Source organism: Rhinichthys klamathensis, unplaced genomic scaffold, assembly GCF_029890125.1.
Source record: "Rhinichthys klamathensis goyatoka isolate OS25496 unplaced genomic scaffold, OSU_Roscu_1.1 h1tg000136l_1, whole genome shotgun sequence".
NCBI classification, from domain to species: Eukaryota; Metazoa; Chordata; class Actinopteri; order Cypriniformes; family Leuciscidae; genus Rhinichthys; species Rhinichthys klamathensis.
Window position 1 is genome coordinate 78,290 of NW_026606671.1, and position 129,280 is coordinate 207,569.

General features: G+C 41.3%; 1 protein-coding gene and 1 pseudogene across 2 annotated transcripts; both read left to right on the forward strand.

Annotated features, from left to right (window-relative positions):
* The first annotated feature begins 46,999 nt into the window (after positions 1-46,999).
* Positions 47,000-121,212, forward strand: rxfp1 (relaxin family peptide receptor 1). 2 transcript variants are annotated; one of them, XR_008807599.1, is made up of 19 exons: positions 47,000-47,259; positions 51,949-52,098; positions 83,485-83,568; positions 93,746-93,851; positions 95,231-95,302; positions 99,665-99,736; positions 99,948-100,019; positions 100,423-100,494; positions 100,626-100,694; positions 102,166-102,237; positions 110,763-110,834; positions 111,125-111,196; positions 112,289-112,360; positions 112,864-112,935; positions 113,755-113,984; positions 117,059-117,469; positions 118,938-119,156; positions 120,616-121,037; positions 121,131-121,212. XR_008807599.1 is itself a non-coding variant. In XM_056257226.1 (18 exons), the coding sequence occupies exons 1-18, from the start codon at positions 47,217-47,219 to the stop codon at positions 120,924-120,926; spliced, it is 2,271 nt and encodes a 756-aa protein (XP_056113201.1). In that variant the 5' UTR covers positions 47,000-47,216; the 3' UTR covers positions 120,927-121,072. The 2 variants fall into 2 exon arrangements, 1 of the variants encoding a protein (XP_056113201.1); XM_056257226.1 differs by lacking the exon at positions 121,131-121,212 and having other exon boundaries at positions 120,616-121,072.
* LOC130089791 (5S ribosomal RNA) lies at positions 97,685-97,801 on the forward strand (annotated as a pseudogene).
* Positions 121,213-129,280: the final 8,068 nt, after the last annotated feature.

Sequence of the window (129,280 nt, forward strand, 5' to 3'; positions counted from 1 at the left end):
TGGCTGTCCAGTCATATCAGCTGTTAAACCTTGAGTAGCAATGAATTGCTTTGACTTGTGAAAGTCTACATGTGTGACTGAAACTGCATAGTTAATGTAAAAAAATATATATGTTGCCATGAGTTATTGATCACATTTCCCCCCAGTGTACTTCATTGTAATGAAATTGTGTTTTCCTCGTTTGTGCAGTATTAAACAATACCAACACTTTTATGTGTTCCCAAGCAAGTGGTGGCTGAAGCATGTGCAGTAAGTGGACTTTTTCTAATGTTACATCATAAGGGAAGAATGTAGCTACAACACTTTGTAAATGCCCATTTGGTTTCACTTTATTTGGATGGTCCCTTTAACACATTCAGTTGACTATAAGTAACGTTGCACCTACATCTCTACTAACTCTCACTAGAGTGTTAGTAGAGTATTAGTAGACTGGTAGGGTTAGGGATAGAATAAGTTGACATGTAGTTGCAAAGATACTTATAGTCAGTAGAATGTCTGTTGGAGGAGCATCACAATAAAGAGTTAGCAGATATTAGGCAGACAGACAGTCTACTAATACTCTAATGAGAGTTAGTTGACATGTAGTTGCAAAGTTACTTATAGTCAACAGAATGTTCAAAAGGGACCATCAAAATAAAGTGTTACCACCCATTTTTCCCCCAATGCACAGGACAGTGAAGAAACCCTCTCAGGTATCTTTAAGTGCATAAATAACTTTACTTAATTTACACTTGAGTACCTATTATTTCTAATATGAGTTGCAGGAGTCCACATCTACAGAAGAGTCTGCACAAAGCAGTGATGCAGAGGTGGGCAGTGTTGTACTTTTCCTTTTAATTTTTGATGCATAAGCCATGTGTTTGACAGGTTTACCCCTACCCCTAGAAAACAGAGTATTTTGAAAATACTTGACAACTTAAAGAAAAAAAAAAACTGGCACTAGAGATAGAGTTGCTTCATAGGAACTTCAGAGTATGTGCTAATATATTATTTCACACAGAGTACAATATATATTATTTGCAGGCAAAAGATGACTTGATCACTGGCTTTTCTTTACAAAGAACAATTAAAATAAAAATCAAGGAACTAAGCATATTTGTCTTGTCTTTTATTAAACATTTAATGAAATGTTTTATATTTTTTCTGATGGTGCAATGTTGTGTAATATGGCCCATGCAATGTCACAGGCCCTGTCAGGTGCAACCCTCAGACTTTTCAGACACTTTAGTTGGCTAAAGTTCACTTCATAGTGTGTCCTTGTCCTGGCTAGAGCTGCATTGTAACTGCTCTGGGGTTTGTGTCAGGGAATGGGGTCATAAAACACCTGTATCCAAGCAGGATCCTGTTGTAATCACCTGTTTACTGGAAAAATTCAGTTCTGTTAGGATAAGCATAAGTGTATGTAATACAGTGAGCTTGATATATTTTTTCCTTACCACGTTCAAATAATGTGCATAAATCTATGAAAATTCTTGAGTCAGATCCTGGCCATATTTGTGATATGGAACATAGTCACACACCATCTAAGAGATTTTAGTCAGTCAACTGCCTTTATAAAATTTGATATAATATTACTAATCTGGATAAGAATCACAATACTACTTGCCTGCACTGTTATTAAAGCCCGACTCCGACGAATCGAACATTTATGCGTTTCCAACAATTTAATGATGTAAACGACATCCTCACGAGTCATTAGAAAAATGATATCTCTCAAAAAGTACACTATCGCGCTGCGCTAAAAGACTTCCCGTATCAGCTCCGCGTATAAAGCCGCGATCTAATCCTGTTAACCTGAAATAAGCCTGCTCGCGAGCAGGTTCAAGCTAGCGCACCTGTTGCTATGACAGCAAGTCCAGGATGAGCGTCGAAGAACCAAACAATCCAAGATCATGCCAAATCGCCAACAATCAAATCCAGCTAACTGAGTTAGCGACGTACGAAGAACAGGCCCCAGTTCTTGGTTTAAGCTGATTACATTAGTGTTGTCATGATACTGGAATTTACAACTTCGATACAATACATTGAAAGATATATTTTTGATACCACGTTCTTTTAGAATTTGGTTGCAATTGTCAGGGGTTGGTGTGAATCGCACAACAAATATGAATGAAGTAAAGAGTCTTTCATGACAAAAGCTCTGGAGATAAGGGAAATAACATCAATCTAACAACATAGTACTGACGAGAACGGACAGAGAATTAAGGAGAACACAGGCTATAAATACACGGAGCAAACAAAGGGAACAAAATGAGCTCATTAATGAGACAAGTGAACTAATGACTAATCAAACAAACTGGTCAAACTAGCAGACAAGGAAGGCAGAATCAAAACATAATGAAACCTGACCAAAACAGAACATAACTCTGACAGCAATAGCTTACACACATGATGAGGGAGGCTTTACTTGAAATAAACATGGCTTTAAGTTTTTCAGGCGAGTCTAACAGTAGTATTCAGGTAAGAAATACTACAGAAATTAAAGTAATCAAATGTAAAATAACACTTGACAGTCTTCGTTGAAAATATGAACGAGACTCTGGAATGGTGGTCTCGGCGGAAAGAGACTCTGGAAGGGCGGCCATTTTGGCCGAGGGCTCACTGGCTGGAGCCGATGTGTGTGCTGCCCACACACTCAGAATAGCCGTGGGGACTATGAGTGCTGTATCTTCCGGAGCTGACTCAGGCGCGGCAGGCATGATGTGAAGAAGCTCAGGCTCGGCAGGCATGACGTGAAGAAGCTCATGCTAGGCAAGCACGACGTGAAGAAGCTCATGCTCGGCGGGCATGACGTGAAGAAGCTCATGCTCGGCAGGCACGACGTGAAGAAGCTCATGCTCGGCGGGCATGACGTGAAGAAGCTCAGGCTCGGCGGGCATGACGTGAAGAAGCTCGTGCTCGGCAGGCATGACGTGAAGAAGCTCAGGCTCGGCAGGCACGACGTGAAGAAGCTCATGCTCGGCAGGCACGACGTGAAGAAGCTCAGGCTCGGCAGGCATGACGTGAAGAAGCTCATGCTCCATAGGCATGACGTGAAGAAGCTCATGCTCGGCAGGCACGACGTGAAGAAGCTCATGCTCAGCAGGCACGACGTGAAGAAGCTCAGGCTCGGCAGGCACGACGTGAAGAAGCTCATGCTCCATAGGCATGACGTGAAGAAGCTCATGCTCGGCAGGCATGACGTGAAGAAGCTCATGCTCGGTAGGCATGACGTGAAGAAGCTCATGCTTGGCAGGCACGACGTGAAGAAGCTCAGGCTCGGCGGGCATGACGTGAAGAAGCTCAGGCTCGGCGGGCACGACGTGAAGAAGCTCAGGCTCGGCAGGCACGACGTGAAGAAGCTCATGCTCAGCAGGCACGACGTGAAGAAGCTCAGGCTCGGCAGGCACGACGTGAAGAAGCTCATGCTCCATAGGCATGACGTGAAGAAGCTCATGCTCGGCAGGCATGACGTGAAGAAGCTCAGGCTCGGCAGGCACGACGTGAAGAAGCTCATGCTCGGTAGGCAAGACGTGAAGAAGCTCAGGCTCGGCGGGCATGACGTGAAGAAGCTCATGCTCGGCAGGCATGACGAGAAGAAGCTCAGGCTCGGCAGGCACGACGTGAAGAAGCTTATGCTCGGCAGGCATGACGTGAAGAAGCTCATGCTCGGCAGGCACGACGTGAAGAAGCTCAGGCTCGGCGGGCATGACGTGAAGAAGCTCAGGCTCGGCAGGCACGACGTGAAGAAGCTCAGGCTCGGCAGGCACGACGTGAAGAAGCTCAGGCTCGGCAGGCATGACGTGAAGCTCATGCTCGGCAGGCATGACGTGAAGAAGCTCATGTTCGGCAGGCGTGACGAGAAGAAGCTCAGGCTTGGCAGGCACGACGTGAAGAAGCTCAGGCTCGGCGGGCATGACGTGAAGAAGCTCAGGCTCGGCGGGCATGAGGTGAAGAAGCTCATGCTCGGCAGGCACGACGTGAAGAAGCTCAGGCTCGGCGGGCATGACGTGAAGAAGCTCAGGCTCGGCAGGCATGACGTGAAGAAGCTCATGCTCGGCAGACATGACGTGAAGAAGCTCATGCTCGGTGGGCATGACGTGAAGAAGCTCATGCTCGGCAGGCATGACGTCACGTGAAGAAGCTCATGCTCGGCGGGCATGACGTGAAGAAGCTCAGGCTCAGCGGGCATGACGTGAAGAAGCTCAGACTCAGCAGGCATGACGTGAAGAAGCTCATGCTCGGCGGGCATGACGTGAAGAAGCTCGTGCTCGGCGGGCATGACGAGAAGAAGCTCAGGCTCGGCGGGCATGACGTGAAGAAGCTCAGGCTCGGGTGTGGGAACCAAAGGGAGGTACATAAAACACAAGACTAGCAATCATCAGACCTGGGTATGCTGTTGACTGATGGGCCAAGCTCGGTGGCCATTGGAGGTTGCCGCATGATTCCCACCCCAAAAGAAAGTTTAGAGAAAGAGTCCTCCTCAACAGTGAAGGAGGAACCAGCCAAATGAAGGGTATAATCTAGAAACGGAATGAGTGACCCTCAAGGACCATCACGGATGAGAGTTGATTGATAATATTCATTGAGTCCATAAAAAAATAAATAAATAAATAAATAAAAAAAAGTCTATGAGAGCATAGTCTGGGAGGTTAGAGAAATTGGCCATGTTCAAGAAGTCCTGGATATGGTCCTCGAGTGGTCAATTAGCTTGATGTAGGCAGATGATCTAAACTGCAGGATCCATAGTGGCGAAGTCTTCTGTCACAAACTGCTCTGAGACACGAAGGTTGAGGATCCAAATGCAGTATTTATTGAACAGGATAATCCAAAGACGTAAACCAGATAACAGGCAAGGGTCATACACAAACAAACAATCACAACAAGGCAGGGAAAACATGCAAAAGAGTAATCCATGGAACAGGCAAGAAATCCAAAAACCAAGAGACATGAAACCAGGGAGAATGCTCAGAATTGTGTCCACTTTTGTCTTTTCTGGAGACCACAGATATACTCGCTTTTCCACCTTTTCCAGAATCCGTTGGCCAGATGCTGAACTTGTCTCCACTGCCGTTTATAGAGATTGCTATCATCAAACTGCCCTGGAGGTACAGAATGTGCTCCAATCTTTTGCGTAAGGAGCATAGCAGGAGTAAGAATAAGAGCTTGTTCTGGATCGGAAGACACAGAAGTTAATGGTCTTGAGTTTACGATGGCAGTAACTTCGGCCATAAAAGTTGTTAAAACTTCATGTGTAAGTTTGGCAGATCCGAGTTTGAGAAGCATGGCATCAAGAATTCGGCGAGACACTCCAATCATTGTCCCACAATTTATTGTCCTCACTATGTGTGCCGGTACATAGCTATGCAGCAAGCTTAACACTCCTCCAAAAAGTACCCAAGACAGAGTTAACTTGAAGTGCATTTAATGGAAGCGGTGTAAAACTGCAAAAAAACAACAATAGAAATAAATTAACTTACAAGACACTTCAATGAGCATAAACATCTTCTAAAACATACATTTTCAAATATAGATGGCGTAGCATACATAATAGCATAGACAACATTTCACTAGTCCAATTTGTACACACATCTTCAAATACAACACCACAATAGATGACAAACACCAAAGAATGTTCATAACATTGATTTTAGAAAACACTTACAGACAATGCCTTTTCAAGATTGAAGTGTGAATGGAGATGGAAATCATCTGTGTGCTCTTTCAAATGCCTGACAACAAAATGGCTGAACAGCACATGCTCTACTTAAATAGTGTGACATTACCTCTAGGAGGCGCTAAATTGCGAACTGCAGTAGAGAACAGCACACTCCCCACCTGGCATCTTTAAGATGTCAAACCCTACAAGCAAATAAACCTTTAGTGTCCATTCTATAGAACTAACCACAGAGTCCTTTACTGTCATTACTCAAGAGAATAATGATTTCAGAGATTGGTCGCAAAAACAGCTTAGAGACACCTTCTCTGACGATTTTCACTTCGACCTTCCTTACTTTCCCGTCATCACTTGGAAAAGTTTTAGTGATTAAGCCAATAGGCCAGTCATGTCTTTTGGCTTGAACATCCCTTAGCAAGACCATATCTCCTTCTTGCACATCTGTTTTCTCATCTGTCCACTTTTGTCTTTTCTGGAGACCACAGATATACTCGCTTTTCCACCTTTTCCAGAATCCGTTGGCCAGATGCTGAACTTGTCTCCACTGCCGTTTATTGAGATTGCTATCATCAAACTGCCCTGGAGGTACAGAATGTGCTCCAATCTTTTGCGTAAGGAGCATAGCAGGAGTAAGAATAAGAGGTTGTTCTGGATCGGAAGACACAGAAGTTAATGGTCTTGAGTTTACGATGGCAGTAACTTCGGCCATAAAAGTTGTTAAAACTTCATGTGTAAGTTTGGCAGATCCGAGTTTGAGAAGCATGGCATCAAGAATTCGGCGAGACACTCCAATCATTGTCCCACAACTACCTCCCATGTGTGAGGAATGTGGCGGATTAAACAACCAAGTACAACCTTGCTCTGAGAGGTAGCTTTCTACAGGTTTGTTGGCATGCGTAGAACCAACCTGCAGTTCCTTGCTGGCCCCTATGAAGTTTGTCCCACAATCAGACCTCAGTTGTTTCACAGGTCCTCTGATTGCAAAGAATCGTCTAAGGGCATTGATAAAACTAGATGCGTCAAGTGATTCAATAATTTCAATGTGAATAGCTTGTGTACTCATACACGTGAAGATGACTGCCCAGCGCTTACTATTACTTTGTCCTCCACGTGTTCTTCTTGCAGTGACAGACCATGGACCGAACACATCTAGACCTACAAAGGTGAATGGAGGATCGGTGCTCAAGCGATCAACTGGTAGGTCTGCCATTTTCTGCTCTTCAGACCTTCCCCGTAACTTACGACATGTTACACAGCTGTGTATTAGACTGCTGATACGTCTCTTGCCGGCGACAATCCAGAATCCAGCTGCCCTAACAGCTCCTTCAGTGAAATGGCGGCCTTGGTGACAAACTCTTTCGTGGTAGTGTCTAATGAGTAGAGAAGTAACATGGTGTCTACCTGGAATTATGATTGGATGAGCCTCATTTGATGGCAATTGTGCTTTCGACAATCTTCCTCCAACTCGAAGTATACCTTGAGCATCAACAAATGGACAAAGTTTGACAAGGGGACTTCGTTTCTTAATAGGTTTTCCCTTTTTGATGCTCTGCATTTCCTCTGAATAGGTCTCAATTTGAACAGCAAGAATGATTTTAGTCTTTGCCTCATCCAATTGGACTGCACTCAAAAGGTTCCTTACACATATGCCAGCCATGGCAGGAATCCTGTTTGACTTCTTTTGAGAAGGAATGAGCTATATGTGAGAGTCGTGCTACAGCTCTAGAAGCTGATGTCCAGCTTGAAAACCTTTCAAAACGTGCACTTCCAAGATGAGGAGAAAGGTTTGTTATACAAGTAGTTACCTCAGGTCGCAATTCTGCATCAGATTCAGGATGGATGAGTTCAAAGGCCTCCACAACTGGTTGACAGGTTTGAGTGTGTGACAGGAATTTTGGACCAGTAAGCCATGCAGAGACAGTAAGCTGGTTTGCTGAAACGACTCTTGTCCCACAGTCAGCTGGGTTAAGATCAGTTTGAACATAGAACCACTGATGTTTCTGAGTTGAACGTCTAATCCGTTGCACTCGGTTATTAACATACACAAAGAAGCGTTTTGATTCATTGAATATATAACCAAGAACCACCTTGCTGTCGGTATAGAATTTCACGTTCTTCAGTTCCAGGTCTAGCTCTTCAGTAATCACTTCTGCTATTTCTACTGCGAGAACAGCAGCGCATAGTTCAAGCCTGGGAATGGTTAGGTCAGGTTTCGGCGCTAGTTTTGTTTTACCAAAGATGAACCCAACCCCAGACTGTCCATGAGCATCTGTAACCTTTACGTAGCCAACAGCAGCAATGGCTTTAGTTGATGCATCACAGAATATACACACTTCTTTTTCCTGAGCTTGTGAATAAGGAATTGATGTGTACATTCTTGGGATCTTCACCTCTTTCAGATGTTGTAGAGAAGTACACCATTTCCGCCATTCCTCGAATTTGTGTTCGGGGAGGGGTGCATCCCAATCACAGTTGTCACTTGTCAGATCTCTTAGAATTTTTCGACCTTGAACACTCACAGGAGCAGCAAACCCAAGCGGGTCGAACAGGCTATTTAAAGTAGATAACACACCACGTCGAGTATATGGCTTTTCAACATCAACCACTTGGAATGTGAGTGTATCTGCAATAAGGTCCCATTTTAGGCCTAGGCTTCTTTGCACAGCGTAAAGGTCTTGGCCAACATCAAGGTCCTGTAAGCCCTTAGCAAGATCAGCAGCAGGAAAGGCTTTCATAACCTCTAGCTTGTTGGCTGCAATTTTATGCAACTTAAGATTGGATTGGGCCAACATCTCTTGAGCTGCTTTCAGCACACTAACAGCTTCCTCTACTATGGGGAATGATTTGAGGCCATCGTCTACATAAAAGTGTCTTTCTACAAATTTTCTCACTTCTGTTCCAAACTCTCGTTCCCCCTCCATAGCTGTCCTTTTCAGACCATACATGGCCACAGCAGGTGATGGACAGTTACCAAACACATGAACTCTCATGCGATACTCCATGATCTCACCATCAAGTTGGTGGTTATGGAACCACAAAAAACGGAGGTAGTCGCGATGATCCTCTTTCACAAGGAAACTATGAAACATCTGCTTGATGTCTGTCATCACCGCAACTGGCTCAGTTCTGAAGCGCATGAGTACTCCAAGCAAGCTATTATTAAGGTCTGGAACTCGAAGGAGAACATCATTCAACGACACGCCATTGAACCGTGCACTTGAATCGAACACGATTCTAATTTGTCCAGATTTTTGAGGGTGGTAGATTCCAAAGCTTGGTAAGTACCAACATTCCTTATCTCGATCTATGGGAGGTGCTACTTCAGCATGATTGTTTTCCAAAATCTTTTCCATGAAATCTATAAAATGATCCTTCATCTCGGTGTTCTTTTTCAGAGTGCGACTGAGTGACATGAGTCGATTCAAAGCATGTTGCCTGTTGTTGGGTAAGCGTTGTCTTGGTGTGCGAAATGGCAGAGGAGCTACCCAACTGTTTGAACCCTCTTTACAGAATTCCTGTTTCATGATCTCTAAGAAAAGTTCGTCCTCAAATGAAGCAGCAAGCTTATAGTCATTGTCCGCCTGACTGAAAATCAATTTGCCCTCATCGGTGCGTGTTGATCTGACAGGAGACTTGTTTTGCTCACCTGCCAACCGTACTTTCATGTAGATGCTGTTCTCACATGGTGTCAGGTAACTGGGACGTCCGTTCCAGAGGAGGTTAGTTTTATAGGAACAAACAGTGGGTCTATGAACACCATTGAGACAGACATTACCAATTATAACCCATCCCAAGTCCAAACGTTGAGCAAAGGGTTCATTGGGCTGACCATTGCACTGACCTCGTACCTTATGCACACGAATGATATCTCTGCCAAGCAACAAGAGAATCTCGGCTTCATGGTCAAGAGGCGAAATCTTGTCAGCTACAGCTTTAAGATGGGTATGACTACGTGCAGCTTCTGGAGTTGGGATTTCATCCCTGTTGTTAGGAATTAAGTCACATTCGGTGAGAGTTGGTAGTGATAAGTGAACTTCTCCATCTGCTGACTCCACAATGAAACCACTTGCTCTCCTCCCTGCAGCATCTACTGTTCCAGAACACGTCTTAAGTGTATATGGGCAAGTAGCACCTTGGATTTTAAAAACATCAAAGAAAGCTGATCTAGCCAGCGACACATTACTCTGGTCATCCAATAGCGCATACATTCTTACTTTCTTTTCGGGGTGACCCTTTGGATAGACATTTACTAGGCAGATTTTAGAGCAGGATTTATCATTGAGTCCTCCTCCACATACTTCAGTCCACATAGAGGTAGTCGCAGCTGATGCACTTTCTCTTTGCTCCCCACCATGCTCATCCACTGGTGAAGAAGAATCTGCCATAAACCAAGGTGCTGGTCCTGCATGAAGAGCTGAGATGTGCCGATCACTATTACATTCCTCACAATGCACTACAGCTCTGCAATCCTTTGCTTGATGCGCTGTTGAAGAACAACATCTGAAGCATATAAAATGCTGTGACAAAAAATGTTTTCGTTCTAATAGGGTTTTACTTCTAAAAGCTCTACATTTTTTTAGAGAATGAGGTCTTCTGTGAAGAGGGCATTGCTTATCTGGATCTTCATTTAGGTGCTCTGAAGAGAGTTTTCCAGAGCTGTCTACCTCTGTCCTGTTCACCGAGAAGGAGGCTTTCGGTTTCCATGCTTTGGTTGGATGTTGCTTCTCAACTCTGAAAGGGACTATGCTGGGAGTGTAGAGGAAAAAACTGGGATCGTTCCGCATCTCTGCCTGTTGAGACACAAAGTCGACAAAAAGCGAAAAAGGAGGATATGGAACACAATGCTCTCTTTTGTAGTGAGCCCCCTAACTCATCCACTGTTCTTGAACGCTGTGAGGTAATTTCTCTAAAATTGGGTTTATCCCTCTCGCTGTGTCAAGGAAGTTGAGCCCTGGAAGATAACCTTCTCTCTTTGCTGCTAATATTTCAAGTAGTAAGTCACTGAGCTCTTGCAGCTTCTTGTGATCTTTTATTGAAAGTTTAGGGAAATCGTGAGGTCTGGAGAACAAGAAAGCTTCAATAGCTTCAGGAGAACCATAACTTCTGTCAAGCCTCTGCCAGACCATATCCAGGCCCGCAGCTGGATTATTTACATGAACAGCTCTAATACGTTTGACATGCTGTAGTGACTCCCCACCAATCCACTTGATTATGAGATCCAACTCTTCACTAGGTTTGAGATTCAACCCCTCTACTGCATTGTTGAAGCTGGATTTCCATGACAGATAACTGGCAGGTTGATCATCAAACACTTTAAGTCCTGCAGTAATAAGATCTCTACGTGTTAAAGGTGCTCTAAGCGATGTCATGTGTTTTTTAGGCCAAAACATTTTTTGTCACATACAGCAAACATCTCCTCACTATCCGCTGGCTGCCTGTCCCCTGAACACACTGTAAAGAAACGCGATCTCTGTAGACAGCCCATGCTTCACAAACAGCACCAAAAACAAACTGCAGCGACCCGCTCCCCAAAACATAACAAACTGTTCCAGCCAATGACCGACAAGAAGGGTTTGGGGGTGTGGTTTGGGGGGTTAGTGTGCGGATGAGGAGGAGGGAGGGTCTAGCTAGCCTCCGTTTTGTTGACAATAGTTCGAACGTCAACAAGAAGTGACGTCACCCAGGATCGCTTAGAGAACCTTTAAATAAGCGGCCAGTTCTGAAACATCTTTGGAATTGGCTTTTACTGTGCTTGGAGGCTGACCGACAAAGTCTGCATGGTGCTGTAAGTAATGGTTGGAGCTATACACACCTGCAGGTTGAGGATGATTCTCGTCTACAGGAGCAAAGTGATTTCGGACATATTCTCCAGTACGTTCGATGGACTGGTGGATTGATGAAGCATGACCTTCTCCCCTTTCAGATTCACCCCTTTCTGATTTAACAAATGCCTCAAACACTTCAGCTTCTGCTGAGGCAGCCTCAGTCTCACACTCCTCCTTCAGAGAATTTAATGTAGCTTCAATGCGTGCTTTCTCAACTTGCATCTCGATCTCTCGTTTTGCAAAAGCTGCTCTTTTGCGTGCTCCTTCTGCTTTGGCACGGGCTTGTGCAGCCGCTATGCTGCTTGTTGACTTGCCTGATCTTCGTGAAGAGGATGACGAAGATGATGCAGCACATTCTGACCTAACCTCTAGGTCTTCTGGATCGACACTTATGGGATTGGAATTGGACATTTTTGTTGAGAGAAGACGTTGTATCTCCAGTTCGCATTGAATCCTGAAGTATGGTGTCTTTTTACTTTATTGTCCTCACTATGTGTGCCGGTACATAGCTACGCAGCAAGCTTAACACTCCTCCAAAAAGTACCCAAGACAGAGTTAACTTGAAGTGCATTTAATGGAAGCGGTGTAAAACTGCAAAAAACAACAATAGAAATAAATTAACTTACAAGACACTTCAATGAGCATAAACATCTTCTAAAACATACATTTTCAAATATAGATGGCGTAGCATACATAATAGCATAGACAACATTTGACTAGTCCAATTTGTACACACATCTAACATCTTCAAATACAACACCACAATAGATGACAAACACCAAAGAATGTTCATAACATTGATTTTAGAAAACACTTACAGACAATGCCTTTTCAAGATTGAAGTGTGAATGGAGATGGAAATCATCTGTGTGCTCTTTCAAATGCCTGACAACAAAATGGCTGAACAGCACATGCTCTACTTAAATAGTGTGACATTACCTCTAGGAGGCGCTAAATTGCGAACTGCAGCAGAGAACAGCACAGCAGTGTAACACTAAACAAGACTTTGGAGATAATGAATGAGAAAACCAGGCTTATATGGGGTGAGCTAAACAAGATAATGAGACACAGATGAATGTGATAATGGATGAAGAGTCATTCAACTAATAGGCTATCAGGAACTGGAAAACAGTGTGGCTCCTGTGAAAACCTGTCTCATGCAGCCCTCAAGCGGTTTAATACATGCGGAGACGGACTCTTTCACGAAGGGAAACTGTGACAACTGGGGAATAAAATTGGCTATGACAAGATACCTGCAGTTATTTTGCTTCTCTTGGTCTCCTTCTGTAAATGGGAATATTGTGACTAGTACAGCTTGACTGCCAAACTGACAGTCCCAAACAAATAACAAATATGTAGACATGTCAGGTTCTGTTAGTGTACATAGGACAGATTTCAAGCCTAGTCAAATGATGTACAGTGGTGGAGAGGCTACTGACGCATGCAGTTGGATAGAGGCTGGTTTGTGTGAGAAATTGACCCTGTGGGGTGTAGTGGTTTGGTATTGGCTCCAGTTTGGTAGAGTGGAAGAATGGACTTGAGGAGGTGCTCACATCCTAATGTCTGCAACAGGAGATAACAGCTGCTATGGTCTTTGAAGTCTGCCATCAAAACACAATTGCTCACTGTTGTGCTAATATGTGATGATAGCTTCTTCATAAGCTAGGTGGGAAAGGGCATGTCAGTGGCAAGTCCTTTTGAGATTATTTGCACATTGATAAACCAAAATTTGCAGCTAGTTCAAATGTATGTGAAAATTGGCTGGTACTTTATTAGAAACAAAATAGGCTAATTGGTAAATTTGGGTTAGATCTGCCAAGTCCCTAGATACATTTAAAGGCATGCTAAAAACAGATCTTGTAAACGATGTGGGACTTTCATGAAGGGTTATCGATTGCTACCATCTTTATGTGAGTAAACCTTTTTTTTTATGTTTAAAAAAACCCTTTTATGTTTGCATTATTGTTCTATATAGCAAATTGTTAAGCGCTTTGGTCAACACTTGTTGTATACATAGTGCTATATAAATAAATAAAAATAATTATTGGAAGAGTGATAATCTGACTCTTGCTGATGTAAGTGAGTCATTTGAAAGAAACTATCTATAAAAGAAATTAACTTTACTTATTTTACCTTTATGGAAATGTAACATTATAAGTTTTTCTAGGATGCCTAATTCCTGCTGAGTTCCATGCACAATACACAGAGTTAAGTTGAAATAAGTCACTTGTTTGGTTCCTGCATTGAATTAGCATATTAGAATGAATCGGTTGAAAGAATGATTCAATGACTCGTTTATAAAGACAGTGGGTGCTTCTCAATCGGAAGGCTGCATCCTTCCTAGACCTTCTTTGGTCTTTCTGAGGCTTGTAGGTTTGAGTTAGTGAATGATTTAATGATAAAGGTCACTTGTTAAGTTCCTAAATTAATTTGCCGTTTTGAAAGAATCAAATCAAATTTATAAAGACTTTGGCTGCATCTCTTAACTCTCTTAAGTGGGCACTTATTTTGTATGAATGTGTGTAGATTCAATGTAATCTGAATGTACTTCATTCGCCATGCTGTCATTATCATGTGACCTACCAGCGTCAGTTGCGTTGCTTCACTGTCATTCCTAAATCTTCTCTCATGGCCTCATGGGATAGTAAAGCTTCCATCTTATGAAAAAAAAATAAAAAATCTCGCTCAGCACACATGTACAAACATACTCTGACTGACTTCACAAAATACATTATGAAATTATTGTGAAAATGAATAAAGAAAAATAATACAAAAAAATAGCATGTATGCGGCTATGTTTATTAAGCCTGTTTTTTTTAGATGTAACGACCCTTCTTTGATTGAGATTGAGAAGGGGAACATTAAACCAGTTTGGACCCCTGTCAAAAATAATCACTGTGAATGAGATGAGGATAACGAGAACATGAGACGAAAAGTCGAATGAACTTAATCCAATAAACGTAAAGTGATAACTATTTTACATGTGAATAAAGAAAAATCAATGTTTACACAACGATAAATAAACCAACCAAAAACTAAACACACCGGCAAATTTTAGGCACTGGGGAGAACAAAGGGGAAAACTGGATTGTGCCAAACAAAAGAAAATAACATAATCAAAAAGGAACTTACTAAACTATTTCAATCTAATCCTAAACTAAAAAGAAAAGATCAAAGAAAAAGTCTTCAACGTCCGTGACGTCATAACTTGACTACCCTAACTATCCAAATAAAAATACAGAGAGTGGCACAAATCCCTAACCTAGTGTGTATAGACATGAACAATGCGTTCATGACATCAAGGCTATAGTATTGTAATGCTCTTATGGGTGGTTGCCCTGCACGCATAATAAACAGACTACAGCTGGTCCAAAACGCAGGAGCTATAGAGTTCGTACCAGAACCAGGAAGTGTGACCATATTAGCCCTGTTCTGTCAACACTGCATTGGCTCCCTATTACACATCGTATACATTTTAAAATATTGCTGATTACATACAAAGCACTAAATGGTTTAGCTCTCCAATACTTGAGAGAGCTCTTAACGCATTATAGTCCTACGCGTCTATTGCCAGCAGCCATGTCACCTTGTAGCCCAAGACTGGTTGCCCACTGAAGGGCTGAGTCTGGTTAGTACCTGAATGGGAGACCTTCTGGGAAAACCAGGTTGCTACTGGAAGAGGTGTTAGTGAGGCCAGCAGGGGGCGCTCACCCTGTAGTCTGTGTGGGTCCTAACGCCCCAGTATACACGCACTGTCGATTCTGAAGGCAGATTTATTTGACCCTGGCAACGCATGATGGCTGAAATATGATTGGATAAAAGCGCTAAAATAGATATACACTACTAGAAGCAGTGCAACCTAGAGAAAAGCTATGAAATTAAGATAATGGACTATTGGGAATAATTTACTACTCATTCATGGAAAAAATATATTAAAGTGCAAGTCAGTGATTCTGATAGTGTTTAAGCCAGCAGAGAAGGACTTGCTGGCCCTGACCGCCTACCACTGCATAACACATGATCAATTTTTATAATTCAATGTTAGGCTGCATAGATTAGGTCAGCCAGAACCGGGAACACTTCGCATAAATCCTGATGAACTCATTAGATCATAAGAAGAATGGCGTCTACCCTAATATTAGTCTCTATGTTTATCCCGAGGTTTACCGCTGTCCGGCGGATCCAGGCCGTATCCAGATCTGAGGAAGGACCTGCGTCTGGACATGACGACAAAGCAGTCCTGAAGTGTCAACTAGTCTCTCCCCTGCGAAGGCCTCCTTCCCTTCCCTTTAACTCTGTACAGATAAAACATGGTCAACATTATTCCAGTTCACATGGATCATAATACAGGAATTCTGTATTATGAATTTTTAAGGCCAGACAAGTAATTTGGTGAGGTCAATTTGTAAAGAAAGACTACATGCCTGCGCACATATATATTCAAACTCACATACCTATATACTAAACACGTAATACGCATGTTAGCGCTTTCGCGGATTCATGGAGAAAAAAAGTTAATGGAGGCATAAAAGAGGCAGAAAGCACATCCTGTTTATTTTCTTTATTTTATAAAAGCACAATGTTTTGTTTCGATTGTAAGTGGACACATAAAAAAGTAGACATTTAACAGTTTATTTTTTCATATTTCTTAAGTCTGTTTGGCCATAAATGACAGAGTATTTTTAAGTCTATTTTTCTGCTATGTGAAAAAATCCAGCAAAACGCGCCGGCACGTTTGTCGACCCCAGAGGTTTAACAAACTAAGGCAAGTAAAACGGTCAGGGTTACATTTTACACACACACACACACACACACACACACACACACACACACACACACACACACACACACACACACACACACACACACACACACACACACACACACACACACACACACACACACACACACACACACACACACACACACACACACATTTTAACTATTTATTTAAGTCCACTTAAAAGAAATGATTTACAGGGACACAAATACTATAGATGCAGTCAAATGCATGCACATAATCAAGGACCAGTGGCATACAGCAGATCTTCACAGTATTTTGCATCACTCAGTTGTTATGGATACAAGTAGCACCGTCTCCGCCAGATATGACGGCTGCCTATAAGAGCAGACAGAGCGCAGTACTTTGCTAGCCGTTTAGCCCTCTTTTTGGGCATCCCTAGTTGTTGAAGCCCCCTTACAACCAGCCTGTGTGTGTGTCCTAAGCTGCCAAATATGAGCACAAGAAGTCGGCTCTGATAACCTAACTCTGAGATGACGTTTAGGAGTGGTTGATATTTAATCATCTTAGTCATAAAAGCTTCTTCCATACTAGAGTCAAATGTACATGCAACCTCCACAACAAACACCTCACTGATCTCCTCATTAATCACAACAATATCTGGTGTATTTGCAAGCACATGAGAAAAGGTTTCAGAGCTATTACACTTCTGAAACATAGATGATTTTACACACGAATGTTTGTACATTTTTACAGCAGATGAGAAAAAGCTTGATATGTCCTTCACTATAAGATCCACTATTCTGTCGTGGCGTGCGATGTACATTCCTTTATAGGCATGGCAGCCGTTTAAGATGTGTGGCAGTGTTTCAGTGATCTGTTCTGTAGTGTGATGCAAGCAGTGAGGTACCTGAGTTGTAGGAAACCAGATAGAAAGATTGAGTCTGGTTGGAAGAACTTGTAGTCTGGCTTTTACCGTAAAAATGATAATCTCCTCGCTGAGTGCAGTATTCTTAAAAAAAAAAAAAAAAGAGTGAGAAACAGAGTGATCAGCGGAGGAGAGACACGCAAGTTTCCCCTGAAGGTTCAGGCCTGTCCAGTGTTGTTTCTGCTGGTGTTGGTGTAGGTCCAGGAGAGCTGTCCGGGCCCCTGTGGATGTTAGGGTGTAGCTGTGACCCCCGTATGTGGCTGTGGCCCTGACAGAGGTCAGGGGGTCAGTGATGATGTCCTCGGAGACCCTCACAGTCCCAGAGTCAGACCGCACCCACTCCAGTGATACTCCAGTGCGGACACAGAGGTCGTTCAGGTCCGGCCAGTCTGACCAGACGCCAAAGCCGGCAGAATGGGTGTCAAGTTTCCCGCTGGATTTTCTCTTAAAGCCAAGGAAGTGTGTCTCTGACTCTCTGGCCAGCGGCACCTTGCGTCTCCGGAGGTCCAGGAACAGGGAGGATCGGGCCAGCTCTCTCACTTCCTTGTCGTCATTATTCAGCATGTTCAGAAGATGGGAAATACGCATGCTGGTATAAATCCAGATCATGTTTGGTACCCCCAACCCTCCTTCCCATTGGGGGTGAAAAATAATATCACGGGTACTATGCGTGTTCAGTTCAAACCATTTTCGTACTAAGCTCACTGTCTTGTTATTCATTTTACTCAGCACTTTCTGTTGGATATGAACGTTGGAGAATAGATGTTGTACTTTAGACAGTGCCACCTGTCTAATAGCCTCTAGCTTCATAGTCAGTGGCAGAGGGCATTTGTCAATCAAATCCAGCCTAGATGTAAATTCTGCATCTATTCTACACACACACACACACACACACACACACACACACACACACACACACACACACACACACACACACACACACACACACACACACACACACACACACACACACACACACACACACAGCTCTGAAGGGATAGAAAAGTCCTCGGGACTTGGTACCGCATCACTCGCAAGACGCAACTTGGATTGGTGAACAAGGCCGAAGTCCACCATTCTCCAGTTCTCGAAGCTCTCTCGCTACAAAAACTGCTACACACAGAGTCTAGCCCTGGCAGCATCGCGGGGAAAGATATGCAACGCACTGGAACTTTTGCTCATCTACTGCGCGATATCACAGTTTGACATGGTGTCATGAATAATTAAGAGACAGTGGCCCTCATTTATCAAAAGTGCGTACACCAAATTTCCAGCGTACACCTGGCGTACACCCAAAACCACGGTGACTTTGAGATGTATCAATATGGACGTTGGCGTACGGCACACTCAAATCCTACGCCAGCTCAGGAGGTGGTGTACGCAGAAATGCGCAGAAAAACAATTCCCAACACCACAAAATGCACTGACAAACTAAAAGATATTATATATTATGACCCACTGTAAAACAAAAAAACAACAACATAGTAATTATAAACTTCAGTGTTTATTTTTGTGCAACATGGACTTCAATTTTTAATTTGTGTGACTTTACCAAAGCATTTGATTTGTAAGCATATGTATTCCTTCAGTTGCGAGCCTGTGCGCTTTACCCTGACGTTTCAGGGTTTGGCCCGGCCGGTGCGCACGGACTGGGTTCGGTAACAAAAGGCTTTCAATGACCAAAAAATTATTCAGACTGACAAAATAATAAAAAATACATTCTTCTTCTTTTAAATAATACAAATAATAATAAAGACATTCTTCTTCTAAATAACAATAAGCGTCATTAATAATACAAATCATACTAATAATAAGAAGAATATTACAAATTGTCATGCAATTATTAATGTGAATGAATGGTACTCCACATCACATCATCATCATCACTATTGTACACCCCAATACATGTAACGTGATTCGAAATTGAATGCTAATTCAAAAGACGTGCTGTAAAATATTGCATTGTGATAGGTCATTTCGGCTCCACGTCAGTGAAGTTTCTCTTCTTTGCCGTCTTCCGTGTGTCCATGGCGTAAAATCAGGGCGTGGGGGAAGCGGAGACTTGAATATATAGGGGCGTGTTATTCTAATGACGATCGTTTTCAGCCGCAGGATTTATCAAGGGCAGGTATTGCGTACACCTGGATTTCAAAGGTACGCACAGCTTCATAAATCAGGCGGTGAGAGGAGTGTAAGCATAATCTTACGCCAACTTATACGCCCGTTTCTACGCAAGAATGATAAATGAGGGCCAGTGTCTTCTCATAGGATAAGAAAACTCAGTCTCATGAATAATTATGAGACACCGATGAGTCATCAAAGCACTCACAGTGCACTGCCACGTCACAACCTGTGACGTGGAGACGATGAAGATTTTAAACTCGGAAGACAAAAATAGCGGAAAAAAACTTTTTACTATTTTAACTATTTTAACTGAAATTTAACTATTTTCCCCCTACTATTAAATCTAACAGATGCTAACATTGTCTTCAATGGTGTTCAACACACATACCTCTGTTAAAATCACAGAAAATTGGGTTAAAGGTGGGATCAGTAGTTTTTGAAAAACACTTTTGGCCAATTTTGATATTTGAAATATTTGAAACAAACACTCCCCTACCCCAAAATGATCTTGCCCCTAATTTGATAGCTCCACCCCACACTTACGTATGTGACCGTAACCCAGGCAACGACTATGGCGGAATATGCTCTACCCGCCAGCCGAGGGTAAATGAAAGCAATGTGTTACTATTGTAATCCATGTCGAATGTGTTTTAGTAGTAATGTGTGATTTAACACGTCAATGGTTCAGCTCCGTTTCACGTGGAAGACGACGCTCAACACCCACAAAGTTATCATGATCAATTCCATAGCACGAGCAAGACTATAACAAGATTAGGGGGTTATATTGATCGCTAAATGAGGAACCAAAGAAAACAAACATTAGGAGTATATTATCTTACTTTTCAGACACACTTTGGGAGCCGACGCTTGAAACAAGCAAAGATGACACACAAGCATATTCAAGCAATAGCCATCCAGCATATATTAATTCTGTGAAACAAAGCTAAAAGAAATAAAGCAAACTCGGCGTCCAATGTTAGGCCTTCCCTCTCCTTGAGTTCTCTCCAGTGCTGGTAAGCTTCTCCGATATTAACACGAGTTCTACCTCTTGCCTGATAGTAAGCCTTCTTTTTAATTTGAAGTTCTGCAGACATTTTCCTCTTTTGTTTTTTTATCTGCCATCTCTCTTTCTGCAGTCTTTCGGCTATGTTGAAATTTCAAATGTTGAAATTTCTCACTTGTGAGACAAATAAAGGCTGATCTAATCTAATCTAATGTCTCTACTGTGTGCACTGAGCGCTCCCTCCCCATCATTAGTAGACACGCCCCTTACTGCTGATTGCTGAAGTGTGTTTTGGTAGTCGGTCTGACACAATTTTCAAAAGTGTTTTTCAAAAACTGCTGATCCCACCTTTAAGTAGCGCTTCCCCAGGTGTCGACTGTCGATGATTGGAGGATCCCGCCCTCACAGGGGCACTGGCACTGCCAACATAGACATAATAAATGTATATGACTGCCAATCCACTTGTCACAGAATTGACTGGCAAAACAGCCAATCAGCACATCGCCTGTTAAAGTGAAAGTACGAGAAAGAGACAGAAGGAACCTAAAAGAGAAACACACACGAAAAACACCCAAAAACACTCCAAACGTCCCTAAGGACGTAACGGTATAATATCACAATTGCCATTATCTCCCCACAGACTGTACCATTGAATGAATTCCTATCAGAGGTTTGGAAAAAAACGTCATGCATCTCAATGTTCTTTGTGTGCCAACAGAATTGTAAGTATATGTGCATTAATATCCAGTTGTCATAACTGTACCTTAAGGGACCCTGCCAAAGCAGCCTCATTATGAATGCTAGAGAACATTTACAAATGGAACACCTCAACTTAAAAAATCTATTTTAATTGAAGTCAAACATCATTTAAAAGACTCTTGCACACTGGAAGATCGAATTTGAAATCCCTGTATGTGTGACCATGACAGATGTAGATATAAATATGATGCCTCATAATTTGCATGTTTGAATGGCAGACCTTTTCATGTGTCAGAAAAGTTTCAGAAACGTAGTTTTAAATTTTTAATATGTCAAATCACAATTTTGGTGTGAAAGCGACTGAGGAAAATGTGTGTGATGTGAAATAATCATATCTCATTTGTGACAGGTGTCTAGAAAGATACATCCGCAGTCAAGCAAATGATTGGATTTTGCAAAACAACTCGTCCCTTATTGATGTTGAACTAACATACACCAAAATGTACCATTTTATGTTACCTTTGGTTTTCTTCAGATGAGTTGGAAAAGTTTAAGAACAGGAAGAAGCTGTTTAAAGAATAGAATGTACATCATTACTATACTTAAGTATTATTTTTGGGAAGACATAATCTGATCAAGTGCTATTGAATTTTGTTCACTTCATTACATTTCCAGGCGGAAAATACTTTTTGCTTCTACAATTTCATAACCTCACTACAAACACTCTTTTGATCTAATCCAAGTTTTTATAATAATAGAAAACTCATCTTGAATGGGAGGAGCAAAGCTGACATTCTTTTTAACATTTACTTTTAATCCAGAAATACAATTAAAAGTGGGATATTTTCATTGTGTTTTTGGCATGTATTACCAATCAAAAGTTTGTTAGTTTTAAAGAAATTATGCATTACAAAAATGCATTACATTAATAAAAAATTTGTTAATATTAAATAATCCATTATTTATCGGTTTTAATATATCGGCCAATTTTATTTTAATATATCGGCCAATGATAACATTAAAAATGATCATATATCGGCTGATACCGATATGGTGGCCAATATATCGTGCATATCAATTGGTTAATAAAAAGTCAAAATGCTGCAGCCATTTGAGGCCATGGTATGCAAACATAGTAGATATATATATTTTTTTTAAACTGCTTTTTCAAGCAGTTTCAAAAAAATTCAAAACCATAAAAAAAACAGTGGAAGAATGTTTGTCAGAATTATTCAAAAGTGAGATTTGCATGCCGCTTCCTCCCATACTGCTTAGCCCTTCGTTCATTATCCCTCCGTGAATGGACCTGAATATTTTACTTCCACTGACAATTTTTTCCCATCCAACTGCCTTGAAAACCATCGTGATCTCTTCTCCAACCACCCTAAAATTTCCTGTCCTCAGCTTATACAGAGGTCACATTACAGCTTGTCCATTACATAAAGGGAATGATGGAATGATGGTGCAGCTCTTCTTCTTCTCTGTCTGTGGCAAAAGCTAACAAGACACTATGGGCCCATCAGTCACATCCCTCAAGAAGAATCAGAATTAAGTCACTATGGCATGTCTTTAGAAGCTGTTGGCATCTTCATCCTTTGCATTATGATGGTGAGATTTCAGTCGAACCATCACATTCATTTAAGCACTCAGCATTCAGAGCTCTTTGGTGCAAGACTCTGAGCTTAGACATTTTGAAAGGAGACTATCACTAGTCGAAACAGGACTAGATTGCACACGGCTCAGTATTTCTATCTTCAACTTAAGTCAGACAAGGTCCATAGCACTGGCTTAGAAACTGAAAGAGTATGAAAAGAAGATTATAAGTAGGATCCCAGTTGTGCTATTAAGAGCAGAAAGTCTTTTTATCAAGTCTGTTCTGTTGTGGAAGTACTGTCATTAAACTCCCCAGCGAACTCATTCTGAGGGCACAGACTATTGTTCAGTGTTTGCCATTCTGACTGGCAGGATGGTGCCTGGCATCAATTTTCCTGCCATCAGAAGTTTGATGGGAGCACACCTCCAATGCTTGTGCATTCAAGGTTGGAAAAGTAGGGAGGGGAATTACACTGTAGACACTTCTCAAATGATAGAGTGCCATAATTGCTTACCAAGAGCCTCTCTGTGAGGCAGCAGTTAGTAGTGGCACAGCAGACACGCCACAACGTGTTGTGTTATGTAAGTAAAGCGATTAAATCAAATCTGTGCTGACAGACTTGTGAAACAGAGGTGTTGCCCTCTTCTTTCTCTCGTCAAGTTAGAACAGTGGGGCTGCATGGGATTTAGGATCAGTGGCGTGCACAGACCTCCTCAGGCGCTGGGCCGGAAGGACCAAAAAGGGCACAAAAAAAAAGAAGAGTTCCTTGTTTGTTTGTTTTTTTATCCTTTCTTTTACTTGGCATTCTATGAAAAGACGTTGATACAATAAGAATGCATACATCAAACGAAAATAGGGAAATTATGATAATATTACTAATTAATATTTACTCTACCAAACACAATCAAGTTTTCATTTTCAAGAATCATTTCGTTGATTTTGTAAAGTATTACATGCATGAAAGTGTTAGCTATCATGAAATCAGTAACGCTTTACAATAAGGTTTCATTAGTTAAATTTATTAACATGAATTAATAATGAACTGTACTTCTACAGCATTTATTAATCTTAGTTAATATTAATTTTAGCATTTACTAAAACATTATTAAAATCAAAAGTTGTATTTGTTAACATTAGTTAATGCACTGCCTGTGACATAACATGAACAAACAATTAACAGTTGTATTATTATTATTATGATGTAGGAAGATGTATTATTATGATGTAGGAAGAAAGAAGAGAGGCTATGAAAGAGAATAAGGTTTTATTCCACTCGAAACTTTTAAAAGACCACAAAAGCAGCTGCCTAAAGCACATGCTGTTCAAGAGACGCTCACATAAAATGGGAAAATAGAGGTAAATCAGTGAGGATTATCTGTGTGTAGTATGTATGTACATTCAGTATCGAAACACTCACTGTGCTCTCCCGGCTAATTAGGTGCTAAGACCTATACCTTTGCCTTTGTCAGTGTCAGAGCCGAAACGTTTGTTATCTTTATCTCCTCTTTACAATAAAATATTTTTAGAGTGCAGACCTTTTTTGCATTTATGGATTATCACATTCAGTAAAAATTGTTTCATAATTTTTGATTATCATGTTCATATTTGACATGTTTTTTTTAATCATATGTTCATCAAAATTATGTTGTCTCTAGAAATTACAGTTCTGATCTGTTTAACATATCAGAAATGGTTTAAAGGAATTCATTGAAAATTAATTCAAATGAATTCGTTAAAAATGATTATAATAGTTGATAGTCACCCAGGCTGCATGTATGTAATCAAAAATATAGGCTAGTTATAACAGTAATTTTGTGAAATATAATTAAAATATAAAAGAACATTTTAAAACCATAATTTTTTTCAGGGTAATTTGATGAATAGAAAGTTCAAAAGAATGGCGCTTATTAGAAATACATATATTTTTGTAACTATGTAAAAGTATGTACTGCCACCTTTTATTTAGTAGTTTTTTTTTTAACAACAAACAAACAAAAAAACATAATGACCCCAAACTCTGGAATGGTATTGTATTTTTTTAATGTAATTTTTAAAGTGCACAAACAATTTGAAATATGGGGTGACTCAAAAAGCTACTGCGGATGAGTGAATCTCCAAAAACTGTGGGGGAAACCAAAACGTTCTGTTTATACCATTTAAGGGGAAAGTCATAAACTATCGTTTGCCTTTAATCTACAGGAAATGTAATGTGTGACAAAGAGAAGTTCTTCACTATATCCATTTCTTGTGAGGTACAGCTAAACAAGCTAAACTGAGCCATTTATATAACATGTAAGGTTCCCAGCTTATTTCTTTTCTCACAAATTCAGCATTTATAACTTTCATTGGTGCTGTGCAGTAATCCGACATCTTAAAGTTTACTCTCGAAGGCCCAGAGTTACCAAATCTTTGCTCTGTGGAATCTAGACTATGTTATTTCATCATCTGAGAAGATGGTGTTCCTGTTTAGCCTAGCCAAGGGTCCTTCACTTGGAATTGAACGCATGCAATGGAATTGCAAAACACACTTGAGTAATGAAATGATCTCCCTCCTGCGGTGGAGAGCTCAGATGAGTTGAGAGAGCTCTTACATCTGTGTAATCAAAGATACATCTGACTGAATATTAACTGAGCTGCAGTGGGGCGTCTCCTGTTTTCACCTAATGACATGTTTGTTCTCCACGCCCCAAAAAAACATAAATTCTCTTTTCGTCTATATAGCTGATTGCATTTACATATTCAAATGTCCCCGTTTGTTGAGGCGCCATGATTCCAATTACTGGCAATGAACATCAACTGCTCATGAACATTGTTCATCATTAAAAATTCAACTGGTGACAAAGCTGATGCACTTCAGTCTATGGCGGTTTGCTATCAGTGTATCCAATCCATCAAAGAATGTTTTGACAGATGCTGCATTATAGAAATAGGCTCAGAAACAGCATGTCTATATCAAAAGTTAGTTTGTGCAGATTGTTTGTGAAAGGATCTCTTGATCAAATAAAAGTAATAAAATAAAGACATTCATTTAATTAAATTTTTTTGACACATAAATTGCATCTCCAGAAACATTTTACTTCTAGTGTGAGTGCTTGATAGAGGTAACAGTAATCCTCACGTCCTGTCCATTACTTTCAGGTCTGTTCGCAAACCGAAAAAAAGTTAAATGTTATATTTCTCCAGTGTTATTGTCATGTCTTAAGCTCTCAAGTTAGCTAGCTAACTTAGTTGACTAGCTAAAAAGCTGATAGCCTGAGAGTACTCACATTGATTAATAAGATAAGATAAGATAAGATAATAAGATAAGTTTGGTATTATTATTTTAAGCTGTGACAAAATAAATAAAGCTCTAACATCGGTTGCAGAATTGTATTTTACTATTTTATTTTATTTTAAAACGTAAAATGTGTATTAATTTATGTAGGCTATAATATCAATTATTGTACAATGCATTCCTTTTTATTTTATTTATTATTTATATTTAATTTTTGTATTTGTATAATTATATATATATATATATATATATATATATATATATATATATACATACATTTATCTATATAATTTTTTTTTTTTTTTTTTTTTTTAGGATTTAGGCCTACTTATATATAATGTTTTAATAGCGAAGATTGGTCCATTTTGCAACCGAAATAAGACCTATTTGGTATGGCTGGTGTCATCTCTATATTTTCCCCTATGTGCTTGTGTGCATGTACAAGTTTTACATTGATGTTGTAATTTTCGTCTTCCTGTCAGTGCAGCAGGTGAACCCATTTAAAATTCCATCAGTGTGAACAGAACAAGGTCAAAACGTTCTGTTTTCAGTGTGTGAACCGGTAAAAGGAGGGACTTTGAAGCACTGCTGTTTTATGCAACTAATCAGATTTTCACCGTTTTACAGTAAAAATGGAAATGGCTGAGAATGTGAAAATGATATCAAGCATGCAGTAAAATGATTTTCTCCATTATCAAGCAGGAAGATTTCATTTTGGAGCTCAGATGAACAACTTAGCTAAACTAATGGATTTGACAAAAGCTCCTGAATCTTTTTTACCCTTGCATGGTTCGACTTTAAGCAATGGATGGGTCTTTTGATAATTTAATTCAATGGATGCGTCTTGTGATTTTTTTTATGCTTTTTCTCTGTTTATAAGGTTTATAAGGATATAAAGGTGTACTCCTCGAGCATTTTGTATCTTTTAAGCTAGTCTGCACTGTTTCTTTGAGCATGAGGAAATTTCCATTCGAGACAGAGTTGTTAACGTGGGATTAAAAGCCAAACCAGCTCTAAATCCCAACGGGAACTGCAGTCAATAAAGCAGTCAAAAAACGAACAGTTGAAAGAACGAATTTGCCAGAGGAGGCAAAGTGTATATGACAGTATTCTAAAGTGCATAAAGTGATTTTGCAAAACACTTGTTAATGCATCAGATTACAGAAGTAAAATGTTTTATGAATGCTGTTGTTAACTAGGGCACTTGAGCTAAATGCATCCTCCTCTTGGCAACAAACTCTATCATCGGTCATATTTTTCCCCATATTTGACCAGCTTAATACAATGTACCAATATAGACATACCAAACTGCTTTACATAATCTGGCTCATTTACTTCCCTTCATTTTTCTCAGAAGTCAGCTTATATCAGATAACCTGATGGCTTTTTAACCCAGTTGTTTATCATTTGCCTCTCTGATTTTCCAGGCTTTAATTGCAAGGGAATGTCTGATATGTTTTATTAAAGCAGCTTCTCTGGCTATTTTTATCTCTATTTCTTTCCACTTCCCATTCCCTCGTATTCTGCTTCTAATAAGACCATGATTGGATAAGTGATATAACCATTTCTGTCACAGCAGACTTGGTTTGTTTGATGTAAAAGGCTTCTCTTCCTCCTGCCCTGCAGTTATTGTCTTTTCCCTTTATTTCTCAATGATGGCTCATCAAATCATAATTTTGTCTTTGCAGGGGTTCGTCTTTCAATGGTCATTTTGCAGAAGAAATGGAAAAATTCCTTGAAGCTTAATTTGTATCCTCAGCCACCTGCTCAATTAGTGATATGTCAAAAATTAGGAAAAATGTATGCAATGTTCTGTTTTTTTACTTACTTCAGAAAATATGTCTTTTATTATATAGGCCTATGACACTATATTTATATGATCCACAAATGCTTTGGAAAACAGAGTCAGCTATGTGAATAAATGTAATCTTATGTGTTTTCTCCTGAGAAAGACACTTTATTTTTTATGTAATAAGTATTTTAAAGTCCTTCAGTGGCATGCAATATTGTAGACCCCCATAAGTGATAAGTGATGTAGCTAAAGAAAGCAAGAGGCAATTTGCTCCAAGAGACATTTATATGAGCACTATTTATTTCTAGCGCACATTTAAGCTAAGCTTTTTGAAACTCATGACTCACAGCATCCCACCCAGATACCAATATTTTAATGATTCATAAAAAAATAATCATTGGCCAACTGAGATTACGCTATATCGAGATAAAGTCAGGATCATCATTAGGTTAGGATCATACAGTGCTGGGTAGATTACAAATTGTAGGAGTACGTCAGGAGCATAGATATGCAATGTTGTGAAAACACTTCTTAAAAGTGAAATATTTACTGTAAATCCAGTGATCAAATGCTGTGTGGGTCTCAGTTTTCAGTGATAGTGTAACGGTCAACAGCAGAGGGCACTCCACATCAGACTATTGTCATTCCCTCACAAACCACATTTCCTATAACTCACTGCCCGGACTCTTCATCCATTATCACATTCACCTGTGTCTCATTATCTTGTTTAGCTCACCCCATATAAGCCTGGTTTTCTCATTCATTATCTGCAAAGTCTTGTTTAGTGTTACACTGCAATTCTGAGCATTCTCCCTGGTTTCATGTCTCTTGGTTTTGGATTTCTTGCCTGTTCTGTGGATTACTCTTTTGCCTGTGTTCCCTGCCTTGTGTTTGTTTGTATGGACTGCCTGGCTGTGTTTGACCTTGCCTGTACTTTGGATTACCCTGTTTAATAAATACTGCATTTGGATCCTCAACCTTCTTGTCTCGGAGCAGTTTGTGACAGATACTCATGAGTAGTGGCTGGTTTATATGTGCAAATGCACAAACGCTTTCTCTCAGTTTTGCTTAACATCAAGCTAAGTAGTTTAATCAGGGGCTGTTAGAGAGTCGTAATGATTTAATCTGAACAAGCCATAGGAGAGTAGACTGTGGCAGGGAAACAAAAGCTCCATTTTGCTGTTATCAGGAGACAAAAAAACAGGAGAATTTAGAGACACTTTGGAGCCAGTTCTTCTCTGGTTAAACAATCTGGACCTATCATTTTAACTTAAACTTAACAAGTAAGTGTCTTAATTGTTAGCTTTGAGGTTTGTCTCTGCTTCATTGATGAGGTGGACATAGATTTTGTGTTAGATTGGACGTGGCAGCAGTTCAGACATTGTGAGGTCAAACATGGAAGACAGGAGGGTGCGCAGAGTTTCTTCACATTCGAACACAATGTCATCCTGTCAACAAGTGGTGGATTTTTAAGTAGGCTACTCTCTTTCTTTGACTTGTGCAAGGGAACAAGTTGAAAGTAAGTGTCAGTTTTCTCCCGTTGTGTCCTCTTTGGTTCTTTGTGGCAAAGCATGGTTTACAGCTGTGGGATGTGTGTTCTTCAGTTGAGCCTCTTGTTAAGTGAAATGTAACCTAATCTTTGTGTATTCATTATATTAAAGCAAAAGCTTATTGTAGAAATTATTGCAAAATAGACTATTGTGACATTTTATTTAAATATTTATGACTTCTCATTTTATCAGCAGTTATGTGCATTTTACAGTTGCATTCATCCCATTTATTTAATGCTTATTGCATAATTTTTAATGTTTTGTGTGCGTTTTACAGTGATTTATCAACCACAGCTGCCTTTTTAATCCTATTAACCATTCAACTATTCATTTATTTCCATTTTTTAGGTAATGTTCTTTGTCCACAAAATCAAGTGTTATTATTTACCATTGATTTTTCAAAATAATTTTCATTCATTAGATTGGCAAGAAAAAATTGTAATGACAGCATGTGCAAGGTTGACAAGATGTACAAATTTGCAAATAGACATGTGCAAGAACCATAAAATAGACTGTTTTTATTATTATTATTATTATTTGAATGTTGTTTGTTTTTCCTGACATTTCCCCTCCTTCATTTCTGGATGAGGTAGCATGCAACTCTTCATTGTTTTCAATGTGCATCATCAACTTAATATTGATTGTTGTGCCATGACTGAATTTTATTGTTATCCATATTATTTTATGGGTTCTGCTGTGCACCTCCCATTTGTTCTCTCAAAAAGAAAAGGCAAATGTTTCACTTTGACATTATATGGGTCCATTAGTCGACATTTATCAAAAAGCCTCAGTTAAATGCATCAGTGCTGTAACTCAATAAATTATGAAGAAGTCCAAGGCTGGGTGAGTAATTTTGACAGGCAATTTTTTAGATGTTATTGTTGAGACCCCCTCGGTCAACCCCCTCTCACAGTCTCTCTTGCCTGTTCAAAGAAACACACACCAAACATGGGAAAATATTTTGAAAAGTTATTTTTATATATATCTTATTTTTTAGCTGCATTGTGTTTTGAGTGTGATAGGAAAAGATAACAAAACTGCCGTTTGCTCATCTGATATAGATTTTTGAGAGTACTAATCTCACTAGTTCTACCAGAAAGACTCGGGAGAATAAATACTGTACAATAAATACATTTATTAATAGCCCAGCAAGCAATAAAGTTCTTTGGCGTAGGCCCCGTCCATAGCTCGCAATCCGAGGGTCCGGACTCTGCATTTCCTGCCTGAAGACGAAGGCAGGGGCGCAGCCGACCCCCTGTGAGGTATAGGAAGGGACCATCCTGGTGGTGGTGGGGAGGATGGAGGGGAAGGGACCATCCTGGTGGTGGTGGGGAGGATGGAGGTGAATGAAAGCGTCAGCATCTGCGAACTCAAACATGTGTAAGTACTGGTCTTTTATACCGCAAGTATTAGACGCGATTGGATAGATGAGAAGGTAATAAGTGACGTAGCAATTGAGTCTTCCTGACAGAACTTAACGCTAAAGCTTACATTTCTCAGTTTGATGAGCTCCAGACAAATTCAAAAGCCTTAATATATTTATCAGCTCTTGTTAAGGAAGTTGTTATCTGCTATTTAAGAGAGCATGGTGTATATTCCTCTGACTAAACTTGTATTTTGCCAGTGATATATGATGAGTAATATATTTGCTTTAAATAAATTCTAATTTGTATCATATGCTGAAAGAGAAGGAAATGCAAGCAGCTGAATTTTAGCGAGCGAGCGAGTGTGTGTGTGTGTGTGAATAGCAAACCAATCAGTTTGTCTTTATTCTTTCTCTCACATGTTCCTGTCCAGTCCTGTGTCTTTAAAGTGAGTCAGTCTGAAGCATTGAGACAGTGGAGATACAGTACAGGTCTGTTTTCATTCTCCCTCGGCACTCATTGACACATATCATCATCGTCACATTTCTCCTTGACCTGCCAACTACAGCGGTGTTCGTCTGGACAATGGGTGAGATTTCTACTTGATCTATCATGTAGAATCCTCAACACCTGTATGTGTGTCTCAGAACATAAATTACATCCATTTCTGTCCAAGCCTTTTGATGGACACATTAAGTTTGATCCTAACAGAATGAAAGTCACTCAGCCAAGGTCTTCATGTTGATTGTACTTTAAAGCTTCTTTCCCCTCTTTTCTCTCCTGCTAGTTTTCCTGACTTACCTCAGCAATGTTGAGCGGATATTCATTTAAAAACGAAGGGAAAAAAGTTCATTTTGATTGAAGATGACCCATATAAAGGGTTCGCTGCTAGTGGGATGATTGTATAATACATCTTTCTCAAAAGGCTATTTTCACAGTGTGACAGTGGACAGAAGAGCAAGTCCTTGCAAGACCGCAATGTTTCAACAGGTGTACTTCTGAGTTAAGAATGTTTTTGCGTATTAAGAGTAGAACAGAAGATTGGCTTGCTTGTCTTGACTTAATTATTTCAATTTTAGAATTGCATCGAAACTACTTAAAACTGGCATACTTGGACACACACACTCAAATACTGTGTTTCACATAACACAAAATTAAAGGGTAACGTTAAACATTAATTGACTCTAGTTCTAAATGAGTCGTGGCACTCTGCTTAGAAAAGTGATTTATACCTTATACCACCCTTATGACAACCGCAGGACATTCCAGCATCTGATTATGAGAAGACATTTTGTGTGTTTTTGTGTACATTACCGTTCAAAAGATTGGGATCTCTAAAAATTTTTATGTTTTTGAAGGAAATATCTTATGCTCACTAAGGCTGAAAATGTATTTAAAAATTATACAGAATTTTAATTCTGTTTCCTTATAGTTTAAATTTGAATTATTGTTCAGTTAAGCAGAAATTGTCAGTTCAGTTCTAGATGTTGCACATAGACAGTGTGTATTCATGCTTGGTTTCATGAATCTGCATTTGCATTTATTTATTTAGCAGGTGCTTTTATCGAAAGCTACTGCATAGACCTGGATAGATCTGACAGTGGATTTTTTGAAAACTGTAATAAAGCCTCTTTCAATTACACTAAACGAGCATCTATTATTCACCTCTTGGTCTAATGAAGACTAATGGATCTGATAAAAAAAAAATTAAGAGAAGGGAAAACAGAGAGAAGGTGCAGTCAGGTACAGGGCATGCTGGGAAAAGCATCTGCTGGTGGAAATGTCGGGACAGGTTGGTACAAGGAAGGATGTGTTAGTTTCTATCGCTAAACAACCGCAGCTAATAGAAAAGAAACTGAAATGATCATTCTCACACAAAAATGTGCCAAAAAAATCGTCTCGGTTACGGATGTAACCCTCGTTCCCTGAGTAGGGAACGGAGACGTTCCGTCGGATGACGACGAATGGGGGTTTCGCTTAGAAAGCCTATCGACTTCGAGTATACAAAACGAGCCAATGGCAAACAAATGCCATGGGTCTGCGGAATTTGCATGGCGCAACTCCGCCCCACCTCGTGGGGATAAAAGGAGAAAGCCGGCAATATGCAGATATGTTTCTTCGCTGAGGAGCCAAGACTGAACTCGGCTGTTCCAGCGGTACAGCGGAAGTGGCAGGCAGACGGAACGTCTCCGTTCCCTACTCAGGGAACGAGGGTTACATCCGTAACCGAGACGTTCCCTTTCGTTGTCACTCCGAGTTCCGTCGGATGACGACGAATGGGGATACCAGTCTAATCACGCCACCTTCCCAGCTGTCTTCCAGTGCCCTGCGTAAATCTGAGATCCCTGTCGTGAGACTAGCACGGACGAAGGACTCCTATTTAACACAGGAATACCAAGGTACACTGGGGAGCATATCCCAGTCTCAGGGAAGTATGCAATTACTGCCAACCCAGAGGGGGGGGACTTAGAAATACACATATGACCCGAGGGATGCATATGGGGAATCACTGGGGTATCCAGCCGCAGGTGGAATATTTCAACCCCAGGGGTGGCAAGGTGGCTTGCCAAGGGAAAGACACATGCTCAGAGAGGCTTACAGTGGGAATACACATGTGGGGGTAGCTCCGGGAGGTACCATGCACACGGGAGGCACCTAGCCGACGCGCAGGCAAGAGACACTGGCGCCGACGTCAGGAGTGCTGGAGGAACTCAGGGCTTTCGGAGAAGCTCACCTGAGGAGAATATCGCACATATCCAGTCCGTAGAGTGGAATGGCGAGCAAGCGAAGACACCTGAGCGGGTCCGGTACTAGCTGGTTGAAGCGAGTACATGAGAGGACACTGGCTCCACTCGGAGATTGTAGAATCTGGCGAATGTGTTAGGTGTCGCCCAGCCTGCAGCTCTGCAGATGTCTGTTAGCGAGGCGCCATGCGCTAGAGCCCAAGAGGACGCCACACTCCGGGTGGAGTGGGCAGTCACACCAAGGGGGCACGGTCGACCTTGCTGCTGGTATGCCAAAGCAATGGTGTCCACTAACCAGTGAGACAACCTTTGCTTGGAGAGAGCCTTTCCCTTCAGCTTCCCACCATAACAGACAAAGAGCTGGTCTGAGGTCCTGAAACACTGCGTCCTGTCTACGTAGATGCGGAGCGCACGTACTGGACAGAGCAGTGCCAAGGCTGGGTCTGCCTCCTCCCGGGGCAGCGCTTGCAGGTTCACCACCTGGTCCCGGAAGGGAGTGGTAGGAACCTTGGGCACATATCCAGGCCGGGGTCTCAGGATCACGTGAGAGTACGCCGGCCCGAATTCCAGGCACGCTTCGTCAACGGAGAATGCGTGCAGGTCCCCTACCCTCTTGATGGAGGCCAATGCAGTCAGAAGCGCCGTCTTCATTGACAGGAAGTTAAGCTCGACTGACTGTAAAGGCTCAAAGGGAGCACTACGCAGGGCGGTTAAGACCACTGCGAGGTCCCAAGAGGGTACGAGAGGAGGGCGAGGAGGATTCAGTCTCCTCGCTCCTCTCAGGAACCTGACGATCAGGTCATGCTTCCCCACCGACTTACCTTCTATAAGATCATGCTGTGCGGCAATAGCGGCGACATAGACCTTGAGGGTGGAGGGAGACAGCCTTCGCTCCAACCCTTCTTGAAGGAAGGAAAGCACGACGTTGATCGAACATCTCCGGGGGTCTTCTCAGTGAGAAGAGCACCAGTTGACGAAGAGGTTCCACTTCAACGCGTAGACGTGTCTCGTGGACGACGCTCTAGCGGAAGTGATGGTAGCCACCACCGCTGGTGGTAGGGTACTCAAACCTGCCTTGTCCCGTCCAGGAGCCACACGTGGAGGTTCCAAAGATCGGGACGAGGGTGCCACAGGGTGCCCCGTCCCTGAGAAAGGAGGTCCTTCCTCAGAGGAATCGGCCAAGGAGGTGCTGTCGCGAGGAGTATGAGTTCGGAGAACCAGGTCCGGGTGGGCCAGTACGGCGCGACATGAGTGACCTGCTCCTCGTCCTCCCTGACCTTTGCGCAGGAATTGCGCAAGAAGGCTCACTGGGGGAAACGCATATTTGCGGCCCTGCGGCCAGCTGTGCGCCAGTGCATCCGTGCCGAGCGTGCCCTCGGTCAGGGAATAATACAGGGCGCAATGGGTCGAGTCGTGAGAGGCAAACAGATCTATCTGTGCGTCCCCGAACTGGTCCCAAATCAGCTGAACCGACTGGGGATGGAGTCGCCAATCTCCCGGGAGGGGCTGAAACCGTGAGAGCTCGTCGGCTGCACAGTTCAGAGCTCCTGGAATATAGATGGCACGAAGCGACCTCAGATGCTTCTGACTCCATAAGAGGAGGTGGCGGGCGAGTTGCGACATACGGCGGGAGCGCAGACCACCTTGACGGATGATGTACGCTACGGTCGCGGTATTGTCTGAACGGACTAGTACATGCTGGTCCCTGAGCACGGCTCGGAAGCGGCGCAGGGCGAGCGGTACAGCCAGCAACTCGAAGCAATTGACGTGCCATAGGCGGTGGGGTCCTGTCCAGGAACCCGCGGCAGCACGTCCATTGCACATGGCACCCCAGCCCGTGGTAGAGGCATCTGTCGATACAACAATATGCCGGGAAGCTCGTTCCAGGGGCACTCCGGCCCGTAGAAAACTGAGGTTCGACCACGGGGTGAAGGTCTGACGGCAGGTCGGAGTAACTGGTACTCGGAGGGTGCCGTGTTGCCATGCCCACCTCGGGACTCGGTCGCGAAGCCAGAGCTGAAGCGGTCTCATATGAAGCAATCCGAGCGGCGTTGCCGCGGCTACAGATGCCATATGCCCCAGGAGCCTCTGAAAAAGTTTCAGTGGAACCGCACTCTTGCCCTCGAACTGTTTCAGGCAAGTCAGCAGTGACTGCGGGCGCTCACTCGTAAGCTGCGCGGACATGGCGACCGAGTCAATCTCCATACCGAGAAAAGAGATCCTCTGCAGGGGCAAAGTTTGCTCTTCTCCCAGTTGACCCGAAGGCCCAGACGGGCTACATGGCGGAGCACCAAGTCCCTGTGTTCGCAAAGCTGATCTCGAGAGTGAGCTAGAATTAGCCAGTCGTCGAGGTAATTCAGAATGCGAACCCCGTGTTCCCGGAGGGGAACAAGGGCTGCCTCGACGACCTTCGTGAAGACGCGAGGAGACAGGGCTAGCCCGAATGGGAGAACCGCGTACTGATATGCCTGCCCCTCGAAAGCAAACCGCAGGAACGGTCTGTGTCGAGGGAGGATGGAGACATGAAAGTAGGCGTCCTTCAGGTCGATCGCTGCAAACCAATCCTGGTGCCGCACACATGCGAAAACGCGTTTGGCGGTGAGCATCTTGAACGGCACCCTGAGAAGGGAGCGGTTCAGAACGCGCAGGTCCAGGATTGGCCGTAACCCACCGGTTTTCTTCGGGACAATGAAGTACGGGCTGTAGAAGCCGGTCCTCATTTCGGCTGGAGGGACAGTCTCGATCGCACCCTTCGCCAGCAGGGTAGCAACCTCCACTCTCATGATAGGGGCATTGCCACCGACCATAGTGGAGCGGACTCCCCTGAAGCAGGGAGGAGACCGCGCGAACTGAATCGCGTAGCCGAGCCTGATCGATCGTGCGACCCAGCGGGACAGGTTGGGAAGCTCTAGCCAGGCTCCCAAGGACTGTACCAGCGGGGTCACGCGAACCACAGACTTCCCGTCGGTGGAGCAGCGAGGCGGTATGGCTGACCCAGACGTGGACGGCATAGCAGCCTGGTGTGGGGGTACAGTCATAGACCGCGTCCTGACAGAGGAGACCAGGGAAGGACGAACGTTCCACGGGGGTCTACTCTGCCAGGGGTCTGGCGACAGAGGAGGATGAGAGCGGCGCGGTCCGGGGACGGCGCGCACTGTCATCCGGCTCTGGGACAGAGGAGGACGAGGGGTGCACGGCCCGGGGGCGGCGCACCGTGTCGTCCGAGAACTCTGTGTGCTTAGAGATGGGAAGTCAGCTCTCGGAAAAAGAGGTTCTCCCACGGCCCTCCACCGGGGAAAGGAGTGGCCCTGCAACCACCTCCTGGAGAACTGCAACCCATCTCTGAGCTGCCCGTAACGGGAGCGCCGCTTTGCCTGGCATTTGGCAGGCTGCGGGGCTGGTACGGGCTGGGGCGCTTTCCTGCGACCACCTCCAAGGCGCGGCCCGGAGCTGCTGGGGCCGGGCGGGAGGGGGCGAAAGTCGCAGGAGTGCGCGTTCGGCGACAACCTGACTGAGGCGTCTGAGCCGGCGGCAGCAGCTGGCCGCGGGGTCAGAACGTGTTTGGTAGCCTCAGTCTGCTTCTGGGCGGCCGAGAACTGTTAGGCAGAGTCCTCGGCCGCGCCGCGGAAGGGCCAGCCTGGGATATGGGGGAGTTGAGGAAGCGGGTTCGCTCAGCCTCGCGCATATCAACCAGGTTAACCCAGAAATGTCTGACCACACAAGTGGACATCACCTGACCCAGGGAGCGTGCGGTCACCTTCGTCACTCGTAGAGCGAGGTCGGTGGCGGCAGGCAGTCTCTTAGATGAGCCCTGAATCAGCCCTACCCTCGTGCATGTCATTGAGCACCCCGAAGGATGGCAATAACATGCAGTGAGACGGCAGCCTGTCCGCTGCTCTATAGGTCCTTGCCACCGGAGTAGACAAAAAACCTACAGGCATTGGAGGGGTGCTTAGGGTCGCCACGCCAGGTGGAGGCGCTGTGGGGGCACAGACGTGCTGCCACAGAACACTCCACGGGGGGAACCCCAGTGTACCCATGGCCGCGGCCTCTCGAGGGCAGAGAAGGTGGAAGAGGCTGCTGAGCAGTCGCGAAAGTCAAAGGAGACTCTCACGATCTCATAACCTCTTCATGCACATCCGGGTAGAAAGGATTTTGGGTTCGCCTCCCCAAAACCAATCATCAGCCTTGAGTGCTCGAGACATGGCAGAGTAATCCACACATGCCCGATACTCGCGGCGGCCCGGGAAGCATAGCTGTCAACTCTGGATCAGACTCGCCATGTTGCACACCCGAGAGTGGCAACATAGACGAGCCCTCACTTCCAAAGGACTCCAGCTCACCTTGTGACGCGGCGATAGACATGATTTCATCAGCCGGGGAACTGAATGAGATGCCGGCCCGCCGGCGTCCTCTGGACGCGGCTCTGACCAGCTAACTCATTCAGAACCGCGCGGGTTGCAATGTTTAAGAGAGGGGTGTGGACCACGGATATTAATCGGCGGTTAGTTCCACACCGGCCATCTCAGGTCACCCTGGCCACCAGCCAAAGTATTCTCTCACGTGGAGAAAATAGATCGGGGTGTGGATGAGGGGACTCTCACTCAGTTGAGCTCATTGAGTCTTGACCGTTACATTGCGATGGTCATGTTCCCTTTAGAGAACGTGACGCATCCGCGAGCGCTGTTCGAACGTGATCGAAGCCCAAACACGTCAAAACAGCGCTCGTGCCCATCAGCTGAATCTATCAGACTACCGCACTCAGAAATGCACGGGCAGATCGTCTTTAAAAAGACGCGCCGCGTGCACGCTCTTTTTGTGTGAGAAAAGCTTGCAGCAGTGCTGAAGCGCCCAGGGAGAAGCACACAGCTGTTCAGATCAGCAGGCAGGAATGTGAAACTCGCTGGAACACGCCATCACACCAACACCGACTGGAAGCTGCTCGTCTTGAAGATTCTCGAAGATAGTCAGAGAATAGCCTGCAGGAGTGAAGAGAACATCTTGGCTCCGAAGCAAAAACATATCTGCATATTGCCGGCTTTCTCCTTTTATCCCCACGAGGTGGGGCGGAGTTGCGCCATGCAAATTCCGCAGACCCATGGCATTTGTTTGCCATTGGCTCGTTTTGTATACTCGAAGTCGATAGGCTTTCTAAGCGAAACCCCCATTCGTCGTCATCCGACGGAACTCGGAGTGACAACGAAAGGGAACAATGATTTGCTTCCTCATAATTGAGTTTTCATTGATGTGTCTAAAAGCAATTGCCTTAAACAGATTTTAATTTCTTCAGCATGCCCAGAAACCACAGCAGTGATGAAGCTCCTTTAGAAATACGCATCCTTCCCCGAGATTAGCTGCCCTGGAAAATCAGCTCTCTGGTTTATATTTGTGAGAGTTTAAATAGGGTCGGTGTCGGGGGGTGGGTTCTTTATTACTTTTTCTTTTTTTGGTTTACCTGGAAAAGAGCCAAAATAAATGAGGTGTCAGGTTGCCAGAATGGCCACTCTAGATCATCAGATCCACTTAAGAGTGTCAATCGCACTCTTAAGAAAAATGGTTCTAAACATTATCAGATTAGAGTGCTTCGGCTTGTGCTCTGTCAGAAAAAAAAAAGGTGCAAAACGTGAGCTTAGAATTATACAGTTCTATCTCCGTTTAGGGTAGCTCTGAGATATTGAGCATCAAAGTTTTTACATCCCTGCTGTTTTGTGAGATGGAACCTTTTTATTTTATTAATAACTACTAACAAAATATTTTTTTTACAAAAATAAGACCACACATGCATTAATAAACACCTACTGGATAAGATTATGTCAAAAACTCAATTTCGACCAAAAGTGGAGATAGAACCTTATAATTCTAAGCTCACGAAAAATACCTTTAAGGGTGTAAAAGGCTGTCACCGAGGCTTTTTTTTAAACCTTATACCGCTAAAAGGTGCATTTTAGTACCTTAGAGTAATAATGTGCTACTATAAAATTCAAAGATGCCCCTTTAAGGGTACTGCCCCAGTGACAAAAAAGGGTACAATATTTGCTTTTTTTCTGAGAGTGTAACAATATCAGAACCCTTTTTTCATAATTACATGCAACTAACCCCAAACAACACCCTACTAAGTACATGTGTTTAATTATTATTACTCAGTACTTAAATAATTACACTATAACACGGACACCTTAAAATAAAGTTTAACCAGGTTTTTTTATATTGTGTATTAATATTGTGCTTTTTACCTCTTTTATGGGTAAGTTTTTTTTGTTTTGTTTTTTGACAGAAAGTCATTTCAAGCAGGTTATTTTTTATTGATACAGCAAAAGTGCTCAGTGCTCTAAAAACAGTTATTAGCTGAATCCATTAAGAAATGATAATTGTCTCTGAACATAATTAAATAAGCTACATAGGGAAATAAAACACAAAATAAATGTAATGAAGGCTGATTGGATCACAAGTAGATGAGGGAGACATTTCTCCTGTAAGCCTATTAACATGAGGTGGCATATAAGCCACATGCCGCTGCTTAGTGGCATATCCAGTGGCATGTCCAGTTTTCATTGGCTTGTGCCAGCGGATAGTGGGATGTGCCACTAAAAGGTGTGACATCTTCCAGTGGATAGTGGCATGTGTCACTAAAACTGGTGACATATTGTGATGGATTGCATCATGTGTCACTGACAATGTTGCGGAACATGTCGCCGTATGTTGTGGCACCTACAGTAGTAACTGACAGATGAGTTGAGCAGCTATACTGACGTGATTGTGACAAAAAAATCCTAAATAAATGCCCTAATTTAGTGGGTTTTTTTTTTTTTTTAAATAAATAAATAAAACTTATTCACAAATCGGAAATATTTTTTAAACATGTCAGTTTGTGGCACATCTGTATTTGAGTGGCATGGACGTGTCACTGAATGTTATGTAATACAAGTGCTACTGTATGTTGTTGATCACGCAAACTGCCCATTCCAAAATACACACGGAATAAATATATCACGGCTCACTATGAATACCTCATTAACAGTTGCATCCATCACTGTAAACCTATATTTTTGCATGATGATGTGTGCATGCCGGTAGGTGTATAAGTAAGTGTAACATTGGCCAGCGCAAGATAAACCAAAACTTACAACAGTTGAGGAAGATCCACATGTGGTGTATTTGTTATTTGTGTGTGATGTAGACGGTAACAAAAACAAAAACAAGTAATCAGAGTCTGATATTGATCTAATGTAGATAGGCATATAATTGAATATGTGGTTAGTTGTTTTCATCTATATGGCTTTAATATTTCACAATTCATTTTATGTAGTTATGTATTAAGAAATAAAACTATTTTTTTTTGTTAAGTGTGAACATGCAGTCTTTCTGGAGATGCCTGCAGGTTTTGTTAAAGTATTTTACTTTCTGTAGGCACATTATAGACATCCAGTTTAATATATGTATACAGACCTACTTCATTGTGAAGAGCCAATGTCAAGGTCCAGCACACTTCTGAATGGTTGGTACCAGTTTTCATAATGTATTTCAGAATGGTAGGTGTCACTTTATAATGGTTTGTGGCATTTTCTCTAATGCTATAGTTTTACAATTAGGCTATATGAAATATCTGATTGGCAAGTGTCAAACTTATGATGGCATATACCTCTGCTGGTTATAACTTATGCTTATGCTGCTTTAATTAGAACGTTTCACTTTTTTAGTTGTGGCAACCACCCAGAATCATCCTGACTACTCATTCAGATAAGTCAATAAAGTCTTTTATAATGTGTATGATGTGTTTTGTTTGAGAAAGCTTTATGCAAGGAGGCGTGATCTCTCATTAATATGTATGGCATTTCACACCTGAGAAAGACAAAGACCCTCCCATAATGGCCCTATTAGGTGCTATCAGGCCATATCATTAGAGGAGCCTTGCACAAAGAATGAGGAGATTTAAAAAAGAATGGCTTTTAGATTGTTTGGATTTATTTACAACACAACATAATCCAAAGATACACAACAAAGGACAAAAAAGCACATTAGTAAACACACTGATCTAAATACAGAGGCTTACACAGTCACACAGCATTGTCCCATTCCTGAAACATAGTACATACCTGTCATTTCCAAGGTGTTTGATTTTTCATTACAGTCTCCTGTGAATGTTGAAGTCAGCAGGACTGATATCAAGAGAAACTATATGGCTGCACGACTTTGGGCATGCATTGTAGATTTTTCTGGTTAAAATAGCTTTTTAATTATAGGCTATATATATATTAGGGATGGCCCGATACCATTTTTTTTCAAACCGATACGAGTACGAGTATTTACATTTGTGTACTTGCCGATACCGAGTACCGATACCGATATTTCTACCGCAAAAGTAATAGGCTCCCAGAAAAGAAGACGACTATTTTAGAACACAGGTTAGAAGACTGTTTTTATTTTCTTCTCTGCTTGTTTTAACAAGTCTAAAAATAAATAAAAATTAGTAAAATAATAAATGTATTAACACACAAACCACTGTTAATTTAACATAAAAGCAAGCAGGCTTCTGCGTGCATGGTCTGGCATGACTGAATGCGCGCAAAGTGCGCTCCCTTAATAAATCCTAAAAGCTGACAGTTCATCGCGATCTCACACATCTCTGTTATTATCAATGAAGCTGACTGCACAATCAATCTTTCATAATATCCACACTTTGTTTGTTATAATTAGAGGATTTGCCAGCATACAGAATTCAGCACTGAACAAAAAAAGTCTGTTTTGAGCGGTGAGGGGAGTCTATCTTAAATGCTTCTGATTGGCCATTGCGTTCAAGAAATAAACACATATGTCTGTGATTGGCTACATCGCTCAACGCTGTAACCATGTTATGAATAGAAACTCTGGCCTGTAAATCGTTTCTATTTTGTTGTAGTTGTTCTTGTTGCTTTTCTGCAAGAGATGAATAAAAATCTTTTAGTTTTTATGTTTTATTCATAGATATTTCTAGTTTGCGGGAGTCCCGCGAATCGTTTTATTCTCCCGTAACCCGCACACACAGAGTGAGTGCATTACCGCCCGCGCGCGCGCTCGGCCATCAGATCTATGATGCGTCTTCAGATGTTTAATTAGATTGCTGGTGTTAAACGATGTACTTTCTTTCCCTCCTCTCGACACCTTAGCTGAACATAACTCACAGTCTGCCTTGCTGTTGTCATCACCCCTTATCTTGAAATGAGCCCAAACCGCCGACATTATACTTTCCTATGCCTCAGTTCACCTCGACAAAGCACTCGCGGCGGCCAGTTTCGTTTTGCAAATATGTACGTGGTATCGGTGCGTGGTATCGGCGAATTTTTATGAGTACGAGTACGAGTATATTAGGACAGTATCGGCCCGATCCCCGATGCCAGTATCGGTATCGGGCCATCCCTGATATATATATATATATATATACACACACACACTGCTTAGAATTAGAAGAGAACACACCCATGCTAAAGTTGACTAAAAAGAGGAATAAAAAAATCTTAATGCCTTAATTAAAAAATTAGGAAAACTCTAACCTTTAGGGACGTGAATAATGTCCCTGAATTCTTTGTGAATGAATAATGTATCGCAAATAATTAAATGTTCTTCTTTAAAATACAGGGTGCATACGTCTGGACACTTCTATCCCCAGAAACTCCTAACAAAAGCTGATGTCTTTATTTTGAAGCTTATTTGATGCTTATTTGATTTGAAAAACTTTATCCAAAACTAGTCAACGAAATTTTGTCTTTTATTTCGTCTGTAACAGTGCGTATCTGTGCGTTCATTCATTCATTTACACACACACACAGAGAGAAACATGATTCACAGTATGCTATTTTTCCGTTTACAGACACGAACGTTATTCTATATCGCGATTAGAACAAAGCACAGCCATAAAACACTTACAGTTCTCAGCTGAATCTGTTGCTCCTCCTCGAAGTGAAAATAAACCAGCACTTCTGTATTAAATGTCCCAGGATTATTCCTCATAGCTGCGCAAGACGAATCTTAATCTGACTAAAAAATATAGTGCGTTTACAGCATTTGCCTGGGGGCGTTTATCTATTTTGCAAATGGCCTCAACACATTATCTTATGAATAGCGCGCTCTGCGAGTGGGTGTGAACAAATTAACGATAATGAGGTGAGACAGGAGAAACTGTACTTCTCTTTAGTTTCAGACAGATTACATTGCAGGAGAATATTTGTTTTAAATGTGAATTGTTTTATTTAAAAGTAGAAATTTAAAGCGTTCTTTAGACGTATGTTTCATGTTTGTGTGATAAGTATTAGCGGAGTTTCCGTTCATTTTCCAGACATGTTTCAGAAAGATTTTTGCGGAGACAGAGTGAGCTGAAAGCTTACCCTGTTTTATTTTATTTATTTAAAAAAAAAACACAAGGTTTTGATGTTAATGTGAGTGTACACAAAAAAAGAAGACCCTCTATAGTTTATAATCATGTATTGATTTTATTTATATGACCATAAATGACGGAGTATTTTAAGTCTATGTTGCTGCTATGTGAAAAAAAAACAGCAAAACGCGCGGGCGCATTCTTGGTCCCCAGAGGGTTAAATCCCGTCTGGCCAGAGCGCTTCTCATATAATAATGTTTACTCAGGTCAGATTAGGCGGAGAGTAGTCGAATTTTATCAACCGTAGCTTCTTTAAAAGGGAGGGGTGAGCAGTGGGCTGAGCCATTAGTGCAACTCGCAACCGAACCGCTAGATGCCGCTAAAATCTACACACTGCACCTTTAAGCTATCAGTAATGAGGTGGTTTTGAAAGAATGTTTTGTGCCTCCACAACACAAAGAACCTAGCATAAAATGTTTCTTCAAAATTATATGGATCTAAAAATAACTTTTACTATAACCTTTAAAGAACCATCTTTTTTGTGAGTACACTAGTCCCCAATGAACAAGCAGCTGTTTGCAAAATGATAAACATAAATGTAAGCAAAAATGATATTTTAAATTCTTGACTGTGAACACAAGAGATATCAGCTGTTATAATGAGAAGGCTGTGTCACTACAGAGTATCTGGGTCATGAGGGAGAGGGAAGTTAAAGAGAGCTCCCTGTAAACTTATTCAGGCTGTTAACTGTAAATTAGCTATTGATTCAGAAATTTTCTCTGCTTGCAGCCCTAGGTGTGTGTAGCAAAACTTTGTGGAAATGGAGCAAGAGATCAGGGTTGCCAGGTCAACACAAAAAAAAACTAGCCCAATGGCCAGTGCCCGCTGGTTGTTCACAACCCCAAATACCTCTAGATAGAACATGGCTCATTTGGATATTTTTTTTTATTTTTTTTTATTTCATATTCATATTAGATTTGTCAAGATTTTACAGACCCATGGAATCCCAAGTTTTATCTTCTCAGTAACTTTCTTTTTCATAGCATTAATTAGCATTATTATATTATGTTCCACATTACTTGAAACCCTGCAGTTTTTCTTTTACGGGAAAGGCTTTCTACTGTGGCGCACATACAGTCCTCTTTAATCACCATGTCTGGCATGAAGATGGGAAAGTTTTCTCACTGAGCTGGTGACCCAGAACTGGGCCTGACTGTGTGAAGGTCAAATTCTGGCTGTTGCACAAGGACAAGCTGCCATAATAGAGAGCCTAAGTCCCTCCCCTTCCGGTCGACCACCATGGAACCTTATTTCGAAAAAATATTGTATGGTAGTCAATGGCAAGAGACAACAAATATTTTGATCTCGTTTGAATTGTGCCCTGAATTACACATATGATGTTTGTCAATTTAAAAGATACATTTTAAAGTCAAGAAAGTTGCAGTTTGATGTAAAACTGTTGAGGTATTAGACTGAAAATACGTAATTACAAAGACTACAAACCCAAAAGGCGCACATTTTCTGTCAATGAATGAAGCTAACTTTACTGAAGCTAACGTCTGTCATTTTTTCTATAGTCTTACGTTATAATCGTAACGTTACGCCGCCGTGCCTGAGTGTTTTGCACCAGACTGCACACATATGAGCAACGGATCTTGATCGTTGTTTCGCTTTCCGGGAGATGTAGTTCATTGAGCGATTTTCACATAAATGTTATACTCTTCTGTTTTATGAAAAACTGCGACTTTCTTGACTTTCATAATTATCTTTTAAATTGACAAACATCAAATGTGTAATTCAGGGCACAGTTCAGACGGAATAAAAAGATAAGTTGTCTCTCGCCATTGACTACCGTCCATAGCCTACATATTATTTCCGAAATAAGGTCCCATGAGCCGGAAGCGGAGGGGAGGGACTTAGGCTCTCTATGTTTCTTCAGACAGGGTGTAATGCCATTCTGCCATTCATGATAGAAAAGTCATGTAGATGTGGGTGAACTGGGCAGTGCTTACAGGGCAGAGACAGTGTGGTGAGTCATGAAGATTGTCCTGCTGAAAGGTAATCTATTCTATAGATATAGATGAGCATTTCTATAGACAGCATTTTGAGAGCGACGAGCACAAATCCTGTCATTTTTACTACAAAAAAAAAACCCTGGCAACTGTGGTTGACAGATTAATTCTGTAAAATACAGTAAAACTGTAAACATTACAATATTTTACCATTTAAAACATATTTTACCATTATTTTTACAGAATTAATCTGTCAACCACAGGTGCCAGTTTTTTGGAGTTTTTTTCAAAATAAGAGGGATCATACAAAATGCATGTTATTTTTAATTTAGTACTGTCCTGAATAAGACATTTTACATAAAATATGTATAGTCCACAAGACAAAAACATTATAAAAATGATTCTGTTCAAAAGTTTACTGTGCCCTTTATTCGTATGAGTGTTGCTACCTGGATGGTCCACGACTGTTGTTGTTTTTTTTAGGTTTTGTGATGGATGTAACATAAAACCCTAATGTACATAAATGATAACAAGAAAGAAAGAAAGAAAGAAAGAAAGAAAGAAAGAAAGAAAGAAAGAAAGAAAGAAAGAAAGAAAGAAAGAAAGAAAGAAAGAAAGAATCCGTCAAAATATGGTGCTGGACATGGATTTCTGAGGATGTCAGTTTATGTTTAAGTTAGCCTAAAAGAGGATTTTTTCTTTTTACTGTACTTCCAAAAAGGTGTAGGCTATTTAACTATATTTGACTGTAAAGTAAGTCACATGAAATATAATGTTAGATCTATTATAATTTGTTACATTTATAGTAAGGAAACTGGGTTTGTTGTGCTTTTTTGCAGTTAAATTATAGGCTATACACTCTAAAAAAAAAGGTTCTTCAGCGGTTCTTCAGGGGTTCTTTGCGGTGGTCATGGTGCTATATAGCACCACTACCATTTAAAGAACCTGTTAAGCCCAATTTGGTTCTTCAGCGGTTCTTCAGTGGTTCTCTGGGGTGGTTAAGGTGCTCTATGGCACCTCTTAAGGTTCTACATAGCACCATTTGACAAAGATAAGTGGTTCCCCTATGATTACAAGCCAATGAACCACTTTTAGTGCTATTTAGCACCATTTTTGTTTAGAGTGTAGGCCTATATATATATATTTTTTTTTTACTGACAACAATGTCTACTTTTAGAAAGATTTTGAACATTGAACATTGAACACAGAACATTTTAGAACACATAGAACGCAGATCTATTAGCATCACCCACTACATTAGTTTTTCAATTTGAAGTAAAGCGATAGTTCATTGCAAAGTCCCTCCCCCAGGTGTCTGTCTGTTCGTTGTGCATGTGCGCGCGCTCTCTGCACTCCGTACTCAGACCGCGCGCGCACAGGAGTGCACTGATCATCTCCCCGGAACAGTCGGACCTGTTCAAATCGTGCAATTCGCATACAACTTTCTTTTTCTTAGTTAGAGGAGGCTGGAAAAAATAAAGTGCACAACTCTCTTTTTTTGTATCAGTCAGGGGAGAGGGGTTTAACTGTTGTCGGATATCACATCGTCAGTCGCCGTTGCCATGCAAGTTCACACCGCCAGCCTCTTGATGTGTGGAGTGTCGGGTGAGTTACTCTGCTTCACCCGGTGTTTTCCTCATTCATTATAATAGAGAATGCAGCATGATGTTTAACACTCAAATCAATTTTACTACAGTTTATCATTTAACGTTCCTTGCTTTCAATTTTAAAAATAGTTTTAAAAAAAATAGTTTTGCCCCTTGTGGAAACTGATGCATTATTCCGTTGCTTTTGGTACATTGCGGTAAATTGATTAATTTGACTTTACTGTTACCCTTTCGGCCACGTGCGAATAACTCCGTGACATTCATTGTAGTTATTTTCTTCGTGCATTAGTTTGAGGTTCTTCTTGGAGCCATAGAGACGTTTTGTACGTTTTTATATTGAAGACATATTGAACAAAACACTAAGGACTTTGTGACATGTAAATCCCTAATAATTACGTGATTAAAAAGACACTTGTTGTTTTGTCAATCTACCCTCCGATACGGGCAATAGCCTAATCAAGTCGCTATTGCTATACCTCCTCAAGCAAAGGCGATTTGCGAGTAACGTTATATATTTAGCGCATGTCTAACTTGACTTGTAATCTAACTTTTGTGTTGTCAAATAATCGTTTAAACGGTGTTGAAACAAATTTTTTTTTGACCTTTATGAAAAAAATGGTAATTTTTAATGCATCCACCAAACCTTTACTTGATGTAGTTATAATTGAATTGGCTTAATTCGCACATGCTTCCCATTATTCAGTTATTAAAATAAGTTTTTGAACGAGGTACGCTATAATATTGCTATGCCTACACTCGTATATTAAAATGCATTATAAGGAACAGGAAATGGCATACGGGTTACTTACTGTACATCTTATTAGGCTGCATGTGACAAAATTCTACAAAAGAATTGTATGCACCTGATGTCCCAAAATTATGTCTAGGTAGGCAGCTTAATGGGTTTTGAAACACACCCCATGATTTCATTTCATGTACACCCTTGTTTGCTCAAATTTTATGCAATTTTTGTGTGTGAGTAGTCTTTGAGTAGGTCAGATGTTGCCTTCATTGAGGGGACCAGCCAACGGTCACAACAAGGAAACCAGCTGAATAAACATACTAAACAATGTTTTAATTAAAATCTAAAAATGCAAAAAAAGTTAAGTTTAAGGGTTGGGGTCAGGGGATAGGAAATATCATGAATTTAGTATAAACAATAGAAGTCAATAGAAAATCTTACTGTGGTAGAAAATAAAATAAAATGTGTTTGTGTATTTAAATACCTATTTGTGATCTATGATTTGTATAATAATTATAACAACAACAACAACAACATGTTTGTCTTGTGTTCTCCAATTTGTATTTATGATGTGAGATTTATCATAAGAATATGGCCCAATAGTGCACAACACAACGAAATTTAAAAAGCAATAAGTTCACAACACAACGAAATTAAGCCACAACACAACGGAAATGAGCCGCCCGCAACACAACAGAAATAAGCTAGCCTGGTTAAAACCAGACCATTCTCAGTTGTAACTGAGTTATGGTCTGGCAAAGCGTCATAGACAAATCATTTCCAGAGGTGCGTCACCAACGGACGTCGCGGATAGACCTAAACCCATCAGAGCGATGAAGGAGATGACGTATGCAGAGCGGCGGAGAAACATCTCCGAGTGTTGTTCTTTGCTCGGTTTTTAACAAAAAGGAAAAGTTCAAATCGCTTAAAACAGACGCGATAGCTGATTCGAACGAGTGATGTTCGACGGCGGCATCCATCTTTGTAATGCAAGTTAGGCTACAAAATCTGCTTCAAAATCCCAGCGCTGTCGTCATCGTGTAAAGCCCGCCCCAACGTTTCTGATTGGTGCCACGATTTCGACGGATTGGAAATGGGCTTGAATGAGCTCTTTGCCAGACTAACTTTCAGAGCAAATCTAAATTTGCCGGAAGTTGTCTGGGTTTTCCCAGGCTAGAAATGAGCCACAACACAACGGAAAATGTACAACACAACGAAATTAAGCCGCAACACAATGGAAATGCTCCCGACAACTAGAGGGCTCTCGGAGCTCTGTAAAGTTATTTTTCCTTGCCATGTCTTAATATATCAATTCCACGATTAGTTTTAACAGTATGTAACCATTGTATATCGACATAAAATATTACTTCAAAATCACCTACATGAATTATAGCTGCGCATTTATACTCGAGAATGCTTTGACACGCTACCACAGCACATGGTCACAAGGGAACATCTGGCAATTCCACCAAGTGGTTAAAACATAATTTATTATAATATAAATTTGATAAATAAAAATAAAAACCATTTGGTGAATTGCAGAATTACAGGAAGGCATTGGCACAATTTCACCTGAAATAAGTCAGTCTGATCACTAGGAACCTACCACAAGCTTTGGGACATAAAAAAAAAACCTTTAGGGGAATTACAGTAAGGTTAGGCCTAATGTTTTTATAAAAACAAATTGTGTACTGTGCATACAGGGAGCCATGGCACAATTTCACCTGATGTAAGTCAGTCTGGTTAATAGGAACTACAACCTTTGAAACATGATAAAAGAAAAACAACTTTTATTATATTACAGAAATTTCCTAAAAAAACTATTGTTTACTGTAAAAATACATGAAGGGAGGTAGCCTATTGGAAAAAAGTCACCAGTAGTAAGTCAGTCTACTATCAATACAATCAAGCTTTGGATTTTGAACATGTCTGTTTTTATTATTATTACATGTCAGTAATTTTAATTAAGACAAATTATACGTTTTAACAACTGAATTGGAAAGGAAAAGGAATTGGCAGTCGTACCCTGGGAGAACATGCGTTGTGATACCGCGTCAAAGCATTCTAAAGTATAAATATGCAACTATAATGCACGTGGGTGATTTTGAATTAATAAATGTCGATATTCTATAGCTACATACGGTTAAAACTAATCGTGGTGTTGATATCATTTTTAGACTGCTGACTCTATAGAACAGTGGCATAGAAAACTAACTGTATCGCGCTGTGAGAGCCCTCTAGTGGTCGGGAGCATTTCCGTTGTGTTGCGGCTTTATTTCGTTGTGTTGTACATTTTCCGTTGTGTTGTGGCTCATTTCCGTTGTGTTTTGGATTCCTTTCGTTGTGTTGTGAACTTATGTTTGCTTTTTAAATTTCGTTGTGTTGTGCACTACTGGGCCACCGTATAAGAAGCACTCAAAAGCAGATAAACTCCATTTCTTGATCCAAGCACAACTCAAAACAGCTGCAACGAAAGTCAAGTCCTCAAAGAAATGTATTCATGGATTTTTACTGCCTAAAAAAGAAAAGTTAAGATAGCACGTTTGTGTGGTTTGCAGATAGAACTGATGTTATGAGAAGCAGTGCATTATGGCAGTATTGATTTATTGGTTTAACTAGAAACCCAACACAGAATATCTCAATGGAAGATTAATGCCGGACAGAAGGGGAGTCACACCACCATATGGAAAGAAGCGTAAATGGATGGAGAAGCATAGTTTACTGTAAAGCTACGTCTTAGTTTTGCTTATCTTGGCGAAAGCCGAGTACGAATCAGCATGAAGTTTTAACATCTACTCTCGTGTAATGGAAATCAAATTCATGATATCAGGCCACTCAAACAAAAAAGGGTTGTACCTTTCAAAACGATGTTATTTGTTGAAAGTATCTTAATTAGGATTTGATTAAGATAATGTTAATTGTTATTATTTATGTTATTTGCAGTAACATTTAGTTTCACACTTACCTCAGCTCTGAAACATTTACAGAGCTCTTCACAATCTTGGATATGCATAGGCATCCATTCATAAGTATAATAGTTATTAATTATTTTTGCAATATTAATGCAATACATTTTGTATTTTAGTGCACAGGAATTACATGCTGTGCAGAATCATCCATTATGCTGAAAGTGTTGTGTATTTTCTATAAACTTTTTAGGTCTTTATCAATAAGATGCTTTGAAGTATATATAAATTCTCTCTGTTGTATAAACTGTGCTGCTTTACTCACATTCAAAACGAAAGAAAGAAAGAAAAAAAAGCTACTGAGTGATAAATAGCCCTGCACGGTCTGCCTCCAAGCTTTTGCTATGGTACAGCAATTCTTCACGTTGACACACATCTACTTCTTCTGTTGGGATGTTTATTCATATATCTTTAGGTTGCTTTGAGAATGACTTTGCAGTAATCTGAGCCACACACAAAGGTTGAAACATTGAGTGAAGAATAAGAATAAAACCTTTCTTAGATTTTTACCAATCATGAGAAAAGTAGCTATGTAGTGCAGAAGCTTTGTGATGTTAATTCTTTAAAGTGGGTATATTTTAATATTGAAGTACCCTACTGTTTGATGTACAGTATATGAATGTATGTGTAATTTAGCTTTTGTTGTAACTTTCTTTAACAATCTTGTCATTGACTGTTTTTATACGGAGGTGACTAGTTGTACTTGTACTAGTTGTCAAAATTGTGTTTAACCTATGAAAACATGTTATATCATGTTAAAGCAGGAAAAGGGGACATTTTAAGTTGACATGTTTGAACATATTTGAAATTAAAATGAGTAATTAATTACTAATAGTTCAAATTCAAATTAGGAATACTTTAATATTTGTAAAAAAGACGTTACGCCTCATAGTGCAAGAAACAGACATATGCAACAGTGTAACCTGAGACTGAATATGCTCAATTTCTCTCTTCCTCTTTGTATTTGTCAACTCTGAAGTGGTGCTGACCATGTTTAATGTATCAGAGGATCCGGCTCACTGCCCGCTTGGCTACTTCCCCTGTGGAAACCTCAGTACCTGTCTTCCTCAGCTACTACACTGCAATGGTGTGGATGACTGTGGAAATCAGGCAGACGAGGAGAATTGTGGTTAGTTCAGATTCCTTACTGTCTCTTGTCATTTACTTTGTGTGCTATTCTTCACCTTTTTTATTTTAATTTTACATTGTACTATAAGCCAGTGGTATTGAGCTTACAACACCAATATTTATGCTACATTGTACAGATTTTTAATACCACACATCGACCATTCTAATTCTGATGTATAGTCTGTGTATGATTGATTTTACAGTGACTCTTCCTGCATGTTAAATGGTTACTGCAGCTGGTGGTTTCTTTCAAAAACACTGATTCATTTAGAAAGATGAGTCATTGAATCATTGCAAGCGAGTCGTTCAAAAATGTTGATTCATTCATGAACGAAACAAGTGAATGAAACGCATTGAGAAAGGGGAAAAAAAAATATTTGTATTAGTATTTCAGCAATAGAGATGAGGTGTGAGGTCTTCCTAGTATATGGGTTGATTTTTTTTATCTTCTATCCTTCTTTTTTGCATCTTGTCTTTGATTCTTGTGCTATTCTGACTATTTCTCCTCCCCTCTCTCTGTTCTTCATTCTATGTCAGGTGCAACCATGTGCCAGTTGAGTTTGCTTTCATTGCTGGATGCTGACTATAATACACAATCAATCAAATTGAAAACAACATTTCTGAAATTTTCATCTGCACAAATTGTCATATTTCATTTATTATCTCATCCATCTCCCTGAATAATGGCAAGCCTATCAGATAAACAATTTGGTTTATCATGGTTTATCAAGCCCTAAAAACTTGTATGAAGTTGTAATTGTCCTCCCACCTTAAAATCAAATAGCATTTCTTGACTTGTTAACAATTACCTGCAGATGATTTATTTTTTACAAGAGAAACCCCACAGTGCTGTTTTTCTTGTGAAGAGACACTGTGCAAATGGGTGGTAATTTCCCATCATTGCTCTGTGATCATTTGCTCCAGCAATGTTACAACATGTTATAATGGCCCTAGATGGCCCTAGATGTTATGTATAGTAGGCAGTTTTGATAATGTCATACTTGTCAGAAACAGAGCATGCCCAGCTGTTTGGCAACTGTCTCACAGCATCTGTCACAGTGACTGTATCAAACTCAATCTTAAGTGTCAACATTTGGCCCCTACAGCAGTGGCACCATGTTTAACCTTGTCTTACTCGCTTTCGCGGCCTTTGCACGATGGAGAACAGGGGGAGATTAAAAGGCCTCACATCGGCACCAGACTGTAAAAGGTCAGGGCGAAGGGAAATGTCACTTTGTATATAATATCTTAAGACATTTACTTAGCCCTGTGTGTTGAGTCGAGCAGAACAGGATAGACAGGAAGTGAGAAGTCCTCTAATGCTTTTCCAAATCCCTGAGATTGGTATTCCGAGCGTTTGAGATTCCACTCCCACCTTTCTTATCACATTCACATTGTCGTAACTGAGTTATCAAAGCTTTTTCAGGGCCAGAAAGGTCACTGACGGATATCTCTGTAAACTGTAGGTATGAATTGTCCAGGCTTAGTACCTTGCGTGCATAGAGATGCTTTCTCCCGCTGTTCTTCGAAAAGTTGGGTATTGATGAAAGGGCAAGTGACCTAAGTGATAAGTTGTACTTGAGCTCTCGAAAGATAAAGAAATAGTCAAGAAAGAGAAAGAGAAGAAATTGTACCTTTTAGATTTTTATAGATAATGCAGTTTTGTATAAACAATTGAATATAAAAGAAAGCGGGATGTGGGCCGACCCGCAGTCAATCTCATTCTGTCTCTCTCTCATCTGCTCTCTCATGAGGATGAAAGACACATTTTGACTGGGTGACGCCACAAAGAAAGCCATTTGTCATTTTTGCCATGAACGCTTTGAACCTCAAGAGCTTTGTCAGATTGTAAAATTCAAGTCCCTCAGGAGGAGTAGAGTATTCATCTGTGGGCTCATATACATTTTGTCATCACTAATGGTGTGTAGCTTTGATTTAGCATCGGATTAATCTTAGAAACTGAAGATAGATTGCTGCACCACAGACAGTCATCCACTATGGCTGTGGTTTAGTCTATTCAAAATAATATTTTGTCTCCACGTCAGCTTTTTTCCTACTTTGTGGATTTTCTTCTTCTAGAAAACTTAATTCCTGTATCTTTTGTGAGTTGTTTCAACAGTGGTTAGTTTTGTTAGCTGAGATTGAGATTGAGACTGGGACTGGCATTTGGAGGTTGGATTCTCTCTCAGTAATCCAGGGAATCTAAAATATCTCTACAGGCTTTCTTCTGATAATGAGTTTTGAAATACCAAATAAACAAAGCATTACATTAACCTTTTCAACCAACAAATTGCTATGTCATCCTACCTGTTTATTAGGCCAGAAGTACCTTCAGCAAGTTATGGTGTATTTTATACTTGTAACGTATTTGCTTATGATTTTAGCAATACTAGTATAATACGATCTCAGAGAACAATTTTAATGCTCAAAGATTTTACTTTCAATCAGCATGAGAAATAATGTAGTTAATGTAGTTCTTAATTGTATATTGTAACAAGGTTCAGTTGTTATGGGAAGGAGGCGGGAACCGGTGAACATTCAACAAGTTTAATAAATAAATAAACAAATACAAAAATGAAAGTATAAGCCAGCAGCCCCTTACGGATGACTGCTGTCACATATCACAAAATAAAACACAACATAAATTCAGGCCTGTTCCTCTCTCGATCTCCAGTGTCGTCGCTCCTCCTTTTATTCTTCCGCTCCTCCGTGAGAGATACGAGACCGGTGCGTCGTGCCGGTGTCGCTCATCAGTAATCACGCCACCGGCCTCGCGCCGCTCTCTCACAGCCCTCGGCCTCGTCCTGCTCGCCACATATATGTTTAATTTAAGTATCAGCTTTGTCTCAGACACTTGGCAGTCCAAATGATGCTAAAGGTTTAAACCTATACAGCGAGTTTAAATTGTGCAGCTCAGGTAATTTGGTCTTGGAAAGATTTGATGATAAATGTTTGAGCTCATATTGAAATTCCTGACTTTTCATTTCAGATTGCGAAATCTGAGCACAGTTTGAGACATTGCTGAGAGGCTTTTTCCCAGAAGAGCTTTCTTATTACAAGAAACAAATTGATATATTAAAGAGATGTGCTGTATGATTTTTCCCCCCACCACAAGTATTAGCCATCTCAGAATTTGATTAATGCTCTTCTAGTTTAAAAGAACAGCCTATCAACAAGGTCATGATGCACAGTTGGATATGTGACTCGAGGCAACTGCTGAAAATGCAGTAATCTCTGATGGATTGGTTAAAAGATTCAAAAAACATTATAATTAATTCTCATATGCTGAACATGTCATTTTGGTTCTGTTTTAGGAAGACACGAGAAGTAAATCCCATCAATTTTGTTTGCATGGCTTAAAATGCAGACTGCAATGTTAATGTGACACACTGTGTATTGATTCAATGTCCATTCATCACAGAGTCATTAATTATAACTTATTTACAATTCCATTATCGAAATGTGTTACTAAAGGATTTTTCAGCAAAGGGTCCATTAAATAAAACTAGTAAAACAAGGTTGGCGGTTTCAAATTTGCCTTTGCACTGTCAGGTTTGAGGAAGGGATGATGCGAGGACTCCTGAGACAGAGGAGTTGATGGGGTTTATTAATTAATTCAATAATAATAATAATAAAACAAAAACTACCCTGTGGGGGAAAACAGAACCAGCAGCTAGACTTGGCAGGAAGCAGGTAAACACCAGTGATGGCAATTTCAAAACACTGCTTCATGAAGCTTCGAAGCCTTTACAAATCGTTTGTTCCAAATCAATGGTTCGGAGCGTGTATCAAACTGCCAGAGTCACGTGATTTCAGTAAACGAGGCTTCATTACGTCATAACTGTTTCGAAACGTTTCGGAACACTTCGGAATTTCAATGGTTCACTGCTGGGGGCGATGATCTCTGTCAACCCATGAATCATGATGATTCACTGAGAACCATTGAACAAGTGTCTGTGGGTTTTACCTGATCTCTGATCAGTTTTATACATCTGTAGACTATTTAATTAGACATTAGTATAATTAAAATGAATAATGGTAGTTAATAGTCTTATTGGCCTATTTAGCTGAGCCATTCATAGAACTAACAAAACAAACCCTGACAATTGATAAAAGAACATATAAATTTGATAATCTTGTTAGATGATTAGATAATTACATTTGAAAGATTTTACTTTCAATAAAACATTTGCAATAAATTTGTAAAAGGGGTTTTTGTGCATGTTTGCCCCGGGTTTTTGTTGCATTTTGTTACACACTGTTCTGACCACTAGGGGTCACCATGGAGACAGGTGTCTGATTGTTTCGAAGCCTTGACACAATACGGCACATTTACTTCAACTGTTTCAGTGTTTCACAAAGCCTCGATCTGAACACCACTAGTAAACACGACATACATGAGACGCCGATCTGGCACAGGACTGAGCACACAGGGAGAATGAACATTGAAGGAAATCAGGAGGGTAACAAGGGAGAGCAGGTGGAGCAAATATACCAATACTCATGTAACAAGAAGGGCATGTTAAGACAATAGACAGTAGAGCACATGGCACATAGAAACAAACATGTCAAGCCATGTGCTCACACCAAACAAAAACAAGAGCACATGGCCAGGGAACACAGTCACAAGCCATGTACTCAAACAAGACACCAACACACAGTCAATGAGAGCACTCAACGGCACATGACAACATTAAAGCACACGGCCAATGAAAAACACAAGCCATGTGCTACAAAGCACAAGACAAAAAGAAAGCACACGGCCGATATAACACGAACCGTGTGCTACACAGAACACAACAACACACATGGATAGAAGAGTCTATCTATCTATATCATTTTGAAGTATGTGTCTTGTTACATATAAATGTCTTATATCTTCATGCAGTATGCATGTTTTGGATATTCATAATCCAACATGGATAAAAAATACATCACAGAAATTATATAATTAGGTTATGCAAATACAGTGCTTAAACATTTACAAAACTAAACATTATTATTTAGATGTGCTTGAGTATCTTAGCCTGGCATGTCAGACCTACATCAGTGTGTTAGGTCTGGGAACTCACCATTGACAGGGCTCAATACGAGGGGCGGGATAAACGGTTGTCTTTCAAATTTTTCGCAATAGGATAGCGCTACAACCAACCAGAGCAACGAAGGTGGTGATGTAGTCAGAGCGATCTCACACATCTTCACACAGAACACATCTTCCTTTTTTAAAAATGACTCAAGTGCCGTTCTTTGTTCATGTTTCAAAGAAAAGCTCAACTTTAAATCATCCAGAGTCGCGGCCAAAGCCGAATCGAAAGACAGCTGTTCGCCAGCAGCAGCAGCCATTCTTTGTTTTCAAGTAGCAGTGAACCGTCGCATCTCTGTCGTCATTATGTTAAGCCCGCCCGCCGACTCTATACACGATGTGATTGGCCTGACTAGAGTTTGGTTTTTCCAGTTCGAAAGTCAACGGAGAGTTGCTAGACTACACTGGCTGCAAAATAATTTTTGCAGCTGCTAGGGGGAGTCTAGATTTCTAGGCTATGAGTATCTAGTACTTCATATAGAGGAGTAGGTGAATAGTGCAATATACTTCAAAATAGATCCTCTTAAAGAAACAATCGGAAAGCTACAAAAAAAGATGTCTCACTCACGTACTCTTGAAAAAGTTTGTTGAAGTAGCATAATTATACATTTTGCAAGTATTTGAAGGGCTGGTATAATGCCCTTTTCATAAGATGTATATTAAGTCTTTGATGTCGCCAGAGTGTGTATGTGAAGTTTTAGCTCAAAATACCCCACAGATATTTTGATATAGCATATTAAAATTGTCACTTTTTGAGGGTGAGCAAAAACACACCATTTTTGTGTCTGTCCCTTTAAATGCAAATGAGCTGCTGCTCCCGGCAAAAAGGGCAGAGTTTCAACAGCTTGTCCTTTTACCTCACACAGACATCCACTGAAAATTTCAAAAACTTTTAGCCTTTTATGACTTTTAGACTTTTAGACTCAAGAAGAAGTGTAGAGTGCAACAGGACATTTCTGAATGGTTAGTTGATGAATTTAGGTAGCTTCTGTGTAGTTTCCTTTCAGTCGCTCACGTTCGACGTAGTCAACGTGTCGACTGAATGGGATCACGCTTAGGGAGCCAATGCACATTGGCGTACGAGATTTGCATCTCACACTCTGTCCCGGATGCATATACGCACGGGTATAAATATGGAAGTGGATGCACGCACCAGTTGTTTTTTGCTTCGGAGCCAATCAGTCTTCATGTCGATGTCTCTGAAGAGTGACAGAGTTGTAATAAAGAGTTATATTACAACGAGCGAATGTGTCGGCGCTTCTTCAGGAAATCTCTCCCGGTGCTGGTGGTTCTACAGTGCGAGTGCAGCGGTGGTCGCGAGCCTTCTGAGCTCTCAACTGCTGTTTAAACAGCATCACATTTCTGGGTTTGTGTTTGTTTGTCTGAAAAGCCGGTTGATGGCGAGGAAAGTGAGTGCTTAACTGGTACAGGCTGCACCATCCCTGTCAGTGTTGCCGCAATCATTCCCCTGTGTGCTCCGGCACTGGTGAGAGTTTTTAGTTCCTGAAAGAACAACATGGGTGCTTTTGCATCTTTTTCATGATGTCATTCCACCCGTGCTTTTCTGGATGCGGTCGTTCCCTGTCCCCCTCTGACGGTCACAATTGTTGCATCACTTGTTTGGGCTTACAGCACGCTGCAGCAGCTTTTGTGGATGGCTCATGTTCCCATTGCGGGAATATGACTGTCTCGGTGTTGAGATCAAGACTCGCCTTCGTCCGCGAAGGTGGAGTCCCCATTACCATGCCCCACCCTTGGGTGCTGTGTGGGATGGGTGATCGGAGGATGGTGATGGAATACCCGCCTGGTAACCATTCCCTGTGGGCTCCTCACTCCTCTATCACACTGCAGCTGGTGAAGTCCCCCGTTGAGCGTGCTGGTCCCTCTGTAATGGACCGACCAGCCGTTTCATTCGGGGCCCCTCCAGAGGACAGGATGCCTCCTGGGGCATATGGCAGCCGCAATAACGCCGTTCGGCTTGCTCCATATGAGACCGCTTCAGCACTGGCTTCATGGCCGAGTCCCGAGGTGGGCGTGGCAGAGCGGCACGCTCCGTGTGACAATCACCCGGCTTGCCGCCAAACCCTCAGCCCGTGGTCAGACCCTTCGTTTCTCAAGGCCGGAGTGCTCCTAGAACAAGTGTCCAGGCATGCTGTGGTCACCACAGATGCCTCCAACACCGGCTGGGGGCCCACGTACAACTGGCATGCAGTAGCGGGGATCTGGACGGGCCCTCAACTGCATTGGCACATCAATTGCCCCGAGTTGTTTGCAGTACACCTTGCTTTGAGAAGCCGCTGCTTGGCAAGCATGTATTGGTCCGTTTGGACAACACTGCGACCGTTGCGTACATCAACCATCAAGGTGGTCTACGCTTCCGTTGCATGTCGCAACTCGCCCGCCACCTCCTCCTATGGAGTCAGAAGCATCTGAGGTCGCTTCGTGCCACTTATATTCCCGGCCTGCTTAATCGTGCCGCCAACGAGCTCTCACGACAGATTGTAGCCCAGGGAGAGTGGAGACTCCATCCCCAGGCGGTCCAGCTGATCTGGGACCACTTCGGGGCCGCACAGATAGATCTGTTTGTCTCTCCGGACTCGTCCCATTGCCAGCTGTTTACTCCCTGACCGAGGGGACCCTCTGCACGAATGCGCTGGCAAACAGCTAGCCCCTGGGCTTCCAGACACTGTGCAAAGTCAGGGAGGAAGAGGAGCAGGTTTTTTAACTGAGTTAAAAGTCCTGTCTTTAAAAACAGTTCTCCTGCTTGCTTTGGCCTCCATCAAGAGGGTAGGGTACCTGCACGCATCATGCCTGGAATTCTCAGGGCCGGAGTTCCCCTAGAACAAGCGTCCAGGCATGCTGTGGTCACCACAGATGCCTCCAACATCGGCTGGGGGGCCACGTACAACTGGCATGCAGTAGCAGGGATCTGGACGGGCCCTCAACTGCATTGGCACATCAATTGCCCCGAGTTGTTTGCAGTACACCTTGCTTTGAGAAGCCGCTGCTTGGCAAGCATGTATTGGTCCGTTTGGACAACACTGCGACCGTTGCGTACATCAACCATCAAGGTTGTCTACGCTTCCGTTGCATGTCGCAACTCGCCCGCCACCTCCTCCTATGGAGTCAGAAGCATCTGAGGTCGCTTCTTGCCACTTATATTCCCGGCCTGCTTAATCGTGCCGCCAACGAGCTCTCACGACAGATTGTAGCCCAGGGAGAGTGGAGACTCCATCCCCAGGCGGTCCAGCTGATCTGGGACCACTTCGGGGCCGCACAGATAGATCTGTTTGCCTCTCCGGACTCGTCCCATTGCCAGCTGTTTACTCCCTGACCGAGGGGACCCTCTGCACGAATGCGCTGGCAAACAGCTAGCCCCGGGGCTTCCAGACACTGTCCAAAGTCAGGGAGGAAGAGGAGCAGGTTTTTTAACTGAGTTAAAAGTCCTGTCTTTAAAAACAGTTCTCCTGCTTGCTTTGGCCTCCATCAAGAGGGTAGGGTACCTGCACGCATCATGCCTGGAATTCTGACCGGCTAATTCTCACGTTATCCTGAGACCCCGGCCTGGATATGTGCCCAAGGTTCCTACCACTCCCTTTTGGGACCAGGTGTAGAACCTGCAAGTTCTCGCATGAGACTTCACCGCTAATTTCAGGCCAGACTCACACCTGCTGCTCTCTCGTTGTACAGATATATGTTATCTAAAATTAGTGAATGTAGTAATTTAGCATTTAATGAATTAATGATGACTTCAGCGATAGAATCATAAAGTCTTACAATAGTAAGACCTGGAACCATGGAAATCATTTCATGTTCATAAACGCTCAGTGTTTTTGGCTCTACAAGTGGCTGACCCTATCATCCAGAGCTTTGTTTATGAATTTTAGATATTTTGAATGAAATATGTATCAAATACTGCATCTTAGATGTAAAGGAGGGCCGTTTTGTTTATATCAAGATGAAAGTGTTTAATAAACATGAAAAGATCTGAGAGATTAATGGGTGGTAATGATGATGATTGTTTTTTTTTACCTAAACAGCTTTTTTTTTCTATGTCTAGACATGCTACTATGAATGTTTTAAGCAGTTTGTGCTTCTGCAGCAAAAAAGAGGTTTCTAACAATTAAAATCCTTGATAATAGTTTTCAGCCTGATCTCATTAGTATTCATTATTGCCATACAACTTGTAGCGATTATACGCACGTATAAATATAATTAATTATTATTCATAACGGATTATGATCAATAATTAATAATTGAATTATTTTCTGAATTTACTGTAGCAAAATCAATAGTATGATCAGTTTATCAGTTCATCCAATGAACGGAAAGCATAAACAATTATTAATTCTAGGAAATATAATATCTTCTTGGCCAAGAAAGACTAATTCCCAGCTAACAGCTAAATTAAGAAATAAATCAAGGGTCAAAGCATAGGTAACTTAGATCGAAGTTCAAGACAATAAATCTGTAAGCACATAACACAAGTAATGCTTCTCTTTTCAAATACAAACAATACTTTATTGATTATAAGCCTATGACTAACACACATAAAACTAATATAACACAAACACACGCACACGCATTCATACAAGTTGAAGAAAGACAGAGAGTGAGGAAGAATGAGTTTTAGGAGTTAGATGGTGAGATCCCAAGTTTCTATATGCACTTAAAAGACATGACCTGAACGAACCATCAATAATTAATTTCACCCTTGTAGGCCTATCGTTTCTTAGGCGGGTAATTCAATTTGACATTAAAATGCACCTGCAGTTTCAGCTAAAAGTCTGGAGGTACTTGCTTGTCCTTGCGTTGCTTTAGGGGATTCCCTTTTGTCGGTGTGAAGGTGTTCCCCGGGTCCGTGGTTTTGCTGATCTTCTTGTGTGCCTGGATAGGTCTTGGGCAGCCAGTCACGTGGTGTGCTGGCGCGGATGAAAGAAAGTCTTCAAAGTTGGAAGCTGGTTTTGCAGTTGAAACGTTAAAACGAAACTTTGCAGCAAAACTTAACTTAGAACCGAGACTTTTAACGGAAAAGAAAACAAACTAAGAAAAGAAAGAAAAGTGTGACGAGATGGCTTGAATTAAATCTGTTTTAACCCATATCTTGATTTGGGTCATTTGTCTCTGCGTCTACATGGTTACTATAACCATCGTCGGCTCCACCCGGCTCGTTCTGCCGAAAGAGAGCATCACAAGAGAGCAGAGGGCAAGAGCATCACAAGAGCATCACAAGAGCGGATCACAAGAGGAGGATTCTGTGTTCGGGTCCAAGATTTTAACCCTCTGGGGACCAGAGTGTTTTTGGGGCCCTTGGGATGTTTTGACATGCACTGACATTTGTGCTTTTTTCAGTTATTTATAAACATGTTAATGGCAAAGGTGTAAATTCACTCTATATAGCACAGACGGGACTACCATGATAAGTGAGCAACATGTATGTACATGTTTGTATTTTTAAGAGAATAATGTTTATGCGTGGTTATTGAAAAAAAATAAAAATGAAAGTTGCTGAAATAAGACCACAAAACACATATTGATTATTTCTTCACAATACTTTTGAAAATTGTATCACATAGTCTAGAATATTTGCTGCAAAACTATGTGAGAATCATCCTGACTACTCATTCAGATAAGTCAATAAAGTATTTTACATTTTTAATGACGTGTTTTGTTTGAGAAAGCTTTATGCAGGAGGCGTGATCTCTCATTAATATGTGTGGCATTCCACACCTGAGAAAGACAAAGACCCTCCCATAATGGCCCTATTAGGTGCTATCAGGCCATATCATTACAGGAGCCTTGCACAAAGAATGAGGAGATTTAAAAAAGAATGGCTTTTAGATTGTTTGGATTTATATAAGGAAAATACAGGGTGCATACGTCTGGACACTTCTATCACACACCCTTCACCATATAGACATGGTTTTATTTCAGTTCAAAGTTCAAAGTTAGAGTTGGAAACATCTTGAAAAGAAAATTGTCTTTTTCCATAAATGTCTTAGTTTGATCATACATATTTCAAGTTGAGGATTCATTATTTTGATATAGCTTGAACAAACACTATAACATCTTAGTTGATTAGTTTATTGACAAAACATACTATATATTTAACATATGAGCAGAAACTCCTAACAAAAGCTTATTTGATGTCTATTTTAGAGTAAAAACTTTATCCAAAACTAGTCAACGAAATGTTGTTTTTTATTTAGTCTGTAACAGTACGTATCTGTGCGTTCATTCATTCATTCACATACACACACACAAACATGATTAACATTTTAACAGTATGCTATTTTTCCGTTTACAGACACTAACGTTATTCTATATCGCGATTAGAACAAAGCACTTGCATAAAACACTTACTTCTCAGCTGAATCTGTTGCTCCTCCTCGAAGTGAAAATAAACCAGCACTTGTTCTGTGGTAAATTGTCCCAGGATTGTTCCTCATATAGCCGCGCAAGATGACAGTAGCTTAATCTGACTAAAAAATATAGTGTTTTCAGAGTTTATGGGCGTTAACGCGTCTCAATGTGTTGCTTCACATATTTGCGTTTGAATAGCGCGTGCTCTCCGTGGGCGTGTCACATTACCAGAGATAATCAGCTGAGAGAACGATAATGAGACGGGCTGACACGTCTCTCTTTTTATATAGATGACATAAACGGAGAATATTAATTTTAGTTTTGAATCGGATCATTTAAAAGTACAAACTCAAATGATTTAAAAGATATATTGCTTATGGCTGGGTGAATAGTATTAGCTGAGTTGTGTTGAAGATTAGAGACGTGCTCCAGAAAAAAAGTTCACGGTGACCGAGAGGCAGAACGCACACTCTGTTTATTTTCTTTATTTTACAAAAGCACAATATTTTATTTCGATTGTATGTGGGCACATAAAAAAGTAGACATTTAACAGATTATTTTCTCATATTTCTTAGCTCTATATGAACAGAAATGATGGTAGTACTTTAAGTCTATTTTTCTGCAATGTGAAAAAAAAACGAGCAAAACGCGCCGGCGCGTTTCTGGTCCCCAGAGGGTTAAACTCAAAATGTTTGTCCCGCCTCCTGAAGGAATTTGGAATTCGGACAATAAGATACTATATGGTTATTTGAGAAGGGGGTCTTTTCTATCCCCCCCCTTTCTCTCATCGTGAATCATGTGCTATCTGTGGTCTGCTTAGTCATCAGCTTGAACATAGGATTCAGTTTAGACATAATTTCCATTTTAAGAACATAAACATTTTTACACAGATTTCAATCAAGCCACCTTCTGAATTAATAATATATGAGCATAATGATAGGAAACACGACACTTTCATTCCAGTATCTCTAATATTTAAAACAATTACATGACTTAGCTGTGATCTAAGCAGAATAGACACATACAGGGGTTGTAAACACAATATATATAATTATGTTATGTTACATAATTTTGATTATGGGTCAGTCAAGAATTGTTCTGGGATGAGTTTTATGGATTTTGATATGGAGGAAAGTCCTTATGTGTGTGTGTGTGTATCCTTATGGTCAGCATTTGTCGCATCCGTGGTATGTACCACGTGAGGGTTTAGTTCGCAAATGGTTGTCTTCAAGACAAAGGGTAGTTTTGTATGGACACAAGGAGACGTACTAATTGATGAGGGGAAAACTAGCTCGGGACCCTGAATGGTTCAGTCTGTTTAGTCGCAGGGGTCAGGTGACTTCTTGTTAGGGCCTCTTGTTTCACCATTTCTGAACAGATCTGTTCTTGCCAAATTATAAAACATTGACAACGTCCTTCCTTTAGTTAAACAACAAAAGGGTCTTCTGGCTTCATAGCCTCGGGGTAATCTGGAATATGCCGCATCTTCTGTTTGGTTATGTCTGAAAGCTTCAATTGTGTTTGGTCCATTCTCAATGTCGCTACAAACTTTATAGCACACATACATCTTAATACTGTGACGTTTCATATAAATGTATGAAAGGCTTCTAAAGCATAAACACTTTTACTTGAAATGTACAAATGATTTTGTGTGTGTAAGTAAGTAAAGTTTATTTATAGAGCACTTTTCACAGATAAAATCACAAAGTGCTTTACAAAGTCCACAAAATAAAACAGTATACAATCAGTAAAAATTACAACATTTAAAGAGCCCAAAATAAAACCCAGTTAACTAAATGCTTGTCTAAATAACAGTGTCTTGAGATGTCTTTTAAAAGAATCGACCGAGTCGGCCACACGGAGGAACAAAGGCAAGGCGTTCCACAGTCTGGGGGCTACAACCTGAAAGGACAGGTCTCCCCGGGTTTTATAGCGAGTCTTTGGGACCATTAACAGACTCTGGCCTGAGGATCGAAGTGCATGTCCTGGGGAGTATGTGCATAACAAATCAGCAATGTATTGAGGTGCCTGACCATGTAAAGCTCTAAAAGTTAAATATTAATAATTAATTAAAAACTAATATTTTAAAATCAATACGCAATTTGATGGGTAGCCAGTGTAAGGAGGACAAAATGGGTGTAATGTGTGTCCTCCTGCCAGATCTTGTTAGAAGCCTTGCCGCAGCATTTTGAACCATTTGAAGGCGATTTAAAGTAGATTTGTTACAAAAAGTAAAAAGAGAGTTACAGTAATCTAACCGTGAAGAAATAAAAGCATGGATAACCACTTCGAGGTCAGAGTCTGATAAAATTACCCTCAATTTTGCAATATTTCTTAGGTGATAAAAGCAGTTTCTCACCAAAAGTCTAGAATGGCAATCCAAAGACATTGACTGGTCAAACCAGACACCCAGGTTTCTGATGCTCGACTGGACAGAGAAGCTCAGAGAACCAAGGTTTTGAAGGATGAATGGTATTTTATTGTCTGGGGCAACAATTAGGGTTTCAGTCTTTTCCGAATTTAATTGAAGACAGTTACTAGCAAGCCAGGATTCAACTGAAGAAAAACATTTCAATAAATCTGTTAGTTTGTGGAACTCGGAGTCATTGAACGAGCAATACAACTGTATGTCAACAGCATAAAAATGGTATGACACATTGTTAAAATGGCTCAAAATTTTTCCCAAAGGGGTAATGTACAGTAAAAACAAAAGTGGCCCTAGGACAGAGCCCTGTGGAACTCCATTCAAGAATGGAGTGGCTTCAGACAGTATATTATTTACATATACAGAAAAAGTTCTGTCACTCGAATAAGAGGAAAACCACTTTAAAACAGACCCAACGATACCAAACTCTTTTTCTAATCTATTCAACAGCATTTTGTGGTCCACTGTATCAAACGCTGATGATAAATCCAATAGAACCAATACTGAGTACCTTCCAGAATCAGCAGCCATGTGTACTTCATTAGACACGTGTGTGTGTGATTGGTGTTAATATTAGAATTAATATAAATATATATAACTTTTTGCCACACCTGCCAATTTACCAGCCGTAAATATTTTTTTACAGGCCATGAAACTGTTTTTGCAAAAACAGGTAGTAATGAAAAACATTTTAGATATCAGTGAAAATGTAAAATTCTTCATTCCAATTTCAATACCACAGCTAAAACTACTAGCCTAACTAATATATAATTTTAAATATTATTAAAGACAGACAAACAGTCAAGTAAAAAAAAAATAAGAACAAATAATCGAATTGCAAGCATGTCTCTATGTCGCACCAAGAAAAACGTCATCAGAGAAGAGATGTTGTTGCTAGGGGTGTGACGGTTATTATATAACCGTGAGACCGACGGTTATAGTTGAACACCGTCATTAGAACTCTATAACCGCCAAAACCGTGCTATTAAAATATTTTTTACAAACATTTTTTATCATAGAGAATGTTTAAATACTAATATCATCTTACGAGGGAAACGGAGGCTGCTACTGCTGAAGATGATTCGGGAGAGGTCTGTGCACCTTTACCGATCAGAGCGCGCGCTGACACGGAGTAAAGCCTTGTTTATACTCGACGCATCCGCACGATCGCGAAGGTGCGCGCGGCAAAAATGACGCGTTCGGTGCGCAAGACCGGCAAGACCCCATTTGGCTTGGCTGTGTGCACGGCTTTTTTTGTAACAGCGCGCGTGGCGCCGCGTTCGAGGATGACCGACTTCAAGCCGAATCTGCCCGAGCATGCACGTCTCACCGCACCGGCACGCAGTTTGCGCGTCTAAATCGCAAAGTTCATTCCAAAGTTTTTTCGTTAAGGTTTTGTTTACTGTGTGTGATTTATTTAAAACAAAACACGTTCATTGCAACTTTTGTTTGTTTTGTTTGTTAAGGATTTGTTTACTGTGTGATACATTTAATGGAAAGCACATTCACTTCTAGTTGTCTTGCTGTTCATGTTAAATAAACGCCAGTAGCTAATCAGTGTCTGCTTAGTTGTTCTATAACAGACGAACAGTTATTCACCCCCCCCCCCCACGGTTATGTAACGAACCGTCACATTTGACTCACGTCATAACCGTCATCGCCAATTCTGAAACCGGCACACCCCTAGTTGTTGCAAGAGGGAAGGAAAGTTATTTTAATTTAAGATTATGAGAGCACATACATAAAAAAAGATGTGCACAGATAAATCATTTATAATAAATAATGCAATATTTCATTAAAAAAAAACAAGAATTTTTCATTTTGATTTCATGGTGACTTTAAAGGCTCAGGTGTAAAAAGGTTCTGAGGTCGCAGAACAGCAACTGCAGCAGGCAGCGATGTTGTCTTTGACTTTTGATATTTATCCCAAGAGAGAAAAAAAGTCTGCTATGATACGTGAATGAGGCTAATGTGTTTAAGTTAGCACAATTAAAGTTGTCACAGTTCTAGCATAAAAAGTAATTTCTCAGTATTCATAGCACATAATATACACTCCTGTTCATGAGGTTTGGAGTCAGTATACTTTTTTAAAAAGAAATTAATACTGTTTAAATTTATCAAAAGTAACTGTAAAGACATTTATAATATTACAAAAGATTTCTATTTTTTTTTAAATTGTTGCTGTTCTTTTGAACTTTGTATTCATCAAAGAATCTGAAAACAATCTATCACAGTTTCCACAAAAATATTAAACAGCATAACTAATTTCAGCATTGATGATAATAGGAAATGTTTCTTGAGCAGCAAATAAGAGAATGATAATGTGACACTGAGTACTGGAGTCATGATGCTGAAAATTCAGCTTTGCCATCACAAGAATAAATTAATTTTTTTTAAATGATTAACTATTAAATTATAAAACAGCTATTTAAATCTGTAGTAATAATTCACAATATTTCTGTTTTTACTGTATTCTTGATCAGATAAATGCAGCCTTGGTGAGCACTGAGCTTAAGAGACATCTTTCAAAAATGTACAAAAAAATTACCAACCCCAAACTTTTGAATGGTATGGTACCTCTGAGTAATAAATGTTAGTATTTTATCATCATTTTAAGGTTGAATACTGACAACGTCAAGCTCCAAAATGAACATAAAAATGTAGTAAAGTTGTTCATATGACTCGTGCGCTATACATTTCAAAAGACTTTAGATACACACCAACTATATGTTGTTTGTTTGGGAGTGCAAGCATGCCCAGTCAGCTCTCGAGGGGGCTGATTGTGAGCATTGTGAGCATTTACCATTAAGAACGCTGCGCTCCCGCTGATCGCTCTTTGAGGAGAGTGGTTCGGTTCGCGCTTCGGTTCGGCAGAGCGGCGACTTCAGACGTGGGGTTCGCAAATGGATCTGACAGCGGGGTTTGAGACGGGCCCAGCCCTATCTCAGCCTTCACCTGTTAGATCCAGTGCCTCAGTTCAGGGTTTGGAAGCACGCTCTGCTGTTTCTTCTGCCCAGGCTGAGGCCCCGATACTGCAATTATCCAGTTCTGAGGAGCTGGATGTTGTTAGTATCGGTACAGGAGATACTGAAGACTCGTCACTTCAGTCTCCTGCATGTGAGGAGCTAGTGGACGTTTTGACTTGTGCTGTAGAAAAATTAAGCATCGAGTGGCCTGCGGATAAGCAAGAATCAAGGCAGAAAAGCTAGATGAACGCTTTCTGCCTTCCATGCAGCCTCCATGCCGGTGCTTGCCGTTTCTTCCAGACCTCCACACCAAGGTGTCGAAGTCCTGGAAAAAGCCGGTGTTTAGTCCCCAAACATCTACATATTCGTCTAGACAACACGGTTATGGGGCGATGCCCAGGTCTGAAGAGACGCTTGCAAGGCATCTCTCTCCCGATTTGGCATCGTCCTTTAAAGCACCGGCATTACCCTCCAAGCCATTCAGAAAGACTTCGGCTTTGGTGGGTAAAGCTTATTCAGCGGCAGGTCAAGCCGTGGCATGCCTGCACACAATGTCCATTCTGCAGGCATACCAGGCTGACCTATTAAAAGACACGAGCGAGAGTGAGAAAGTCAGCACTGACGTGATTCGCGAATTACGCCAGGCAGCAGATTTATCTCTCCGTGCCATCAAGGAGACGGCCAAGTCAGTGGGCCCTTATATGGCAGCCCTGGTGGCTACGGAGAGACTAGGGGTGGGCGCTATACCGGTATGAACGTGAATACCGGTATTATGTTGTGCCATGATATGGATTTTGCAATACCGAGGATACCGTATTCATAAATTCAAATTTTGCAGTTATATTGTTTTGTTCAATTTGGTAGCCAACTCTTTACTGTTAACACTAATGACGATACAGAATCGAATACGCTGTTTAAGGAAATGGCTGATTTGGCGCTTCATGCGTGAAGTTGCTGAGGCGATTAACCGCTGTCCTGTGACACGTTCAATGAAGGACCGTATCGTAGAACACATCGCTAGTGCTAAGCGGCTGTTCATAAAGGATGCATCTTTTACGGTGGAATGGGAAATAACAAGGTAATGAGACGCAAGTTTGACTTTTAACTGGAGCGCAGCATTTTTAGAATGCCGTTTCATTTGCGAGACGCGGGTGCAACACCAAAACAAGTTCGTCAAGCACAAACAAACGTTAAAGTTCTAGGCTACTGTATGTTTGAGATGTCATGTTTTCATGAAGGTTGAAAGCTGCTATTATTATCTTTGTTTTTACAAAACATTTACTGCTAATAATATTATCCACGTGGAGACATTTCCCCGCAATGTAACGTTAGGCTATGAATAACAGGACACGACACACACATAAGCGCGCGCATACACACGACACACACATAAGCGCGAGCATACACACACACTGGTCCACTATCTTTGTGGGGACTCTCCATAGACGTAATGGGTTTTATACTGTACAAACTGTAGGCCTTTATTCTGTCTCCTTACACTAATGAATTAGTTTGTATGAAAATTTTCATTGTTTTTTTCTTGTATACTTTTAAGTTCTATTTATTTGGTGCTTTGTTCAATCTCAAACCATTATTTTATTTTTATTATTAAGATGTCTGCATAAGAGTTAACTGTAATCTGTGCAAACATTAAACTTAAATTAAACGTCTCGCTTTGGTCTACACTGGAAGTGTTCTGCTCGCTCTGCTAAAGCTAAACTATAATTACTAAAACTGAAACTAAATAAAATAAAAAATATATAGAAATGTGTTTGCAAAATAAAACTAAATAAAAACTAACAAAACCATTAATGAAACTAGCTAAAACTAAACTGAAATTTAAAGCAAAATTGAAAACGATATTAAAATAAAAACTAATTTAAAAAAGCAAAACTATAACAACAGATATTCCCGGAGACAGAGCACACCCGAAGACGGCTCTGACTCAGAAATCAATAGTCTTCATTCGCTGCCGGTTCTCATTATGACAAGACGAGCAAAAAGTGGAAAGACATAACAAGTGCATTCAGGCCTACCTCATGTTGCACGTTTGCACTTTTTGAGAAAAAAAATGGCACAAAAAACCCCCAAAACATTTCAGGTCTATGTCCAATGACATGCCTCACCTGTTTCTAGTTATCTACTGTTAAAATACATATTTTGCCTGTAATTTAACTAAGGTGTACTAAAATGTGATTCCAATTTTATTTCTCATATCGCGATATAATATCGATATCGTCCGGACAGTGAAAAATATCGTGATATGAATTTTTGCTCATATCGCCCACCCCTAGGAGAGACATAATAATAATAATAATAATAATAGATTTTATTTAACGCACTTTTCATTCCAAAGAATCTCAAAGTGCTACACAGGAGAACGACAGTAACTACAAAATAATAAATCAATTGGCACATAATCAATCAGCACATAAAAGCCTTTCTGAATAAAAAAGTCTTCAGTTCTGCTTTGAAAGTGTCCAGGCTCTGTACTGCTCTCAGCTCACTCGGGAGGTGGTTCCAAAGCCGCGGTGCAGCTGAACAAAAAGCTGGTACGAAGCCTGGTGGTGGGGACCTGAAGAAGCAAGTGGCCTGATGGTCTGAGGGTGCGGGGGGAGGATTTCAAAGTGATGAGTTCTTGTAGATATGGTGGTGCATGTCCGGCGATACATTTTTGTGTAAGCAGGAGGATTTTGTAGTCGATACGGAATGAAACAGGGAGCCAGTGCAGTGAGTGTAGAATGGGGGGTTATATGATCATATTTTCGGACTCTCATTAGGACTCTGGCAGCGCTATTCTGGATGAATTGAAGCTTCTGGATATTTCTGCCAGAAATCCCAATGAAGAGTCCGTTACAGTAGTCCAGCCTAGTGGAAATAAAGGCATGAACAAGTTTCTCTGCATCTGGAAGAGTTAGAAGGGGACGGAGTTTGGAGATGTTTCGAAGATGGTGGAAGGAGGTTTTGCAAATGTGTTTAATGTGGTCATTGAAGGTCAGCTGCGGGTCAAACCGAACCCCTAGGTTTACGACTGAGGAGGAGATAGTGATGACCTGACCGTCAAAGATTAACTGAGATATGGGAGAGGAGCGAATCTGATGAGGGGTGCCAACAAGTAATGCCTCAGTTTTACTAGAGTTCAACTGGACGAAGTTACTTTTCATCCATTCCTCTATCTCCTCAAGACATGTGGTGAGTCGTGACATGGCTATGGAGGGGCTTGGGGCAGTCTTGATATAAAGTTGCATGTCGTCAGCATAACAATGGAAGGATAGTCCATGTCTGCTGATGACAGAACCGAGTGGAAGCATGTAAAGAATGAATAAGATTGGGCCGAGAACCGACCCCTGCGGGACACCACATGTAACAGGGAGCATCCTGGACTCACATTCCCAATTTAACATGCTCAGTCCTGCCAGAAAGGTAGGACTGAAACCACTGCAGTACTGTTCCCGACAGTCCAACTGTGTTGTGGAGACGGTCCCGGAGGATGGTATGGTCTACTGCGTCAAACATCTTTGGCTGAGCCTCTCAGGAATGAAAGAGAAAAATCGGTCCTTCTGGACGCCCCGCTTTCCCCTGCTGGCCTATTCGGTGACTCGGTAAATACTGTCATTGATAGGTTTCAAGAAGAAAAAAACAGGCGGCAGGGTTCCAGAAATTCTTGCCACTCCGTGTTCATGTCTCTGGGACTGCTGGACGGGAGCAGTCCCGGCCGTCAACCAGCTCCTCACACCGGGCGCAGCAAAAACAGAGTGTCGCGTCTCACGCTCCCCCACAAAAAGAATGGGACGTGGCGTGGCGCAGCGCTCTCAGGCTAAGTCTTCCAAGGGTCCAAGATCTGAGGACCGTTATTGTTGTGAATAAGGCTTCGTCTAAGAGGAAGTCCTGATGCCACCGGCGTCAGGCTTCAGTCCCCAACGAGAGAAAACTAAGTTCACCTCATTATACGGTGCCCGTTCTCTCTCTGTGCCCTCAGGGGACCATTCTGCTAACCCCGCCTTTATGCCGGGGTGTAGAGGGTCCCAGCGAGCATTTTCCCGAGGGGCGCTCGCTCCCTCCGAGGAGGGGCCTAGAGCAGTCAGACCAGTTGTTCCCTGCCGGTGCGCCATTACAAGGCAATGTGTCTGCTGCTCGAAATACTCCAGAGGCCAGTCTCGAGAGACTGGTACCCTTAGTAGATTTTCTGGCAAAGTGGAAAACTCTTCCAAATATATCTCAGTGGGTCAAGAAGAAGATTGAAAATAGTTACGCTATTCAGTTCAGGGTCTCGTCCACCACGATTCAGAGGGGTCCTGCCCACAGTTGTGGGCCCCGAGCAGGCTCTGGTAATGGAACAAGAGGCTAAAGCTCTTCTGCAAAAGAAGGCTATAGAACGGGTTCCTCGCCCTAGCAGGGAGTCCGGTTATTAAAGTTGGTACTTCATTGTTCCAAAGAAGGATGGGGGGTTGCATCCAATTTTAGATCTGCGCCTGTTAAATCGCTCAGTAGGGAAGCTCAAATTCAAAATGCTCACTTTCAAGCAGATCATGTCACAAATCGAAACGAAATGGGGTTTCGGTTAGAAAGCCTATCAACTTCGAGTATTACAAAACGAGCCAATGGCAAAGAAATGCCACGGGTCTGCGGATTTTGCATAGCGTAACTCCGCTCCACCTCGTGGGTATATAAGGAAGTACGCTGGCAACATGCAGTTATGTTCCTTGCTGAGGAGCCGGGGGGTGGGGCTTACATAATATGACCCGGAGAGGGCTGCATGTGGAAAAAACACTGGAGTGTCCAGCCCGCAGGGTGGAATGTTTCAACCCCAGGGGTGGCAAGGTGGCTTGCCAAGGGAAAGACACATGCTCAGAGAGGCTTACAGTGGAAATACACATGTGGGGATCGCCCAGAGGGGCAACCATACACATGGCGGCACCTGGCCAACGCGAAAGCATAAAGGTGGCTTGCCAAGGGAAAGACACATGCTCAGAGAGGCTTACAGTGGAAATACACATGTGGGGATCGCCCAGAGGGGCAACCATACACATGGCGGCACCTGGCCAACGCAAAAGCTGCCGGTGGCATAACTCTGGCGTTTGAAGTCAACAGTGCTGGAGGAACTCAGGGCTTGTCGGGGAAGCTCACCTGAGGAAAATATCGCACGTATCCAGTCCGTGGAGTGGAATGGTGAGCAAGTGAAGACACCTGAGCAGATCCTAATACCGGCTGGTTGAAGCAAGTACATGAGAGAACCCTGGGTCCACTCGGAGATAGTAGAATCTGGCGATTGTGTTGGGTGTCGCCCAACCTGCAGCTCTGCAGATGTCTGTTAGCGAGGCACCATGCGCTAGAGCCCAAGAGAAAGCCACACTCCGAGAGGAGTGGGCCTTCACACAAGGGGGGACGGTCGACCTTGCTGCTGGTATGCCAAGCAATGGTGTCCTCTAACAGTGAGACAACCTCTGCTTGGAGAGAGCCTTTCCCTTGCGTGATATGATAACTTATAAGCGATTGTTAGATTTAATCAGCGTGATTTACTGCAATGTCAGAACCAGAACAAAGGTGGATGTTTCTTACTAGTTCAGATGACATTTTCCGGTGAAAATTCTTATGTTGGTCATACTTCCAAAAAGAATAATCTGTTATTCTGAATGACACTATCCACACCGGCGCGGTGATTGACAGCCTCACAGTCTCCTCAAACATTGTGTTCATCCGCGCTGTGCCGTGTCGAGGGTGTTGAAGTACAACTCACGTAAAGTTGATAATTCCGCGAATGACTGCAATTGCAGATTTTTAACAGAGATGGCGACAAAGAGGAAAAACGCCGGGCTGCAGCTTTAATATAAATTGTCTCTGGTGCTGCTCAATATAATCAACAGTGTGAGCTGCTGTAATTGTGACATGAGGCTGGATGGGGAAGAAATCACCTTTCAGAGCCTTGTTGGGACACAAATTGCCTGTCAATGGTGGATTTACACTTATCGCAATGCTGTTCACTCATGTTGTGTGAAGTATAGTGTTAAAAGAGATGCTTTTTTTTTCGAGTGGTAGAGTAGAGGAAAAGATTGCAAGATGTAAGGGTTTACTAGGTTTTTTTAATAATACCCCACCCCTAAATGAGAAGAACAGAAATTTTCTCTTAAAGGAATAGTTTAATCCTAATGGTTTGATTCTGTCAGTATTTATTCACCCTCATATTGCTTCAAATCATTCCATATCTTTTCAAATAATATCCTTTTGTACCCTGTTTGTAAGATACCTGTAATAATTAAGGGATAATATTAATTGAGATGCCAGATAAGAGTTATTATGCTAAATCATTCATTTATGCAATTTGAATGTGACCTACTTTTTGTCCTGCAATATTTTAATATTTCTGTTAGTTTTTTCAGTATTTCCTGTAAATTGTTTTAAAGTGCAGTAATGCATTTCTTTAGGGTGCCAGGTTGCTCGTTATTTTTATGAATGTTTGACAGGTATCCATTTTTTTTCCATTACAGTTTATGAAAGTCATCAGCTCTGCCATTATGGCATTTCAGTTTAAAATGAGAGATTGACTTACTATGAACACCCCTAGATTCAAATTGTGGTATAACGTAAATAAAACAAACAAACAAAAAATGTTTTTGTTGTTACAATATAAAAAGTAATCTAAAATAGGGTCATCTAAAATCCGCTGCCTGACATTTCTCACTTTCTTGGAAAATGTATTTACCTCAAAGACTGTTTGAGGTCTTAGTACCACAGCTTACAGTAGATGTTTAATTAACATTTGCATTTTCACCCATGCTTAATCAATTATCTGCATGACACGAAAGGAATGCCATAGAAAATTTATTGATAATGAGCTACTCAACCAAAGTGTTGGATGTTTCAGCATCACATTTCCTTTATCCTTAAACGCTAGTTAAAATGAAATATGTTAATTGTTAATGACCCCAGAATACATTCTCTTGGGCAGTTTGCTTGCATTTAACCAGGTCTAATTTGGCTGAAGTTATAATATTCAAACAGAGCACAAAGATCACCAGTTAGAAGAGTTAGAATTACTGAGCTTTTTTTTTTTTATAGAAAATTTCAGTTTTAAAGTAAATGTTAGTAACATAAAATATGTATATAAATTATATATAAAAGTATATATTACATAAAATCATTTTTTCAAAAGAAAATCTCTTTAGTTGTCCCTACAACCATGTGTATATTGTTTGTTATGTTCTATTATCCTTTATCTACGTAAAGAGTCCACTTTTATTTGTTTTCAAATTCAGCAAATGGGCACCTTTGGCCCTGTGGACCTTGAAGAACTAGGTCACTCTAGTTTATTCAATTTATCTTCTTAAAATGCTCATCTTCTTGAAGTAAGTCTCTTATGCTCACCAAGGCTGGATTTATTTGCTCAAAAATACAGTAAAAACGTCTCGGTTACATATGGTAACCCTCGTTCCCTGAGGGAGGGAACGGAGACGTAGGTCAGACTGACCAATAGGAATCTGGCTAGAGAGGCCAAACTACTTCGAGTGAAACTAAAACAAGCCAATGCACATTGGCATGCAATCATTTGCATCAGCTTCGCGTCCTCGTCAGCGCGGGTATTTAACAGCAGCTGTTATGATTGCACACTAGTTTTTTGCTGAGGAGCCAAACCTGAAAAAGCTGGCCGCCCCAGCGGGCGGCAGCAGATGTGGCGACGGGACCTACGTCTCCGTTCCCTCCCTCAGGGAACGAGGGTTACCATATGTAACCGAGATGTTCCCTATCGGTCAGTCACTACAACGTAGGTCAGACTGACCAATAGGAATCCTACCAAAGCGCCACAGCTGCTGCACCCCATCCAGCGCCCCATGCAAGCCTCTACACCTTCTTGCCTAGAAGGACGATAGGAGGAGGCTACACACAGAGTGTATCTGTCACTGTTGTTCCGTAATAACCCATACAGTGAGATTATTGGATAACACTGGGAAGCGTGCCCTTCAGTTAGGAAGGAGGACGCTGCGGAAGCCACTTACTTCAAGGAGTTATGTGGGGAATACATATGGACTAGCCCGAAGGCTGTACTACATATGAGATAGTGGGTGACTTAGCCCAAGGGAAAGACACGGGCTTCCGTTAGGAGCAGCCGTGGAAAATATACACATATGGGATCCCCGTAGGGTCACACATATGGAACCCAGCCCAGATCCGGTTCTCAAGGATTCAGCGGATAAAGGCCTGGCACCTGGACGCTCCGCCATGTCCGGGCCGAGGGGTTTTTGGAGGACTCAACAGGTTTTTCACTCTGGAGCAATAAGGGTGCACAGTAGGGTGCAGCAAGCCGACAGAGCCGGGCCTCTCGGTGCTTCTACCCGTTTAGGGTGAGAACACGGGAGGAGACCGGCTCTACACGTAGGCTATAATATCTAGCGAACGTGTTAGGTGTCGCCCAGCCCGCAGCTCTACAGATATCTGTTAGCGAGGAGCCACGTGCCAGCGCCCAGGAGGATGCAATGCCTCTCGTGGAGTGTGCATGCAACCTGAGCGGGCAGGGCACGCCTTGAGCTTGGTAAGCCAAGGCGATGGCATCCACTATCCAGTGGGCCATCCTCTGCTTGGAGACAGCCTTTCCCCTCTGCTGGCCTCCGTAACAGACAAAGAGCTGGTCTGAGGTCCTGATGCTTTGAGTTCTGTCCACGTACATACGCAGAGCGCGAACGGGACAGAGCAAAGCCAGGGCTGGGTCTGCCTCCTCCAAAGGCAGCGCTTGCAGGTTCACTACCTGGTCTTTGAAGGGAGTGGTAGGAACCTTGGGCACATAGCCAGGCCGGGGTCTTAGTACCACATGGTTGTCACCCGGCCCGAACTCTAGGCACGATTCGTCGACCGAAAATGCGTGCAGGTCTCCTACCCTCTTGACAGAGGCCAGTGCAACCAGTAGCAAAGTCTTCATGGAAAGAAGCTTTAAGTCTACTGACTGCAGAGGCTCAAAGGGAACATCCTGAAGTGCTCGAAGCACCAGGGAAAGATCCCAAGAGGGTATGGAGTGGGGTCGAGGAGGATTTAATCGTCTCGCCCCCCTAAGAAACCTGACGACCAGGTCGTGTTTCCCCACTGTTTTGCCATCTATGTGGTCGTGATAAGCTGAAATAGCGGCAGCATGTACTTTGAGGGTGGAGGGAGACAGCCTTCGCTCCAACCCTTGCTGCAAGAAGGAAAGCACAGACCCTATCGAACATCTTCGGGGGGCTTCTCGGCGAGAAGAACACCACTCGACGAACAGGTTCCACTTCAGGGCGTAAACACGTCTCGTGGACGGCGCCCGTGCTGAAGTGATGGTGTTAAGTACCTCAGGGGGTAAGTCACCTAGAACCTCCGCGTCCCGTCCAGGGACCAGACATGGAGTTTCCAGAGGTCTGGACGCGGGTGCCATAAGGTGCCCCGTCTCTGAGTCAGAAGATCCCTCCTCAGAGGAATGGGCCAGGGAGGGACTGTCCCAAGGAGCATGAGTTCTGGGAACCAAATCCGGGTGGGCCAATAGGGAGCCACCAGAAGGACCTGCTCCTCGTCCTCCCTGACTTTGCACAGTGTCTGTGCAAGTAGGCTCACTGGGGGAAACGCATATTTGCGGAGGCCCAGGGGCCAGCTGTGTGCCAGTGCGTCCGTGCCGAGTGTTCCCTCGGTCAGGGAGTAAAACAGCTGGCAGTGGGAGGTCTCTGAAGAGGCAAACAGGTCTACCTGAGCCTCTCCGAACTCTCTCCAGATCAGCTGAACCACCTGGGGGTGGAGTCGCCATTCTCCCGGAAGCACAGCTCGTGATAGCTCGTCGGCCACACGGTTGAGCACGCCAGGGACATACATGGCTCGAAGCGACCTCAGACGCTTCTGACTCCAGAGGAGGAGATGGCGGGCGAGTTGCGACATGCGACGGGAGCGTAGACCACCTTGTCGGTTGATGTACGCCACGGTCGCAGTGTTGTCCGTACGGACCAGCACGTCCCTGCCCCGTAGCGGCCTTTTCAGGCGGCTCAGAGTGAGATGTACTGTTAGCAACTCGAGGCAATTGATCTGCCAATGCAGTTGGGGAGCCGTCCACACCCCTGACACTGCATGCCCGTTGTACGTGGCACCCCACCCGGTGGCAGAGGCATCTGTGAAAACCACAGCATGCCTGGAGACCTGTTCCAAGGGGACTCCTGCCCGAAGGAACGAGAGGTCTGACCACGGGCTGAAGGTCTGGCGGCAGGCCGGTGTGATTGCCACCCGGTGAGTGCCATGATGCCACGCCCATCTCGGGACTCAGCCATGAAGCCAGTGCTGAAGCGGTCTCATATGAAGCAAGCCGAGCGGAGTTACCGCTGCTGCCGCTGCCATATGCCCCAGGAGCCTCTGAAAAAATTTCAGTGGGACCGCTGTCCTGCCTTTGAACGTGTTCAAGCAGTTCAGCACCGACTGAGCGCGCTGCTCTGTGAGGCGCGCTGTCTGTGCGACCGAATCCAACTCCATACCGAGAAAAGAGATCCTCTGCACAGGGGCGAGTTTGCTCTTTTCCCAGTTGACCTGAAGGCCCAACTGGCTGAGGTGCGAGAGCACGAGGTCCCTGTGTTCGCATAACTGATCTCGAGAGTGTGCTAGTATAAGCCAGTTGTCGAGATAGTTGAGGAGGCGAACGCCCTGTTCTCTCATGGGAACAAGGGCCCCCTCCGTGACTTTCGTGAAGACACGGGGAGACAGGGACAGCCCGAAGGGCAGGACCTTGTACTGATATGCTCGACCCTCGAACGCAAAGCGCAGAAACGGCCTGTGTCGAGGAAGAATCGAGACATGAAAGTATGCGTCCTTCAGGTCGATCGCTGCAAACCAATCTTGGGGACGGATGCATCCGAAAATGCGTCTCTGCGTGAGCATTTTGAACGGTAGCTTGTGGAGGCTCCGATTCAAAACTCGCAGATCCAAGATCGGTCGTAACCCACCACCTTTCTTGGGTACAATGAAGTAGGGACTGTAGTGCCCTGACCTCATATCGGCTGGAGGGACCGGCTCTATCGCGTCCTTCGCAAGTAGGACTGCGATCTCCGCACGCAAGACATGGGCATCGGCTGCTCTCACTGTAGTGGAGTGGATGGCCCGAAACTTGGGGGGACGCCGGGCAAACTGAATCGCATAGCCGAGCCTGATGGTCCGAATGAGCCAGCGAGACGGACTGGGGAGCGCTAACCAGGCTCTCAGAGACCGTGCAAGCGGGACCAAAGGGACTGTAGGCGTACCCGGAGTGGGGCAGCGAGGTGGAACACAGGGACGCGGCTCGGGAGGCTCTCTCTGGGAGGCGGCCCGTAGCAGGGTCTGTGTGTGCTGTGCAGCACTTACCTGGTTCCACGGGGCAGGAGGTGCAGGAGGCGGCTCGGTGGCGTTCTCGAACTGCACACTGCTGCTCACTGGCGACAGAGGAGGCGGATGAGAGTGGTGAGAATTCTGTCCCCCCACTGCTCTCCGGGTCCTCTTCGGACCCAGAGATGGTAGAAACTGCTCTTTTATTGAAAATTTGGGTACCACTGGTTTTAAGGCCAGCGGCGGAACACAAACAAAACGAAACACAGGATTTTCCACCCGGCCCTCTTCCGGGGGAGGGAGCGATGCGGTCATCGTCTCCTGGAGAGCAGTCCCTTCCATCTCCGGGTCGCCCGTCCTAGGGCCGCTTATCCCTGGCCATCATCTCCGGGTCCGTCTCAGGCACCGCTGGCACCCCCGAAGGAGGCAGCGGTGCCGAGTCGTCGTCCGCAGAGAGGTCTGACCCACCCTCCGATGCAGCGATCGACATCTGGTCACTGGGAGCCCCAAAGGAGACAACCGGTACACACCTCGAGGATGGTCCAGCTTTCTCCAATGGAAGCTCAACTGGCTGCGGAGCATGAGAGGGGTGAGGGCTCCTAGGGGGTTGGTTCCCCGAAGGAGACGCGCTCACCGTGATCCTCAGATCACCCGCGCCCCCGCCCGAAGCAACCCTCTGAGGAGGATTGGAACGAGGCAGAGGCACGGGGACTCCGCCCCTTTGCAGGAACAGGAGTCTCGACCGTAGCTCCGCGATGGTCATCTTCCCACAATGGGTACATGACTCATCCACAAACGCTGCCTCAGCGTGTTCAATGCCCAGACACACGAGGCAGCGTTTGTGACCATCCTGTGAGCCCAGGTAACGACCGCATCCAGAAACACACAAATAGAAAGTCATCTTTTTCTTTTTAAAAGACGCTCTCTATTTGTGTAAAATCTTTTAGAGACTGCTCTCACTGGTGCTGAAACACGCAGGGGAACAGTCACTGCGAACACAGACAGGAATGTGCACCTGTCTGTGCGCGATCTCTCTCTCTCTCTCTCGCTGTCTTACCAGCTGTGAAAACAGCTTTTGAGCACTCGTACGGCGCACCTTACCAGCTGTTACAACAGCTTTTTGGTTTTGCTCAACACACCACAGACAGGAGAGAGAAAAAGAAGACTGCTCGCGCTGCCGTGCTGTAACGCCCGCACCGGGAAGGAGAGGTCCAAAGAAGAGGCTCGTAGTCACACTCTGTAGAATTAAACATGAAGCGTTTGGCTCCGAAGCAAAAAGCTAGTGTGCAATCATAACAGCTGCTGTTAAATACCCGCGCTGACGAGGACGCGCAGCTGATGCAAATGATTGCATGCCAATGTGCATTGGCTTGTTTTAGTTTCACTCGAAGTAGATTGGCCTCTCTAGCGAGATTCCTATTGGTCAGTCTGACCTACGTTGTAGTGACTGACCAATAGGGAACAGTAATATTGTGGAAACATTAGTACAATTTAAAATAACTGCTTTCTATTTTAATATATTTTAAAATGTAATTTATTCCTGTGATGGCAAAGTTGAATTTTCAGCATCATTACTCCAGTCTTCAGTGTCACATGATCCATCAAAAATCATTCTAATCTGCTGATTTGGTGATCAAGAAACATTTCTTAGTATTATCAATGTTGAAAACAGTTGTGCACCTTGATATTTTTTCAGGATTCTTTGATGAATTGAAATTTCAAAAGAGCAGCATTTATTTCTAACAGTGTAGTTCACTAGCAAGGACCACACCACAACTGCACAGAATTAGCTTTATAAATGGGATAAGGGTCGAAGGAAAAATGGGGGAAAAGTAAACTACGGTTCTCCGTCTGGCTGCTCAGGGAGTCTGACCCGGGAGACTCAGAGTGGGGGCTTCGTCTCGGTAGGCAGTAAGCTGAGTTACTTGAAGACCCCCTGGGTGCAGCCTGTGGAAGTAAAATGAGATGTTTAGAGATTGGTCGGGGTAAAGAGGGATGGATGGATGAGTTGGAAAGGGGAAGGGTGGCGTCGAGAGCTAGAGGTGGAAAGGGGGGGGGGGGGGGGGTTTCGAAAAACTGAGACGAACGGTATGGTGAAGGTGGGTTCCGTGTATATATACAGATGGGGAGAGAGCTGATTAGTTGAGGCGTGGTCCTGCTCCCGAACTTCAATTAACTTGTTAACTACATAAGTCTTAGGGCCCTATCCTACACCTGGTGCAATGCAGCGCCAGGCGCGACGCAAGTGTTTTTTTGCTATTTCAGCCCGACGCAGTTATCATTTTCACGTCCTGAGCCATGTTGTTTAAATAGCAAATGTATTTGCGCCCATTTGTGTACCCATGGGCTGTAGAGAAGCATTCAGTTTTTCCGCTTGCAACTTCCGACATGTAAATAGCGAATCCGCCATGGCGCGAGCACAACTGGCTTTTAAAGGGAATGGGAGATGAGACTCTGATTGGTTTATTGCACGTTACGCCCAAAACACACCCATTACTCATTAAGAGAATAGAGACAACCCTTTTAGACCATGGGCCGGGCGCGCAGGCCATTTTTCCCGTCATTAAACCAGCAAAAGTGGATTCGGACACACACTGAGTGCACTTGTGCCGTGCGCTTTAGAACATGCGCTTAGATTGTAAAAATAGGGCCCTTAATCTTAACTGTCACTTTTGATCAATTTAATGCATTCTTGCTGAAAAAAAGTATTGATTTCTTGAAAAACTATTTAAAAACAAACTCTTGAACAATAGTGTGCATGTACACTGCGTTTGAATACCTAAGAAATCAAAGGAGATCTTCCTGACAGTGACTAATGAAGGCGGATTGAGAAAGGTGGAAGGTTGTTTGAGATGTTAAATGTGAGGCGTCGGGAGACAGGAAACGCCACGAAAGTCACACCTATTTTGCATGCCACCTGCTTCATTTCCTCCACAACTTTTGTAGTTGCCAACCAGTGTCAAGATGATTGACAGGGGTTGCTGAGTAGGTTAACGTGATTCTTAAAAAGAACAAACCCAAATGTGTTGTTATGTATTATGCATATTCCCCTGAGTGAAGGAGTGGAGGCACATTTGTTAAACCGAAGACCCTGCAAAATGGTTCTTAGCAATTTTAATTTTCTATTGTGGTCTTTGCTGTGCCATCAATGTGCCATTACTCTGTCACACCTGTGAAGACCTATGCCACAGCAAATGGCTTTGCTTGCAATGACAAGCAGCGTGTGTTTCAATGAGTAACCCTTTACTTCCTGTTTTTTTCTTCTAGGGGACAATAATGGTTGGCCACATCTCTTTGATAACTATTTTGGCATCCCCAGTAATAACATTGGGACTAAGTCAAATGCCTGCTGTGAGTATTCTCTCATTTTTATATTTCAGAGGTTTAAGCTCTGCAACAGTTCAGAGAATTTGAACATTGTAGAGAATTTGTAGAGAATGTTTCTTTTAGAATTACTTATTGCATGTACAATCTGGTTTAACACATTTGGCAGCTGTATTTTGTTATTTCACATGCTAAAACAACAGTGAGAGATGGACTGTTAGAATAATACACGCACTTTTCAAAACAAAATTCAGTCTGACATGTATATTGCCATTCACATTATTAAAATAAGCACGCTAAAGGTGTTTAAGAGAGTCCCTCGAGTGCACGTGTAGCCATTTTGTTGTAAAAAAAGATTGTCTGAGATATCTTTTTGATTTATATACTGTTTACACTACCGGTACTGTTCAAAAGTTTGGGGGTCTTTTGAAAAGAAATTATTACTTTTATTCAGCAAGAATGCTTTGAATTTATCAAAAGTGACAGTGAAGAGTTTTACATCGTTACAAAAATATCTATTAATAAAAAAAAAAAACTTTTTTATTTATCAAAGAATCCTGAAAAAAAGAATGATTTTTGAAGGATCATGTGACACTGAAGACTGGAGTACTGGCTGCTGAAAATACAAAGAAAATTGTTATTTTTAATTGTAGTGATATTTCACAGTATTGCTGTTTTACTCTATTTTTGATCAAATAAATGCAGAGAAAGGATTAAGGATTTTAAAAAATCGTACTGACCCCAAACTTTTTAAGTAAAAATGATGTGACATGTAGCCAAGGAGGGTGTCCCATACTCAGAATTTGTGCTCTGCATTTCACCCATCCAAGTACACACACACACACACACACACACGAACCCGCGACCTTTGGGTTACAAGACCAACTCTCTAACCATTAGGCCACAACTGCCCCAATAGGCACTGCTGGGATTTTGAACAGTAGTGTACAGTATCATCACTTTATGCATTTAAGGCATTTTGCTTTTATCCTAATGTACGATGGAGAAAATTGCTTAATTAGTATTCATAAGCTGTAACTGGTTTGTTAGAGCAGAGCTTTATTAGTCTATAGTTTGCAAGAGCTGAAAAATATATATTTTTCTAGCAAATCCAAGCACTTGAACACCAGATTTAATAAACAGCCAATTGTCTTGAAATTAAAGGGTATAATGAATACATGTGGATACATAATATTATAGCTGCGATGCTATATGCTCACTGAATTGGTTCAATTTTAATGATTAAAAACAAACAACCTACAGTTGATTTTCATGCTAACTGTTAAAAAAATCTTAAATTGAACACTTCTTTTAGGAGTCAATTCAGGTCCCACTTTGATATTCTGTTATCTGGCTGACTTGCTGTGTCAAGCAACATTTTCCCGTCAGATGCTGTCAGTTCAGCTGTATTTACTTCAGAGCAAACAAAACCACCTGATCATTCCCAAACATCAAATTATGAATCCCTGCTGTGCTTTTGTTATTAAAGCCTTTCCAGTCATCATTTACTCTGTTTGGAGATTTTAAGGCTTGATGTTTGGAGTCATGTGTAATGCTCTGTTGATGCCAAAACATGATTGGAAAGAAAGATTAACATCTTAGAATGGACAGCAGCGGCCTGTATATTGCTGGTACCATCACTCACTTTTCTCCTATGTGCAAAAAAAGAGTTTTCTCTCTCATTTAAGAAAAATGTTAAAATGCATTTTTTTTACGAGGTATAAAAGGCTGTTTGATCGTTTCAAAGTTGTATTACTCTGAGACTTGAGCAGGAAATGAAAGAAGATTAGCACAACCTCTCATAACTCTTAGACAGCTCATATCTTGAGGCTTATAGGTTTATGCTTGGAGGTGATAGGCAGTATTAGTGGTGGAACGGATCACAAAATTCACGGTTCGAATCATATGTTTTTTTTGAGCCACGGATCAGATCATTTTTCGTATCAGCAAAAAAAAAAAAAAATATATATAAAACAGACAGCAACATAGTGTCGACCCAGATCCGGCCCACATCTGGGCCACGTTGAATCCACATGTACCAGATGTGGCCCGGATCTGGGCCGACACTACATTGCTGTCTGGGGGGGTGGGGGGTCACTTTGCTTTTCATTTATTACTTAAAGCTCACTTGAAGTTCTTCGATACTACATCAAAAACTACTAGCCTAACTGATAAAGTTCACACATTATTTAAAACAAGTGAACGGTCAGTAATAAAATAATAACAAATACACAAATTACAAGCAGAGATGAATACTAAATAACAAAGTAAAAAACTCTAACAGTAGTAGTATTCAGGTACAGAAATTAATAATTTAAAATTAAATGCAGTTTAATCTTTGTTAAGACCGAATGCACGGACCGAAAAAACTGACAAACATCCGGTTTCTTTCTCAACTGTTCACAAATGACATAAACAAGAGAATACTTGCCGAGACAGGTATTTAGAAGGGTATTTTGACATAATTTTGTGTTTATGTGTCCGTTCAAGGGCAAGGAAATGCGAAAGAGGAATCAATTCGGTGTTCGAGCTCTATATGAAACGTGTCTCTCTCTCTCTCTCTCTCTCTCTCTCTCTCTGCGCGCGTGCTTCGGGTGCTGTGCGCAAGTCCCGATTTTTGCCTCTTTTTCCAGTAGGATGTTCCTGCACAACCGGAGGCTGCAGTTTCAGGACCGCAGTTCCAGGACCCTAGTTTTTTGTGACCGCGCCACCTACCGAACTGGATGATATAGCGGTGGCTGTGGTTTCAGGACCGCAGTTCTAGGATCCAGGTGATTTAGGGCCCACCTTGTTTGGTCCGGACTTTCGGACTTTTCAGTTTGGTCCGAATCAAAATTACAGGTGTGAAACCTCCCCGGACCACGGTCCGGACCAAACAGATGAAATTTGGTCCGACGAAAAGAGGTAGTCTCGGTCCGGATCAAACTGAACAAAGGTTTGGTTCGTTTCTAGTGTGAAAGCATTTCTGTATGGTTCGGACTTTCAGACCTTTTACAGGAAGTTCCGGTGGTTCCCGCATAGCTGAAAAAACAGAAGGTGGCAGGAAAAATGAGCCGTGGTAGCACATGGGGAGAGGAGGAGACGAGGTTTTTAATTGAAGTATGGTCTGATGACATAATAAGAAGTCAACTTCTCCTCCTTTTCCTGCCGGCGACGATAAAATGTTTGCACGACCAGGACGTTCATTTGGCGAATTTGAACTAGCCTTGTGTATAGTTGGTGCTGCAGGTAATTATGCCATAAAAATAACAATATAGTTGCAACGATATGCGTCTGTTCATTCATGTTGTCAAAGTTACCCGCCGAATTGACAACACGCTGACGTCAGACGCACGTCCATTTACAAAACCAATCAATGTCAAGATGCAGCCCACATAGATGATGACGACAGGACGCAAGAATGTCACGTAAAGTTCTTTAGTGCGCTCGCATAATTGCAGTGTGGAACCAAACCAAAACTTTCTGAAAGTATAAAATGTATCAAAATGTGAACTTTGGTTCGGACCTTGGTGCGGACTTTCAGGTGTGAAAACGTCCTTAGTTTGTACATGGTATCAAGATCCACCTATTATCTTAAGTCTTGTTAAAAAAAATATGTATATATATTTTAACAAATAAGATTATTGAATAGAAAAGCTCCTGCAGCAGGTGGATTAGAGCAAGTAGCATCACTTTAAACCACCATTGAGTATTTGTATCATATTCCGGTCGTGGTTTAAAATGGTTTTAAGTAAAAAAAAAAGATGTTGAAATATGTTTTATTTAGCATTTTATATGCAGCTAATGGCTACACCTTGCTTAGCAATACTGTAAACATTCTTTATTCATATGAAAATATCCAAAATCACACGGAAATCACACACAAACCACATATACTCGAAATCATGCATTTATTAGCTTCTTGTTTCAGGTGAAGAGATGTGTCTTAGCTTTGTTATCACGGAGGTCAGAATGAGGAAGTGTACACACAGCATACACACAGGAGCGCGTCATGCAGAAGGGCAGGATTAATTGTCACGTTCAACCACGTGAGATGATTGACAGCTGTATAGCGAATAAGAGAGCGCTGAGATCATAACTGACGCAAATCAGGATTCAGGAAGAGGAGACACATATCTCGCTGTGTTAGCTGTTTGAGCTTCAGATATAAAATATTTTACAAACATGTGATGATAAATCATTATTTCTCCAAATATGCGCACCATTGGACTAAGAGCCCTGGCGGGTGCTGTATATTGCATGTATGTGAACACAAATAAACCTGATAAGATGTGAATGACTGCTTTATGAGTGATGATTTCTTTTCAAAATAACGAACGTTACAGATTAATAATTTTGCACTCCTGTCCTAAATGAAGAAATTAATGTCACTGCAAACCAGTTTTATCATAAACAGTGGTCAACTATCGAAGCTGGACTCGAGTCTTAAATCTTTCGAATGATGCTCAGTTTGTCCTGATCAAATAAGTAAGAGTGTGATGTTTTAACGAGTAATGAATGTTGAACAACAATAATCTGGGGCCGTCTGTGATCTTTGCCGCGAAAGGGGTTAAATGTGTGTTTTTGATGATCCAGTTCGGTAGGTAGCGCTGTAACACAAAACTAGGGTCCTGAAACTGTGGTCCTAGAACTGGGGTCCTGAAACTGCAGCCGCCAGTTGTGTAGGAATACCCTTCTCTCTTTTTCCGCGTTTAAAATTGTTTGAATGTGTAAATTGGCAAGACGAAACATGTCCAAATTATAAACTTTTAAGCAACACGAAGTAAGATTTTTTACCTTAAAATAATGTTTCCAAAATCGTTTCAGTGGTTAATTTAGTCGTAACAGGGTGAAAGGCACTTATGCCTCCGCTTTGCGGTCCTATATCTGCTATAACCACACTATGTAAGATTGCCAGATCGGGTCGCGTTTCTGTAGTTCTAATGAGACATAAGAAAACTACAAATTTGACTTGCTTTACGTCAAGCATTACAATAGTCATTATTTTGTTTTTCTCATAGACTGTAAAAAAATATGGACGTAGTGTCCGTGACGTCACCCGTAGGTTTCTGAAGAGCGTTTTTGAAGCCTAAAGTGGGCGGGGCCGGCCGTCGCCATCTTGGTAACGTGTCACCTTTCGTCACTACCAGATAACAGAAAATGGGCAAAAAGGCAGGACGTGGGTGGAGCTACTGGCCTCGCGTTAAAGTGGCAGCTGATTGAAGAATTAAAGCCAATAGTTTAGTTCATGTTATTGCCCTTCAAAATATTATAATAGTTAAAAGACGTAACTAAAAGTGAGACTGTGTATCGTGATGTATTATTATTCTGCTATAAAAATGTATTATCATGCAGTAACAATATTGCTCTGAGCTTGTGCGTGTGACAGTGATTCATGCGCATACATGTCAGTCAGCATGGCATCACACGTCAAGTTCGTAAAGAGCTTTGTTCAGTCCATTTCAAAATCTGATTTTGGCCGCCTCTCAATTATTCAAATGGGTTAAACCAAAGATATTACCTCAGAAGTTCAAGTAAATGCACTAGAAATCCGCGCTCATTCAAGGGTGTGCATCTACTGCATGGACGGAGAGAAAGCACTGACACCTGCAGGATTTCATCTGACGGTACTTTCACTAAAAAGTTATAAGCATATCTGTTCCGTGAGAGCAACAGTACCGCATAACGAGTGTGCATGGTCTCTATATCTATAGACTTTTTTAGACATCCATTAACGTTAGTGCATGCGAGGAAAACAACTGGAAATACAGCGCTAGTTGTTCTCTCCATACTCGACAACGTCGAATCCAACGGCGTGGGCGAAGGTATAATGCGTGTATTAAATTGTATGAAATAATCCCGAAAAAGCACAAACACGGCAGAGATGGCAAGTACAGCAGCTGCTGGAATAAGCTCAGAGTGACGTTAACAGACAGCAGACAAACGGCCGCAATCCGCCTGTCACTCAAGTGGGCACGCCCTTAATTATGCAGGCTTAAAGGAGAACTCCGGCGCAAAATGAACCTTTGGTCTAATTACACATTGTTACCTAGTCAACCGTTATCTGAGATTTGTTTTCATGATTATCGAATGTAAATAGTTTTATCTCTAAAAACAGTTTAGCCTATATATGGAGCTAATAATATGACAAAATGATTTGAATTTGAATTGTGTAAATTTGAATTATTTGCAAGTGTAGTCTAACAAAACTGAATTTTAAATAGTTCTGAATTTGAATTTTTTTGGAACGAATATTGAACATCTGAAATTTAACAAACTGAAAGGTTTTTATGGCTGAATTTTATAGACATGTATTTTCAAACAGCTAGTTTTTGTGTTCTGAATTCAAATACTGCAAAATTTCAGTTTAAAAAAATCACCAAAAAGACACGGTGGCGTTCTAATCAATTTTACACAAAATATTACACAAAATATACTTTAAAACAAACACCAGAGACCGCTTAGACAAATGTATCACGTGCTGAGAACGCTAACCTAACAAACACAAAATCATTCTTGTTTAACTTACCTCCGGGCGATTCATGATCAGAGTCAGAGAGCGGCAACCTCTTGAACCACCACGTTCGCACTGGAAAACTTCTGCAGTCCCTAATTGGCCAAAATGCTCTGTTCGACTTTTCCGAGATCATCTACTCTTCCCTGTGACCGACTTTCTGTAAGACCTGAATTTTTGACATTGAATTTTAGAAAACTGAATTTGACGTTCCGAATTTCTTCATCTTGAAAACTTGAATCCGTATTTTTTTAACTGAAATTTTGCAGTATTTGAATTCAGAACACAAAAATTAGCTGTTTGAAAATACATGTCTATAAAATTCAGCCATAAAAACCTTTCAGTTTGTTAAATTTCAGATGTTCAATATTCGTTCCAAAAAAATTCTAATTCAGAACTATTTAAAATTCAGTTTTGTTAGATTACACTTGCAAATAATTCAAATTTACACAATTCAAATTCAAATCATTTTGTCATATTATTAGCTCCATACCTATAAAGCTAGTATAACGCTAGTGTATTGGGCATAGAGTAATGACAAATAAAAATCGCTTGTTAATACCACTAACAAGGCTCAAAATAGCCCCACACTAGCACGGTAGCATAATGAGGGTCCCTACCTTCAAACCGAAACATTGAGAACTTTGTCAGTGTCCAGACAGTTTAATAAGAAGATATTTATACATACAGTCAACTTCGCGTATACAGGCAGAAGCCATCTTTGAAAAACAGTCTCTACCAGTCGATCTACGAACGCCGATCCAAGCCTGCTGTTCGCGCTCACCTTATCACAACTTATAGCTCGTTCACATCTCACCAGCGCACTTGGATCGGCGTTCGTAGATCAACTGGTAGAGACTGTTTTTCAAAGATGGCTTCTGCCTGTATACGCGGAGTTGACTGTATGTATAAAATATCTTCTTCACATCACATTATGGACCCGATGGACATGTTCATTCACATTCAGCAACCAGAAAGTCTCAAAGCACTGATTTTGTCTTAATTAGGAATATGTGTATTGTTGTATGATTTATTTATTTTTGGTTACACTTTATTTTAAGGTGTCCATATTACAGTGTAATTATACATTTATACTGAGTAATAAAAATGAACTACATAGGGTTAGGATTAGGGTGTGGTTTAGGTTTAGTTGCATGTAATTATGCATTAAACGTGTGTAACAAGTAAAGTAAACACTGTAAAATAAAGTGTTACCTTTTTTAGTGTTGCTTTAAAAGTGTGCCTATGCTATTGTTCTTTTAAATAATTGTAATTTTACTATTTAATAATATGACATTTATACATGACTTAATATCCAGATAATTTTTTGATGACCACTGTATACAAATATGAGAATTGAAATTGAATGATGTTTTCATATGAATTTACATTAACTAATGATATGTCAGTGTTCTATAATGTAAAAATGTTTTGCAATATAATCAATGAAAGTTATTTTAAAGTTTAAGGATTTCTGGTTTCAGCATGAACTCATATGGAAGCCCATTTCTGCCACATAAGAAAAAAACATCCCTCAGTAAATTCTAATTATGATATAAAAAGTTTAAATTATCGGATAAAGTCCTTTAAAAGTCAGAATTATGACATACTAAGTCATAAAGAGATTATGATAAGATAAATATAGAGTCACACTTTAGATTGGGGTACACATAATTTACTATTAACTATGAGTTTTCCCTCAAACTCCTTATTACTGCACCTAGGGTAAGGTTAAGGGATCTAGAATATGGTCATGCAGAATAAGGCATAATATGTGCTTTATAAGTACTAATAAACAGCCAACATGCAAGTTGTCACGGGAGGTGTATGCAGAGGAAGACGAGAAGTCGAATTTCCAATAACAATAAAATTTACTTATAATAATAAACTCACAGGGTACAAACAGGCAGACGGGCAGAAGGTAAACACTGGTGATAACAACTCGTAACAGAGACACCTTACATTGACGAGAACCGACAAAGACTAACTGAACAGAAGGAAACTAAATACAGATACCAATGAACAATGATGAGGTGAGGACAGGTGACAGGGATGATGATGACGAAGAACAGGTGGGTGATTGAGGGAGTGAGTTAAGGTGTGGAGACAAGAAGGATTCTGGGAAGTGTAGTGAAGACGAAGACAGAATGGTGCAGACGACGACTGTGACACAAGTAATATGCATGCTAATACCCAAAGTTATTAGTGAATATTTGTACCTAATCTAAAGTGTTCCCAATTATAGTAATTATGACTTTTATCTCATAATAATGACTTAGTATGTGGTAATTTCAACTTTTTATCTCATGATTATGACTTACTGTATCATAATTGTGACCTTTTTATTTCATAATTATAATTTTCCAAACTAATATTAACTACGTCACTAATATTGTCCTCCAAGGAACGTAGCTCATTTACATAGGAAAAACGGCTTAAGCTGTTTCAATTATATCAGATGTGATGGAAACATTCCCTACATGCACCCCAGCACATGGACCATTGTTAATTAATTAACTACAAGCAGAACCAAGCAATCCGCACTAAAATGGCCTGAATAACCAATTAAAATCCAGCCCATGTTGGTAGTGATGACTCTGCTGTATTCGTTTCGTCCCCTCATTACCAGCAAATTTAGCATTCCTTCCTCATTACCATCCCTTCTCCTCCTTTCTGTCCAAATTAGTCACTGTGGGCCATCCTGGTGTATGTCGGAATTTGATTTCTTTTTCTCACTGTCGCCTCCCTGCGTCTTTTGTTCTGTCTTTGTGCTTTTACTTCCTTCTCCAATGTTCAACACAGATAAGACTATTGGAATAATGTGTTGGGCCACAGATGGCCTGTCGAGGCATTTGCATTCCCTGGATTTCAGGGCGACCATTTCCTCTGTTTAACTGCGATAAAGACTTTGTGTGTCTCGTGTGCTTAGTTCTGTCTGGCTGACTGTATTGAACTGTCCAACTGCTGACACCATCAGATTACACGTTTGTTTTCAGTTTTCACATAAAATAGACTTTTATTACTTTAAGTCCTTTATCTTTTCACTGTAAAAAGTGATCCGTTGACTTAACTTAAAAAAGTGGGGAAACCCGTGGCAATTTGACAAACTTGACAATTACACATAACTTAATTTTTTCAATTACGTATAAAGTTTATTTACTTAATCATTTTGAGGCAACAGGTTTCCTCACTTTTTTAAGTTAAGTCAACTGATCACTTTTTACTGTGATGAAAAAATAAATTGAACATTATTTTGAGTACAATTTTCTAACTAATTTTCTAGTTCTAACTAACTAAAGGCAATTAAAATTCAGGGAATTTGCCATTTCTTTCTCCCCCAATATTGTACAAATGTTTGTTACATTTCAGTTGTTCACAAGTATTTAGTATAACGCTATATAAATGCCTCATTCATTCATCCATTCATTCATCACCAAACCAATGGCTTACTTAAGCTGCGATATTAACATTGAATTATACACTTGACCTTTAAAGATTAAATTTCTCTTGAGAGCTCAAATTAATTTAATTGGGAATTCTTAGGAATTTATAATTAACACTAGCTGACACAGACCAATAATTTAGTGCTTATTAGTTCAGCATGACGGTTCGCATAGTATGTATTTCTACTTAAATGGCAGATCAAGCTGTAATGCTTTTAAATGCTAAGTGGTGTATCTAAAATTCTCTCTCTCCCTTTCTGTCACGCAGTGCTTGGGACCGTCCCAGCCGAGTGCCAGTGCAGGGACCTGGAGCTGGACTGTGACGGTGCACACTTTAAAGATGTCCCCACAGTATCCATTAATGTCACCATGATGTGAGTTTCATGCCCTATGTGTGGAGCGTGGCTGCAGTTTGTTGAGTTTGTGTGACTTTTTGGATGTGCATGAGATGCCAAAGCCCTGTGGCTTATCAGAAGCTGCTTACCTACTGCTCACCTACTTTACACTACATGGTGAATATGTAGGGGACTGAATAAAGATTTGTCTCAAAATAGTACTTTATAAAACAAGAGATGATTGCATCAAAGAGTAGTGTGATGTATTTGATTTTGAGTCTTAATTAACACTGAGTGCCTTCAATTTGTGAGCACTGAAAACTGAGATAATTGCATTAAAGGTAATCGTGCCAATATTATTCTCCACACAACATAACTGTGAAGCTTGGTTCTCATTTTTCGCTCAGTGCCTCGTGAAAATATCTATTGTTCACATAATAACTGGCTGATATAAAGCTTTTTAGCAGTTTAATATGTGGATCTGAAATGCATATTTATGAATCAGTTGAAGCTGCTTCTTTAAGGACCAATTTCCTGTTTTGCGGCTATTTGAATTTCCGCTGTTCATTAGTATGCCACTGCCAAACAGTGCACATCTACCTTTCAGTAATGCAGAGAATGTGGCAAGGTGTATTAATGCAACGTCACTCTCTGATTTCAAGTAGACACACTGTGTGCCTTCTCTCTAAGGTCTCATCATGAAAATCATTGCTTTAAAACAGCATCTCTTTATTAGGTGAAACATCTTTTGGTTTTTCATAAAGTCAGACATTGCCATTCAATCCTGTTTTTATTACACACACACACACACGAGGACTCAGGAAATGTCCTCTTAAACCAATGTGTGTGTGTGTGTTACATGCATGTTATTCCTAGGTTTATGAGTGCATGTAACTGGATTAGTGCGATGGCCATATCAGTCTAAAGTAATATGATCTAAATAATGATATCAATGTCTCCATTTTCATGTCATATCACTTTATTGAAGTGTTGTCAGGTAATTCATAGCATAGCTTTGACATCATATGTTTGCTTAGTAGATTGGTGCCTAACTATGTCTACATTATGTCTACACCTGGTGCAACCGTAGTCACGACGCATTACGCCGCAACAGCTTGAGGCTGTCTACACTAGACACTGTTGCAAAATCAATTTGTCCTTTGTGTCAGAAGTAGCGCAAGTGCTTCGAGCATGTCAGAAACAGAACGGGGCATCAGCTTACTGTCAGGATTTATCATGTCACGACACGCCGCATCTGGTGTAGAGAATATCTATCTATCTATCTATGTAGTTATTTCTATCATTCTATCTATATAATGTTCTATCTTTTGTTATATCGTATACAAACTGTAAAAGTGTGTGGTGACTGTTGCGCTCTATTATGATATGTAAATTTCACAATTTCGTTGATATTGCAGGTCTCTGCAGAGGAACCGGCTGCGGAAGCTAAATGCTGACATGTTCTTTATGTACCAGAGCCTTCAAAAGCTGTAAGAGCCTCTCTGCTTCACTAAGTATATCTCCGCCTTGTCATTGGACTGTGTGGATGCTGTAATGCTATGAATGCTGCCTTGGCATTATCACAGGTGTTTAATAAAACGTTGCTTGCTGGTCTTCACGGTGCTATTGTAGTAAGAAATGTGTGGAAATAGAGAAGATGTTGAGTGAGATTAAACAATCCCTGTGGAATAAAACATTCAGTGCTCTCCACAGGAGCGAGCTGAGAACTGAAGTACTTGAGAGAGTTGTCTTTTTTTAACCTGACAAAAATGGCTCAATGGTTTTCTTTCCCCAGCTGTTGAATTTTTCAAGTGTGTCTTAATCTGACATGCTCTCTTGTTGTGCGTATATCGTCTAGTTGTTTCGTTCAGAAGTACCAGCTGAGTCGAACAAAATCAGTCCCATATTTTTGTCCTTGCCCTAACACTACACTTGATCTAGTGACAGATGCTTCAATGTATGATCAAACTTAATCTCAGAAGTGGCACAAAAAAAAAAGAAAAAAAAGAATGGTATGGGAATAGAAGCCACAATGCAACTTTCCTTACACAATTGTGTAAGATTTGGATATTTTTTTAGTTTATTTTTGAGCCATTGGGAATGAATATGAATACAGAAAAGTTTGATGTTAGCAGTGCAATGAGGTTTAAATGAGGTGAGAAAGACTAGTCAATTCGCCTTATTCACCTGGCGGCCATTTTAAAAAATCGAATGCCGTTGAGGGGTACACAAATCCGGAAGTTTGACTCCGACGCAGCTGTCGCAGCAGCACCAGCAATGGAAACTCCAGTGTGGACCATCAATCTTTCTTGTCTGCCCGAATTAACGATGCAAAACGTGGAGCAGTGGGCCAGTACTGACTGCAACATCCCCTGGGCTGTGTTAATTAAGGGATACAGTAGGGGTGTAACGGTACACAAAAATCACGGTTCGGTACGTACCTCGGTTTTAAAGTCACGGTTCGGTACGTTTTCGATACAGCAAAAAGTAAGAAATGCCAGAGAAATTTCCTGTTTGTTAAAAGAAAAAATATTTTTTAAATAAGTGTGAGTTTTCCTACATCTTGAAACTTTCAGGTTTATAAATGGGTGTCATCTTTGAAGGATGAACAAATAATGTTTTGGTCATCACATTAAAAATAACATTTAAATATATGAAGAGTTCAGATGCAAAATCCATTTGAAATTTTCTTCTAGAATGATAATTTTTATCAAGCTTGTATATTTAAGTTCAGTAATTTCACTTAAATGGCAAAAATGATCATTCTAGAAGAACATTTCAAATGGCACTTAGAGGCTTTTGCTTCTGAACTCTTCATATATTTATTTATATAATATTTGAGTTTTGAAGTGCTGGAAAAAGATGTGTGAAGTACTTGAAAGCATTTCACTATTCCAGCCAAACTGGTTACAGTTAGTGTTACTATATTAAATCCATGGTGAATGTTGCTGGTCTGTGGACGTAAAGTATTACTAGTTCATTCACGGCATAATATTTCACCTGGTGTCCACGTCAGCGCTGTTTGATCTAATAGAGATCTACGGTTAATAACGGAGAAATGTGAATGCTTCTCACTAGATCTCGCAGCGATGTTATTACTTCAGTGGCGAATTCAAATGTTTTCTTTACTGGATCTTAGCGCTGTGTTGTACCAGTGTCGCTTGATCGAGATCGGCTCGCGCTGCACAGATGTTGCTGGTCCGAACTGATAAACGATCCGTGAAGCACATAATGAGTAACGCAGTTTCGTTCCGCTTTCATTACGCTTACCATTTGATGGTGTGCAACGTTGTGGTGATCGCGCCAGCGCGAATTTTGTCGGCAGGAAAAATTATCCAAGGAATCGTTCGGTTTGTATGCGTACCGAACCGGAAGCCTCGAACCGAAACGGTTCAATACGAATACATGTACCGTTACACCCCTAGGATACAGTAATTGGATCGAAGGTTTTATCCACGACATTGAACGTATGAATGGACGCCAATTTACTTCTCACGTCATCCATGTGTAATACAATTGTACTATATTCTTTCGATAGATACACAGATAGATACACATCCAGTAGCTTATACATACACACACATACACGTAAAACAATCAAATCACTCACAGGTATGTAAAAGTAAAGAGCATGAGAAGTGATTATAAGGTCTGACAGGGACTGATCCTGTTACACACTGACCATGATAAGGTGCTATGGTAACAATACAAGTTCACATATTTGTATAGATTCATAAAGAAGAACAATAATGATGATTAAGGATTTGCATAGATTCATAAAGAAGAACAATAATGATGGTTAAGGATTTGTATAGATTCTAATCTAACATAGTACACAGTCAACAACTCCATATCCAGTTACTCCATAACTGGCCAGCAGCCATATCACCCTGTAGCCCAAGACTGGTTGCCCACTGAAGCTAAGCAGGGCTGAGCCTGGTTAGTACCTGGATGGGAGACCTCCTGAGAAAACCAGGTTGCTGCTGGAAGAGGTGTTAGTGAGGCCAGCAGGGGGTGCTCACCCTGTGGTCTGTGTGAGTCCCAACGCCCCAGTATAGTGACGGGGACACTATACTGTCAAAGAGCACCGTCATTCGGATGAGACGTTAAACCGAGGCCCTGACTCTCTGTGGTCATTAAAAATCCCATGGCACTTCTCGTAAAGAGTAGGGGTGTAACCCCGGGGTCCTGGCCACATTCCACCCATTGGCCCCTGCCAATCATGGCCTCCTAATAATCCCCATCCACTGAATTGGCTCTATCACTCTCTCTCCTCTCCAACTATAGCTGATGTGTGGTGAGCGCACTGGCGCCGTTGTACTGTGGCTGCCGTCGCATCATCCAAGTGGATGCTGCACACTGGTGCTGGTTGAGGAGAGAACCACTGATATGATTGTAAAGCGCTTTGGGTGTACAGTAGTACATATGAAAGCGCTATATAAATGCCTCATTCATTCATTCATTCATTCATTCATATCAAAGCTAAGCTTACTACCCCTAGCTGCTACAAGCTAGCAGAAACTGAGGTAAATTGGCGTCCATTCATACGTTCAATGTCGTGAATAAAACCTTTGATCCAGTTACTGTACCCCTAATTAACACAGCCCGGGGGATGTTGCAGTCGGTACTGCCCCACTGCTCCACATTTTGCATTGTTAATTCGGGCAGACAGGAAAGATTGGTGGTTCACACTGGAGTTTCCATTGCTGGTGCTGCTGCGTCAGAGTCAAACTTCCGGGTTTGTGTACCCCTCAACGGCGTTTGAGTTTTCAAAATGGCCGCCAGGTGAATAAGGCGTATTGAAGAGTAAATTTAACCGGATTTTATTGGTGCTTGGTTGTGCAGAATTCAGCGCTGTTGCTATGTGGTTGCTAAGGAGTAGTTTTAGTGCTTTGTTATATGGCTGCTAATGGCGCTTTTCCACTGGTTCGGCTCAGTAAGGTTCGGCGCGGCACGGTTCGGCTCGCTTCGCTTTTCCACTGCGTGGCACGGAACGGCTCGGTTCGCTTTAGCTCGGTTTGCTTTTCCACTGCAGTTAGTACCGCTTCAAAGTGGATGGGATTATAGTCTGACCGTTATAGTTTATCCGCTCCTCGGCAACCAACGAGAGGAAGCACTTTGCACTTTGTCCACTGACCACGATTCAGCCATTTCTTTTTTGGAAGTTTTCTTTCTTTCTTTTTTCTTCAAGCAAGTCAAGCAAGCAGTTTTAAAACAGGTGCTACAGTGGTGGCTGTTACTGGCTATTTAAATCTAGCGGATTTGATGTCTTGCAAATACAATGACGCTGGTAGTGACGATTCTGTCTGACCAATCAGTGATCTGCAGTGTGTTCACGTCACATTTTACGGTACGCTTGGAACCTCAACAGAGGTGGTACCATTTAAAGTGACCCGAAGCGAGCCGTACCGTATCATACCATGCAGTGGAAAAGCGCCACAAGGTGATGTGGGTGATTGCTTACTGGCAGAAGTCAAAACCGTGAGCCCATGAAATATATGACAGTCTGGTACCAATAGTAGTCTCTTTTTCTATGGGATTATACACTACCATTTAAAAGTTTAAGGTCAGTAAGATTTTTTCCACTGATATCTTAAGCAGCACAACTGTTTTTAACATTGATAATAATAAGAAATGTTTCTTGAGCAGCAAATTAGCAATATATGTAATGATGCTAAAAATAAAAAATAAAATCCTGAAAATGATGCATGGATAAATGCAGCCTTGGTGAGCATATGAGTCTTCTTTCTAAAACATTAAAAATCCTACTGACCCCAAACTTTTAATACAGTTACATTTTGTGTTATCTTCTCTCTTCTCTTTTTTAACGCTTCCTGTAAACTGTGTTTCAGGTATCTCCAGCACAACCGCATTAAAGCGGTGCACCCGCATGCTTTCAGAGGGCTTTACAATCTGACGAGACTGTGAGTTTTAAAAGTCAGCTGACATTTCTATTGTCCCTTCTTAGCATAAAACTTTCTTATCAGCCTCATCTGCTGCCTTTCTTCAGAGAGGGACGAATGGTCTCTCAGTGAATGACAGACACTTTAGTTTGCTTATTTTTTTCTATGGGCAAATGCTTTTAAATGTTTTTTGGCTACCCTCAGACAGGTGTAATCTCTTATTTTTCTTCAGGTATCTCAGTTCTAATCAAATTACCACCCTACTTCCTGATGTATTCCAGGATTTGCACAAACTAGAATGGCTGTAAGTGTTTCTTGTCATTCTCTCATCTGCTTTCTAAATGTCAGCTAAAACCAGATGGATTTCCTCATTCAGTGCTTTTATGCTTCAAATCAATTAACTGCAACAGGAGTCGCAATCAATAAACATTCTGCAATGATGACCATATAGAAAACACAAAACTGATGTTAATTTCTATGTGATATCAGCTAAGGAGTGATTTCTTTAGCTCTCATTTGCAGTCGCCAAAGATCTGCTCTAAAGTAAAAGGAATGATTTGAACTTCCATCACACATCTAATTGAATGCCAATTATGGTTCATAACCCTTATGCATACATTAGTGTCCCCGGAACAAATATTGGAAAAAGCACTTCAATTTCTGAGGCTGCAGTGTTTTTGAATGAGTTTCTCCTATTTTTCCTGAAGGATTCTGGAGAACAACAATATTCATCACATCTCCTCTTTGACCTTCACTGGTTTGCGCTCCCTTGTGCTGCTGTGAGTTTCAGCCTGTTGCTATTTTGGTGACACATCTACTGCCTTTCAAATGTAAATCTTATGTTTTAACAAATGCATAGGAGCCATTCTCTAAGAGAGAGAGTGTGTGTGTGTGTGTGTGTGTGTTTCAGAGTATTGTTGAACAATGCTCTCACAAAGCTTGACGATATTTGCCTGGAGATGCCACGGTTAAATTGGCTGTAAGTTTGAATACAACACTGTCCTGATAAAATCACTTGTGTTGTTATTTTATTTTTATGGTTGCAGAGCTTGTAGAGAGCACTTTAAATTTTGCTCCCAGTAAATCAATGTATGCATTTTGCTTTAAAGGGGACCTATTATGCAAAATTCACTTTTGTAAGGTGTTTGGACATAAATGTGTGTTGGCAGTGTGACACTGCCAACACACATTTATGTCCAAACACCTTACAAAAGTGAATGTGTGTACACAACCACCCTACAGTGATAAAAATCCACTCACTCCTTTTTTTAAATCCCCATAAATCATAAGCAGTGTCTCCTAACGACCTGTTTTCAGAATGCGGCTTTAGTGACGTCACTAAAGCCACTGGCCCCGCCCACGAGTGTTGACAGACATTGCCGTTTTAACTTAGACCCGCCCTGATCGAGTTCACAGCAAGTTGTACACATCCGCCATTGCTGCACTAATGAGAATGTCTCCCAAGCGTTGAAGGTGTTGTGGCTGATGTATTCATTCACATAGCTCTCTCTATTTACTCCTGAAATCTGAGCCACCAGTTGAAGATGAGGTGGGTTCATTTTGTCTTTGAAAAATGCTCCCTGAACTCTACCGAATTTTGTTTATGTAACTTACCTACTCACTTCTTATAGCTGCTACTGTTTAATCAGCTCTTACAGTGATTTTCTGGAGTAAAACTGACGCTTATTCTTTGGTGTGACATACAATAAACTTTATTAAACTCTATTAAAAAGTATATTTTGTGTCATCATTCAGACATGGTCCTACTACAGCAGGCTTGTATTAATAGTGGCTACAATCAATGACACAGGTTATAACCGTAATTAAACAAACTATACCTGTTCCAACTCCATACATCATTCTCTGATTCTGTAGGCATTATTGTCCGAGTCGAAATGAACACAGTTACTGTGAGTTTCTGTATACAGCGTGAGACTCACGCAATTGAGCCAATTCTCACGCTCTCACGCCACACACGCGATTTCTCACGCTGAAGTGTCAACCGGGTCGGTCAAATGCCTGAAAGATAAGTTTATCTATAGATCTACCAGTTGAGCCATTCGTGATCGACTAGTTTTACCGCAAACTAGTTAAAATATCCTGTAATCTAGAGCGAGCGTGCATGCGAGACAGATGTGTTGAGCTCCTAACGGCGCCGTCCTAACCGCGGACGCGCACGACAGCAGAGAGGTAAGCGAGCGAAAGAGCTTGCGTGTCTTTCGCAACACAAAACACGGGGTATTTTGAGCTAAAACTTCACATACACACTCTGGGGACATCAGAGACTTATTTTACATCTTGTGAAAAGGGGCATAATAGGTCCCCTTTAATGTAAATTATTTGGTCCTCTAAGCTGATGCTAATCAATAAGTAGAATTGATTTGACTTTTTCTTTTCCTTTTCTTTCTTACATTTTCCATACACCCTCTTATTTCTATTTGTGTCTGCAGAGACGTTGAGGGAAATAAGATTGAAACTGTGGGAAATGTGACCTTCAGGTCCTGTAACATGCTAACAGTGCTGTGAGTATTCCCACCCTCCCGTAACAGCTTCTCAAAGCTCTCTTCCTCTCTTTCCGCTGTGTGATGATCAGATGACCCCAATGAACATTACAAATGTATTCCAGTATTTAAAGGGTTAGTTCACCCAAAAATGAAAATTCTGTCATTAATTACTCACCCTCGTGTCAGCCCATCTTCGGAACACAAATGAAGATCTTTTTGATGAAATCTGAGAGCTTTCTGTCCCTCCATTGGCAGCTACGCAACTACTACTTTGACACAAAAAGTTCATAAAGACATCGTAAAACTAATCCATATGAATTGAGAGGTTTAGAAGAGACATGATCGCTTTTTGTGATGAACAGATGAACTGATTCAATTTAGGCTTTTATTTACATTTAAACTTTTATCAACTTTGAACAGAACCTCCACCGAACCGGCTTGAAGCGCGAGTACAAACCTTTTGCTGAAGCTCAAACGTGCTGCACGAGAATGAACCTCATTGGTTCTAGCACGTCAAGTGAACATCCTTGAGCTTCCGTTTACCACAACTGATGTGTCCGTTTATATATAAATAAAAGCCTAAATTAAATCTGTTTATCTTATAAAGCGATCGAGTCTCTTCAAAATAATTTGGACTAAACCAATTAGTTTTACGATCTCTTTATGAACTTTTTAAAGAGTCAAAGTGGAAAGTGTAGTTGTATAGCTCTCAATGGAGGGACAGAAAGATCTCAGATTTCATCAAACAGATCTTCATTTTTGTTCCGACGATGAACGAAAGTCTTATGGGTTTGAAACAATATGAGAGTAATTAATGACATGCTTTTCGTTATTTGGGTGAACTAACCCTTTAAAAAGTAGGGTACAACAGGTAATCAAGTCCCACTGGTGTCAAAGGTCCTTTTAATTTTATTTTATTTTCTCCCAAAACACTAAATAGAAACAGTAAAAAAAAAAATCTAATACGGGGGGGTGGGGGGGGTAGGGGTAGACGGAGACGGACCTTTTGACTTGAGCGCGGCGACTTCTCCAACGGGGGGGGGGGGGGGTAGAGACGGAGAGCAACTTCTCCAACGGGGGGGGATGGACGGACTTTTGTCTTGAGTGCGGCGACTTCTTCAACGGGGTGGGGGGGCTGGGGGTGGACGGACTTTTGACTTGAGCTCGGCGACTTCTAAGGGCCCCCCCCCCCCGCCTCGGGCCCTGGGCTTTCCCCCCCGCTACCACGCCCCTGGCGGCAGTGCCGCCTTTACCTTCGTTTTGTTGTTGGTTTATTTTATGATTATTAAAGTGTTGAATGTTCGCCGGTGTCACGACTACCAGCCCTGCAACCCCGCCCAATAACCACCAACGAGCTCTTTCACCCGAATATTGACTGTCTCCCGAACTCCAAATCCCATCATGCCTCACTCATGCACTGATTCCGTTCACAGCTGTGAGTAATGATCACACACACAGCTGTTACTCATTCCCAGCCTTATATAAACCACACTCACAGCACACTCAGTGCGAAGTCTTGTTTCACCGTTGTGTACATTTCTGAGCGTTTCCTAGTTCCTAGACCTTCTGCCTGTTTCCTGGATCTCGCATTGTCTGCTGCCTCCCCCTGATCCCCTGCCTGGTTCCCTGTACGCCTTGCCTGCCCTGCTACACTGATTCTACTTGTATTGGACCCTTATCTGTCCAATACAATTGATCTTGATCTTGCATTCAAACAATAAACTGTTGCAAATGGATCTGACAGAAGACTTCGCCTACAGAAGATCCAGCAACGGCATCTGCTTGGTCAGCCGCTTTCTCCGCTCAAGCCAACCAGCTCGCTGCTCATCAGCACCAACTAAACCGCCTAACTTCATTAACCGAAGATTTGATTCAAGCGGTCCGAGCGCTACAGACCTCTGCCTCAGATCCGCCTCCGGTGCCTACGCTACCACCTGCTGCCCACGCTCCCGAGCTCCAACCCTCTGCGAGCGCGAGTCCCCGCCTTGCTCTTCCTGAGAAATTCGAGGGGAACCCAAATAAATGCAAGGGCTTTGTTCTCCAGTGCTCGTTGTATCTTGACCAGCAACCCACGTCTTATTCTACTGATGCCAGTAAAATGGCCTTCGTTTGCTCACATAGTGCTTCGTTCCGCTTCCTGTTCAGCTACTGTTCGGACGCTCTTGCTTACTGCTCCGCGCTTTGCTCTATCGCTTTTAAATTTTTTATTCCCTCAATCGCTTTTATATTTTTTTATTTTATCTCCTTTTATCACCTAATTTTAACTTCAGCAAATCAGCACAAACGCTTGATTACTACAAAAAAGCAGAATTCTTTTCTCCGACCAGCCTCCCACTGAAAGCTTACATTCTGGGGAAGGGAAAACACAACTGCCTACATTCTAAAGGATAAGAGAAAATGCCTCTTCTGGAATCTACTTGCTGCACTAACTGCCAGAGACTTTCACAAAGGATTGCAGTTCTTGAAACAAAGTTACTTGTGGGACCGTCATGGACATCCTCAGCATACAGCCGGTGAGTCCCATGAATCTAGTGCTCCAATACAGGCCATACTGAGTGTAGAGAAACAAGCCAATCGACTTACAAATCGATGGCACAAACAGGGAGTGAGACCCAAAGGCACTCGAGACATCAGATTGTCACGAGCATCACATATTGCTGCAGTAGCATCCTCTACCCCAGATACGGCTCTGACAAGGATTGCAAACACTGGTCTCCTACCACCGCCTATACATCTTGAGAACAGATTTGAAGTATTAATGAATGAGGAATCCCTGAATGTGATGAATGTGATCGAACACAGACTGAACCAGCCAGTAGCTAACACTGCTATCTGGCGCTCAAGGTCGAGCAGACAGCGGCACTCAGCTTAGAGCGCAGCCGAGCACAGGACTCTGATAGTGGGTGACTCCATAATCAGAAACATTATTAGCAGGGATACAACTACGTGCTGCCTTCAACAAGCAACGACTTCTGATGTAAATAGGGAACTTAAGAACATTCTGATGAAACATAAGACTGCAAATCGACTCATCATTCATGTGGGGAAAAATGATATTCATAAAGAGCAGTCAGAACTCCTTAAGAAGGATTTCAGTGAACTTTTTGAAACACTTAAAAGACTGAAAGTTCAGACATTCATCAGTGGACCACTCCCAGCAAGAGGAACTAACAGGTTTTCACGGTTCCTTGGGCTCAACACATGGCTGCAAAAAACCTGCAATATAAAAGGAGTGAACTTCATTGACAACTTCAATCTTTTCTGGAGTCAGAGGCAACTGTTTCAACAGGATGGGCTCAACCCAAACAAACTTGGTTCAAGAGTGCTAAAGGGCAATATCTACTTCTCCCTCAATCATCCTTCTGCAGTGTGCGACAATCTACTCAATCTGAATAGCACACACACACCTGGACACAGTATGAATGACCACAGGACTTCACTTCAGCACCTGAATGGACATGCGGTTGACACATCACACAAGGACAAGGATGACACCATGCAGCCACAACAACTTCTGCTCACGGACACAATATCAGCAGAGCCCCACCCACAGAGCTCACCACAGACAGACCGGGATATATTAGAACTGCTCCAAGATTCAGCTCCCAAGGACAACATTCCGGAAAACAGCGAGGGAAACCAGGACAGCATATTACAGCCTCCGATAACACCAGGGCAACAGCGCCTCTCCCCAGACACGTTATCCCTCTCTCCAGCATCTCTACTTCTGTGATTCTCAGAGAAAATGGAAAAACTGGTGTATGCTGGAACCAAACTATCCCACTCTTTTGCTGCAAGCCCCCAGATGTCAACCAAAAAACGGCAGGCCCTACAACCCCCAAAGCCTGCGGGCCCAGTCCCTCCTCCTCCCCCTCCTCCTGTGAGAGCTCTTCGGCCTCTGCCACAGCGCAAGGGCTCACACCCTCCATCTGCTCGAGGTGAACCAAAAACAACTGATACCAGCTCTCAGTGATATGTGTCGGGTCCCCGCTATGATAACAGTAACTTTCTTAAATGTTTACAAAACAAGCGGGAACCCAGTGTGCCTGAATCTTTCTCTATTGCTGTTCAATTACATGATAGAAAATCTAAGGCCTTCAAAAGCCGTACAGCAAACCCATCTAATCTGGTGCCTATTACGCGCCAAACTAAGATTGCTGTGGGGACAAAAAGTAAGACTGTTAAGTTAGCACTTTTAAACATCCGCTCACTTAAAAATAAATCACTTCTAGTCAACGATTTAATAACCACATACAACCTGGACTTTATGTTTCTAAATGAAACTTGGTTAGAAGACAGCTGCAGTGGAACAGTCCTCAATGAAACATCCCCTCCTAACTTTACTTTTATGAGTGTCTGCAGAGCGGGTAAGAGAGGCGGGGGCTTAGCTGCTCTTTTTAAAGATGTATATGAATGTAAGCAAATATCATTTGGGAATTACCCATCTTTTGAATATCTAGGTATTGTGTTAAAAGGTGCTCCACGTATTTTACTTATCATTATTTACAGGCCTCCAAAATACTCTCCATCCTTTGCTGAGGACTTTACAGAACTGCTATCAACAATTTCCTCAGAGTTTGATTGTTTTGCCATTGCTGGAGATTTTAACATTTACATAGATAATGCAGAAACCAATATGGCAAAATAAATCAAAACTGTTTTAAAAACTTTTGATCTGACTCAGCATGTACATGGTCCCACACACAATCGTGGACACACTCTAGATTTACTTATCTGTATGGGTTTAAACATCTCATTGATTGTTATTAAGGATGTAGCACTGTCTGATCATTTCTGTATTTTTTTTAATATATTGATCTCTCCTGCCATTGAAGCTAGATCTGTGTCTGTCAAGAAGAGATGCTTAAATGAGAACACTAGTGTGCTATTTATGAAGGCTATATCTCTAAAACCAAGCATATCTGCTGACTGTTGATTTTCTCCTTGATTCTTTTAACTCAAAAGTTAAAAGTGTAATTGATGATATTGCTCCTGTGAAAGTCAGAAAGAATAGTGGTAGACAAAAAGCACCTTGGAGAAACTCAACAGCTGGGCAAAATATGAAAAGACAATGCAGAAGAGCAGAGCGCATGTGGCGGAAGACAAAACTTGTAGTCCATTATAACATCTACAAAGACAGCATCCATGCTTTTAATATTGAACTAGGCAAAGCTAGACAGACTTTCTTCTCGAATATTATAAACAGAAACTTAAACAACACACACACTCTTTTTGCTACTGTAGAGAGACTGACAAACCCCCTAAGCCAGATTCCCAGTGAAATGCTCTCAGACAGCAAGTGCAGTGAGTTTGCTTCTTTCTTCTCTGAGAAAATCAATACTATCAGAAAGGTGATCAGCACATCCTTGAGTTGCTCTGGGGTCAGACAGATCAGACCACAACCTGAGAAAGTAGTTACTATGTCTGTTTTCGAAGAAATTGAAGGCACAATTTTGGAAGAAACCATACAGCACCTTAAAACATCAACCTGCGCCCTTGACGGACTTCCCACATCTTTTTTCAAAAGTGTGTTAAACAGCTTCGAAGCAGATCTCCTAGAAGTGGTAAATGCCTCAATTCTCTCTGGGAGTTTTCCAAACTCCCTGAAAACTGCAGTTGTCAAGCCCCTCTGAAAAAGAGCAATCTGGATAAGACCATCTTAAGCAACTATAGACCGATCTCAAATCTCCCTTTCATAGGCAAGATCATTGAAAAGGTTGTCTTTAATCAGCTGAACAAATTCTTAAGCTCGAATGGATTCTTTGACAATTTTCAATCTGGTTTCCGATCGCATCACAGCACAGAGACAGCGCTCATAAAGATAATAAACGATATTCGCTTAAATACTGATACAGGAAAATTATCGGTACTGGTACTACTCGACCTCAGTGGTGCATTTGACACTGTCGATCACGACATACTTCTTGACAGGCTGGAAAACTGGGTGGGGCTTTCTGGGATAGTCCTAAAATGGTTCAGGTCATACTTAGAAGGGAGAGGTTATTATGTGAGTATAGGAGACCATAAGTCTGAGTGGACATCCGTGACATGGGGAGTCCCTCAAGGCTCAATTCTTGCACCACTCCTATTCAACCTGCTCCCAATGAGCCAAATAATGAGAAAGAACAAAATTGCTTACCACAGCTATGCAGACAACACACAGCTCTACTTAGCCCTATCGCCTAACGACTACAGCCCCATTGACTCCCTGTGCCAATGCATTGATGAAGTAAACATTTGAAGTAAGTCATTGCGTTTGGAAACAAAGACGAAGTTCCCAAGGTGAATGCATACCTTGACGCTAGGGGTCTAACAACTATAAATCAAGTCAGGAATCTTGGTGTGTCTCTAGAGTCAGACCTTAGTTTCAGTAGTCATGTCAAAGCAATAACTAAATCAGCATACTATCATCTGAAAAATATTGCAAGAATTAGATGCTTTGTTTCCAATCAAGACTTAGAGAAACTTGTTCATGCTTTTATCACCAGCAGGGTGGATTATTGTAATGGACTCCTCACTGGCCTTCCTAAAAAGACCATAAGACAGTTGCAGCTCATACAGAATGCTGCTGCCAGGATTCTGAGCAGGACCAGAAAATATGAACATATCACAGAAGGCGTAGCAATGGATGAGAGTAAGGTCAAGGCAGTCTTGGACTGGCCACAACCCACGTCACTGAAGGCGTTGCAACGCTTCCTTAGGTTTGCGAACATTTACCGCCGCTTCATCAGAGACTTCACCACGGTGGCAGGGCCTCTGACTTCTCTGGTGCGGAAAGACGTGTCGCGTCTCCCCTGGAATGAGGGCGCCACCCACGCCTTCAACCAACTCAAGCAACGTTTCACTACGGCTCCCATCCCAACCCCGAGTTGCCGTTTGTAGTTGAGGTGGACGCCTCTAACACAGGCCTGGGCGCCATCCTATCCCAACGGCAGGGATCTCCTCCCAATTTATACCCCTATGCCTACTATTCCAGGAAGCTCAACGCAGCAGAGCGGAACTACGATGTAGGTGATCGTGAACTACTGGCTATCAAAGCCGCTTTCGAGGAGTGGCGGCACTGGCTGGAGGGAGCCTCACACCCCTTCACGGTATTCATGGATCACAAGAATCTAGAATACCTCCGTACAGCCAATAGGCTGAACCCCAGACAAGCCAGATGGTCTCTGCTCTTCAGTCGATTCCAATTCACGGTCACTTACCGTCCTGGTTCAAAGAATACTAAGGTCGATGCTATATCTTGTCAACATGACCCGGACCTGACCCCCCAGACCCCTGAAACAATCCTGAACCCCGACCTCGTCTTCGGCCCTATCCAGTGGGATATTGAAACCGAGCTCAGTCAGGCCAATGCCCAGATAGAAGTTCCTCCAGACTGTCCTCCCTGCCCATTGATCCTCTGCCTGTTTCCTGGATCTCGTATCGTCTGCTGCCTGCCCCTGATCCCCTGCCTGGTTCCCTGTACGCCTTGCCTGCTCTGCTACACTGATTCTGCTGGTATTGGACCCTTATCTGTTGATTTTGCATTCAAACAATAAACTGTTGCAAATGGATCTGACTGAGTCTGATGAATCACAACAGCCGGTTCCCGCCTCCTGCTTCCCATAACAACTAACCTTGTTACAGTTATGAAATGCTAAAATAATAATAATAAAAAAATATATATATTTAGCACACTATTTCACAAAGTGCTTAATTTAATTTTTCTGCTCATCTTCCATGTTTATGATCAGCAGGAAAAAGTATTGGCACTGACCCAACCAAATCTAAAATTCACGAACATTTTCATATATTTAATGCACAATCCATTTTCATATAATTGCGCTATTCAGTGGATGAATAAATAAAATGGAGATGATTGTGGATTATTAAACTTATGTAAATGTTTGTAAATGTAAGATTTGATTGGGTCTGTGCTATCTTGCGATTGGTAAAAATGTTTTCTAAGATGTTCTATGGTAGATGAGCGGAAAAGTTTTTTTTTTTTATGGCATACCGTTTATCATAATATAAAGTAAATCATAATATATAATTCTATTTTCACATAATCATATTTATAGGGGGATTTTTAGCCCTGTTGTACCCCACTCTTAATGTGCATAGTTTGAGGTCCTTCTTGCCAAAAAAATAATAATAATTAGGTCAAAATATATTTTTAGGCAAAGTATTTTCATCTCCCTGGTTCTTGCTTTTTTTATTTTTAATCACTGTTCTGCAGAAATCAGAGCAACAGACTTATCTGCCTTTGTTCATTTTGAAACTTAGTTTCTATTAGACTATTAAGTAGAATAGTGATATGTGTGGACTTCAGTAATGAATATTATGCAATATTTTCAGATTATAATTTCACTGATTATACGCATGAGTTACTCTGTTGATTAAAGGTCAGATCCCATTTACCTTCTAAATTGATTTTTGTTTTTGCACTCATCACCATTGACACTGTTGTGTACTCTTTTGTATTTCTTGCACATTCCATTCCTCTGAAAGGGTCGTCATGTTTCTGTCCACCAAGATAAATGTTTTTTTGTTTTTTTTTGCAGGGTCCTCCAGCGGAACTGCATTAGTTACATACACTTGCAGGCTTTCTCTCTGCTTCGTAAACTGGGCGAGCTGTAAGTCCTCAGGCATTCCATTCCATCATAAATATTTGTCAAAATAATCACCACAAAGTGTTCTCTGGAGTTTACTCGTGACCCATTTCTGTGCTATTTTTGAGAAGCTAAGCTAAAATGGATTTCCTTATCAATTTTAAAGTCCGGTTTGGTCCTACTCCCATCCAGCTCGACTAGTAACATGTGACATCAGTCCTCAAATAGTTTGGCATCAGACTGTCTTGCTCATCAATTCTGTCAACAGATGCCTATTTGAATGCAAAAGGCACTAATATTTTCTCTCTCCACAGGGATTTGTCCAATAACAGAATCAAAGCAATCCCTCCTGATCTTTTTGTCAATCTTGGAGACCTGCTTCAGCTGTGAGTCTTCCATTAATATGCACATTACAAACCCCAAACTGGTTCTAATGGCTGTATGGCAGGGGCATGTGATGAGCTTCTGTTGAACTGTTTTTTTTTTATTATTTTTTATTCCAATATAAAGTGCCCCAGTTCCATTTGATGTATATACGTTTCCCAGTTAAAGACGTTTCCCAGTCTTTTTTTTTGTAGAATTATATTAACATTTTGTAGGATCATCTATTAACCATTTATGAAAACTAAGTCATATCAAAATCTCATTTAGCTTACACTAGTGTTCAACTGTTTTCAACACTGATTATAATAAGAAATGTTTCTTGAGCAACAAATCAGCATATCAGAAGAATTTCTGAAGGATCATGTGACACTGAAGACTGGAGTAATGATGGCGTCACAGGAATAAATTACATTTTAAACTATATTAAAATAGAAAATAATATTTCAAAATATTACTGTTTTTACTGTATTTTTGATCAAATAAATGCAGCCTTGGTGAGCATACGAGACAAAAGAGGTGCTTTAAGAGCATACAAGCTGCTTTCAAAAGCATTAGAAAATCTTACTGACCCCAAACTTTTGAACGGTAATGTATGCTTTTTTATTTATTTATTTATTTTAAAATAAATACAATAATACGGTAACAAAGCATATTTTGTGGAGTTTTTGTGTTGTTTGGCTATATTCAAGAAATTTTACAGTATATCATCAAACACGAAGGTCGGGTGCACCTTTAATTTAACCCGAGTTGTCGATGATGTTGGTTCCATCATTGTGTGATGGAATGGAAAAATGATTGTTTTAAGGCCAATTCACGCTCCACCGACAGACACCGGCCAACGCCGACAGTCACCAGATTACAGTACATCACTTCTCAGACATTCAAAGACCCAACAAACACATATTCAACATGTTCAATCGGCAAAAACGAGAACCGACCAACACCAAAAGACGCAGACTGGGGTAACACACCGATCCGTCAAAACCTGACGAAGTGTTGCCGTCTGTCAATGCAGTGTGAATTTGCTTTTGCATGATATTTCATATTATATTTTGTGATTTTTCAGTTGACTCTTGCCTTTAATTTGTCTGTAGGAATATTTCATATAACCCTATTATGGACCTCCAAGTGGACCACTTTGACAAGCTGCATAAGTTAAAGTCACTGTAAGTCTTCTTATAATTTTCTATAATGATAAACTGTAAGGTTTTGAAGCTGAAATAGAGGAAGTCTGAAGTATGTTTTAAAGATGCTGCAAGTGATGTTATCCATTTTGTAACTTTCCACAGTGAATATTGACTATACTAAGACACACACAAGCCCTCTCCCCCTTTTATACCTCTCTGTTTTTGTTTTGTTTTGTTTGAAAAAAAAAAGGCACATTCACATGAATCCACAGGAAAACCTTGCAATTATAATAATAATGTGCTGTTTGCGGGCCCCTTTCAGCACAGTACAATGGTCTTACCCAAACTTCACGCAGTGAACATTGCCCTCGTCTCTACTCAACAGCACAAAAACGATCTGCTTTTAGGTCATGCTTCAAAGGCTTCCAGATAGCATCTTGGGCACAAAACTGCATAGTTGTAGGAAAAAGAGGTGTGAATACTGAAATGCAATGGTAGTTTTCTAAAGAGTGAACTCTGAGAGAAAGCTTTTTGTGTCACAGGAGCATTGAGGGAATCGAAATTGGGAACATCCACAGAAGGATGTTTGAACCTCTCAAGAACCTGACTCACATGTGAGTGCTGCTTTTTTAAAAGTTTTAATATCAAAATGCTTTAGATTCTGCTTGCTCAGTTTCTGAAAATTGATTGAAATCTCTATTTTCTGAAGTTATCATTGAGAATGATTCGGTTTTTAATGTTTAAATAAAGTCTTGAGATGGATGTTCAAGATATTCTGATTGAAATGCCTGACAACTGAACATCTCTAGAATTATTCGTACTTTAAAACATTAAACAAATGATGGCAGATCGTGGAGATCGAATGCAGATGTTTTGTAATGTCTGGAATATCCTCATTAAAAAAAGATAAAGACAAACTCTTTAGTTCTCATCCCAGAAATTGACTCTAATATTTTGTATTCTATTAATTATTTATGGTAATCATTTTCTCCCATGGCCTGGTGTAGTAATTGGGAGTGATTACGATGTATCGCCTGAAAACGTGAAAAAAATATGCAAGGGTGTTTGGAATATATATTGGAGTGTTTGCAATTCCCTTGTCAATCTTTTCAGCTACTTGAAGCCCCAGTGTTGTGTCTTTCTGCTTTGCACATATATTGCAGTATATAAATTACACTGGGAAAAATGAGAACACTCAATGAATTTTGCAGGTAATTTATGATGCTTCCTCTCATGCTTTTTTTGTTGACTGTGAAATTCAACTCAAGACTTGCTTTTCTGATCTTTTATCTCTCAAATTCGATGGATGGATGGATTCAGACTTGACATTTTTTGAGCATAAATGAATCAATATTCGTAGCCATGTCGTGACAGGACTGAAATGATGATCTGATTATGTTTGTCATTTGTGCTTCTTTCTTTTTTCTTTTTAGCTACTTTAAAAAGTTTCAGTACTGTGGCTATGCGCCTCACGTCCGCAGCTGCAAGCCCAACACTGATGGCATCTCATCTTTCGAGGACCTTTTGGCAAACATCGTGCTGCGTGTCTTTGTCTGGGTTGTCTCGGCAACGACATGCTTCGGCAACATCTTTGTGATCTGCATGCGATCCTACATTCGCTCGGAGAACAAGCTCCACGCCATGTGCATCATCTCTTTATGCTGTAAGATTAGATACAAAATATCATGCAGTGTCATTTTAAAGTGTGACTTACAGTAAGTAGTGTCCACTTAAGTCCCCTTTGTCTGAATAGATTTGGCACTTTACACGGAGTTTAAGTGTGCAGGTTGCAGTGCACTGCTCATCATCTCCAAAAGCAATTTCACACATAATTAGTCTCAACTTTCTTTTTTGGAGTTTTTTTTTTTATTCATAAAATTGTCATAAAAAAGGAATAAAAGTAATAATAAACTCAAAATTGCGAGAAATAAAGTCAGAATTGTGAGATTTTTTTTCCAGAATTGTAAGAAATAAACATGCAGTTGTGAGTTCTAAAATCTGAATGGCAAAATAAATTGAGAAAAATATCAGAATTGTGAGATAAAAAGTTACAATTACCTTTTTAATTTTTTTATTCCATGGCGGAAACGAGCTTCCATAAAATACTGTTTAGCCTGACATGGATTAACATAAAAGTGGTTCCCCAAAGTGGAGACGTTTGTGTGATTCAAGATTTCTTATTCAGGTGAGAAAAAAAAGTCAATGGTGCTCTTTAGAGAAACTGGCTGATAGCATGAGGGCAGCTTATAGCTGGCCAACAGCATTCAGAATCTGTTTTCACCCAACAGTTTTGTTCACTTTTGACAGAAGTACCACCACGTATGAGGTCACCCATTCAAACTGACCACTGATGAATGAAGCAAATGCTGTGTTTCATTAAAACTTTCCTAATTCATACTGCGCACACTATAGCCTTCTCCCATAGGAAATAGGAAATAGCGAGCCATGAAAAGAAAAGCAGTTCTTTCATTTCTGTCCTTTGATATGGTTTAAATAAGAGGATATCAAAGTTGTGCACTGGGCATCTGTATGCTCCAGAGAGCTGCCATGGGCAATTCAGATGAGTGTGTAGCCTAATTCAAAATACATGGAAATCAATTGTTCAGAGTGTTCACTTTGAAGTGTAGATGACAACACTTAGATGTAGCAACATCATTTACAGGTTTTTTTTTTACAGTTATAATTCATTCCTTTTTTACATTCACCTACTAACATGGCCACAAGCCACAATCTTAAAAACCACATGACTAATATCGTGTAGGTCTCCCTTGTGCTGCCAAAACAGACCACGGGACCTCTGAAGGCATCCTGTGGGATTCTAGCACCAAGACATTAGTAGAAGAGTCCTACAAGTTGTGAGGTGGGGCCTCCATGGATCGGATTTGTTGGTCCAACACATACCATAGATGCTCAATCGGATTGAGATCTGGGGAATTTGGAGGCCAAGGCAACACCATTCCTACACATTATTGGCGCTTTCGGCTGTGGACAGGGGTTATCATTGGCACTCTGACCAGTCTGCTGCTACGCAGCCCCATACATGGCAAACTGTGATCCACTGTGTGTTCTGACACCATTCTATAATGGCCAGTATTACGTTTTTCAGCAATTTGAGCTATAGTAGCTCTTCTGTGTGATCAGACCAGACAGGTGAGCCTGTGCTCCGCACGTGCATCAATGAGCCTTGGGCGCCCATGATCCTGATGCTGGTTCACTGGTTGTCCACTTTTGGTAGATACTAACCACTGTATACATGGAACATCCTACAAGACTTGCCGTTTTGAAAACGCTGTGACCCAGTATTTAGCCATTAGCCATCACTATTAAGCCCTTGTTAATCAGTTAATCAGATCTTTTCACTTGCTCATTTTTCTGCCAGTGGTGTTAATGTTGTGTCTGATCAGTGTATATGGAACCCGAGAGTAGTTGAATGAAAATGAAAGTGAGTTAAATATTATATCATATTTATAAATGATCATAATAATATATTTTTTTAGTGTATTCTATTTGTATACATGCGCACACTATTGTTCAAAAGTTTGTGTTCAGTATGATTTTTTTATGTTGTTGAAAAGTCTCTTATGCTCACCAAGGCTGAAATATCATTACAATATAGTTTTAAATAACTTTTTTATTTTATTTTTATATTTTAAAACATAATTTATTCTTTTGATAACAGAGCTAAGTTTTCAGCATCATTACTCCAGTCTGCAGGGTCACATGATCCTTCAGAAATCATTCTAATATACTGATTTGAAATAGAAACCCTTAATAATATTATAAATGCCTTTACTGTCAGTTTTGATCAATTTAATGGATCTTTGCTGAATAAAAGTATTCACTTTTATTATCTGTAAAGCTGGATTGAAACAATATGTATTGTGAAAGCGCTATACAAATAAATGTGAATTGAATTGAAAATGTGAACTTCTTTCAAAACTAATAGGAAAATAATAAAAAATACCACAACATGTGGTCTGGTCTTTTGCCCTTTAGAGCACATTTGTTGCTATTACAGTAAATGGGTAACATTAATGCATTTTCTTGGGAAACTTTCGTTTTCTTGGGAACTCGCCCCACTGAGCTGGTCATGTAATTTGCTCTTTGTCAATCATAATTGACCCATCACCGGCCTTAGGCATGGGCAGGTATTGCTGAGATAATACGCAATTTGCTAATTCTTTACTGTTCGACACCTCATAGCTGTTGGTGGCTGAATCGCTCAATATTGTTTCCTGTGACTATAACAGTGTGATCGTCATAGGTAATGTTTTTCTGTTAAATGTCTATGGGTGAGAAATGTTCTCAATTTTAGGGCAGCTGGAGGGGGGGAAAGAGTCAGACGTGGAAAGTGGCAGACTGGTAATAAAGGCTTCTTGATGTTCAGCCTGCTGTCAGATTTCATCAAACTTTTATTATACATTGTGCTTGCTTGGTTGATGCAACCTGTGCTGCAAAAAAGAAAACTGTTTTGTTGTGTCAAAAAAAAACATTCTAAAATGTTGGTTTAGTTTTTATTTATTTAAAAATATTCATAATTATGTAAATCAATCAATATTTTAAATGAATAGTGCAGGTAGTTGGAGAAACACACACACAAACAATTGGGTTTTTTTGTTTTTTTTTACTTAAAGCTGTATTTCCTGAAATGTAAATAAGTAACTCATAAAAATGATGTGTTAACCTCATCCGTATTTGTCTAGCTTACAAGTTCATTCTCTGTTCTCTGCTACACAGGTGCAGATGGTCTGATGGGTGTCTACCTCTTCATGATTGGCGCCTATGACCTGAAGTTCCGAGGCGAGTATAACCGTCACGCTCAGGCCTGGATGGATAGTGCACCCTGTCAGGTGATTGGATCTCTAGCCATGCTGTCAACAGAGGTGTCAGTGCTGCTCCTCACATACCTCACCCTGGAGAAATACATCTGCATTGTCTACCCGTTCCGGTACCTGACCCCTGGCCGCAGACGCACTGTTACCATTTTGGTGGTCATCTGGATCTTGGGCTTTGTTATTGCTTTCCTGCCACTGGTCTTTAAAGGGGTTTTTAAAAACTTCTATGGTACCAATGGCGTTTGTTTCCCTCTGCACTCTGAGCAGCCAGAGACTCTCGGAGCCCAAATCTACTCCATTGTGATCTTTCTGGGTACGTGAGAATCCCTTCATTTTGTTGAAAATATGTTCTTTTGGACAACTGTCAGGTTCTGGCCTAATCTCAGGCATTTTCTCCACAGAATAATAGATTTTTATTGATTCCGTATAAATCTTTTAAGACAGACCTACCATGAGCTCTGAGGTTATTAATCAACAGAAAATACTTAATTTTCAACTTAAAAAAATACAATTCTGTGTGTGTATATATTTCAGGATATTTATTAATTTGATAAAAAATGAATAAACACTAATATTGTGCAATATTCTTAAATTTAAAATAACTGTTTTCTACTTTAAAGGTATGGTAGGCAAACGCGGAGAGGCTAGCAATAGCAAGCTAGCTTTGAAAGCATAAGATCCCACCCTCCCTTCAGAGCGTCTCCAAAGCCACGCCTCCTTCAAAACACATGAACACACACAGCAGAGTCTGCAAAGCATCAGGAGAGATGGCGTTAAATTACCTCATGTCTCAAAGTAAATAACATTACAATAATAATGAACGTAAACAACTTACAGAGGTATGGAAATACATGTTGATAGGAAAGAAGGACAACGTACCATTGCATTCGGACCACTTCTATTATTGATTGCTATCAGGATGTGAAGAGAGTTTCAACCAATATATCGAAGTGTTTATAAAAAAATTGCCTACCCTACCTTTAATATATTTTAAAATGTAGGCCTAATTTATTTCAGCAGCCATTACTCCAGTCTTCAGTGTCACATGATCCTTCAGAAATCCTTCTAATATGTTGCTTTGTTTTATTTATTTATTTCAAAATATTCATATATAAATCAATCAAAAATTTAAATCAATGTTTATATTTATTTTATGTGAATACATAATTTACAGTTGGAGAAAGACAATGCTGGCAGTTGAAACAAAAATGACATTTTTTGACAATATTTAGATACAGTCTTTTGCCCTTTTTACTGATATCCTGTTTGATATCCTTATGGAGAAAATCAATGGGAAAACATGTCTGGAACCAAGACTTGTGAAAAAGCGGTTGGTTGTTGCACTCTGTTAAAGGTTTTTAAGATTTAAAACTAAGACATTGAGGCACAATGATTCCCCCCTCAAACATTTACTTCTTTTTTACTAGATTTCCTGTTTTAACAGCAGTCAGAGTTGTTGGACTCTTTTGTTCCTGGTTGGGAAATTGTTCTCTCTGTGAGTGCTCAATTTGTTTGTATGATAGAGGTCATATCGAAAGGTCTAAATTTAGATTGGAAGAAAGGACAGTAGGGAACAGACGTTATTTAGAGAGCATTGAAGAAATGTGGTGGGGTCCAGCAAGTCCATTCATTTTAACAATAACTTAATCTTTTTTTTACCTGAAAGGTGTTTAAAGTGTATTGTTGTGGTGCTTGTGTTTTGTATTGAGGTCATCCTTCACATTGATGAACAATTTGCACTGTTATACGTCATATCAAAAACATATCCTGTTTCCAAATAGGTCTCAATCTGGTGGCTTTTCTCATCATCGTTCTCTCTTATGGAAGCATGTTTTACAATATCCAGAGAACAGGAACACAGACGACCAAATACACCAACCACATTAAGAAAGAGCTGACCATTGCCAAACGCTTCTTCTCCATTGTCATCACCGATTCACTGTGCTGGATTCCCATTTTCATTCTCAAGATTCTTTCACTAATGGAGGTCGAAATCCCCGGTAAGTGCCTCACGAGGCTTTTTAAAGTCTTCAGGGTTTTCAATTTTTTTTCAAGGATAAGTCTGAAATTGAGCCAAAGCAGAATCTTTTTTCAGCGTTTTTTTTTATTCATCATGCTCTTTCATTTAACATCAGTGTCTATAAGTATTGAAAAGGTTAAAGGGGTCCAAACATGTGCAAGTAACAGAAAGGGTATGCAAAACTTTTACTTGACATTAAAATTTATCCGGGGCTAGAAAAAGAAAAATTATTTCATAATCTCTGTACAGTGCTCTCCCTCGTGTTGTTACAGACCCGTATGCATTTCTTTCATCCATGGAACACAAAAAGGGCCATTTTGAATAATGTTATTTTGTATATAATCACAATGAACGATGGCCGGAGATTTGAAGCTTCAAAGATGATGCAAAAGTATCATAAAACTGTCATAAACATAGTTCAAATGATTATATTCCAATCTGAAGGGATATAGATTTGTATGAGAAACTCCAAAAAAGTTGTCATATGTCAAGTATGTCAATATCAGTTCCTCGTACAAAGCCATCATATGTCTTTAGAAGACTTTCGTTTTTTTTTTTTTTTTTTTTAAATGTTCACCTTTTGTCTGCCACTGAAGAAAGAAAGTCTTAGGAAGTGTTCACACTTGGCAGGTTTGGTTTGATTAAAACAAACCCTGTTCCTAATGCTCTGTTAGTGCGGTTCATTTGAATAAGTGTGAACGCTGCCATCCGAACCCCGGTGCACACCAAACAAGTGGACCAAGACCGCTGAAAAGATGGGTCTCTGTCCGCTTCCAAACCAATTAGTGCGGTTCAAATTAAATATAGACGCAACACGGACCTAAGCTTCAATGCATATGTTGACTTAACGATTTACTATACAGTACATTGCATTTTAAATAGAAACCAGACGTTCCTCTGGTAATGTCAGCAACATATAAAACCCAACCTCTTTGTCCAGAGGAACATAGAAAGCTGGAATGAAGACCATTTCTCCAGAAAATTGTCTTTCTCTCCTATGTCTCGACATAAAAAAAAAAAAAAAGAGATCTCTTGGCAAAATAACTGGTGTCCGGTCCCGTGAATTAAACAATAACGGGGAAAAAGTGTGAACACATCCTACAGATTTTGAACTGCATTTCAGAACTTTGCCTTCAAAGTATGTTTGCTATTCAAAAACATTTAATGCTCTTTTCATTCACATAATATTTAACAATGGCTGGGCAAATGACACTGTGTTTCACTATGATTACTTCTAGGACATTTCAATGAAACATTATAGTTTTTGTTCCCATCCTCTCTCTGAATTATTACATTTCCAGAGAGCAGTTGAGAAGTGCACTGCCTTGTTGAAAATGCTTTTTTCAAAGAAAAGAAATCAGCAATAAAATGACTTGAGATATCAACCCTCAATGCATAATTTTCCTCCCCATTACTCTTCTGAATTGAACCCTCTGCAGGAACCATCAGCTCGTGGGTCGTCATCTTCATTCTGCCGATCAACAGCGCTCTGAACCCCATCTTGTACACGCTGACCACACGGCCCTTTAAAGAGACACTGCTGCAGGTGTGGTCCAACTACAGGCTGCGGAGACCCCTGTTCAGCAGCCATCCACCTCACCTACCTTCCTTTACCTGGCAGGAAATGTGGCCTCTGCAGGAAAACAGCCAAACCCTTTGCTCCCCGGACGACCTGGCACATCCGACTGAAATGTCACACAACTCCGGGACCACCCAGTTACTTCACGTGGAGGGGCCGAACGGGACATGAGGTGGTCTGATGTGGTCCTGCCATCTGCATCCGACAGCACATACATTTATTTACATTTTTTTTGTATGTTTGTGGATGTCTCCATGCAGGGATAATAATGATGCACTGCATGTTGTGAGTGAGTGCGTGAGTGAGTGAGTGAGAGAGAGTGAGAATGAAAAAAGTTAGAGAGAGAGAGAGAGAGAGAGAGAGAGAGAGAGAGAGAGAGAGAGAGAGAGAGAGAGAGAGAGAGAGAGAATGACAAAAAGAGACGAAGATGGAGAGCAAGATCTTTGCAACCCCTGCTGGTTTGTGCTGGTCTAGCTGGTTTATAAAGGGAGAACTGCTGGTCAAAGGGATTGTTCAATTCTGACATCATTTACTCAGCCTCATGTCATTCCAACTCGTTTGATTTTCTTTCTTCTGCAGTACACAAAATAATGTTTTGTGTGTGTTTTTGTCAATGAATGTCAATTGGATCCAAAACAGGGCTTTTAGAGTTAACTAAACTAAAACTAAGCCTATAAAAAAAAAAAAAAAAACATTGTTTCTTGAAATTAGATAAAAATTGACTGAATAAAATAAAACAAAAATTAAGCTGATTTCAGATAGTTTCCTTTGCAAAATTTCTCATCATCCTTGAGCTCATCTTGATGTTCTAAAATAACTGAAACGGAAATAAAATTAATCAAAAGGTTTTTTTTAATTCAAAACTTGATTGCTAACATTTTAACTATATTAAAATGGATTGTATGAAAATGAAAATGAAAAAGGTTTTAAGCTCAAAAAAGGATATAAAAGTAACACCTTGGAAAACCACTGGAGCGCTGAAACTTTTAGACCCCACTGACTTTCATCATCATATATAGGCAAAAACAGCTGAAAAGCAAGAACATCGTATAAGTTTGTAACAACATGGAGGTTAGTAAATGTTGACAGCATCAGCACACCAGCATCCAAAATACAACATACAGCTAGTGGCCAGCAAAGCGGATCTTTTCAACAGGGACATAACAGCACAATTCATCTGATTGTATTGTATTGATAAGCCATTGATAAGGGTTAATCAGTTTGTTTACAAGAAGTGACTCATGCAGGGTCTTAAAAGACATGGCTGATTAATAAAAGTGTTTACTTAGTGTTTTATCATCAGCCTGTTTTATACATTCGACTTTTGCCCCTGTCTGTTGTATTGATTGACATCTTGTCTTTTCAATGTGGTGTGCAGCTATTCAGTGTTTAAAACGTGTTTCTTGTCCATCTTAAAATGTGTGTAGCATGTAAATGACTGCTGCTTTTTGTACAAAATGTAAATATATATTGTATAGAATTATTTTTATCTAGCCAAAGGTTCGTGCGCCAAAGGTGATGTTGTAGGAGCTCTTTGGTTTCCATAGGACATATCATTACTTATACTGTGAGGTGCAAAGGCAGTCCTGGTGTTTTAGAGACTTTTAATTCTGTCTGTTTAATTCAGTTTTAATTCTGTCAGTCATTTTAATTGTCTTTCTCTTTCAAAGCCACAGGAGGAACAAAGTGATAATGTCCACTCTGTTACCTTGTTTTTATTCTTGGATCATTAGAAGGTCTAGTTCACAGATTTTATTGAAATAACTCACTTTACAGAAACCCATGCATTATATTTGGTCATCCTTATTTGAATATTTTAATTTGAAACTTTCTGCCAGCATGCACACAATGCCATCTTCATTCAGGGAGTTATATATAAAGATGTATTGGGATGAATTTCACGTCAAGAGGTTATATTTCAAGCTATATTTCAACCCAAAAATTTAAATAAAGAAATAAGAAATTATATTTTGTTTTATGAAAGTACAATAAAGCCATATTTAGGACATTAAAAAGAATTTTTGCACTGTGCCATTTAAACACATTTTCTACTCAAATTCTCATTACCATAATGCAAAAAAAAAAAAATCTAATTGTAATTGCTATAATGTAAAAAACAATATTTGATTTAAATAGTTAAGTGTTCAAAATTATAGTATTTAGTGTACTATATTTAATCATGCAGATTTAAATTGTAAAAAAAAAAAAAAACAATGGAGTGAAATATGACCTGTTCATGTTTAGTAACCCAGATGCTATTTGATTGATAGAATAATTAAGACCTCTAAGCAGTTCATGGACTTAGGGGTTTTATGTTGGATGGGGACACATTTAAAAGAGCTGTCGCCTAATTATTGATAAAACGCCATGCGACTCTTGCAGTGCTCCTCTCTTACATGTGGAAGTGTATAATTTACATCTGTGATCACTTACAAATATTGTTTTCTGACATTGCCAATCCACCAAATGAAGAGGATACTTTCATGTTTGTGACAAGTATTTTAAAGAGACCTTTAATTTTATGAATGTAAAGATGACAAATAAAATAATAATAATAATAATAAACATTCCTGGCATTTCACTGTTCGAATGCAATGCTCCCTCAACTCACTATATCAGAAAGTGTTTGTCAGTGATGAAGCTGTTATATATTGCTTTGTGCAAAACTCACCTGTCGGTAAATGTGTAGTTTCCAAATGATTCACAGGTGGGATAATGTGCTATGGGTGTCAAGAAGTATGACGTTATAAGGATGTGATTCACTCATTCCAAAGGTGATATCTTTATACTGAACATACATACATTCTGTGCTATTCACTAATCATCACTGTTTCTAGTAATAAAAAAACACAAATGCCCTATAACATTAATTCATGTATTTTAATATATATATAAATACAATTTCTATCTTGTGGGACTGATACATGCCGTGAAGACGGGTTATAACATTCTAGAATTAAATTTTCTTCTATGAGGTGGGAAAGAGTTAGGTGAGCATCACACTAAACACGACGCAGAGTGTTACAAAAAATAAATAAATATCAGCAGCTATTCAGTGTTTAAAATGCTTTTCCTGTTAATCAGAAAATGTTTCTTGTCCATCTGAAAATGTATGTACAGTATGTTAACGACTGCTGCTTTTTGTACAAAATGTAAATAAATATACTGTATATTGTATAGTATTATTTTTTTATCTATAGCTAATCATGTTTAAGCACCATTTAGGTTCTTAACTGATGTTGTAGGAGATCTTTGGTTTCCATAGGACATATCATTACTTATACTGTGAGGTGCAAAGGCAGTACTGGTGTTTTAATTAGAGTCATTTTAATTATCTTTCTCTTTCAAAGCCACAGGAGGAACAAAGTGATAAGGCCACTTTATTCTTGGATCATCAGAGGTTCACAGTATACACAGTTTAAAACCGGGACATTCAATTTCACGGCCAGCCAGTCCATTAAAAGCCTAAGCAGACCGAACCAGATGCACACACAAATAAATACATTTTAAAAATAAGAAGTCCTTAGTCCTTAAATAGAGAATAAGCAGTTCCACAATTCCTGCAGGATTGTTTTCTTGAGGGTGCCTGAATCAATAACTAAATGAATATCCTGCATTTATTGCATTTTATTTTTTAATTTTCCATTTAAAAGTATACATTTAAAAGTCACATAGTAGGCCTAAAGTGTGCACAGTTATTAAGCACATGTTATCAATTTCACTGAACATCTATACCAAATCTCTTTGAATCAATAACGGTTTATTAAAACCTGCCGACTGACAGTCCACCTACTGGCTGGAAAAGATAATTAGGGCTTTATAACATTATTTTCTCTTTTTCATCACCACTAGGCTATAGGGAAAACAAAGTGAAAGAATTTATATTCAAATCTATATTATTTGACGTTTACGTGAGTGAATCTTCAAAAAGATCAGGGGCTTTCCACATTAATCTCAAGGCACCAAAGCTACTCACCAATACAAGGGGACACTGTCTTTTTTGTTGTCTTCTGACTGAGCTATACTGGGATGTGTTTGAAGTCCGCGGTCTTTTGCTTCTTATTTAAAGGAATAATTCACCGAAGATTGTCCCATATTTTTACTCACTCTAAAGCCATCCTAGGTCTAGGCCTATATGACTTTCTTCTTTCAGCCGAACAGTCATATAATAATCGCTGAAGCTGTTGATGAGGAGCTGAATATGATTGAAACCGAGATGTAATTCCTCAGATGTAAAGTTTGATCTGTATATCAGCATCGGGGAATAACATTATAATTTCGTTCACGGTAGAGAAAGCTGATTGCATGCACACAGGGAAAGTAACCGTGAAGACACTGAATTAAATGTAGGCCTAAACACAGCTTTTGTGTCTTTATCGGCTTTTCTGCATATAGGCCTTACTGGCCCTGATAATCATATCTTGTTCAATTTCTGTAAATCTAATTTTGTGAACGAATGACTCACTCACCTGTTGCTCTGTTCTTCGCGTCAACAGCCGCTTGCACCCCCTGCTGGTGAGACTGACTAACGGGTGTGCAATTTTTAATTTTCTGTCGAATTTGACGAGAAGGGTATTCCTGCACAACCGGAGGCTGCCGTTTTAGGACCGCAGTTTCAGGACCCTAGTTTTCTGTTACAGCGCCACCTACCGAATTGGATCACCCAAAACACAAATTTAACCCCTTTCGTGGCAAAGATCCAATAGTATCTGTCTGCAGTCTGCAAGACTTCAAGTTACGCCCCTTCAAGTTACGCCCACTTTAGCAAGACTTCAAGTTACGCCCCTTCAAGTTACGCCCACTTTTAGTCATGCCCCTTCAAGTTACGCCTACTTCCAAATTACCGCGAGAACAGTTCCATATGCTCTCGCACGAGTTTAACATAAACGAGAACAGTTAATTATCTCCAGAACAGTTTCATATGCTCTAGCACGAATTTAACATAACAGAAACCTCTGAGATGATATCTTCAAAATTCTTGTTTTGTCTGTATACAGCAAAGCAAGTTGCAATCTGCATTAGCACCAATGTATTGATAATGTATTGCTAGAAACCATATTGCAATGTATTGTTTTTTTTTAAATAAATATTTTTAAACATCTTTCCATGTCGTATTGTATGCCTGATGTGCTGACAATTCATTTTTGACAACACTAATGAACAGTTAAATGCACCGCTGTCAAACACATCTTATGATACTTTGAGACAAATTAACTACAAGCACAGTCATCACAAAAACTTTTATTGAAGGACAACAAGGGTTTATGCAAACACAATAAGTTCTGAACTTCTGGAAAATCAGACCGTGCCTCCAGCCGCAAAAAAACAGTCCATGCTGCAGTGTCCTGCAAAGTCATTTTCACAGTAGAACCCTTGTAGGTTTCCTCTTTGTCCACATCCCCAGTATCCTTCACAGTCTTTGTACAGGTCATTGCATAGAATGCAACGGGAGACCATAGGGAACTCTGTAGGTCCTTCTATGGTCCTCTGAAAAGGAGTTCCAGTTTACCACACCTGATGACAAGGTGTCTTTTTTTCTTTTTTTAATACGAAATTTTCTGGTAGCAGTGTGTCTTCAGTATTCATTTTATTAGTGGTGTGCCTTTTTTTAGCAATTAAAAGAAACACGTATTGCCTAAAACAAAAAGCATTAGTCTAGTGTAGATTATATTATGATGATTAAAATAATTTTAGCACTAGAACCTTGACTTGAATCACAACTTAGGCCCAGACATAGATAAATTGTCACGGTTGATCAATTCACCGTCTCTCTCTCGTCCTGCGTGCTGTTGCGTGTGTGTGGGTGTGGCCGCTGATTATCTTTGATTAGCGGCGCCAGCTGGTTCCACTTGTTTGTCCCTTTATATGTCAGTAACTGCTGTCTCATGTTGTCAGATCGTTGTTTGGTATCCTTGGCGTGTTCCTGTTCCTGTTCCTGTTCCCGTGTCTGTCTTCCTGGATTGTGGATTTCCCTGTGTCTCTCGTCGTGTCGGTTCGTTGGATATCCTTCACCTTCACTGGACCACAGAGCACCGTCTTGGGATTACCACTGGACCACAGAGCACCACCGTTGGATCACAGAGCACCACCATTGGATCACAGAGCACCACCACCTGTTGTCCACCGAGGTCCCTGCGTCACCTCACTATCAGCGCTGGTGTCCGCTCGACCATTCCTCTGTGTTGTGCCATTTGTGTGTGTGTACTTTCCTGACCATTCTGAGATAATAAATAGCGTTCTTTGCAATTGCATCCTGCCTTTGTCGTTCCGTAACAGAACGATCTGACCACATCATGGATGCAGCAAGCGCTACGAGCTGGGACGACTTTGCCGCCATGAGCATCACGAGAATGGATCAACAGCAAGAGTCGATCGCCAGCACAGGTCGGGCGGTCCAAGCGCTTGTGACGCAGGTGTCCGAGCTCACCCAACAGCTTCAACAACTAAGAGGTCCCACTGCGCCGCCCACACCGCCCGTTCAACCCATTCCACCCATTCCACCGGAGCCGCACCATCAGCGAGAGCCACGACTTCCCACACCAGAAGGATATGCAGGTGAACCCGAATATTGCAGAGCTTTCCTGACTCGTTGCTCCATGCATTTTGCCTTACAGCCCCAGACGTTCAGTCAAGAACAATCAAAGGTGGCATTCGTTATCACTCTGCTATCTGGCAAGGCGGCTCTTTGGGGAACGGCGGTGTGGGAGAATCAAGACCCATGCTGCGCCTCGTTCCAGGCACTCTCCGAGGAGATGAGGAGGGTTTTCGATTGCGCGGTAGCGGGTAGGGAGGCGGCCAGACTACTCGCTGATCTCCGCCAAGGTAACGGCTCGGTGTCGGAATATTCTATCCAGTTCCGCACCCTGGCTGCAGAGTGCCGATGGAATGAGGAGGCGCAGTGGGATGGTTTCCTGCATGGGGGAGATTTACATGCTGGATCTGCCACCTCGGCTGAATGGACTCATCGAACTGGCATTGAGAGTGGATGCCCGTCTGAGTAGAATGGGTCGCTTCCTACAGAACCAGCCATTTCGTGGTGCGGAGAGTTCGCGCGCTGAAAACTTGGACACGGTCAGCCCCGTCTCCGATCACGAGCCCATGCAGGTGGGTAGAGCTCGGCTTTCCCGGGAGGAAAGAGAACGGCGGAGATCCCATGGACTGTGTCTATACTGCGGGAAGATGGGGCACTTTATTCACTCGTGCCCAGTAAAAGATCAAGCCCGGTAGTAACAATGAGGCTACTATCGGGTGGGATCTCCGCCAAGAAGACCTCATCACCACCATCTACTCTCTTCCCGGTAAGACTTAGGTGGGCAACCCACACGCACAACACCAAGGCTTTACTGGACTCGGGGGCAGAAGGTAATTTTATGGACTCTGGACTGGCACAACGTCTTCACATTCCGGTTTCTACTCTCACGCACAAGATCGCCGTCAATGCTCTCAATGGACAACAACTTCCTAACATTTCACATGCCACTGAACCCATCACTCTCACTACATCTGGCAATCACACTGAGACAATAACATTCCTCCTCATGGACTCTCCACTTACACCCATTGTACTTGGCCATCCGTGGCTCACACAACACAATCCCAGAGTCGATTGGGGTCACAACTCTGTGTCTATGTGGAGTAATATGTGTCATGAGTCATGTCTAGTGTCTGCGTGTTCGTCTGTACCAGTCTCTGTGTTCCAGGAGGAGGCAGTGAATTTGTCAAACGTGCCCGAGGAGTACCAGGACCTGAGGGAAGTGTTCAGTAAGTCTCGTGCTGCTTCTCTTCCTCCGCATCGTCCCTATGACTGTGCCATAGACTTAGTGCCAGGTAAGTCTCCGCCTAAAGGCAAGTTATATTCACTTTCTGTTCCAGAGAGGGAGGCTATGGAGAAGTATATTTCTGATTCTCTAGCATCCAGGTTCATTCGTCCTTCCTCATCTCCTGCGGGGGCGGGATTCTTTTTTGTGGGGAAGAAGGATGGATCTCTGCGACCGTGTATTAATTACCGGGGGTTGAACAACATCACGGTGAAGAATACTTATCCTTTGCCGATGATTTCTTCAGCCTTCGAGCGGTTACAGGGAGCATCCATCTTCACAAAACTGGATTTACGTAACGCTTATCATTTGGTTCGCATAAGGAAGGGTGATGAATGGAAGACCGCGTTTAATACCCCTAGGGGGCACTTTGAATACTTGGTCATGCCGTTCGGGCTGTCCAACTCCCCGGCGGTCTTCCAGGCACTCGTCAATAACGTGTTGAGAGATATGGTCGACCAATTCATATATGTTTACCTGGATGACATATTGATTTTTTCATCTTCTCTCCAGGAACACGTTCAGCACGTCAGACGAGTGCTTCAAAGGTTGTTAGAGAATGGGCTTTTTGTCAAGGCGGAGAAATGCGTTTTTCATGCACAGTCTGTTCCTTTCCAAGGGTACATCGTCTCGTCTGAGGGAATGGGTATGGATCCTGACAAGGTTAAGGCTGTGATTAATTGGCCAAGTCCAGATTCCCGTGAGGTC

Coding starts and splice junctions, on each gene's coding strand:
- rxfp1 (XM_056257226.1), top strand. CDS start 47,217: ATGCAAGTTCACACCGCCAGCCTCTTGATGTGTGGAGTGTCGG. Junction 95,303..99,664: donor TACCAGAGCCTTCAAAAGCT/GTAAGAGCCTCT, acceptor ACTGTGTTTCAG/GTATCTCCAGCACAACCGCA. Junction 100,020..100,422: donor TTGCACAAACTAGAATGGCT/GTAAGTGTTTCT, acceptor TTTTTCCTGAAG/GATTCTGGAGAACAACAATA.